Below are 121,896 nucleotides of genomic sequence, written 5' to 3'. Positions count from 1 at the left end.
CCTTAATTAAGGCCACGGCCGCTTCCTTCCCACTCCTAAGCCTTTCCTATCCCATCGTCCCCATAGACTTATCTGTGTTTGTGCGACGTAAAGCCACTAGCAAAAAAAAAAAAGAAAAAAAAAGAAAGAACAACAAGGTCCAGCAGTGATTGAATGAGAAGGAACAGACACATATTAATATTATATTTTCAGTTCTATATTTTGAAATAAATGAAAGTTATCTGACAGATCTTTTTGAACATGTTTGGGCGGAGGTTCATGAAATTCTGTCTGATGTCCTTTAAGACAGACGTCATGTAGAAGTGAGTGATTGAAGAAACGAACACGACTATGCTTCAATATTCTTTCATATCTTCGTACACGAAATATTAACATATTCCCTTTTCAAAACCATAATATACCACTTCATCATAAAGAACGTGCATAATACTTTTGACACAAACTGTACCGAGAACTTTGGGGTATGGCGCCTCATGTAAACCGGCGCCTTAGAGTCAGCCAATAGGAACAGCTCTTAAAATTGCCATGCGCTCAGCTGTATCCTTCTCGCTCCGATGCAAATTCTGCATACTTTCTTCTCTTTCTTGCAATCAGCTGAGCGGACGCATATCTGTTTCGTAATAGAACAAACCCAATGAAAAACAGGCAACTGTGTAAATTAAGTGTTCAGAATCAGTACAAAGGGGAAGGGGGATTGGTGTTGAGAGTATTTCGGTGATCCACCCCTCACGACTATGAATGGTTTGACGTGACAGATAATCTGTGTGGATAAGGGCGCTTTTCGCTTGCCCGGGACGCACCACCTGACGCGCCGTACTGCTGGCTATAAGAACTAAAGGCAAGGCTGGCCACTAGTTCTCGCGGTGGATGCGACAGGGCGCTATCAGTGCAAGGTACCTGTTCGACCCTCTCCAAACACGCTACAATGGGACTCCGCAGATTCAGCCACGTGTGCTTGTAAGTTTCATGTTAACTTATATATAGTGAAGTGTCTTTCCTGTATCGCTCCTCGACAACGTAACATTAAGCGAGCTTCCAGAACAAACAGTGGACAATAATTTATGTAGTAAGTGGCTAAAGAGGTTCTTCTTTACGAGTAGGTTATGAAATTTAATGCACCCGCCGTAGGCGAGTGCTCTAAATAATAGCACCCGTTCAATCAGATGTTATAGGGTTCGGATTTCTTTGTCTTTAATCTGCTCTCTTTTTACAAACGTAAGTTAAGAACATTTCTAGTTTTCGTTAACGGGATGACACGTGTTTTATTCGCCACAATTTTCGTAATATTTTAATAAGTTTGGCCGTTCTCCCACATATTATTCGTATGTTTTGTGCCAACTGATGTTGTTTGCTTGATTTTGGTTATTTTGGATTTCCTTGTCTTAAAAATATTTGTGGTTAAATGAAGTTCGAAGATAACTGCTTTGCTGCTGATCTTTTAAGAAAATTTTGGACAATATTTAATTTCTTTCTTCTTGCATCATATGTTCAATTCTTTGTCATATTTTGGTATTTTTAGGGCATAACTGAAGCGCATTTCCAGAGTTTTTAGGTTATTAAAATCTAGCCCTACTTATATCCGTTATTTGTAATACCTATTCGATTCCAGCAAGATATAGCAGATATCTTAGATACAGAAGGTCAAGTGGACTGTATCGCGATTGATCTATCAAACGCATTTGACAGGGTCGATCATGGGAGAATACTGCAATAAAAACGAGTACAATTTATTAGACGAGATTTGAGAGCCTCCATGGCTCAGACGGCAGCGCGTCGGCCTCTCTCCGTTGGATACCGTGGTTCAGATCCCGGTCACTCCATGTGAGATTTGTGCTGGATAAAGCGGAGGCGGGACAGGTTTTTCTCCGGGTACTCCGGTTTTCCCTGTCATCATTCATTCCAGCAGCACTCTCCATTCTCATTTCATAGCATTTATCAGTCATTAATAAATCACTTTGGGAGTGGAGACCCCGTCGTAATAATAGCCTATATATGGTTCATTCATTACATCTCTAACCCGATCAAAAACTGGAAAACAGCCTGTAAGTTTTCAAGAGTAGTTGAATAGGTGGCTACATTTCTAGCGAATATAACTCAGAGAATTAGAGTGTGAAGCTTTAACTGATCCTGTAATTTTAAGACGGGAATTCCTCAAGGCAGTATTATTGGCAGTTTTCTCACATATATGATATGAATAAAGAGCTGGAATCAGGGATAAGGCTTTTTGCTGATGATGTTATTCTGTTCAGAGTAATATATAAATTAAAACATTGTGAGCAACTGCAAAAAGACGTAGACAATATTGTGGGGTGGACACCACGCAAATAGCATTATAAATGGGGTTAAAAGTCAGGCTGTGGGGTTCACTAATAGGGAAAGTCCTCTCAGTTTTAATTACTGCGTTGATGGGGTGAATGTTTCTTATGGGGATCATTGTAAGTACCTAGGTGTTAATATAAGGTAAGATCTTCATTGGGACAAACACATAAAAGGGATTGTAAATAAAGGGTGCAGATCTCTGCACATGGTTATGAGGGTGTTATGGTTCCACTGTATGGGACCCTCACCAGGATTACTTGATTCGAGAAGTGGAAAAAATCCAAAGAAAAGAAGCTCGGTTTGTTCTGGGCGATTTACGACAAAAAAGTAGCGTTATGAAAATGTTGCGAAGTTTGGGCTGAGAAGACTTGGGAGAAGGGAGAGGAGCTACGCGACTAAGTGGTATGTTCTGAGCTGTCAGTGGAGAGATGGCGTGGAATGACATTAGTAGACGAATTAGTTTGAGTGATGTGTTTAAAAATAGGGAAGTTCACAATTTGAAGATAGTTAGAATTCAAGAGGATAAATTGGGGCAAATATTCGTTTGTAGGAAGAGGGGTTAGGGATTGGAATAACTTGCCAAAGGAGATGTTCAATACATTTCCAAATTCTTTGCAATTATTTAAGAAAAGGCTAGGAAAACAACAGATAGGAAATGTGACACCTGGGTGACTGCCCTAAATGCAGATCAGTAGTGATTGATTGATTGATTGAATATTTGCCGAATAACATAATATTTTTATTGTGTAAATTATAGTTAGTTATGAAACATTCAATTGGATAACCTGGTTGTACGTTGAAAAATTAGTGGGTGATTGTAAATTTTAGTTGTTTCCACTGCAACCTGCAACACAAGTCCAGTCTCGTATTCAAGAAATTCATATCTATATAACAGTACCATTACTGTTAACACTCATTAATAGTTAATATCATTTCATTGAAATAATGTAAGAAAGAGCCTCCGTGGCTCAGACGACAGTGCACCGGTCTCCCACCGGTGGGTTGCGTGGTTTAAATCCTGGTCAGTCGAAGTGACATTTATGCTGGACAAAGTGGAGGCGTGACAGATTTTTCTCCGGGTACTCAGGTTTTCCCTGTAATCTTTCATTCCAGCAACACTGTCCAATATCATTTCATCTGTCAGTCATTAACCATTGCCCCATAGGAGTGCGACAGGCTTCGGCAGCTGGCACATTTCCTATCCTCACCGCTGACCCAGTTGAATGACTCGAAACAGGCTGTGGATTTTCATTTTCAAAGTTTCACTGGTTTATAAGGTGAGGATTTGTTGTTGATTGTTTCTCTTCATACTCTGAATCTTTTTATTTACAGTTCTGTGTAAAGGCTTACGAATTGTGAGCTAGATGCTAGGTTCAATTCAGTTTCTTTTTCCTGTTAGAGAGTTTTGAAATGTCATTTCTTGTTTTTGAGGAACGCACGAAATAGTTACGTGAGTTAATCCTTGGGATCGCTGCTTCCCTGACACTTGTAAAGTAGGCCAGCCGAATATAGAAATGAAATTACAATTTTGTAAACTTCAAATTTTCGGCTCATACTTTTTTAAAACTCTGATTAGGTACTGAAAGTGGTTTCAGTTTAATATTTACCTGTCGCTCGAGAACTTCACCGGGTTCGGCACTAGGCTAAACATGGTGTATCAACACAGAATGTTCGACTCGTTGGCTGAACGGTCAGCGTCCTGACCTTCGGTTCAGAGGGTCCCGAGTTCGATCCCCGACTGGGTCGGGGATTTTAACCTTAATTGGTTAATTCCAATGGCACGGGGGCTGGGTGTATGTGTTGTCTTCATCATCATTTCATCCTCATCACGACGCGCAGGTCGCCTACGGGAGTCAAATAGAAAGACCTGCACCTGGCGAGCCGAACCCGTCCTGGGATATCCCGGCACTAAAAGCCATACGACATTTCAACAGAGAATATGTCAAGTTTCTCTTGTAGTAATTGCAAACTGTAACATTACAAGTTGTGCAATATATATTTCCCGATCTTGTGTGTTTCAGGGGATTTTTATGTGCGAGGAATAATAACTGATATATTTTCTTTTTTACAATCTGCTCTACGTCGCACCGACACACATTGGTCTTATGGCGACGATGGGACAAGGGCTAAGAATGGGAAGGAAGCGGCCGTAGACTTTATTAACGTACAGACCCACCAATTAGCTAGTGTGGAAATGGGAAACCACGGAAAACAATCTTCATGACTGCCGAGAGTGGGGTTCGAAAGTACTATCTCCCGAATGCAAGCTCACAGCTGCGCGCCCCTAGTAATAACTGAGATATCCGCGATTATTCTATTCTTAACAAATCCGGAAATATTAGTTCTATCTTAAGCGTGCGATGCTTTTACCGCACGAACTCTACCAAGTCTGTTAAGGGCGAGCATCGCTGACGTAGAAACATTGTTGTAATTGCTTTAAAAATGTGAAACCGCGAGGACATCAGCCCACATTGATCAGGGAGATAACCGCCGAAGTGTCCAGTGGCTAAATGGTTAGCGTGCTGGCCTTTGGTCATAGGGGTCCTGGGTTCGATTCCCGGTAGGGTCGGGAATTTTAACCATAATTGGTTAATTCCGCTGACACTGGGGCTGGGTGTATTCATTCTCATCACGACACGCAGGTCGCCTACGGGAGTCAAATCAAAAGACCTACTCCTGGCGAGCTGAACTTGTCCTCGGACACTCTCGGCACTAAAAGCCATACGCCATTTTATTCCATTAGCGCCGAAATGAGGTCGATAACGTGAAGAATAAAATAAGAGAAGACCTCGACTGCCCTGATAACACCCACTTAAAAGAAACGTTACTGATGTTAGTAAAAGGACGCTCTGCCTCTTCTGCTGCCACTCTTGTCCACTAGATGGCACTACTCTTGCAATAACAGAATTTAACGACGGTTGGTTTTCAATAATATTTTAGAACTATTTATGTAATGATTTTTATAATCACTTTAATTTTACAAAAAACCTAATATTAACAGAACCAGTGTATTTACACAAATGTTTTAAGTATATTTTGGAATCCCCCTTTGGGTGGGGGTGGTAGAATAACACCCACACTATCCCCTGCTTGTATTAAGAGGCGACTAAAAGGTGATCCACGGGCTCTCAACTTGGGAGCGTGGGTTGGCGACTACGGCGCCCATAGCTGATTCCCGGCATTGCTTCCATTTACTTGTGACAGGATCCTCACTTTCATCTATCCTATCCGACCTCTCTTGGTCAACACTTGTTTTATTCGACCTACCTATACCACCTCAAGGGCTGTGTTCTTGAGCGTGAGACTTTGGGTCGGGGGATACAACTTGAGAGTAGGACCATTACCTCGCCCAGGCGGCCTCGCATGCTATGCTGAATAGGGGTCTTGTAGGGGGGATGGGAAGATCAGAAGGGACAGACAAGGAAGAGGGAAAGAAGCGGCCGTAGTCCTAAGTTAGGTGCCATTCCGGAATTTGTCTGGAGGAGAAGTGGGAAACCACGGAAAACCACATCGAGGATGTCTGAGGACGGAATCGAACCTCTTTTCTACTCGGTTAACCTCCCGAGGTTGAGTGGACCCGTTCCAGCCCTCGTACCACTTTTCAAACTTCGTGGCAGAGCCGGGAATCGAACCTGGGCCTCCGGTGATGGCAGCTAATCACACTAACCACTACACCACAGGGGCGGACTATTATTAAATTATTATTATTTAGTAAAATAAGATGGTAGAAGTAAGAGCAAAAAATTAGGATTAGCGTAGGCAAGCAGGTTTTTTTTTTTGTTTTAACATCGATCAGAATGGAAAATACAAGGAACAGGTCAGCGGAGGTATCGCTTAAAGAAAGGCAGGAACCACGAGAGATAACTTGTCTTCATATACAATTGTTTCATGCGCTGCCCGTTTTCCTTTAGGAATGTTTACCTTTAGGATTTGCATTAGGCTATATGTGTTAATTATGTGTGAAGTATTCTTTGTAATTTCTTTATTGTGACGTCGACTGATAATTTACAAACTTCCTTAATTTTTTTGTTTCGGTATCATTTTCGTGTAGATCCTGAGCCTTAGAAATGCGAATTTTACTGAATTTAAGCTAGGTCTTATGGCGACGGTGGGGTGGGAAAGGGCTAGAAGTGGGAAAGAAACTCAGTCCGGTGGCATTTGAAGGTGCTCAGATACGTCAGCCTCATATCGGTAGATTTACTGCCACGTAAAAGAACTCCTGCGGGACTAAATTACGGCACCTCGGCATCTCGGAAAATCGTCAAAGTAGTTAGTGGGACGTAAAAACAATAACATTATTAGGTGGTTTGCCGATAGAACTGCTGTTTCTACAGCCGCGTTAATTCCGTCGGGCAACACGAGAGCGCGCCATCAGGGAACTTCAACGCCGCTTTCGCATGAGGCAACAAGTGGTGGTAATCGATTTCTCCAACTCGCGACGGAGTATTGTTTTAAATGGGAGCTTTTGTACGTGGAAACTGGGTAGTACTGAACTGGTCCGACAGTTAAAACAATCCAGAAATTTTTCTTCCATAGCGAAAGTTCGCGGTTCAACTTGTGCAACGGATAGTTAACAGGTAGAAGCAGGAGCCTCACAACGGGGCACTTGTGTGCACGCTACAGTTGTATTGGCAGTAGTGTTGTGGGTTCGGACCCCACTCCTGTTCTGTACTTAACATTTAACGACCTAATAGATCAAACTTTATTTCGGATAAATGCAGTCAAATAACGTTCACATTCCATTTTCCCAAGAAGTACCGGACTTTAGAAATTATCGCACCTCTGAAATTATAATGCCCATGGTGCAGTTGTTAGTGTCGTTATGACATCACATATGGTGAGCACCGTGGTATAATTACTGAAACTGAGAATAGATCTTCGATATTATAACGAGGCATTTGTCTCATCTTGTATATTATTATTAGCCCTATTATTAATTAATTAATATATTTATTTTAAACACTTTTGCGGTAATGATGTTCAAGCAGTTGAGCAGATTTTAGGAAATCAAATCACAATAAACCATAATTTAAACTAAATCTTTACGCGGAATTTGAACCCATACATTTTCGGACAGTTCCAGTCGTGGCAATGACCACCGTCTCCTGCATGGTCTTGTAGATGTTGGTGGTGGTGATTATTGTTTTAAGAGCAATTACATCTAGGCAACCATCCCCTATATAACACTAATCTGAGGGGGTAAATGGAAGGGATCCAACACTTTGAAAAATGAAGATATCGGCCAAAGGAAGACAAGGGCCACGAAGGGCGTGAAAATGAAAGACTCGCTAGGCCTCGGGAACCTAATACCGTCGGGGTCGGAAAAGAACAAGAGTTGACTAAGGGAGGTCGGATAGGATAGATGAAAGTGAGGAGGCTGGCACAAGTAAGTGGAAGCAATGCCAGGACTCAGTTAAGGGTCCCGTGGTCTCTAACCCACGCTCGAAAGTTCAGAGCCCCTGGGGCTCCTTTTAGTCGTCTCTTACGACAGTCAGGGGATACCGCGGGTGTTATTCTACCGCCCCCACCCACAGGGGGTTGTAGATGTTGGTGTTGACATCCAACTTCTTCAGTCCTTCCACCAGAGTTGTACATATAGTAGCTGTACATTGTACTGTAAGACATGGCCAGAGTGCGCTGCGGTGACTTTCATTTCTTTCATTTTCCTATACACGCAAGCAAAGGAAAATGAACACAACGAATATTGTTTTGATATCATATGTGGCTTAGAGGCGTGGCCAGTCTCAAGGAAAATATGGAATAGAAAGAGCATTGGGAGATACGATCTTTTGCCCGAACAGCGACGAATTATCACCTCTTCACAGTGACAGTCTTTTAATATGCTCTGCCAGTGGTGTAATTAATTAATTTAAATCGGTACAGCCAACTGTGGGCTGCTGTTACACGGACCAGGTTTACAGCTTTTGTTTACATTATAACCAAAGGTTTTCCAACCTCACGCTCCTTCTGAGCCGTTCTTCCACAGAGATGTTCCGCGGTGTTTTGAAAGTTCTTTCTCTGGATCATCCCTCAAGCCCGCCACTTTCTTCCTAAGGATGGTCTTTTGTACTATTAGTATAATTCCTTTAGGGCTATTGTAAACCACGCCAAGTAACATACATTTTTGAAGAATTTTGTGTTTTTTGCACCCCAGAATCGCTATATTCTTTCTTTGGAAACCTATCATCTTTCGTCCTTTTCCTCTGTTCTGCTTCTGTCCTTCACGGAATCAATCACTACTGATCTGCATTTAGGGCAGTCGCCCAGGTGGCAGATTTCCTATCTGTTGCTTTCCTAGCCTTTTCCTAAATGATTTCAATGACAATGCAAATTTATTGAACATCTCCCTTGGTAAGTTATTCCAATCCCTAACTCCTCTTCCTATAAATGAATATTTGCCCCAGTTTGTCCTCTTGAATTCCAACTTTATCTTCATATTGTGATCTTTCCTACTTTTATAAACGCCACTCAAACTTATTCGTCTACTAATGCCATTCCACGCCATCTCTCCGCTGACAGCTAGGAACATACCACTTAGTCGAGCAGCTCTTCCTCTTTCTCTCAATTCTTCTCAGCCCAAACTTTCCAACATTTTTGTAACGCTACTCTTTTGTCGGAAATCACCCAGAACAAATCGAGCTGCTTTTCTTTGATGTGTTATTTCGATCTGAAATGTCCTCTCACCGTGACCTGCTGAAAACAACGTTTAGGGGCTGTTATTGCCCAATATTTTGAAGACCTCTTATCAGTCACTTTTAATCTCGTTTCAACAAATGCCCATAGTATTTCAGTTGACATGACCGTAAGTTTTACTTCGTTATGCTCAGTTGACGCGTTTTTCTCCCTTTCCCCGATTATCTTCCTCTTACCGTACACATTTTTTTTGCGTTCTTCTATCCAAAGTTTGTTGTTTATACTTTGGGTATGACTTCAAAATAATAATAATGATAATAATAATGATAATAATAATAATAATAATAATAATAATAATAATAATAATAATAATAATAATAATAATAATAATAATAATAATAATAGAACAGATACATCTCTTCAAATAACCACTTGGAAAGGCTGGACTTAGGATCTGCTTTCAAAAAAAAAATGTTCTTGACTAATATCCTCACAGCTCCCCAAAAACTAAAGATAAGGTATGGTAAAATTGAAAGAGTTAACAGCTTCAAATACTCGGTCAGATTGTGCAGATGGGAGAAGCTAACAACAGGAGGCGAGATAGGATGGCAGAACACACGACCTGTACAAGAAAAAGGCAATTTCAACGCAAGCTAAACTCAGACATTACAGCACGGTGATTAAAACCGAATGTGTCTATGGAAGCGAATGCCTCCGAGTTACTGGAAAGGCTGGTCTGAGAGAAACTGAGAACTTTGGCAGGAAGATCCTTCGAAAGATAATGGGCCCGAAGTTCGAGGCTGGACAATACAGGTTGCGAGGACGAGAAGAACTTTATCAGAAAACCGAACTACTGATGGAATCCATCAAGAAGCGACGACTCTAGTTCTATGGCAACCTATTTAGAATGGATGACAAGCGGTTGACTAAGAAATTTTTTACTATACTCGGTAGCATACCTAACACATGTGATAAGTGGTTCAGGTCAGGAAGTTTCTGAAAATAATGGACTAAATCGTGAAGATATTGTTAAAAGATTCAAGTACCAACACCAGATCAATAACTTCAAGCTCTTTCGTGAAGAACAACACAAACAGCAGAAAGGAGACAGGCTGCAAAGAAAGTTACAAAAAATTTGTAAATGTTACTTATTGTGGCCTCTAACGTATAAAATAATAATAATAATAATAATAATAATAATAATAATAATAATCTAAATAAATTATTCTGGCAGGAAAGAGCAGAAACAGATGAGATGTCGCCGAGCGCTCTCTCCCTCTTTCCAGACAAACGAATGTGCCGCTCACTGCAAGAATCCCGCCGAGAGCTCCATGTTTACTCGAAAGCAAAGAAATCAATTTGTATCCACTCTGAGCCGAGCGGATAAATATATTACTTGAGCCTACAAGGTATTTGGGTATGCACAAAGGAAGCTTGTAAGTGTATTTTGTGATGTGAATGTTTTCAGTGCTGGATGTTCGTCTGAATAGCGATTACGGAGGTCTGGCCTAAGTTTTATGTGATAGTAAGACGTTAAAACAGAGGAACGTCTGTCTGAAGATCTGTTGTTGAGTAGATGGTAATACCGGAGAAGAGTAAGAAGACCCTCTCGTCCTCTGAAAATACCTGACATCGTCAACGATGTCAAAAGACAAAACACTTCCATCCTGAATTGCTGGGTGTTTTGCTGGGTTTTTCTCGGGCATATTAAAATCAGCTATAATGCCACGGAAGATGAAACAATAAAAATCGTTGCAATACTCAAAGCAGGAAAACCTCATGTTCTCCCAAAGAACTAATGTCCAATGGCGCCGCTGAACACAGTTCATTAGTTCGTTGAAAGGCTTCTGCACAATAGAATAGTGTAGAATGTACTTCCCGATCGACTAAAACTGGGTACAGGATATTCATTTATTACAGTCGATTTATGATACACGCATCAGATTTCTCTTATTGTCACTATTTGTTTAATACTACATTAAATACTTTACCTAAACCCTAACAGTGTTTATGTCCATTCTACGCATTCACGCTTTTTTTTACCCGAGATGGTGTACAATGTCACATACCGTATGGCAAACATCTAAACTACTCTTCATTATTTCGTTAATGCTTATTTTATTTTCTCTTATTTTTTGCCCGCATATTTTTTTGAAATACGGAAACATATAATTGTTCTTCCGGGTAAAATCACTCTTTGTTTTAATCATTTTGCAAGTGTAGAGACTTCTTTCTCTCTTTCTATTTTTGTTTTATATTCACTACCCAGATGCTTAACCCTACAGACTCTCAATAGATGTACCTCTTGTGCATAAGTCAGCCGAGCAGTTTTCAAGGATCTCCCACCTGGCTTTCACTCTGCAAGGAGATGTGTTAACCTTCATAAAAACAGGGTACGAGATAAAGCATAATACATCAATCACCTACAAAGATCTAAGTGCAGCCTACACGGACTACTCTATACATTATTCCACGCTATTGGGTGCAGAAAAAGTGACTTAACTGCTGGAACAAACTTCCTCTGCAATCGTAGGAAAGAATGTTGCTTCCCCAAAAATACTGTGCAATGTTCTACCTCAAGGGTCGATCCTCGCTACCTTTCCTTTCAATCTCTACATAACTGATATACCGAGAAGTCTGAATATGTGCATAACTGGGTCATAGCCACTCAGCGCAGAACATTTGAAACGACTGAGGTCATCCTAACTTCTGACGTAGAGGTTCTAAGCACAAATGGAGACTTCAGCACAATCCAACCAAAACAGAAGTAGCGTGTTTCCAACTCTCCAACAGAGCCATTAGAGTTCACTTCGAGGGAAAGAGACTCCATCACAATAAAACTCCAAACTCGTATCTAGGGGTTACGTTGCACAGGACTCTTTCCTACAAAGGAACATCTAATAACGATAGCTGCCAAGTTGAGAAGCAGGAACAGTCTCCTGCATAAATTGTGCGGCACTAGTTGCGGCTACGAGTCAGTCTAGCCTAAGCAGGCAACGGAAACGGACGTGCTGAGTTGAGTGTGCCGGTAGAGTTGAGTAAGAGGGGGGGAGTGGACGGGTCAAGTGGAGTGTGACGAGGAATATGATTGGTATAGAACAATATCGGGTCGTTATCGGAAGAAGACAGGGAAGAATGAAGAAGGAAACTGCCAAAGAAAAGGAAGGTAAAGTGGAGATGGGATTGAAGGGTGAGATTCTGTTGGTGGCAGTGGTGATCACTGTGCTGCTGGTTATTGGGGGCGTGGAAGTAAATCCAGGCCCGCTTTACAGTGGTGACATGAGCTGGGAGGACGTAGAAGTCATAAGGAAGGTGGCAAAGGAGGTAGTGGAAGAAGTCTACCCGTTTGAACAGATAAAAATGATACAGGAACAAGTTAAGGAGTACGAAAATATGAGGCAATGGTTTCAGGAAAACACGAAAGAAACTAACACTAAAGTGGAAAACAGTGAGAGAAAAATTGGGTTAGTTACTTGTTAAAGAGAAAATAAAAAATATGGAAGAGGAGGTGTCGAATCTGAAGAAAGAAAGAAAGAGAAGTCAGCAGTCTACAACGTAGGAGAAAATGAATATTTATATATGGTGTGCAGGAAGAAAAGGGAGAAGCTTAAGTGGACATATTTTACAAAGTGGTGGATGTAATCCAGAACAAAATGAAAATTAATTTCAGTGAAGTCGATATAGATGATGCTGAAAGAGTAGGTAAGGTGGGAGGGCACAGTACTATAAAAGTGAAGCTGTTATCCACATTGATGGCGGACATAGTGACAAGATTTGCCGAAAATGGATCAAGAGGGATATGGGAAGAGATGTGAGTAAGAATTTAAAAATTTTAAAGAAACATCTAGTGAGAGCCAGACTTCAAGGAGCGAGGGCGCACAATAGATGTCAGCAATTGGTGGTAACCAATGGTAGATGGACACAAGTCTGGACAGTGACAAAACTCCAGGCGTTGGAATAGAGTCTTAATCAGGAAGAATTGTTGGCGAAGAGATCAGAGGAAAGGCAGGTAAGAGAAACCAGTACCGGAGTTGACGTGTATAGTGAAAATGAAAGGGCAGTGGATAACAGTGAGGTAATAGAAGTGTGGGTGGAAGCAACCAGGGAAGCAGCCAGGGAAATAAAAAAGAGTTTGGTGTGCAGTGTGGGAATAATAAAGAAGAAGCAAGAGGTGGGGGTAGAGCGGTAAACCGCAAGAAATGGCAAGTAGACACATGCATAGTAAAAATGAAGATCTGAGGGAGTAAGCTAAAAGAAGAATGTTAGTAAGTAAGTTAAGGCATGATGTGAAAATATAATTAGACCAGAAGATATAGTATAAAAGTGATCGTGATTATAATTGTTTGTAAGATGGAGGTACTGGAGTATGGCTAACAAAAGTATAATTAATTAAGCAGGTTTAGAATGATTATTGTTGCTTGTAGGTGATTATAGTAGTTTGTGTGTGGATAATAAAATGTGATCAAGAGTTAAGAGAGATGAAGTGAAAGAGAAGGGTGATATAATGGAAATTGTGATTGTAAATAAGGAAAGGTGGTTTGGTTTGTTAAGAGTGATGAAGTTATGGAGACAGTGGGATTATAGTCACGTATATTTGGGTTGTAAGTTAATATGAGATTGAAAGGGAGGTAGTGGAGTATGTCTGGTAAGTATTGGAACGGCTGGACGTGGTGGTATAATTTAATGTGGAGTTTGGCTTGGAAGTATTTGAATGGTGCTAAGAGTGATTAGGATTAAGAGATTGATTTGGAGGTATGTAAAGAATGAAGGTAATGAAAGGCGATAAGGTTTGTACAATTTAAATGGGGAGTATGGTTGAATTGTAAGTTAATATGGCTTGAAAATGGTGAATGGTAAGATGGCGGAAGTTAGATAATGACGAGCAGTGACAAGAAAATAGAACGAGTATAAAGTTGGAACGTAATAAGTATGCGGTACACTATTCAGTAGGTGATGCAATGTTATGACTGGATCAGGAAACTTTAGTAAGTCTAAAGAGTGCATGGTATGAAGTGTGGAATGTGTAAAGGCTTGCGAGTCCAGCCAGGTGAGGAAGGAGGGTCATTACCCTTCCTGTGCTGTATTATCATATTATTTTAATATATTTTATCCTATTTTGTTAGTTTATTTTCTCATGCCAATTATTTTAATGCCAACTTGATTAGTGCCCTAGATCCATCTGGAATAGAGGGAAGGTACTAATACTATTATTTAGTTATTTGTCCATTCCGATTATTTTAATTTAATGCCAACTTGATTAGTGCCTGGATCCATCTGGATTAGGTGGAAGGTACTAGTGGTATTATTGCCATGGCTATCGGATCTCCGAAAAGGAGTTTACCGTAGGCCATTTGACCGTGTTTACCGATTATTTTATGCTAATTTATTTTGTTTTGATTCGTTTATTTGTTCAGTAAGTGGTATTTGATTGTGTATTTAGGTAGAATATGAGCTGAAAGAGCTTGTTTAGGTTTGGCTATTATATTTCTTCTCTGTTAACAGATCAATTAGGTCATGAACTGTATGATCAGGAGGAAATAAAGAAAATTAAAGGCTACGAGTGTCAGCACTCGGTTTGGTTTATTAGCAGCAGAGTGCTGTGTGACACTTTGCATTAATAGCCCCCACACACGAAATATAGACCATGTGCATCGTTACTGGAGCAATACGATATACTCCCACATACTAGCTGCCTGTTTTGAGCCCTATACCACCCGCTGGTGGGAAACTGAAGCGCGGTGTTCTCCAAGAATACAGGAAGACTGAGCAAAATCATGAGCTTCCTGTACTAAATGACATATAGCTTACGGAGTGAGTTGGCCGTATGGTTAGCGATGTGCAGCTGTGAGATTGCATTCGGAAGATAGCGGGTTCGAACCCCAGTGTTGGCAGCCCTACATGGTTTTCCGTGGTTTCACCGTTTTCATACTAGGCAAATTCTGGGGCTGTTCCTTAGTTAAGGCTACGGCCACTTTCTTCCTACTCCTAGCCCTTTCTTATCCCATCGTCACCATAAGACCTATCTGTTTCGGTACGACGTAAAGCAACTTGTAGCCAAAGATATACAGAGTTAATTATTTAAGTTGTCTACCGAAATATCTTCTACCGTCGCCATAAGACCTATCTGTTTCGGTGCGACGTAAAGCCCCTAGCAAAAAAAAAAGAAATATCTTCTGATCTGTTAAGGTATAGAGATTCTGTTTTCAGATTCATAAACTATATTGTAGGCCTCATAAAATGCTGTCCAAAAGTACTCGTCAGATTTGCAACATAACTACATCACTCAATTTGTCACTTGATTGTTAGTTGTACTATTAGGTGAAAATAGTCTAGTTCCATTTAAAAACGAAAACTGCTACCGGTTTTTCAGTAATTACGTACGTGATGGAGACGAACTGGACAATGCTTGATGAGCTCCTTATAATTAAATGATTCGAAAACAGAATGTTTATATTTTCAATGGATCAGGAGATATTTAAGGTGGACAACGTAGCTGAATAACCCTTTATAGCTTGTGGAACGAAGGGGATTCAGATCTAGACATCAGACGATTTCCACAGCAAAAGCTCTGTTAGAAGATGAATTGAACATCCTCAGCTTATGCAAGGAAGATTAGCAAAATGTTGCAATTCACAATGAAAGCTTGGTTTGATTAACTCCGAGCGATACGAAGGATCCTCAAGCGAATGCGGGCTTGTCATATAAAGTGCGCAGAAACACTGCACAAGCGGGGAAGAATATACCCCAATGAAAATGTGACTGAAAGTAGACCGTGGAGACTTGGTGGTTTTTTCCTAACAGTGACACGTACTGCAAACAATCCGTATATTTAGTGCAGGTTCTTGTATTTATGAGTTGTACCGGAGATTCGAATTACTTGCCCAACAGCCCGCTGAAGTCCACGAAGAAGAAAAGAGGATATAATTATCAATACCTCAATAAGTACAACCTTGTGGATAGTGAGGTCCTAGGGCTCAAGGGGGCACATTCCTAAGCTACTGGTCACCTGCTTACGACGCTTTGGTGTGGCTAATGAGACCATTGTGAGCTGAGGTATACAAGTGTTGAAAGTGTAGATATCAATCTTGATGCATCACATCTACACTCCACCCATTTAATTAAATTATTTGCTTATTCTTTGTCGCTAGATTACTAAATTTATATTTTGATCTTCTTTGCGGTTTGGCAACTCGATCATTTGTCACGAAATAAGAAACACGTCTATAGTGTAATAGTATACAATAATTGTCATGCTAAAAGAAGGAAATGCAGCGATGTGTTGGACAAATTCATCTTCCTGGGAGTACCCGCTGAATCGAATGGTACCTGGGGCAATAATGGTCTCATTTTTATCAAAGAGGTTGGCCAACGGATTACTCGGATTCTCGGCGATACCCGGTTATCTACTTTCCTTTTACGGTGCATCAGCATAACTCTAATGCACGGTAATGTCATATTCATTCTCGGGACACTACCACCTGGTAAAGAGCTGGACGTAGTTTTTTCCTTTATGATATGACTTTGTATTTTATGGAAATTGAATTTTAATAAGAGAAGTTTTAAATTGTCATACACTTATTAATAATCAAATTTTCAACTGACCTGGTCACGAACTGATGGAACATTGGTAACTGATACCACTTCCTTCGTAATATACAGGCCGTACTGTAGGAAGAGCGCCAAGCCAATCAGCTGATCAATTGCGGCGAACTAAGCGAATGTTACAAATTGTACTTGTGAATGTAATTCATAAGGATTGGGGGCATTCTTAGGATAATTGTGGCCGCTGAGAGACACAAATTTATATTTAAAGTATATTGCTTGTTTTTTCTTTAAATTTATCACATCAGGATTTACGTAAACAGCTGTTATTAAGATAATGAGACCTCATAGTTTAGGTTAGGCATGGTACCTTCACGTGGTGAGTAAAATTCTTTCAAGAATAAAATTACTGTGTCCACCTATTCAATACAATTACATTCTGTAGTGATTAAATCCTACATGAATTATAAACACTACGACGCACAGATCACCTACGGGCGTCAAATCAAAAGAGCTGCTCCTGCAACTTGTCTTTGGGCACTCCCGGCACTAAAAGCCATACGCCATTTCATTTTTACCGCAGTTTAAAATGGCACCATTATTTCTTTGGTTCTGTTTATAATTCATGTAGGATTTAATCACTACAGAATATAATTGTATTGAATAGGTGGACACAGTAATTTTATTCTTGAAGGAATTTTATTTATTGTATCTTCAATACGGGACAAAATGAGATTAGTTACTTGTAACGTGGTGAGTAATGTAAATTCAAGGGACGGAATACTTCTCGTGTAATTTACTCATTTAACTGTTATCGTATAACACGTTGTAGTGGAAATATAATGTGCTACAAATTGAAATACAGTGTGTGAAAGTTCGCATTTGCCACAACTTATGCGTACCACGGCGAAAATACAACTATACAAGTAAGTAGACATTAATATTTTCATTTTCTTCGTATGGTGGCAGGTTATCTTTATGAAAAACGAAGATCCCAACCGAAAAAATACGTGTTACGAAGAATAAAGGAGTATGTTTCACTCATTTTCCAGAGGTGATGATGAGTTCTGCTTTTGACTTTCTTGTTTAACAGATTTACAGCAGAGCGTTTTATTGTTGATACAGAACAAGCATAAAAGTGGATAGTAACCAATGGAACCTACATATGGTTATTTCTTGGGTTCGTAATGTTGACTACGCGCTGCCTTTTCTCCCCAAAATTAATGCGAGTAAAAACCATTCCTCGGCAGTTTCCGTGAATGTGGGAAGTAACTAATAGATCTAGCTGATTAGTGCATTAATATTTGGGAAAACATGGGCTATTACTAAACAAAAAATGGCACAGGTGTTTGTATAGAAGAAAGGGTTTCAAGAAAGTCTTCGAAGGATAGTGCCAGAAGTGTCAACAGCAACAAAAAGAACCAAGAAAGCTACCGTATTTATGGCCATCTAAGGGTATGGAAGTAAAGTTTATTATTGCACGTTTGTTGTCTCCATATTTGTATTAATGCATAATAATTATTTGTTGGGTACTGACGAGTAAAACACTGAAGCTTTGACCGCGTAGATCGCACTTCACACCTACTTCTCCCAAAATTACATAGACCTGAATTACGAGTTATGATGCGATTACAGGTTTTAGTGATCTTACGTGTTTTATTGATACAACAATTGTAAATATTTCACAAATACAAAAGGTACAGAAGCATCATGTCCTTGCATTACACCGGTCGGACGGTGGAAACAGCTCGCCTCTTTGCGTGACGTCATCGGAGGTACAGTACGGCCTGTACATCACGAAGGCAGTGCTGATACGATGGAGTTCTACGAGGCAAACGTAACGATAAACACATTAGCGCCAGGGAGTGGCGAACTAGAGCGTTGCCTACGAGATATCACGGCCGACTTGTTTGTCGCTCTAGCTAGCTCCTTGGAGCGCAGCGAGGGATCAAGTCGGCCGTGGAGATATCCAAGGCCGGGAAGTGTGCGCTAGTTCTGAGCACTCAGTTCACTGCCTCCGACTTCCGCAATAAAAGACACTTACGAATTACCGGTACGTTGGCTTTTCGAATGGAGAAATAGGAATAACATCCCACTACGAAGCAATGGAGGAAACGTTAGACTGCACTATACTCGTAATCTTGACCAGTTTTGGAATTACTTGATGAGACGCTCGAAGGTAAGCTAAATAATTAGTTCGCGATTATTGTACACTGACTGACAGAGCAAATGCAACACCAAGAAGGAGTGGTTCGAAAGGGATGAAAGTTGGGGAAAAAACCGAGACGGCACGGACGAATAATTGATGTTTATTTCAAACCGATATGCAGGTTACACAATGCGCATGGCATCGACTCAGTAGGATGTAGGACCACCGCGAGCGGCGATGCACGCAGAAACACGTCGAGGTACAGAGTCAATAAGAGTGCGGATGGTGTCCTGAGGGATGGTTCTCCATTCTCTGTCAATCATTTGCCACAGTTGGTCGTCCGTACGAGGCTGGGGCAGAGTGTGCAAACGGCGTCCAATGAGATCCCACACGTGTTCGATTGGTGAGAGATCCGGAGAGTACGCTGGCCACGGAAGCACCTGTACACCTCGTAGAGCCTGTTGGGAGATGCGAGCAGTGTGTGGGCGGGCATTATCCTGCTGAAACAGAGCATTGGGCAGCCCCTGAAGGTACGGGAGTGCCACCGGCCGCAGCACATGCTACACGTAGCGGTGGGCATTTAACGTGCCTTGAATACGCACTAGAGGTGACGTGGAATCATACGCAATAGCGCCCCAAACCATGATGCCGCGTTGTCTAGCGGTAGGGCGCTCCACAGTTACTGCCGGATTTGACCTTTCTCCACGCCGACGCCACACTCGTCTGCGGTGACTATCACTGACAGAACAGAAGCGTGACTCATCGGAGAACACGACGTTCCGCCATTCCCTCATCCAAGTCGCTCTAGCCCGGCACCATGCCAGGCGTGCACGTCTATGCTGTGGAGTCAATGGTAGTCTTTTGAGCGGACGCCGGGAGTGCAGGCCTCCTTCAACCAATCAACGGGAAATTGTTCTGGTCGATATTGGAACAGCCAGGGTGTCTTGCACATGCTGAAGAATGGCGGTTGACGTGGCGTGCGGGGCTGCCACCGCTTGGCGGCGGATGCGCCGATCCTCGCGTGCTGACGTCACTCGGGCTGCGCCTGGACCCCTCGCACGTGCCACATGTCCCTGCGCCAACCATCTTCGCCACAGGCGCTGCACCGTGGACACATCCCTATGGGTATCGGCTGCGATTTGACGAAGCGACCAACCTGCCCTTCTCAGCCCGATCACCATACCCCTCGTAAAGTCGTCTGTCTGCTGGAAATGCCTCCGTTGACGGCGGCCTGGCATTCTTAGCTATACACGTGTCCTGTGGCACACGACAACACGTTCTACAATGAGTGTCGGCTGAGAAATCACGGTACGAAGTGGGCCATTCGCCAACGCCGTGTCCCATTTATCGTTCGCTACGTGCGCAGCACAGCGGCGCATTTCACATCATGAGCATACCCCAGTGACGTCAGTCTACCCTGCAATTGGCATAAAGTTCTGACCACTCCTTCTTGGTGTTGCATTTGTTCTGTCAGTCAGTGTATTTTCTTTCAGATGTACTATTTTAACAGGCCTAAAATATCTGCGAGTTTTGTATTATCTTAGACGTTATTGATATTAAGAATGGCACCATGCCTTTTCAGAGAAACCGGTCACTCTCTAGTTGTCTTCCTTGGCCATGATAGGTGGTTATCTTGTTCGAGTTGCAGAAGAAAATTCAATTGTGAATCATGCTTGGGACATATCCTCGGCCACTACTGACAGTCTACTGATGTGCCTCAATAGGATGAAAGATCGTGGAGCATTACGCTACCCCTCAAGAAAATTTGTTTACTTTCTGCAAAATACGTTGAATTTTACGCGTCACCCCGTACGTTATCTGGGAAATACTAATTTAGTTTAAAAAACTAAAAACGTCTTTGTTGTTTCAAAGGTCATTGAGGCATTGAAATGTGACGAGTGTGATCAGAGAGCACGGACCGTAACTCTCATTACAAAACTTTTAAAACCGATACTCGACTATGAAGCTCATAAAATTAAAGATGCCTTTGCCTGGGAAAAGAACTTCAGGACAAAGCCTTTAAGTTGGAAGATCTTAAAAATGTGAGTGATACGAGCAGTGATCATGGTAAGTAATTTTAATGTATCATTTTTATTATTTATTATTTATTGTACTTTACTTCGCCTAAAATAATGCCAAATATCACTTAAATGTGCTTTACTTTACATCCAATCGCTGTAAATCACATTTAGGTGGTCCTAATGTCATTATTTGTAGTTTTTTTACATCTTTAAAAACCAGCATGTACTATTAATTGAGTGTATGTCGCGCGTGCAGCATAGCACAACGTCGAGACCTCTAGCGGACGTTCGCAAAACTACTTGCGACCCGCATTTCTATCGTCCCACTTCCCGGCCTTGTATAGGCCTACCTCGTAGGCAACGGCTATAGTCATTTTACTGCCCTCCAACAATGACAGTATCAATAGAAATTGGCGGACATACCATGACGTCCTCGGTTATTGCAACTACAGATATTTCAAAGAATATTTCCAACCTTCACCTTACAAACCGTAGTTTCTAATGCCGGGCTGAGTGGCTCAGACGGTTGAGGCTCTGGCCTTCTGACCCCAACTTGGCAGGTTCGAACCTGGCTCAGTCATGTGGTACAGTATTTGAAGGTGCTGAAATACGTCAACCTTGTATCGGCAGATTTACTGACACGTAGAAAAACTCCTGAAATTGAAAATCCACAGGCTGTTTCCAGTCGTTCGACCGGGTCAGGAATGGAATGGATGAAGCCCCATCTTGCTGCGAGGATAGAAATTGTGCCGGCTGCCGAGGCCTGTCGCATTCCTCTGGGGCAATGATTAATGACTGACAGATGAAATGTTAATGGAGAGTGTTGCTGGAATGAATGATGACAGGGAAAACCGGAGTACCCGGAGAAAAACCTGTCCTGCCTCCGCTTTGTCCAGCAAAAATCTCACATGGAATGACTGGGATGTGAACCACGGAACGCAGTGGTGAGAGGCCGGTGCGCTGCCACCTGAGCCACGGAGACTCCTGCGGGACTAAATTCAGGCAACTCGGCCTTTCCAAGGACCGTAAAAGTAGTTAGTGGGACGTAAAAACAAATTATTATTATTATTATTATTATTATTATTATTATTATTATTATTATTATTATTATTATTATTTAGTTCCTAAGTTATGTAGTCGAATACACTCCCATGCGACTTGTGAAATTCTAAGCGAGGCCGAACACATGAGCGAAAGGAAGGACGTGCTGTATGTCAAGCAAGTATGAGATATCTTATAGTAAATAGGCCTAAGTAATCTTACAAATGGTAAAAAATAATCACAGGTATTCTTTAAAATTCTAGGGTATTTTACATAATATTCATTTTATTTACTTCGCCGGATACAGAAACATGTCGTAGAGAAGGTGTCTGTTGAGAGGGAAGAAATACGACTTCTTATGCCAGCTAGAATACTCTACAGTAGACTCATTTGAAGAGATGAACCGACAACGAGCTGTTCAATAATGCATTAGACGCCGAGAAAGTTTATTTATTTACTGGACGTGTGGACTGATTTCCCTGCGGAAAACTAGACATGATATTTTAAAATCTCCTACTGGGCGGGGTATTGCGGCGATCCTATCAGTAGCTCTGCTGGCCTTACGTTCAGTGTCCTGGTTCAACAGGTCCATTCGGCGCACCATGTACAATGCAAGCACGTTAATTACACCTGAGCCAGTAGAGTTCTCATTCCTCTGCAGCTGAGATTATAACTTAGTCCATTTACCGTCCAGGGTTGGTCTCCCCCTCGGACTCGGTGAGGGATCCCACCCCTACCACCTCAAGGGCAGTGTCCTGGGTCGGGGGATACAACTAGGAAGGAGGACCACTAACTCGCCCAGGCGGCCTCACCTGCTATGTTGAACACGGGACTTGTAGAAAGGATAGGCAAGCAAGAAGCCTTACATTAGGTACCATCGCGCCATTTGCCTGGAGAAGACGTGGGAAACGAGGGAGAACCACTTGGAGGATGGCCGAGGTGGGAATCGAACCCACCTCTACTCAGTTAACCACCCGAGGCCGAGTGGACCCCGTTCCAGTTCTCGTACCACTTTTCAAATTTCGTGGCAGAGACGGGAATCGAACCCACGACCCCAGTAACCACTTATCAATGGAGCCGGATACGGTTCAAGACTTCATTCCGTTTTTGAATTAAAACAAAATCAATCAAAATCGTCATTTAATGAGTTGTTTCATGTAATCCAGGATGTTTTGACATAATTTCGTAAATCAAGTGCTTCCCGTGAGAACTGTATTTATTTGACTTATCTTGACATTCCCTGGGATGAGTTAATTTTAATGTTAATTGTTATTGTCATGACTGAGTCACTCTTGATCGGGACTGCTGATATGTTTATGTTGACCAGACTCCACGTTCAGAAAATATAACTTACGTTATGAGGAGTCAACCCCGGAACTTAAGGAAATGTAGCAAAGTAACTAGCGGATCATTACACATTTGTACCTCCCACAATTAAACGATGTACGCGATTTTAACAAGGCCACAGAAAACGTAATTTTCACCGCTCGGTATCAGAGTTTTCCCCTGTAAATATTAAACGGAGATTAAATCCGAGAATTTGTAAGAGCAGGAAATTAACTTTGAAGTCTTAGGAAGGTAGCGACGAAGACCTTAAACTGGTATTTCTTGTGACAACACTTGTGTTAAACACTCTTGCAAATCAGTTTAAATTCCTTAATGAATAAGCTACTTGATTTGAATAGGGACCAGCGCTCGCTCAAATCCAATCACCTTCAGCAGTTCCTCTTCTGAAGTAAATGCAGGATGACTCAACTGAAGTGTTCGCCTTACATAAAGGTAGGTATCGAATATCTATTTCCATTTTCAGCAATGTTATCAAAGGGACGTTCCCGGAATGTCAATATTTCCGGAGATTTGGCTGATCAGCGTACTTCCGCCGCGATTCATTCTCAGTTGAACTGGGCATTTTAACAGTGTATGGTTAATTCGCTGGGCTCGGGGACTAGGTATTTTGTGCTCTTCATAATACACATTCATTAATTTGCACACTACACATTACGCTAACAACTCCGCAGGTTAGGGCTAGGATTAAGAAGCAAGCGGCCGTGGCCTTAATCAAGGATTCAGCCAGACCATTTGCCTGGTGTGAAAATAGAAAACCATATCAGGGCTACCGCCTGTGAAGTTCGAACCACCTTCTCTCCAATGGACGCTTACATATGGGTCATCCAAACCATGCAACCAAATCGCTAGGTTACACGCCTAGCATTCGAGTTAGAGCTATTGGCTTGACAAGTACCCCTCATCGGCTGGCTACCTTACTGGAATGAATCACTAACCAGGTGACCGAGCCACCCACTGATTGCTCACATTTCTCCCACTCAGCTCCGATATATAAGGGTTTATAACATCCCACTCGGCTCCGAGGTATGAGGGTTTATAACATACCAGTCGGCTCCGCGGTATGAGGGTTTATAACATCCCAGTCGGCTCCGCGGTATGAGGGTTTATAACATCCCAGTCGGCTCCGAGGTATGAGGGTTTATAACATCCCAGTCGGCTCAGCGGTATGAGGGTTTATAACATCCCAGTCGGCTCCGAGGTATGAGGGTTTATAACATCCCACTCGGCTCCGCAGTATGAGGGTTTATAACATCCCACTCGGCTCCGCGGTATGAGGGTTTATAACATCTCAGTCGGCTCCGCAGTATGAGGGTTTATAACATCCCACTCGGCTCCGCGGTATGAGGGTTTATAACATCCCACTCGACTCCGCAGTATGAGGGTTTATAACATCCCACTCGGCTCCGCGGTATGAGTGTTTATAACATCTCAGTCGGCTCCGAGGTATGTGGGTTTATAACATCTCAGTCGACTCCGCAGTGTGAGGGTTTATAACATCCCAGTCGGCTCCGAGGTATGAGGGTTTATAACATCCCAGTCGGCTCCGCAGTATGAGGGTTTATAACATCCCATTCGGCTCCGCAATATGAGGGGTTATAACATCCCAGTCGGCTCCGCAGTATGAGGGTTTATAACATCCCAGTCGGCTCCGCAGTATGAGGGTTTATAACATCCCAGTCGGCTCCGCAGTGTGAGGGTTTATAACATCCCAGTCGGCTCCGCAGTGAGAGGGTTTATAACATCCCAGTCGGCTCCGCAGTGCGAGGGTTTATAAAATCCCAGTCGGCTCCGCGGTATGAGGGTTTATAACATACCAGTCGGCTCCACGGTATGAGGGTTTATAAAATCCCAGTCGGCTCCGAGGTATGAGGGTTTATAACATACCAGTCGGCTCCGCAGTATGAGGGTTTATAACATCCCAGTCGGCTCCGAGGTATGAGGGTTTATAAAATCCCAGTCGGCTCCGAGGTATGAGGGTTTATAACATCCCAGTCGGCTCCGCGGTATGAGGGTTTATAACATCCCAGTCGGCTCCGAGGTATGAGGGTTTATAACATCGCAGTCGGCTCCGCAGTGTGAGGGTTTATAACATCCCAGTCGGCTCCGAGGTATGAGGGTTTATAACATCTCAGTCGGCTCCGCAGTGTGAGGGTTTATAACATCCCAGTCGGCTCCGAGGTATGAGGGTTTATAACATCTCAGTCGGCTCCGCAGTGCGAGGGTTTATAACATCCCAGTCGGCTCCGCAGTGCGAGGGTTTATAAAATCCCAGTCGGCTCCGAGGTATGAGGGTTTATAACATCCCAGTCGGCTCCGAGGTATGAGGGTTTATAACATCGCAGTCGGCTCCGAGGTATGCGGGTTTATAACATCCCAGTCGGCTCCGCAGTATGAGGGTTTATAACATCCCAGTCGGCTCCGCAGTATGAGGGTTTATAAAATCCCAGTCGGCTCCGAGGAATAAGGGTTTATAACATCCCAGTCGGCTCCGAGGTATGAGGGTTCATAACATCCCAGTCGGCTCCGAGGTATGAGGGTTTATAAAATCCCAGTCGGCTCTGCAGTGTGAGGGTTTATAAAATCCCAGTCGGCTCCGCAGTGTGAGGGTTTATAACATCCCAGTCGGCTCCGCAGTGTGAGGGTTTATAACATCCCAGTCGGCTCCGCAGTGTGAGGGTTTATAACATCCCAGTCGGCTCCGCAGTGTGAGGGTTTATAACATCCCAGTCGGCTCCGCAGTGTGAGCGTTTATAACATCCCAGTCGGCTCCGCAGTATGAGGGTTTATAAAATCCCAGTCGGCTCCGAGGTATGAGGGTTTATAATATCCCAGTCGGCTCCGAGTTATGAGGGTTTATACAATGCCAGTCGGCTCCGAGGTATGAGGGTTTATAACATCCCAGTCGGCTCCGCAGTGTGAGGGTTTATAACATCCCAGTCGGCTCCGCAGTGCGAGGGTTTATAACATCCCAGTCGGCTCCGCACTGCGAGGGTTTATAACATCCCAGTCGGCTCCGAGGTATGAGGGTTTATAAAATCCCAGTCGGCTCCGCAGTGTGAGGGTTTATAAAATCCCAGTCGGCTCCGCAGTGTGAGCGTTTATAACATCCCAGTCGGCTCCGAGGTATGAGGGTTTATAACATCCCAGTCGGCTCCGAGGTATGAGGGTTTATAAAATCCCAGTCGGCTCTGCAGTGTGAGGGTTTATAAAATCCCAGTCGGCTCCGCAGTGTGAGCGTTTATAACATCCCAGTCGGCTCCGAGGTATGAGGGTTTATAAAATCCCAGTCGGCTCCGCAGTGTGAGGGTTTATAACATCCCAGTCTGCTCCGCAGTGTGAGGGTTTATAACATCCCAGTCTGCTCCGCAGTGTGAGGGTTTATAACATCCCAGTCGGCTCCGAGGTATGAGGGTTTATAACATCCCAGTCGGCTCCGCAGTGTGAGGGTCTATAAGATCCCAGTCGGCTGCGCAGTATGAGGGTTTATAACATCCCAGTCGGCTCCGCAGTATGAGGGTTTATAATATCTCAGTCGACTCCGCAGTATGAGGGTTTATAACATCCCAGTCGGCTCCGCAGTGTGAGGGTTTATAAGATCCCAGTCGGCTGCGCAGTATGAGGGTTTATAACATCCCAGTCGGCTCCGCAGTATGAGGGTTTATAACATCCCAGTCGGCTCCGCAGTATGAGGGTTTATAAGATCCCAGTCGGCTCCGAGGTATGAGGGTTTATAATATCTCAGTCGACTCCGCAGTGTGAGGGTTTATAACATCCCAGTCGGCTCCGCAGTATGAGGGTTTATAACATCCCAGTCGGCTCCGCAGTATGAGGGTTTATAACATCCCAGTCGGCTCCGCAGTATGAGGGTTTATAAGATCCCAGTCGGCTCCGAGGTATGAGGGTTTATAACATCTCAGTCGACTCCGCAGTGTGAGGGTTTATAACATCCCAGTCGGCTCCGCAGTATGAGGGTTTATAACATCCCAGTCTGCTCCGCAGTATGAGGGTTTATAACATCCCAGTCGGCTCCGAGGTATGAGGGTTGATAACATCCCAGTCGGCTCCGAGGTATGAGGGTTGATAACATCCCAGTCGGCTCCGAGGTATGAGGGTTGATAACATCCCAGTCGGCTCCGAGGTATGTGGGTTTATAACATCCCGGTCGGCTCCGAGGTATGAGGGTTTATAATATCTCAGTCGACTCTGCAGTGTGAGGGTTTATAACATCCCAGTCGGCTCCGCAGTATGAGGGTTTATACAATCCCTGTCGGCTCCGCAGTCTGAGGGTTTATAACATCCCAGTCGGCACCGCAGTGTGAGGGTTTATAAGATCCCAGTCGGCTCCGAGGTATGAGGGTTTATAATATCTCAGTCGACTCCGCAGTATGAGGGTTTATAACATCCCAGTCGGCTCCGCAGTATGAGGGTTTATAACATCCCAGTCGGCTCCGAGGTATGAGGGTTTATAACATCCCAGTCGGCTCCGAGGTATGAGGGTTTATAACATCCCAGTCGGCTCCGCAGTATGAGGGTTTATAACATCCCAGTCGGCTCCGCAGTATGAGGGTTTATAAGATCCCAGTCGGCTCCGAGGTATGAGGGTTTATAATATCTCAGTCGACTCCGCAGTGTGAGGGTTTATAACATCCCAGTCGGCTCCGCAGTATGAGGGTTTATAACATCCCAGTCGGCTCCGCAGTATGAGGGTTTATAACATCCCAGTCGGCTCCGCAGTATGAGGGTTTATAACATCCCAGTCGGCTCCGCAGTATGAGGGTTTATAAGATCCCAGTCGGCTCCGAGGTATGAGGGTTTATAATATCTCAGTCGACTCCGCAGTGTGAGGGTTTATAACATCCCAGTCGGCTCCGCAGTATGAGGGTTTATAACATCCCAGTCTGCTCCGCAGTATGAGGGTTTATAACATCCCAGTCGGCTCCGAGGTATGAGGGTTGATAACATCCCAGTCGGCTCCGAGGTATGAGGGTTTATAACATCCCTGTCGGCTCCGAGGTATGTGGGTTTATAACATCCCAGTCGGCTCCGAGGTATGAGGGTTTATAATATCTCAGTCGACTCTGCAGTGTGAGGGTTTATAACATCCCAGTCGGCTCCGCAGTATGAGGGTTTATACAATCCCAGTCGGCTCCGCAGTCTGAGGGTTTATAACATCCCAGTCGGCACCGCAGTGTGAGGGTTTATAAGATCCCAGTCGGCTCCGAGGTATGAGGGTTTATAATATCTCAGTCGACTCCGCAGTATGAGGGTTTATAACATCCCAGTCGGCTCCGCAGTATGAGGGTTTATAACATCCCAGTCGGCTCCGAGGTATGAGGGTTTATAACATCCCAGTCGGCTCCGCAGTATGAGGGTTTATAACATCCCAGTCGGCTCCGCAGTATGAGGGTTTATAAGATCCCAGTCGGCTCCGAGGTATGAGGGTTTATAATATCTCAGTCGACTCCGCAGTGTGAGGGTTTATAACATCCCAGTCGGCTCCGCAGTATGAGGGTTTATAACATCCCAGTCGGCTCCGCAGTATGAGGGTTTATAACATCCCAGTCGGCTCCGCAGTATGAGGGTTTATAAGATCCCAGTCGGCTCCGAGGTATGAGGGTTTATAATATCTCAGTCGACTCTGCAGTGTGAGGGTTTATAACATCCCAGTCGGCTCCGCAGTATGAGGGTTTATAACATCCCAGTCTGCTCCGCAGTATGAGGGTTTATAACATCCCAGTCGGCTCCGAGGTATGAGGGTTGATAACATCCCAGTCGGCTCCGAGGTATGAGGGTTTATAACATCCCTGTCGGCTCCGAGGTATGTGGGTTTATAACTTCCCAGTCGGCTCCGAGGTATGAGGGTTTATAATATCTCAGTCGACTCTGCAGTGTGAGGGTTTATAACATCCCAGTCGGCTCCGCAGTATGAGGGTTTATACAATCCCAGTCGGCTCCGCAGTCTGAGGGTTTATAACATCCCAGTCGGCTCCGCAGTATGAGGGTTTATAACATCCCAGTCGGCTCCGAGGTATGAGGGTTTATAACATCCCAGTCGGCTCCGCAGTATGAGGGTTTATAACATCCCAGTCGGCTCCGCAGTATGAGGGTTTATAACATCCCAGTCGGCTCCGAGGTATGAGGGTTTATAACATCCCAGTCGGCTCCGCAGTATGAGGGTTTATAACATCCCTGTCGGCTCCGAGGTATGAGGGTTTATAAAATCTCAGTCGGCTCCGCAGTATGAGGGTTTATAACATCCCAGTCGGGTCCGAGTTATGAGGGTTTATAACATCCCAGTCGGCTCCTCAGTATGAAGGTTTATAACATCCCAGTCGGCTGCCATATCCCCCACTCGGCTCCGAGGTATTAGGGTTTATAACATCCCGGTAGCTCTCATATATCCTACTCGGCTCGAAGGTATAATGAATAGGAAAATAGGGCAGCGGGTAAGCTACTACGAACATCATAGTGGCAGAATGATTGTCGTCAAGATATACACCAAACCAATGCCTACTACAATAGTGCAGGTCTATATGCCTACTAGCTTAGCGAATAATGAGGAAATCGAAAGAATATATGAAGAGATAGAAGATTTAATACAATACGTAAAAGGTGACGAGAATCTAATTGTGATGGGAGACTGGAATGCAGTGGTGGGCCAGGGAAGAGATGGTAGTACGGTAGGAAAATTCGGATTGGTACAAAGGAACGAAAGAGGAAGTCGGCTGGTTGAATTCTGCACTGATCATAATTTCGTACTTGTCAATACTTGGTTCAAACACCACAAACGACGGCTTTATCCGTGGACAAGACCTGTAGTCACTGGAAGGTATCAAATAGACTTCATTATGGTTAAGCAGAGATTCAGAAACCAGGTGTTGAATTGCAAAACTTTTCCAGGAGCAGACGTGGACTCTGACCACAACTTGGTCATGAAATACCATCTGAAGCTCAAGACATTTAAGAAAGGAAAGAATGCAAAAAGATGGGATCTAGACAAGTTGAAAGAAAATACTGTGAGGGACTGTTTCAAGGAACATGTTGCAAAAGGACTAAATGAAAAGGCTGAAGGAAACACAATAGAGGAAGAGTGGATAGTCATGAGAAATGAAGTCAGGAGGGCTGTTGAAGAAATGTTAGGAAAGAAGAAAAGATCAATTAAGAATCAGTGGATAACTCAGGTGATACTAGATTTTTCTGATGAACGACGAAAATACAAGAATGCTAGAAATGAAGAGGGCAGAAAAGAATACAGCCGATTAAAGAATGAAGTGGGTAGAAAGTGCAAGGTAGCTAAAGAAGACTGGCTGAAGGAGAAGTGCAAGGATGTCGAATGTTGTATGGTCCTAGGAAAGGTAGATGCTGCATACAGGAAAATCAAGGATATCTTTGGAGAAAGGAAATCTAGGTGTATGAATATTAAGAGCTCGGATGGAAAGCCACTTCTAAGGAAAGAAGACAAAGTAGAAAGATGGCAGGAACATATCTAACAGTTGTATCAAGGTAAAGATGTAGATAATTTGGTTCTGGAACAAGAAGAGTCTGTTGATGCTGATGAAGTGGGAGACCTAATTTTGAGGTCAAAGTTTGGTAGAGCTGTGAGCGACCTAAATAGGAACAAGGCACCTGGAATTGATGACATTCCCTCTGGATTATTGACTACCTTAGGAGAAACCAGCATAGCAAGTTTATTACATTTAGTGTGTAAGATGTATGAGACAGGAGAAGTTCCATCCGATTTTCGGCAGAATGTTGTTATACCTATTCCCAAGGAAGTCTGTGCTGACAGGTGTGAAAGCTACCGCACCATTAGTTTAGTATCTTATGCTTACAAAATTTTAACACGTATTATTTACAGAAGAATGGAAAAGCAATTTGAAGCTGAGTTGGTAGAAGATCAATTGGCTTCAGAAGAAATGTAGGAACACGTGAAGTAATCCTGACTTTACGTCTGATCTTAGAGGTTCGAATCAAGAAGGGCAAAAAGTATTGACACAACCTATGTTCCCCAAAATATATGTATACAGGAAACGTGAAAGAAAATAACATGTGTAGTCCTCAATATAATGTACAACCAAACTGTAATGCACTGTCATCACAACAATAACACAAAAGAAGTATGTATTTACACAAGGACATCCACTTTAAGACTGCAAAACAAGTATTGGCACAGTATACTGTAGGTGTTCGTGCGCACGTTTCAGTATCGTTTATGCAAGCCATTAGCACGAATCACAGTCTCTACACGTTTCGGCATTGAATGCACCAACTTCATCGTTTCAGGTGCAATTGCCGACCATCTATCTTGTAGAACCCTCTTCAGTTCTTCTTTATCAGACGGGCAGCGCTTGGCCTTTTCTCTTCCAAGATGATCTTACAAATGCTCGGAGCTGTGTGGTGGAAGAAGAACTCGTCTGGGGGCATTTTACAGTAACCACTCACGAATTGTGTTTGGGGTCGTCACCCTGTTGGAAATGGAAGACCCCATCCAGGCCGAGCATGTCTACACTGTTGGATAAATTATCCCGCAACACACCAATGTACTTTTACTGATCCACATGTCCTTCAATAAAGGTCAGCTTTCCAACTCCCGAGGATGCGATGGACCCTCAAGCCATAACATGTCCACTACCATGCTTTACTGTTGGTGCTGTGTGTTGTTGGTGTAATTCGGTGTTAGCTTTTCGTTACACTTTCTTTCGTCCGTCAGAACCAAACAGGTTGAACTTCGACTCGTCTAAGGATATGACAGTGGCCCAGAATTCCAGCCATTTTCCACAACATTCCATGGCAAACGCAATGCGTTTCTTCCTATTTACCTCAAAGATGTATGGTTTCTCTCGTGGGGATCTGCCCTGCATATCAGCGCTATGCAAGACATTCCGTACTGTCTGTGCACTCGCCGTATTGTTAGATGTTGTGGCGACGCCCGCAGCTAATGAGGCAGCATTTATTGTCGAATCTTCTTGGACTAAACATTCGACACACCGTCTCTTTCGTTGTGTGAATATTAGTGGGCGGCCTGATCTGACGTTGTTTGCTGTAGATCCATGCTCCTTATATTTGCGTATAATAGTTCGCGCAGTGGAGAAGCTGATAGTAAGCATTCTACCGATCTCTCCGCAACCTCTGCCATGTGAGTGCAATAACACAATGTTCTCTCGAACGGCGGACGTATGTTCTCCTTTCTTTGGTCCCATGTTGACAATACTGAGCACTACCACATCTACCGCCAGACTGACTGGTAAACAAGCCATTAGTGCCGATACAGACACATGACCTTGTGTTCCATGCTGTTTAGACCAACGAAGCGTACGAGGGCTCCACTGTGCCTGGCGGTTCTAATACTGTATTTTCCTTTCGAAATCGCTAGTTGCTCGTGTCCCTGCGTAATATCGTACATATTATTGTGTATCTACCGTATCTCTGTCTACGTGCATATCTTGCATGTTACTTTGTCGTTCATTGCTCCCAATAGCACAACAACATGGGATTCGTAGATCTAGAAAAGGCATTCGATAATGTTGATTGGACCAAGCTATTTAAGATTCTGAAGGTGATTGGTATCAGATACCGAGAACGAAGACTTATGTACAATCTGTATAAAAATCAGTCTGCAGTGATAAGGATCTAGGGCTTTGAAAAAGAAGCGGCAATCCAGAAAGGAGTGAGGCAAGGCTGCGGTTTCCCCCCTCCTTTTCATTGTTTACATAGAACAGCCAGTAAAAGAAATTAAAGAGGAATTTGGAAAGGGAATCACAATCCAAGGAGAGGAAATCAAAACCTTGAGATTTGCCGATGATATTGTTATTACATCTGAGACTGCAGAAGATCTTGAGAAGCTGCTGAATGGTATGGACGAAGTCTTGGGTAAGGAGTACAAGATAAAAATAAATAAGTCCAAAACAAAAGTAATGGAGTGCAGTCGAACGAAGGCAGGTGATGTAGGAAATATTAGATTAGGAAATTAAGTCTTAAAGGAAGTAGATGAATATTGTTACTTGGGTAATAAAATAACTAACGATGGCAGAAGTAAGGAGGACATAAAATGCAGACTAGCACAAGCAAGGAAGAGCTTTCTTAAGAAAAGAAATTTGCTCACTTCAAACATTGATATAGGAATTAGGAAGATGTTTTTTGAAGACTTTCGTGTGGAGCGTGGCATTGTATGGAAGTGAAACATGGACGATAACTAGCTCAGAAAGAAAGAGAATAGAAGCTTTTGAAATGTGGTGTTACAGAAGAATGCTGAAGGTGAGATGGATAGATCGAATCACAAATGAAGAGATACTGAATCGAATTGGCGAGATGAGATCGATTTGGCTAAACTTGACGAGAAGAAGAGATAGAATGATAGGACACATCTTAAGACACCCAGGATTTGTTCAGCTGGTTTTTGAAGGAAGTGTAGGTGGTAAGAGCGGTAGGGGTAGACCAAGGTATGAATATGGCAAGCAGATTAGAGCAGACGTAGGATGCAATAGTTACGTAGAAATGAAAAGGTTAGCACAGGATAGGGTGGGAAGGAGAGCTGCATCAAGCCAATATATGGGCTGATGACTCAACATGTCAAAATATTGTTAAGACGTATTTTAAACCAGTTAAAATACTTCATTGCTTTACGTCATACAGAAAGGCAGGGAATACATGTGCGAGATGGTAAACTTGCCGACCCTCAATGCCTCACCTTCCCAGAAACAATAAAACAATATTTCTTTTGCCATTTCACTCCACTCTTCTCCGCGGTTTATGGCACGATACTTTTACTGTCTTTCTTGTTTCTTTGTACAACACGTTCGTCAAAATTAAAACTGTTGTTCATTTGTGATCATCAGGTCCGTGGCGTGAGTGATGTCTGTGCTTTAATTAATATACGTTGAATTTGTTACACTGTTTTGAAAGCTACCTCTTGCACTTCTATGACTGGAGGCTGCACAACCTTCTGTCACGAGAGTGTGACCGTTCCTAGCTAGTCTCGGCGGGGTAGTTTGCACCTGCTCCACTGCCACTTCCCATCGCTTTAGGTAGGTATCCAGTTAATCCGGTCAGAAAGTCTCTAAGTTCAATTGTCTACAGAATCTACTTCTACAGGGATGTAAAGTAACGAATATTTTTCACGTTTTGTTGTTGTATTTACACAAAGACTACAATGTAATCTGCGTTAGGGTTTACAACCTCGCCTGTGCTACTTTTATAATATGGGAGATGTTGCCCAAGTGATGTGCAAATTGCGGCTTCGTTGGCTAACATTGAATTTTCTAGTCGGCTGTCCGACTCGTTGGCTGAATGGTCAGCGTACTGGCCTTTGGTTCAGAGGATCCCGGGTTCGATTCCCGGCCGGGTCGGGGATTTTAACCTTAATTGGTCAATTCCAGTGGCTCGGGGGCTGGGTGTGTGTGGCGTTTTCCGCATTTGGAAATCATGCTAGGCAGGGCCCTCATCTTCACAGACATGCAGGTCGCCTAATAGGCCGTTTACGAGAAAAAGACCCGCACCAGGCCTCTCTGGAGGCCATACGCCATTTAATAATAATATTGTTCTAGTGGGTTAAGTGACCAACCTGTCACAAGTAAATGCCGTCCCGCTGTTCTTGTCAAAACATGAAAGTGCGTCGTCTACAAAAATGACGGGGAAAATGGCCAAGTGTGAAGCAAAGGTAAACTTGTTAAAAGACCCAATACTGATATAGCAGACAATGCCCCAGACATTCAACCGACCGATGTAGAAGAGTGGCCAACTGAAGAAGTCTCCTGAGCTTACGAATAATCAAACCACTACTGCCGTTCGCCAGGCTAATGAAGAAAGGAACTCTGTGTCAGGCAAGCATCCAGTGGCCGACTTCTTGTAGGTAAAGAAATTGGAGAGAGGAATCCGCATTATAAAGAATGTACCGAGCAAGTTGGCTGCGCGATTCAAGAAGTACAGCTGCCAGCTTGCATTCGGGAGATAACTGGTTTTCCGTAGTTTCCCCGCTTCAACACCAAGCAAATGCCGGATTTCTAAATATATATAGGCTATATAGTCATCAGGGCCACAGAGTTATGTCGACTACTGTTTTACATTCCTTTCTGTTCAGCCCGTCTGATGTCAGTAAAATACACCAAAATATTGATATTTTTAAATTCTCATATTTCGTTGCCTAGTCTTTATAGTCTATATTTCCAAAGTTTGGAATGTGAATTAAATCTCTAAATCTATTCAATAACTTAAAGCCGTTGTTTAGGCCACGTCCACTTTTCACAACTTGCAGTCTTACCAGTTCAAGTCTTCTTGTATTTGTTGCTATTTATCCTTACATATTAGCAGAATTCTGTACTAGAAGGCGTAATATAACTACAACATGACCGAAAAAGTTCATAACGACGGTATTTTTATGATTTAGAAGGCTGTGAAACTGGAGCGAGTATTGCTTTAGTTGACGTGGTTTGCCATGCGACTTGCTATGCATTGTTGAAATTGTTGATTGTTTTTCTGAGTGGTGTTCTCGGTGCCAGCTAATATGCGCAAAAGTAACAGAATTACTTTTAGGGAACACAAAAAATCTCTGATCAATAATGTTCAGAGGACGAAATGTGAACCTGACAAGTGACGTAAATAACGCTGTGGCTAATATCTTCGTACCTCCAAGTGGGTCTCAATCTAACCTGAAGAAACTTGGAAAGTGACAAATTATTACAGTGATGGACTAGAGGACGACAGTGGATTTAGTTTAATTGATATCCAGTCACACAGTATATTAACAATAAAGCCGGTCTACCGACCTTCTCCGCCGATGGAAAACACAACATCCCAATGAATCCCTGAACTCGGTGATATGGATATGTTATAAAATCACCGTTTGCTCCTTCACCACTGTCAAAATGACCACAAATGATGCTGTTCTTGATTACAATGATGGAAATGAAGGAAGAATTAATACTATTCTAAATATGGGCTTCAAAACTGGAGTCTGCACATGCCGCATCCTCAGAACTATCGGTCAAAAACGTGTTGCTGCAGCCGAAACTGAAGTTCTGCCTGGAATGAAACAAAGAAGGTAACAGGAGAGGGTTAAAAATAGAATATCAGAAGATGAGGAAGACAAAAGTACAGTTCTGGATCATTTTAGCTCAATAAATAGTTTTATAAGTGACAAACTTTCATTGATGATTTCTGGTATAGGCCCTATCCATTTTTTGTAACAAATGTTCCTTTTCTTCCGACATCATGAAAGGTCGCTGAGTGAAATTTTCTACACTTAATAAACTAATAAGAACACATTTCACCACAACAGAAATGGTATATTTGAAAAAATAACATTTTAAAAGACATATGTTGAACATTTTTCACTATTTTTTAAATGCAAACTTTAAAAATGTTTTAAAAAGATTGATATTATACCATGAAAAATATCCTTGCGTCTATCTATTTAAACGCTATTGGTGAGATTAGATTTAAATTTTCAGAAAATTTGATTCGAATGTTCCTTGAAAAAGAAAAGGTACATACATTAGTATTAAAAATTAACACCTGGAATTTCAATATAAACTCGAAATTTTGAGGTAGAAATCTGAAAATTGCAGAAATTGTAGCTAATTTTACTAGTAATGGGCCTACCAATTTTCATGTGTATGTGAATTGTGGTATTGGAAATATGTGGTATTTTCCTTGCATATGCACATTGGTTGACTTAAAGACTCTGACACCGTAGTTAGACGACTCGAGTCCCGTTGATAGAAAGATTTTTATAACCAGATTGTTGACGATAGTGCAAAAGAGGGTGTGGTATCACTACACTGAGTGCCAAGTGCCTGGATTCAATTCCAAACCTCTCTGCAGTGAAGCGAGAACAAGTCACGCTGTTGATGATTCGTCCGTCGGATGGAGACGTTAACCCTTGAACAGACCCCTTGGTGTTGTTTGACACGAGTTGGCTAGGTGCTGGCACCAGGTATCATCCTCAAATCACACACACACACACACACACACACACACACACATGCGCGGAGGTCGCCCATGGGCGTGAAATAGAAAACCTGCAGTAGGCAAGTCAAACATGTCCTCGGACACTCCTGGCACAAGTCATACGATAAATAAATAAATAAATAAATAAATAAATAAATAAATAAATAAATAAATAAATAAATAAATAAATAAATTTCTGGGCAATAGTATAAGAGGTTTCTGTTTGTTTCTGGGATTAGCCGACCATTTTTAGGGTACTGACCGTGCAAGGTCCTGCAAGTGTCCTGTTGTACCTTAGGTGTACAAGGCTCTGTAAATTAAATAAGTGCCTATACAATCCCTCTGCTCTGGCTGTGCCTTGATCATTAAAACCTGAGCCTCTCTACATCTTGTTTGTACTGCTGCATGGCCTGGACGAATGACTCTATGCCTTTCTGTTTTCTTTGATTCCTCTAATGAAGTAAGTTATTATTTGACGACGTATCTTGTGAACTCTTCCTAATGGTTTTCATGCACTAATGAACGGACATTTCAGAAAATATTCAGTCCGACCCCTTGGCTGAATGGACAACTTAGTGATCTTCGGATGAGGGAGCCCCGGGTTCGATTCCCGGAACTTTCGAGGACTTAAATTGCACATCGCTAAATATCCTGGTTCGGGGACTGGGTGTTTGTATGTTCGTATTAATACACTTCCCTTTACACACAACACACCAGAGAAACACGCAACAAGGCTGGCGTCATATTTACATCAGTACCGACTTTGGAATCTGCTTTACATTGCACCGACACGGATAGGTGTGATAGGAATGTACCCCCAGCATTTGCCTGGTGTGAAAATGGGAAACCACGGAAAACCATCTTCAGGACTGCAGACAGTTGGGTTCGAACCCACTTTATTCCGACTGCGCGCTCTAACCGCACAGGCAATATATTGAGACAATTTCTAGATAAATAAGATTTTGGGAAATATTCTTTATCTCGGTAAGTATTTGAAGGATTTTCTTGACATTTGACCGCACTAGCCTACTCCTCGTCGTGCCTTGTACACGCCGCTGCATAGCCCTTTGAGGATTCAACAAGATTCGCGCTGATGACCTAACACACAAGCCATCCTCCAGATTAGCTACACCTAACGAATTGTGAATTTGTTTAAGCGAATCATCCAATTAAGTTATGCAATATTAGGTCAGAATAGCCTACTATAGCTTGTTCTTTCTATGCGTATTTATTCATTCATTATGTTTTATTATTATTTGACTACCAGGCTATGGCCATTCAGCCAAAACTATATGCTACATAATTTAAAATACAAGAACATCAAAGACTTACAATATTATAAGAGTAATTGATTCATTCCTTTTAAATCATTCAAACATACTGAAAGGATTCAAACTGATAATTGTAGGTCTTGTAGAAATACATATAAAAGTTCATACGTTTGATCCAGCCTCTAGAGATGTGCGGTAAGCTTCGTTGGTAATAAGTGAAATGAAATGGTGTATGTTTTTTAGTGCCAGGAGTGTCCGAGGACAAGTTCGGCTCGCCAGATGCAGGTATTTCGATCTGACTCCCGTAGGCGACCTGCGCGTCATGATGAGGGTGAAATCATGATGAAGACGACACATACACCAGTCCCCGTGCCAGAGAAATTAACCAATGATGGTTAAAATTCCCGACCCTGGCAGGAATCGAACCCTGGATCCCTGTGACCAAAGGCTAGCACGCTAACAATTTAGCCATGGAGCCGGACTGGTAATGAGTAATCCAGTGAGACGAGTTTGAGTAGAGTAGTAGACTGGTGAAAATTGTGGATGCAGTTGAAAAGAATAGGATTCGTGTCTCCTTGAACGGTGTGACATTAGAAACAAAGAGGCTACTGTAGAACTCGTATGTGGGAATCGTCCATGACTGAACTCGAGACGAGCTATAGTGACTATAAACTTTCTTGAATAGGAATGTTTCTTGTGCCAGTGAGCAGAAGGAACCAAATGGTGCACTTGGTAATGATCGTTCCCTCGTGATCTCGATGAGACCTGCCACTCATCAGATAACCATCTTCTCTTGAGGAGAGCAAAGGGATCTGTATTGTATTCTAGTCTGCCGCTAACTGAGGCCGATTTAGCCAACTTATTTGCACGCTCGTTACCAGGAATACCTATGTGAGCCTTTATTTAAGCCAGTGTCACTGATTTACCTGCAAGTTGTAGGCGACGATTTGTCTATGATTTCATAAATCAGTAAATTATTATTGGCAGTTTTGGTTGATAGTTTCAACTTCTCGATTGCTGAGAGAATTATAATGGTACGATTGCTGGACTGTTATCGCATGTTGTAATGCAGCTAGTATAGCAGTTTACCGAGCTCGATAGCTGCAATCGCTTAAGTGCGGCCAGTATCCAGTATTCGGGAGATAGTAGGTTCGAACCCCACTGTCGGCAGCCCTGAAAATGGTTTTCCGTCGTTTCCCATTTTCACACCAGGTAAATGCTGGGGCTGTACCTTAATTAAGGCCACGGCCGCTTCCTTCCTACTCCTAGCCCTTTTCTGCCCCATCGTCGCCATAAGATCTATCTGTGTCGGTGCGACGTAAAACAACTAGCAAAAAAAAAAAAAAAGTATAGCAGTTAGCTCCGTGGTGTGTATAGAGGCTACACCAGGCAATTTAAACTTTGCACTTCTATTATTTGTGTTGTTTTTGTTGACCAAGAGAGTTGTTCATGTACTACGTGCACTCTTACATAGAGAGCAAATGTCAGGACTCTTCTTGTTGCAGCATGTCGTCCTCGCTGTACCTGGCTCTCGTCACCCTCGTCTGGCTGTCAACAGATGGTGTCCACTCACAAGCTCACAATCCGTCTACAACGCTGGAATGCCACATGCGCAAATACAACTACAAAGTGACCAAAACTGACAGCGAGGGTCGCTTGTGTTGGGACTACATCAGCGTCGTGTCGTGCTGGGGGCGCTGCGATTCTAACGAGGTTTGTGTGTTCATTGTGCGTTTTGTAGTTTTGTGTGTTCATTGTGCGTTATGTAGGATTTTTTTCCTAGTTGCTTTACGTCGCGCCGACACAGATAGGTCTTATGGTGACCATGGGACAGAAAAGGCCTAGGAATGGGAAGGAAGCGGCCGTGGCCTTAATTAAGGTACAGCCCCAGCATTTGTCTGGTGTGTAAATGGGAAACCACTGAAAACCATCTTCAGGGCTGCCGACAGTGGGGTTCGAACACACTATCTTCCGGATGGGACCTCACAGCTCGTTTTTTAGTTAAAAAGTTGCCCAGCATGGAAGGAGGTTCCCAGGCGGGGATTAGCAGTCGTCCCAAACTTTCGTTCATGATTCATATTTGAATGTTACGTCAGTCGAGTGGTGATGATTAGGAAGGGATAGGTGCGGGGGAGAGGGGGGAGGGGGATTGGCAGTTGCCTCCCCACTTTGTGGAGAAAAACTAAACTTTTATTCCATTTTATTAACCTGACATTTTTGTTTGTTGCGGCAGAAGAACCGAAGTTATTTTAAAAACTCGCCTGGCACTAGCAATGATAAAAAGTAATTTGTACAATCGCTATTGATCTTCATTCTTTCCTTTACTTTCTTTAATTATTAAGAAAAATACTTAGTGGAAATTCGTACAAATTGTTGTACGTTGCGGCTAACCCATTCGTACAGCACCGCAACAAACAGTGACAACTAGTGCCGCCAGTATCCAGTATTCGGGAGATAGTCGGTTCGAACCCCACTGTCTGCAGCACTGAAGATGTTTTTCCGTGGTTTCCCCATTTTCACACCAAGGAAATGCTCGGTCTGTACCTAATTAAGGCCACGAACGCTTCCTTCCCACCCCTAGCCCATTCCTGTCCCATGATCGCCATACGACCCATCTGGGTCGGTGCGACGTTAAGAAACTTGAGAAAAAAAATCGAAAAGCCGCGCATAAGCGTGTAACATGGGTATATTTTTATCAAGGTCATGGCCCACTTGCCGCGCGGCTGTCTCACCCAGTCAATGTGTAGTCAGATACTAAATGACCTTTTTACTCTATAATCACGCCGTACTGTACTTCTATTTAATTGTAATACGTGTATAATTATTTTCCTTAGGTGAAAATTTCATTGTACAGTACTATAATTACTTCACTTAAGGGAGCATCAAAACGCACCACTTTGTAGCTATTTTCTTTCATCAATTTTGATGCACCCCCCTCCCCCCCACTCCCAGCTATAGCCCTCAGACCCCGGTACTTTTTGTTGTTTATAACTTTCTGTGCCCCCACAACATCATCGCTACTACTGCGTTAGTCCCTCACCGCACGTGTTTCTATGTTTTTACAATTTATTGTGTTTCGTACTTTCACATTTCTTGTGTTTTCTTCGAATAACAATACGATTGAAGATAAAGTTTGGCATGGAAGTGAAACTTGGAAACGAAAATATAAATTTGTCTCAAACTGAGCCTAAAATGAAAATCCCTGTTTTAAAGTTGGATGTATTGATGAATGTGCGACATGTACAATTTTTGTCGGACATAAAGGTGTTGGTGATCTTGAAAGACATGTGAATATCGAAAATGATAAAACGTGTTTTTAACCCCTAAGTATTCTTGTAATGAATATAACATTCAGGAAATTTAAGCATTTCATACAGTGTTACATTTTCAGTCCTATAATTCTAGTCACCGAGCTCGATAGCTGCAGTCGCTTAAGTGCGGCCAGTATCCAGTATACGGGAGATAGTAAGTTCGAACCCTACTGTTGGCAACCCTGAAGATGGTTTTCCGTGGTTTCCCATCTTCACACCAGGCAAATTCTGGGGATGTACCTTAATTAAGGCCACGGCCGCTTCCTTCCCACTCCTAGCCCTTCCCTGTCCCATTGTCGCCATAAGACCTATGTCTGTCGGTGCGACGTAAGGCGACTAGCAAAAGAAAAAAGAAAAAATAATTCTAGTGATTGCACATCTAAATTAATAACGTTCAATGTTATGCTGAATGATTTATCTTATTTGAAAAATTACAAAGTTCATTATTTTCTAAAATGTCTTGCGTTTGAAAGTTCAGGTTCCTGTGCTCTATGTTTATTAGCGATAGATGTATGTCATGTGATGGCAGGGGGAACAAGGAGTTCGTACATTTAGACTTAACAAAGTCTTGTCATTCAAGAAATTAACGAAAACGAAATTGTAGTATTCGACACATAAGTCGAAGATGAAATAGTAATAAAATCCAACTGAACAGTTAAGTTCACGATATAGTCCCTAATAAAAGAAGATATTGCAAGAATGTCGTGTGACGATTGTCTGTAACCCAGATCAGAGGTTTTGAGCAGTGGCGAAGCGTGAACTAAGTAAGGGGGTAGACAGAGATTTATTTTATTTAAACTGTTTCAAGCATATTATTATTATAAGGAATTTTGTTTTCGACGCATACATCTGTATTCAGTAGTATATTAATGACTGAAAATAAGACAAACCCTATAACAACCTATAACGCTACGTGCACTTGATTTATTTTAAAATATAGACGAAATATGCCGCGGGAGTTGTCAAATAACAACATACTCTTAAAATAAAAAAATAGCAATATATTTCGTTGTTATGTAGATTTAATAAGAGAAATAAGAAATAAATAGTTGTTCGTACAAGTCACCTTAAACAATATTCTTTTAAATGAGTTTAATCCGCCTGTCCTTCATTTCGGCAAATATATCTATTACTTTCGTCTTGAAGTCGGGCGTCTTGCTAAGATTCCACAGAAATTCCTTCTCTATAGCTAGAGTTCCCAAGTTAGAGAGTCTCTGGTTGGTCGTCCAATTCATTATATACGTTTTAATTCGTTGGAAGGCACTCATAGCGCGTTCAATAGAAACTGACTTTAACGGAATATACAGCATCAAGTTAAGCAATTTTTTCCGTATGTGTACTATAGAATACCTTATTAAGACTGGATGTCAATAGTTGTTGGGGTTTTGATACCGTACCGCAACTAACATTGGCGGGCAAGAAAATGCACGTACTTGAAGGGTTTTGATGCTGTCATTCATTTATTAGGTGTACGTTTATTATACTTTGTATTTGGATATTATTAATTTATTTTTAGACGTGTCTTATAATAAAGTAAATTCAAATTAATTACATTAAAAGCATGTCTGTGATGGTAGCCAATAAGAGCACCTTTACAGGAGAGATCCAAACACTAGCCAATGAGAGCAAGAAGAGACGCTGGTAAGTCTACCGGGCGGAGACATCTCGCTATAGGAAAGTCATAGTTCCACAGTCAGTGCCTACAGATAGCGTTAGTGTTGCTCTATCTGAAAGCTTTGAAAATCAAAGGGAAATACACAAAATGGAGAGCGTCTACTTTCGCCTACGTGCTTCGTGTAACTGATGCGAGCCTTAGCATTGCCGAAGTGAGAAGAAAATAAGTAAAGCGGAGAATACAATAACGTCACGAATGTGGAAATAATTAATGTTTTAAAACCTAATTGCATTAACTAGACAATATTTCTTTCACAAACTGTTAAGGGTACACGCTGTCTACCCTGCCTCCCCTGACGCTTCGCCCCTGGTTTTGAGAGATATATTCATTTGCGTTTCACATGGAAGTCAACGAAACTTTTATTAGTTTCCAACGGATATCAGTAGACTACACGAGAAGAATGACACCTACTGCTTCTGTGTGAATTATAAGAAGAAGAAGAAGAATTTCAAAGGGCAGATTTCAACCACAGCGTTCCATATTTGTGCCCCAGACGTCGCAATAAGTGATATTAGGACCTAATTACAAGGCTCTGCTCCTCTAAATGGGGTTGGAACACTTCCATGGAGTGCCATTTGCACGTAGCCTTTCACTCAACCTAACAGTACTTGGTGAGTACTTCCTTTAAACAGAGCATTCAAAAACACACTGGTCTACATTGTTCCGGTCAAATGTCACAACCCGATCTGTGACTCGGTCAAGCTCGTTTCGAACAAGAGTCCCCAACCCGAGTTGTCCACCTTCGTGATAGACCTCCATCCCGTGCGTAGAGGCGCGCGGCTGTGAGCTTGCATCCGGGAGATAGTAGGTTCGAATCCCACTATCGGTAGCCCTGAAGATGGTTTTCCGTGGTTTCTCATTTTCACACCAGGTAAATGCTGGGGATGTACCTTAATTAAGGCCACGGCCGCTTCCTTTCAACTCCTAGGCCTTTCCTATCCCATCGTCGCCATAAGACTTATCTGTATCGGTGCGACGTAAAGCCCCTAGCAAAAAAGAAAAAAAAAGACCTCCATCCACCCTGAATTGATAACAGCTGGCCGTAAAAGCCCGGCCTAAGGGCGGAAACTTTACCTGTTCCTTTTCCAGGGTACAAGAATAACCAACCCATTGCTGAGGTGCTTCATTCCAGAGAGTGTATCTGCATAATTCAACAAAAACTTTATATCGAACAGCCTTCGAGAATCTCAATGTGAAATTCACAATAACACGACAGGATGGTGACTGTGATACTATTTCGCTTTAGGGGCTCTATTTCATCATAATATTGTGATCGCTTTATTCACACACTGTTAATGAGAAGATGTCCGGCTCCATGGCTAAATGGTTAGCGTGCTGGCCTTTGGTCACAGGGGTCCCGGGTTCGATTCCCGGCAGGGTCGGGAATTTTAACCTTAATTGGTTAATTTCGCTGGCACGGGGGCTGGGTGTATGTGTCGTCTTCATCATCATTTCATCCTCATCACGACGCGCAGGTCACCTACGGGTGTCAAATCAAAAGACCTGCATCTGGCGAGCCGAACATGTCCTCGGACACTCCCGGCACTAAAAGCCATACGCCATTTCATTTCAATGAGAAGATTAATAGGGAAAATGAGCAAATATCATTTCTATACCTAACATGTCGTGATTATCGCTATCGCCCCATCCTTATCACCCTGAAGATGCGGCGTTCTTTCAGGTGAAAGTCCTAGAAAGCGGCACCTGCTGTTATGGCGGCTACAAGATCAATAAGTATCCACCACACCACCATGAGAGTTTGATTCAATTTACGACGTGACTCTTATCATAACTAGGCGTCGTAACCTACAGAGCGTCTTGTGTGTGTACAACCCTTTGCAAGGCGCGAATCAAGCTGCTTACGCACATTTAGGAAATGTCTCCTCTATCAATACACCTCGGGCACTGGAACTTCAAAAATAAACATTTTGCCATTTATATGAGTTAGGAGCAACTCCGTAACTTTATCAAGCAATTTTTTTTACATACACATTTCTGAAATTGTAAATTTTATCCTAAATAGAAAAATTATAATCAAAAAAGTGTATTTAGAGAGGTCATATGCTTCATTGCATAAGTTTCGTGTCTTTTAGATGTATTTGTAGCAGAACGTTGCACCTCTTTTATCCAGTCAATTACAAACAGTTTTGCTGGAAAATCTTCACGATTGATGAAGTCACTGCTCTATTATCAACTTTAAAAAAATTTGCCAACACTCGTGTGAATAAAACAGCTTTCACCACCCACTTGATACATGCAACAGACGGCGGAAAGTCGGCAAGCAGTATGGCCCATGAACTGCTGTTTATCAGAAATAGCGACATTCTCCCGTGGTCGTTACCAGCACATATAATCATAGTTATCCTGACAAACAAACAAACAAACAAACAAACAAACAGCCCTGATGGGCCTTGGCCTACCAAGCGACTGTTGGTCAGCCCGAGTGCCTACAGATTACGAGGTGAGCATGGTCAGCGCGGCCGTTAATCTTGGTTTTATAGCCCGGGGTCGCTATCTCAGTGTCAGATAACTCCTCGATTATAATCAAGTAGGCTGAGTGGATCTTGAACCAACCCTTAGATGCAGGTAAAAATCCCTGACCTATCCGAAGCCGCTGGGTGAGAAGCAGAAGGATAGCGGACGGCTATCTTTGTATAACCCATTGTAAATATCTGTAGGATGCGGAAAAAGAGCAGGGAAATCATTTTCCCTCATAGGAAAAACACTGCTATAATCTGAAAGGAAAACATTTTAATGTTCAAAACATTTCTTGGTAGACAAAGTAGGGGGCCCATACTACGAAAAACGAAAAACGAAATTTGAAGGGCTAAAGGGCCCGGAATGGTTTCAAATCGTGAATCTTGGCGAGCTCTATCATACTAAAAAAAAAGAACAAATTTCCAGAATAATTTCCAGCCTAAATGCAGTTCCGGAAAACAGCTTGTTCTTTACTCGTTTTCATTTCGATTCAGATCCTGGCCAAACTAACTTGTTTACATAATTCCTTCTGTAATGTGTTTCTTGGTGCAATGCCCTCAGGCAATTTTTGATTTTCTTAAAAATAGTCACTCCGAATGTAGTTCTAAGGGCTTAAGTGAAACTCTGCGTTGACTCGCATTAGCGCTCGTAGTGGTAGAAAAAGACAAACAGGTAATCTAATCGTCCGGATAATGATGATTAAGAATAAATGATGTTTTTTGGAATAAATAAAGGGTATAATATTCTCATACTAGATTATATTTTATTTAACCTAAAATTCCTACCTACCTCGTATCCCTAAGGATGTTTTCAACACTGAGTTGCTTGGCTGAAGGGCAAGAAGTGTGGATTGATCTCAGCTGATTAATTCCGCCCTTTAATTCAGTCTTTTCCTTCTAAACGTTTGCTCTGCGCTGACTGATCAGTGGCGATCAGTTCCAATGTAAACCCGCATGACGTATTCCCAATGTTTACTCTGCGCCCACGTGTTCTTTTCCAGCTTTATCCCCCAAAAAGCTCAATTTTCTGTTCCTCAAATACACCCGTTTTCAACTGTCACTCCTGCATTAAATTGGCGTATTTGAAGGCTGTGGGCGTTGTGACTACAACCATGCCACCACATCTACGAAAGCAAGTTGCCCTCGTTCGAAACTAAACTCACCAATTCATGGTGATGTTTCTGAGAAGCAGATACTCGCCAATTGCAGCAATTTTGCTTCGTGCAGCCCAGAACAAAGTGCAGTTCTCGTTCCCTTTATCGCTGTAATGAGCACGGACATTCCGAATCATAGGGTCAGTCATGCAGACGTAGTGAGGAAAGCAATTGCAAACTGTTCATCTAGCCTCATTTCAGCACTCTCATCGGTTTACCCTAACCACAGAAATTCTGATGGTGCTATTTGAGGATCCAGCAGCCTTTTGGTTGGTGACCTGATGAAAAAACATGCGCACAGTCTACTATAGAGCCATATTTACGAATGTTCGGTGGAAAAATGTGTGGACCTCCAAAGGCACCCCTCAACATGGATCACTTCTAGAAAAGAATATATATATTCTTGGATTTGAAAATAATGTTATTGGTTTTACGTCCCACTAACTATTTTTACGGTTTCCGGAGACGCCGAGGTGCCGGAATTTAGTCCCGCAGGAGTTCTTTTACGTGCCAGTAAATCTACCAACACCAGGCTGTCGTATTTGAGCACCTTCAAATACCACCGGACTGAGCCAGGGTCGAACCTGCCAAGTTGGGGTCAGACCGTCTGAACCACTCAGCCCGGCGAATTTGAAAATGGACCGCACTTACAGCGTCTCCACTGATCAGGGTGTTCTGTGCTGAATCCTTGTTCAAGTGGGATGTCATGTAACTGGTGCTCCCTTCAAATCACGTTTGATGTGGAGCTCCAATTACGGAGAAGCCGCAGATGGTCTGGATGAGAAACTGGATCTAAGAATTTTAGCATTTACCGAGTAAGTTGTGTGTAGTGGTTAGTGTGATTAGCAGCCGCCGCCCGGGATAAATTCCCGGCTTTGCCACGAAATTTGAAAAGTGGTACGAGGGCTGGAACGGGGTCCACTCAGCCTCCTGAGGTCAACTGAGTAGAGGGGTATTCGATTTCCATCTCAGCCATCCTCGAAGTGGTTCTCCGTGGTTTCCCACTTCTCCTCCAGGCAAATGCCGGAATGGTACCTAACTTATGGCCACGGCCGCTTCCTTCCTCCTTCCTTGTCTATCCCTTCCAATCTTGCCGTCCCCTACAAGGCTCCTGTTCAGCATAGCAGGTGAGGCCACCTGGGCAAGGTACTGGTCCTCCTTCTCAGTTTTGGCCCATGACCCAATGTCTCATGCTCCAGGACACTACCCTTGAGGCGGTAGAGGCGAGATCCCTCGCTGGGTGCAAGGGAAAACCCAACTCTGGGGTGTAAAGAGATTAAGAAAAAAGAAGTCAGAGTGAGTTGCTCGTCCGGTTAGGAGCGCGCAGCTGTGAACTTGCATTCGGGAGATTGTGGGTTTGAAACCTACTGTCAGCAATCCAGAAGATGGTTTTCCATAGCTTCTCACTCTTAGCCCTTTCCTATCCCATAGACCTACCCGTGTAGGTGTGACCTGGATAACTTGCCATTAAATATTTTAGTGTTGAAGGGAGATTTGTGTATTTTGTGATTGTGTTTACAGTTTAATGAAAATGTAGGTTTGAAATGCCAGCATTCTAGGAGCTTACTTTAAACCACTTTGTGGTCATTGTCTCTTTGTTTATTGATTTTTTGTTTCTTATAACGGTAGTTTTAATTATAACAGGTTTTTCTTTTATTAAATATGATTTAGTAGCTTTTATTGAGTGAGAAGTGTTTAATTTAAACAGAAATCCTATTGTTATTATTATAACTCTTTATTTGATTGATGTCTTTATTGTTTATGGGGTTTGTGCTGTTTATTTCATCTTTGGTTATTTTTATAGCAAGGAATACTTGCTGGTGATTTAGCAATTAATCGGATTATTATTTTAGTTTTAATATTTGTTTTGTCTATAATGGTTTTTATTATTAGACCAAATTTTATTAGAATTTTATTGGGATGAGATGGAATGGGGCAGGCCACATATATCGAATCCGATAAGCGATTTCTCCCCCTAAGTAACTTAATTACCCGTAAGCCGTTCAGTAACATAAAGTAATTAGTTTTCCTTCAGTTCGCACAATTTACCTGTTTACAAAGAGCTACATATTTACTTACTCATTGGTAAAACTGAAGAAGATTACGACCAATTCCCCCTCAGAATCTTAACGAACCTTCCTCTTTCACGTAAATCGCGTATAATTTGCTGAGGCGCCACGAGTTCCACTTAATTGACTTACCTCCACAACTTGCAGTCTCCATTCACAGTCTCGTTCGGATGTGACTCGCATATTGACGAGTGGGTTGACCCAACCACGCCTTCATCATTTGTGGCTCAAGTTAAGGAGATGCCACACAAGAAATTAACTCTCATGGATTAACGACGGAATATAATTATAACTTCAATCAAATTGTCCTTCTAGGTGTATTGGTGACTTGTTCTATTTTTCTGAGGAGTTTAGTCAAAGGAGCTTAATGCCATGCCCCAAGTCTCATACAGAAACCAAAGATTAGTTTCTGTTGAGGATTGTAGCCCTTCGACCGATTAGGTCTTGTGTGCTATCTCCTTCACAAAGTGATGTTGGACTGAAAGATGATATGTGGAAGGGGAGTCCTGTTTCACAAGTCTTAGCTGGTCAGAATATGACCTGCCCCCCGTGAATTCAGGGGGCTATTAAATACTTAACTTGATGTAGGGTGTTCGGCAATGTTTGCTTTATCAGTGTTGTTGTCTCATGAAATTCAAATTGTTCCAGTACAATTATCCTATTATTATTAAAGTTCAACTGTTCGGGCGTCAATAGGAATAACATCAAATAGGTTACAAAGATAACAGCAGAAACTCTTTCGGAAATGCATAGTCTTCCAATGAGACAGCACCACTAACGCTATCCAGCGGCTCGCGGTTATAACTACCACTATGACATATGCTGCTATGACATACCTTAATCAGAGATCTCTAAATTTCACTTGCGTACGAAGACGTATTTCTTTTAAAAGATCATGGAACAGGTTTTCAAGTACAAAATGTTTGATCTGGCTTTATAACATTTTGTTAGTCACGAGATAAGGCATGAACTGTGACATCCATTTTAGGCCTACAGTTAGACCCAAACAACTTACACTTAGATGTGATACTATCTGTAATTTTCAGATAAGGCATGCAAAGTGGCAACTATATACATTCAAAAATAACTTAGCCTATTTTACATGCGCTATTTATACAAATTAAAGTTTAGATATGAAAAATTACTGTAACGATTTACATACAACTATAGGCCATGCAACCATATTTCCATTAAATTGACATAGGCATACATCTAATGTACTTTTTTGTAATTAGAGATTAGGCATGCTCAGTGACAACTATGCACATACCATAAATACTATATTATGTAGATCCACATGCACATTATCATGAAATCACATCTGTGTTAATTTCTGTAGTTTGACATTTTTCTGTTGAGATGCATAGGAATCATTTGTTTTATTTACAAAGGCTTTGTTGAGGACTGCAGAGTATTTACGCTTCAACAAGAAATGACATGCCATCTACACTAACATATTCATTCATTAAGAACTTCACTAAGTTGCGTTTGACAGCACTTACATTTTTTATTTTTCGAAAATGTGTATAAAGACTTTGACACACTTTGCCGTCTCTAATTATTACAACCATGTACAGTGAAAATACTGCCTCTTTTAGCCATTTTCGTTAAAATAATTAAATATTATTCACAGCTGACATTGTGTTACTTCACAGCTGTTTTAGTTCGCACTTTGAGCCACCAGAGTGTCACAGTTGACACACTTTGCCGTCTCTAATTATTACAACCATGTACAGTGAAAATACTGCCTCTTTTAGCCATTTTCGTTAAAATAATTAAACATTATTCACAGCTGACATTGTGTTACTTCACAGCTGTTTTAGTTCGCACTTTGAGCCACCAGAGTGTCACAGTCACAAGTTTTCACGCCTGCTTTCTGCTATTATTGTTTTTGTAACCCATACGGAGTGTGGGTAGGAGGTACTGGTTTATAAACTCCCTCTGTAGATGAGTAGTAGAGTGGTGGCCTGTGGATCCCAAGATAGCGGGTTCAAACCCGGCAGAGGAAGTCGGATTATTTGAAGAGCGAAAGAAAGTCCATGCGACATTCCATGCCGTACGATGTCGACTTGTAAATGATCTTTGGTGACACATTTAGGGTTTACCCGGCAAAATTCATTAAAATTCAGCTCTAGTCGGCCAAGAATGCTCTGCCATCTAGTGGGCCTAGAGCAAAACGGAACACAGAAATTGAAGATGCTTGCACACGTCAGCTGAGGTCATGCGGTTACTATTTATTTCTGCCGGGTTATACCAGAAGGTCGTTACGAGAGCATGAGTAATTTTGTTTCTATCCCACCGCCATGGCAGGAGATGACTACAGCGCTACGTTCAGTCCAGATACTGACGAAGTTGTGACAGGGTCAAATTTAAATTCGTGCTCTTACAGCTTCACTGCTTGGAAGCTGACTTGTTTTAATAGCTTCTTCTTGAATGCGAGGTGTTGGCAAACTTAAAACAACACGAGGACAGGTAAGTACTGAAGTTGCTCAATAGCTCGTATCTCGTACTTCGAGTTGGAGAATCCAAGTCTAGAACGGTCGGTTTGCATTTAGATGTGCTTAAATTCGTAGATAGTGTGTGGATTAGTTTACAGGCACCTTAAAGGATGTCTTTCAGGACGAGATTCGAGCATTACCATCTCTCTCAACTCTCTATACGGGCCATAATATATAATTTGAATGTAAGAATTAAAACATGGAAATCTGCATGTTGGCGTCTGTTTCAAACTCAGATCCATTTTTAATAAGACCCATTATCTTTCAAACTTCATATATCAGCTTGACATTATCGTAAATTTCATCGAAGACGATTGTAACTAACATATTCTTATTATTCAAACCTAAGATCTTAGAAGATCTAGTACCATATACTACATAATTTATCAAAGATGGTGTAGAGTCATGACGTTAGTTCTTTGCATTGACTGACAGGCTCATTGATATGAGTAAGAAGTTATAGCAGCCCATATTAGAAGATCTGGCGAATACCACACGTAAGTTGAAACTTACAATTGCAATATTATTCCAAAGTAAATGTAATATTTTTCTAAGTTTTACTACACCCATATCACTATCAAGAAGCAACGCATCTCAAAATATTCACTAGGATATAAATCCAATAATAATCGCATGGCCTTAGCTACTGTCTGAGATATTATCGATCGTGCAGGAGGAGAAGTTCTGATCGGAGATGGAAAAATGTTCATTGTTGTCATTCTAAAGTGGGCTCTCTGAATTGTACAGCTTACCTCACCTGTTACACTTAAGATCCTTGTTTTCTTTCCACTTACACGTCTCGGTACGCAGATGCGTATTTGATTTTAACGGGCGTTTTCTGTAATATTAACTGTGTTGCACAAGACTGCTTCAGAAGGCTCAGCACATCTCATTGAGTAGCGACGCTATTTTACAATATGGCACTTTCTTTCACTGGGAGAACAAATGGAAGCAAATTAATCTGAAGAAGAAGCAGTTTCGTGACAGGATTCTTTGTAGAGACACGTCCGAGATGGGGGCTTACGTGTGGGATTTTCTTTGTGCTGCTCTGGATTAGAGGACATCACCCGGCGCTGAGTAAGGAGATACATACATCTCGCGTGGAGGATGCTATTTGCTTTTACAGGATGTATCAGAAGTGAGACCACGTAAACGAACGTAACGTTCGCGGGGTATTCTCCCCACCACGTAAGCTAGTCACTAAGGGTACAACCTCACTTTTTCCCCCTGTTAATAGTGAAGATAATGATTTATAATTATTTTGTAACTGTTGGATTCGACTCATTGTCGCTAAGCACAATTTAGAGATCTTAGACATCTTAGAGTTATTGTTCATGTCGCACGTTGACACTATTTAGTCATAATTTTGTCGTGACTGTAGATTACACATACTGCCACTGCCGCGTTCTGTGAAGTCCAGGCTGCTACATTTGCGAAAATAAGTAATACATATCGTCACTGCCGGGACAAAACCTTCTATGTGAAATAATTTAGCTTAGAAATTTGGCCGAGAAGTTTCTGTCATCTAAGGTAAAATGTTGTGTGAATACTGTCAAGGCATTCTCGCTCTTCATAATGTATGTGCTGCGGGTCAGTCTATCACATAGGAGGTTTTGTCCCGGCAGCGACGATATTTTATTTGTATGTAGGACTGATAATACCAGCATTTAATGAAGTAGTCGGTGTCAAATGACGAACGTAGCATTCTAAAAATACGGTCTTATTTCGTCTAATTCTTACGTACCGCATAGAATTCAGCTAAGATGTGTAAGTAGGAAGAAAAATATGGAAGAACTGCTCCGAAACAGGAAAATAGAATTTGGTTAATTGGATAAAATTTTGACATAACGAGAAAGTTGCCTTGTCACGACTTAAGTGCGCTACCCTTATTGACTTACGGCCTAAGTGTAGGTAATATATTTGCTTGTGTGTACTATCATAGCTTCCGACATGTAATACAAAGTTTAAGAAGAATACGGTCATAGCAATGCGTATAACAAAATAACGGCAGAGATAGATAACATTAAATTGAATGAGAGAGTGTTTATTTCCTTAATTCCTCAGTGAATTGAAAAACAGTCTTAATTATGGGAAGCTTGATTGATCAGTTACTTAGGGAACCTCCATTATTGTTATGTCTGGTGATTTCAATATGTGGTATAGTGGTTAGCGCGGTTAGCTGCCACCCCCCGGAGGCCCGAGTTTGATTCCCGAGTCTGCAAGAAAATTTGAAAAGGGCTGGAACAGGGTCCAGTTAGCCTCCGGAAAGTCACTGAGTGGAGGAGGGTTTCGATTCCTTGAAGTGGTTTTCCGTGGTGTCCCACTTCTCCTCCAGGGAAATGCCGGGATGGTATCTAACTTCAGGTGACGGCCGCTCCCTTCCCTCTTCCTTGTCTATCCCTTTCAATCTTCCCATCCCTCAAAAGGCCCCTGTTCAGCATAGCAGGTAAGGCCACTTGCGCGATGTACTGGTCTTTCTCCCTAGTTGTATCCCCCGACCCAAAGTCTTAAACTCTAGAACGCTGCCCTAGAGGTGGGATCTCTCGCTGAGTCCGAGAGAAAATCAACCCTGGAGGGTAAACGGATTAAGAAAGAACTAATAAAGTTGGCAGCAGTGATGAGAGTAGGGTGGTGCACGGAGCACGTGCTGCGTCCTAACACAATGTCTGTGAGGTTAGGGCCGCGCAGCTGTCAGCTTGCATCCGGGAAATACTGGGTTCGAACCCTACTGTCGGCAGCCCTGAAGATGGTCTTCCATGGTTTCCCATTTTCAAACCAGGCAAATACTGGGGCTGTACCTTAAGGCTACGGCCGCTTCCTTTTCACTCCTAGGCCTTCCTATCCCATCGTCGCCATAAGAACCACCTGTGTCGGTGTGACGTAAAGCAAATTGTAAGAAAAAAACAAAACAGCACAATGTCTGGTCTACAACGACGATGTTGCTCCTTGCACCTGTAAACACACTTGCCCCACTCTTGGAGGCTCCTCCCACGCCGTCAAATCAAACAAAGTTTCATTGCTTGACGTGTACTGGTTAAGATACTTCATTAGCATTTAATGGAAATATTACGAGGAAAGAACTTAGAATGGCGTGGTAAGGCTTTACAAAGTTAAAAAAAACCTGCTATTATACTTCGTTTTACTTCTGCACCAAGTTATGAGTTACGTACTTTTATTTAGTTAACATTAACGTGGTTAGGTGTATCCCGAGCTGATAGTCAGAAGTTTCTGACGAACACATTGTTGATGATATTTATACGCAAAGTTATCTTTGTCAAAACCGATATAAAGTGATTGCAAAACCTTGGTTGGATGTGTACTGGTATTCTACATTTCTGTTTGGAACGCTGAAAAATATCATACATACTTTTAGAAATCTCGTACAACTTTCATAGTTGGATGCCACAACAAGGAAATGATCTTCCCTTGCAGTATGCTGGTGATTCTTTAGTGATTTTGCCGCATCGAAACGTAGCAAAGTCTGGAGTTTGATTCAAACAAAACTGCTTCTAAATGAATTCTATAATTGAAAATTAGTCTGCCAACATTCAAAATAAGAGAAAACTGAAAAATCTCATTTTATTAGTTGGGAAAGTTTTAAAACAATGTTATCGCACAAGCTAGGAATCGAAGATATGCTGGGGAATACTTAATTCGGCAACGTGAAGTTGTGGTGCTGTGAAGCAAACGGTTAGGCACACCGCCGTCCGGAGGGACCCTGCTCTCAGCTTTGTGCGTTGACTATGTAAATAACTTGAACCTGTAAATACTTCAAACTGTAAATATTACGTATTGCTACTGTGTTTATATGTAATGTGATGTGTTAGCCATACGCTAAATAAATCGCACAAGCTTTACAAAATAGCAGATTCAGGAGGTCAAATGGACTGTATCACGGTTGACATATCTCAAGGAATTGGATAGGGTGGAGCATGGGAGATTACTGGCAAGATGAGTGCAATTGGACTAGGCAAAAGAGTGAGTGAATGGATGGCCATATTTCTAGAAAGTAGAACTCAGAGAATAAGAGTAGATGGATCTATAGTTCATCTTGTAATCATTACTAGGGGAATTCCTCAAGACGTATTATTAGACATTTTATTGACCAGATACGTAGGAACATATTAAAGAGATTTGATTTGAATCAGAAACAATACTTCAGTAGAAAACAAACAAATGAAAACTGAAATATGATCTTTGTACCACGTTCTTGTAAGTAACGTCCGTTCAGTGCCTCAGCTTATTTTGTCAAACACATTACATTTGTAATTTTGGCACAACTGCATTGCACTGAGGTTTTTCGAGAAAATTATTTATATTCTTACGAATAACGGATCATTTTATCAAGTGACATCCCTTTTCATTCACGAAGCGGTTTATGCGTTTACATTGTTCCAACTCCATAGTTGACAGAAACTTCATTAAATGCATTTTTCCAGATTTGGCACTATATTTACAAAAGATGGGGAAATATTTTGCAGTATTCGCAAAGATATCCGCAATGTTTTAAACAATTTCCACCATATTTGGAACAGCATAAGAATGCTTTGGTTTGGAAGATCCCTTCTTTATTCTTTTATGTGTTTAAGTATTATCAGCAGATGGGGGCTTCATTCATTCCATTCCTGACCCGGTCGAATGACTGGAAACAGGCTGTGGATTTTCATTTCATATTTACTAAGTTATCTGATCGCAGCAAAGGCAACTCTATCTGGTGGAGAGGAGAGGAACTTGGACTCATCTTTAATTACCCGTACCACTGCAGATACAACCAACTCCATCATCCTTAGGTTTTCTCGAAAACTACTTGCTCCAACTTACTGCTTACAAACTGGGTCTTCAGCTGGAAAGCTCACACTTCATAACTTTGCCACTTACACTCATTTCAATTTATGCTATTCAAATACTAAATTCTGCTCAGTAACTTACAGAATTTTATTTATTTTCTACTTATTTATTTATTTATTTATTTATTTGTAGTAGTGGCGAAGTTAGGATTCATGGTCCTCTCTTACATCACATCACTGTACAGAAAAATTGTAGAGAATATTAAATATTGTAAAAGAAACTAATTTGTAACATAAATTCAAAATAAATGCAATATAATGTACAAATCATTTGTCAAATTACTGAATGAAATTTAATGAAAAATAAGTTTAAAATAATTTAAAGAAAATTCACTAAATCACACACACACACACACACACACACACACACACACACACACACACACACACACACACACACACACACACACACACACACACATATATATATATATATATATATATTCACTCATCAAGATTCACACCGTTGGTTTATGTATCTAAGCGGTACTTCCTGTAAGAAGACTTGAAAGACACTAGTGAGTTACTGCTGCGGATGTTGTTTGGAACATAGTTCCATTATCTAGTTCCCGTCGCAATAAATGAGGGATTATAGGCAGCTGACCTGCTAAAGGGAATGGCGAGTGTAGTAACAGATCATGTATGCTGGAGAAAAGAGGAAATGTATGTAAAGTTTGATGACAGGTACGGGGAAGTTCTCTCAGTTAGCAATTTGTAACACCAACATGCTACATGAAGATTTCTGAGTTCTTCAAACTTCAGGACGGAAAGTTGCTTGTAATAAGGTGTGACATGTGAGTCACAACATAACGAAAATATAAATCTGATGCAGGAATTCATGGTCCTTTATATCTTTGTAATTTGTTCTTTCGTTGCATCTGGAAATACAGCATCACAATAATATAACAAAGGGAGAAATGAAGTTTTTATAAGCCTAACTTTCAAATTTAACGGTAAACGGTATGGTGGTACTGCAGAGGATGGAGAGAGGCACATACTCTGTTACAGATACGTGCGACGTGTTCATTCAAATTTAGGTTTCATTTATAACACCTAGATTATTTACCGAACTTTCATACGGAATTTTGGTACCAGATGGAGTGAGTGAAGGGATGTCTAAAGTCTTTGTGATATTTATTAATTTGGATTGTCCAACTATAATACCTTTTGTCTTGGAGGGATTTATTAATATGGAGTTTCCATAAGCATATGATGATATATTTTGTAAGTCAGCATTCATTCTCTCAGTTGCTATACGAATATCTGCCACTTTTATGTGTTAATATATTTGGAGGTCATCCGCATAAATATGATAATTGCAATATTTTAATCGAGATGCTATGCCGTTAATGTACAAGATAAAAAGCAATGGTCCAAGCACAGAACCTTGGGGTACTCATGTGTGTTTCATTGCTCTTTGAGAAGTCCTATTCTTTATAACGACTGTGTACTGTGTGTTTTCATGTACTCTTTAATGCCAAGGCAATCTAGAAATGCTACGGCAAGTCTTTCATTTAAAAACAAAAATAAGCGATTTGGAATCATTTGGTGGTTTAATTATAGAATGTGAGCATTCAGAGATCGCTTTTGTATCCTGCAAGAATATTATCATCTTGACTGCCACGTACACGAACACACAAAGCCCCGTACTTTACGTCTACAAAGGTAAACAAGCAGGCACTATGGAAGCATTCATTATCCGCCAGGCTGGATTATAGCTCATATGGTCTGGAATTGATCACGTAGAGCTGCCTGCAAATCCTGGAAACCCACACGGATGGCTGTACTCAAAGGCACAATCACCAGGAACATGGCAAATATGAGACCACGCAAGGAATGGATCTGTCATTGGCTTGGTCCGCATTCAAGTGACAGTTAATTTGAGCAATAGTATAACTTACTCTCCTCAGCCCTCCGTTTCCGTACCCTAACATTTAGCTGCCGCGCTCGGAGGCCTGGGTTAGATTCCCGGTACTGACACAGATTTAAGAACGGCAGGAGGGGTGGTATGTGGTTAAAGTGATACATGAAACTGCCCTGTGGGTGGAGGACGCAGATGAAGAATACACCCACGATATCCCCCGTCTGTCGTAAGAGGCGACCGAAAGGGGCGTCAAAGACATGGTGGATCCTGAACCATCTGTTTACCTGCGATTAGTATCACTATATGAGGAACACCACTGGTCTGGACGTTGCCTGTAATTAGAACCACTCTATGATGGACACCGTGGGTCTGGGTTGTCTATGATTAGTACCGATATGTGAGGAACACTACGGTTCTGGGCAGGTACTGTGATTAGTGCCATTATGTGAGGAACAGCATAGTCTGCGTTACCTGTGAGTAGTACATTACCTGTGATGTTCACTATGTGAGCAACACCACCGACCCCGCGGTGTAGGTGTAGCATGCCTGCCTCTTAATCGGAGACCCCGGGTTCGATTCACGGCCATGTCAGGGATTTTTACTTGTATCTGTGGGCTGGTTCGAGTTCTACTCAACCTTCGGGCTGAGCAGCGGTTGCTTGGTAGGCCAAGACCATTCAGTGCTGTTGCGCCATGGGGTTTGGTTTATGTGAGCAACACTGTGAGTACACGGGGCCTGTGATGAGTACCATTACGTAAAGAACACCATGGGTCTGTGTTACCTGTGATTAGTACCACTATAGGAGGAACACCATGTTTCTGTTTTACCAGTGGTTAGTATTATGAGGGGGCGGTGACCTGGATTTTGGATCCCTTTCGACAACAAGCAATATCTCAGAAAATGGGGCATTGTGAATTTGATCCATTGATTGTTTTGGATTAAAGGTCATGTTTTCTTAATTATTTTTTTATTATTAAAAAAACGCGCACATGCCGTGCAGAATACCATTACATTACATTTACATTACATACACATTACTTTTCTTTACTATAAGCTACGATGGATTTCTGTCTATTCCTGCATTTTACAATATGGTATCTATCACAGGATTCCAAGCACAACTCACACACACATTCGTCATTTGGTTCGTGAAATAATTGGTTACAGCACACCTTGTGGTGGAAACCATGGATCGCCAATCTCGTCGTCACGTGTCGCATATCATCATTAGCTTCCATCCAGGTCCTGTCTTGCATAGCAGATGTTGCATACAAGTCCTCTGGTATGTTGTTTTTCTTCTCATACAGATCTTGTATAAGCTGTTTGAAGCTGGTACTAGCTTGAAGTATGAGCTCGCATCTCAGATCCTCTATTAAGAAGGTCTCCCTGGTAAACTCATACACTAGCCTCGATCTTGCATTCTGCGGGACTCCTAAAATTCTCTTCAGGTATCTAGCCTTTACTCGCTCCAATTCTTCCAGCTGTTTGTACGTGAGGTATTCTGCCACTAATTCTAGGCCATACGCCAGAACAGATAGTATCTTTAACCTAAACAAGTCCATAGCTGTGCTGATCGATAGTTGTGTGATGTTTCTGATTTCATTCATAGCCCTAGTGGCCGCCACTGCTCTAGATCTTATATGTAAACTGAAACTCTTTCCCGTTGTTTGAATTGTGATACCTAGATATTTAAAATTGTTACCCCTCTTGAGTAGTTTGCCATTGCATTTGATGTTCTCTCCTTCAGTGAGTCTTCCTCCTTTCCTAAATACTACCAATTCCGTCTTCTCTTCGTTTATCTGGATGTCGTTTCTCTCTGCCCATTCACAGAGTGTGTTTAGCGATACTTGCAGTTTATCTATATCTGTCGCTGCGATGGCCATGTCATCAGCGTATACGTATGTGCTTGTTCCTGCCATTCCTTTGGTTTTCTTAATTATTCGTTTTAGATTCTAGTCAGTGGATATCGCAGTTGTAATTGTAGTTTCATTTCGTTGCACATCGTACCCTTAGCGCACGATGTCGCAGCTGTTAGGCCCCTTTAAACAACAAGCATCATCATCATTATCATCATCAGTACATGTAGCTCACCTCCATTGAGGACATGCCTGAAAAGAGTCGCACGATCTCGGGACAAGAATTAACGTATCAGTTCTCGTAGTTAGGTAACATCACAGATTAGGCAGTGAATTCCCTTTTAGAGGTCTCTCATGTATATTTTCTTTCTCTTGCTCAATGTTTTTTTCATTTCTCTCCCCGTCTTCCACCTTAACAAAGTTTCGTTCACAGAATGAACGAAGTGTAACACCAATAACCATTTCCACTCCAAACTATACAGCTGCACCACGCTTGACGCATGAGGCAAAGCGTTTGAATTAATTATCATGTTAATGTTTTTACGCCCCACTAACTAATTTTTGGTGGTTTTTCGAAGACGCCTAGATGCTAGAATTTTATTCTACAGGAGTTCTTTTACGTGACAGTAAATCTACATACTCGAGGCTGACGTATTTGAGCTCCTGAGCCAGGATCGAACCTGCCCAGTTGGGGTCTGAGCCACTCAGCTGGCTTTTTGAGTTACAAAGAGATTACATTTGAACAGTCAGATAGGAAAAGTAACTCTTAATCCGTCATGTATGCTCTATTTCTGAAGTGACTAAAAGCTTACCTGCTAATGCTCCTGGACAACTACAAGAGTTAAAGGGACGCTTGGGTAGGAAATGTAATTTTAAATGCTGCAAGCATTCCTTTCTGATACAACTACAATTTTACCATTATTTTGATTCACATCGGCTAATATGTGCTAGGCTCAGGCGGAAGCGCGCCGGCCTCTCACCGCTCGGGTCCGTGGTTGAAATCCTGGTTATTCCAAGTGAGATTTGTGCTGGATGAAATGCAGGCTGGAGAGGCTTTTCTCTGGGTGCTGCGGTTTTCCCTGTCATCTTTCATTCCAGCAACACTCTCCATTATCATTTCATTTCCAACTGTCAGTCATTAATCATTGCCCCAGAGGAGTGCGACAGGCTTCGGCAACCGGCACAATTCCTATCCTCGTCGCTAGATGGGGGTTTAATTTATGATCCGCTCGAATGACTAGAAACAAGTTGTGAATTTTTAATATATGTGTCAAAGCACAGAAAGGTATTTAGGAACAAAATTCATATGAACTAATTTTCGGTAGGCAATTGAATGTTACTTAAATTTTTAAGAGAATAACAGTTCAGACAATGTATTAAATTATAAGGCTTCAAGGCGTACACATTTTTCGGACTTGATATACGGTCATTTTAATCTGCCGGCTTTCCTGATATTCTAACAGTCATACTGCGCATAACTGATAACCTGGAAGAAATAAACTTCCTAATAGGCTGTGTCGTTCCCTCCGTATATCTTTTCTTGCCGTGCGTCCTTTCCCTCATACAGAAGTGGCTTGTGTACATAGAAATGACAACTATTCTCGTTACAGACAACAGAAATGTCCATCCTTTGCCTTGATGTTCGTCTTCAAAGGCTCCAGCCACTGATCTCTCCCCGCTTGAACAGCATCTAAGTGGCATCCAGGCTGCTGTCTACCTTTCAGGACTCAATGCTGCCTTGAGATTTAGAGCAGACTTTCTCGCACAGTTGGTTAAGGTCGGGGCTTCCTGACGGCCAATTGACACCGGGCACGTTGCTCTCCAGGTCGGCAGGTGCTGAGTCCTGCCGGGAGCAAGGTGGTGTTCAGGACCAGAATGCAATGACGTGACACTTTCCACTAAACGATGACGGTGGATGGGTGATGGGGGCCTTTTTTCACTTTTGGGAATTTTGCAGCACATTCTGATAGCAATGAGTGTACATTCTATCATTCTGGCGGTTCAGATTTCCATCCACGGTGAAACTTCTTACAGCCGTGAAGAGCATTTGGTGGTTTGCTACTCAAGTAGTCTTCCTTGTGGCCTTTATTTGCCTTAAAACTCCTGCCAGTCGCTGGTACGCTACAAGCCTAAGGTCTTCGTTCGCAGAGGGATTTCATTTCCCCATGCCATTATTCTTTGTTTGCGGACGGGAATCCTCCCCGCGATGACTTTGACGGCTGCTTGGTGTCCTGGTCTCCCGTGGGCGACCACTTCTACCTCAGTCACAGATACAGGTAGTCCGCATGTATCGTTTAATTATTCAATACACAAATTTCCTTGTTATCTGTAGCGGTCAAAAACTCTCCTAGGGCCTTGTTATACTTGTGTAATGAAATCACTGCGACGTAGTTCTGTTTGAGGGCGGTTAAGAGCTGGGCGCACCAAAATGCAGGAGAGTCAACCCAACATGTTCTGGTAACTTCTGAAAATTAGGGACTTAACTTAACGGGAGGACCAGGTACAATCAAATTCAGAGAATTTCCCTATTGGATCTACATTTCTCAGTCAAAAAGTATCCGTCGTTGACGGGTTTTTATTTATGGATTTAGGCTTCGGAAGACCAGCATTTACATGGAAAACGAGAGTGCATGCATCCCTTGTAAGGCCGATAATGTGACGGAGAAGGAACAGACACAACGCAACTGTTTTATCGCTTCAGTTTCGGAAATAACCGTTGCTGAATGAAACCGCTGCAAGAAAGTAACAGTTCCAAGTTACAGTTCCGCTCTGCTGTTTTGTTCTTATCTAGCACCGTTTCACAGCCTGACAAAACCGTCGTTCTGCATTTCTTGTAACTGGGGTTTTGCAATGCATCTAGAATACAGTATAACTCAGGTCAGGTAGCTCTTTCCGGAGAGCTGCGCTGCGTCCGACGTGACCTGGAGCAGGAATTCAGTACTACGCCAGATTGAATGGCTTGAGTGTTGCAAGGTACGGTTAGTCAATCGTGTTAGGTACTCTAATTACACTCGACTCACTCTTGAAATATAGAAATAATGGATCTTTAAAAATACCGCAACATTCATTATTTAAAACTAATACGACTTCAAATCCATCTCTGTAGTGACAGACACTCTCACAACGGCTCCGACGGTAGAGCGCTCTCCTTCTGAGCATAACCTGGCTCAGTCCCGTCAAGGTGCTCAAATACGTCAGCCTAGCGCCGGCTCATTAAAGAACCCCTGCGGGACAAAACTCTAGCACATCTGCGTCGCCGAACACACGTTACCTGATCGAATCCAAATTTTAACACAATATACAATGGCATGTTTTATGCGTTGTTCATAAATTTCAGAATGTCATATTTCCAAGAAAAAGTAAAGGTGTTATCAATTTTGTAGGTTTTTGTGTACTCAGGATGGTTGTAAAATTGCGTTCTTGATCGCGTTGCAGTCTTTATACGGGGTGTCCAGGGAGGAAGGGGCCATACGTTCAGAGGTGATAGTATTGGTCATTTTAAACTGAAAACATTATATGAACATATGCTTTATTTTCAACAGTTTCCGAGATGCAGACCGTATTATGTAATTATCAATTGTCAAATTCCCTTCGTAACTTACATGTAATTATTGTGTAATTTTCCATTTCCATTTACAACTTATTCTCAAAAATACCCCTACCAAGTTCAATGCATTTTGCAGCCTTTCCAGACAGATGCTGTGTTACTAATCGGAGTTCATGTCTCTCTTTTTTAATGTGCGCACAAGCATTTAAAATGCGAGCAAGCAAGTCCTCCTGGTCGCAGGATTGAAACGCGTCAGCTGGTATTTATTTATTATTACACGACCTAATATCCCCAAATAATTATCATAATGTCATTTAATGGTCGTGAAAGTCTACGTATGAAGAAGTCCTCCCTTGTTTGCACTTCGTTCTTTAACCAACTCCAGAAACAATAATCCAGCGGCGAGACCTTGGTGGCCATGCAACATCACATCGGACACAACGTCCATGATCGAGTGCAACAAACGAAATGTACAAACTGTGAAATACGATACTTTCTGCTAAGCCAACTATGTTAAACATACAACAAACGTCACCATGGCCACCTAATACGGTTTGTATTTGTGTTTCTTTCCAGTCATGTTCAGAGATTTTTATGTGCAGGCACGAAAAAGGCAGTCGCTAGCGAAGTTCTTTGCTATTGAATTTGCATGGGGGGGGGGGGGGGGGGGGGTCAAAGCGAGGCAAATAGTCTTCGGATATGGAAGTTAATTTTAAAACAAACCCCAAGTTCTTATCTCGCTTAGTTCTCAGTTTGTGACAGGAAGAACGTCTCCTTGGGTTTTGGTTTCGCGCGTGACTCGGCTGGCTGGCTGTCTCGCTGCCTCGACTACCGGTACGCATCTCCCACGCTCTCCAGACAGTCGCATGCAGTGTCGTGTTTTGTTATAGTTGGAGACCTTTGTCTACCCTGATTGTTTTTAAATCTTAACTTCTCAACAAACAAGTTCATCGATTTCTTTGGTTGATTAATTTATTTTGTGTGTGCTTCCATACACATTATACTCATTTCAAGACTCATGCCGCCTATAAGACGCGGGCGGAGCAACTTCGGTCGAAGAACTCGAAATGCTACAAGCCAAGCTAATTTTCAGTCTAATCGAACTGCACAACAACGTGAAGAGCGAAATGAAATTGAAAGGATTCGAATATCACAAACCCGTGCAGCGCATCGTTCAGCTAATAATCTTGCAAGTTTGAATCGAGCTGCTTTCAGTTACGATGTTTCAATTGACTACAGTGCCTTCCAATGCGTTGCTATTGGATCTATGAACTCAATTTGGCAATATTGTAAGGCATTGAAATACAAAAATGAAGCCGCTGGATTGTGTTGCGCAAATGGCAAAGTGAAATTAGTGCCATTGATTCCACTGTTTGGTTTCAGGAACAGGAAAAGATTCCATACATTTCCTTACAAATATCCAAAACTATAACAAGTGCTTTCAAATGACTTCATTTGGGGTAACAAATGTACTTCGGGACAACTTTGAAGGTAACATCTAACATCTCCCATATTGCTTTGTTTACTTCATTTTATAGTTTTTGTGACAAAAATAATAAACCTGTCTTTCTTAATTTACAGATACAAGGCCAAATATATTACAGAACAGGTTCACAGTTGTCGGTGTTAGATGGCGACTACAAATTTCTGCAAATTTATTTCATGGACAATTCAATACAATAAATTGATCTGCGTTGTGCTCATAAAAGTTCAGTGAAGAGGTCTATTGTAGAACAATTACAAACTTTTTTCATTAACACAATCAGTTGCTTACATTGTTCAGAACTGCCCTGGATCTCATGCCATTGATAGGCCTAATCACAAAATTGTAATCAGAACTAACCATCCGAATTTTTTAAACTCGCTGGATTTGCCCGGATTGCCGCCTCACATTCTTCAGTTAAAGGTCTGATCAGTGGTCATAATGTTGCGAAAACATCAACCAACCGTGTCTTTGTAATGGCACACGGATAGCGGTGAAAACATTACTGAACAACGTGATTGAAGCAACCATTCTAACGGGGAAGTATAAAGGAGAAGACGTTTTGATACCACGCATCCCTATGATTCCGACTGACATACCATTTCAAATTAAACGACTGCAGTTTCCAGTGCGGCTCGCTTTGGCTATGACCATAAATAAATCACAGGAACAGTCATTGAGTGTTTGCGGCATTAATCTTGAAAACCCTTGTTTCTCGCATGGCCAATTGTACAATATGTTGCCTGTTCCCATGTTGGAATACCATCAACTTTGTTTGTTTACGCGCCAAGTAATCCAACAAAAAATAACGCGTACCTTAAAGGTTTACAATGAAAAATATCTTCATAGTGTTGATTGGAATCAGTGTTTTCTATGATAGACATTTCCTACGAAGAAAGAGGAGTAACTTTTGCCACATTATCTTCACGCCATCAACTTATCAAATTACTTGATTTGCAAAGGGGGATAATTATGGCTCTGTGAGGGTTTTGAAGACCTGCTGAACAGTACCCATCTACGTTACAGTCTATCCGGGTTATTTCTGGATAGTGATATGCTATGACCTATTTGAGCATTTCCTTATTCACAATCAAGATATTAATATTGCAGGTAATGAAAACACGTTTCTCCAGTAGTTTGTTACTAACTTTTGGTAGCAGTAGAAAATTAACTCATTTGATGTTGATAATGTAGTCATTTGCAATATTCTGATTTTTGTGTGCAGTACAGACTGAATTTCAGTTCGTTCCATTGCCATTTATTTCTGTCAGAACGACGTCTGTCGGGTCAGCTAGTATGATAATACCGGACAGCTTGCGGTTTTCAGTCGATAGTGCTGCTATCTACATGGCTAAGTGTGACTAAGTCTTCAATAACATACTGTATCGCCATCTTGTATGATTCTTGGCGCACTGGCGCGTTGTTTATGAAATATCAGTGTTTGTCACTAAATAATCTCACATTGCAGTTATATTCGAAAAAAAAAAAAAAAGCGTTATGCACTGAACAAATTAACGAACAAGGTAATGGACATGGGAACTGATAAGGACCGCAAGTATTAGAAAAAGTAATGACCTCGCATCTATGTTGAGGTTACATTCTATGCCCCTTATATTAAGAAATCAATCAAATACTCTATTGAAATATTGGTGGGACGTAAAACCAATAACATTTAAAATATGAAACTCAAGTACACTCAAACTTGAGGGTCCACATTGTTAAATAGTACCATAAATTTCACAATCGAGGACTTGTGGGCCTGTACCCTTGGAACTGAAACCTGAAGGCCATAATAATAATAATTTTCTTTACGCCCCACTAACTACTTTTACGGTTTTGGGATACGCCGACGTACCGGAATTCCATCCAGCAGGAATCCTTTTACGTGGCAGTAAATCGACCGACACGAGGTTGACGTATTTGAGCACTGAGCCAGGATCGAACCTGCCACATTCGGATCAGAAGGCCAGCGCCTCAGCCGTCTGAGCCACTTAGTCCAGCGTAAGAGTTTTTTTTTTTTGCTAGGGGCTTTACGTCGCACCGACACCGATAGGTTTTATGGCGACGATGGGATAGGAAAGGCCTAGGAGTTGGAAGGAAGCGGCCGTGGCCTTAATTAAGGTACAGCCCCAGCATTTGCCTGGTGTGAAAATGGGAAACCACGGAAAACCATTTTCAGGGCTGCCGATAGTGGGATTCGAACCTACTATCTCCCGGATGCAAGCTCACAGCCGCGCGCCTCTACGCGCACGGCCAACTCGCCCGGTAAGAAAATTATTTCAGTGTATTATTTGCATAGGTTTGAGCACCAGTCCAACTAATTTAATACGCTTGTAGGGTAATTCTTCATGCATAAATATGTGAAAGAGACTTTAGGTATTTCCTAACACTTCTTCCATGTCAGGCACATCGTAGTTCACTCACGTAACCCCAATATGTAGATTAGTATTTCTGTCTTCAGAGGTAAAACAGAACATTCAAAGTACAGCAAAAGCGAGATAGCAGCGTGTGGTGAGTTCTTCTGTAGAGTCAGGGAAGATCGGCCGGATACCAAAGAAGAAGAAGAAGAAGAAGAAGAAGAAGAAGAAGAAGAAAAAAAGGAAGAAGACGAAATAATGGACTAAAACTCCTGTTCCTTAATTACACCTTTTCTTTCCCGAAATCTTAATAAAATGTGGATATTGTTGAGGTATCTGCCTCCTCTGGCACTTTGGCTGAATAGTTAGCGCTTCGCGGCCCTTCTCTTCCTTTTGATGATACCTTCATTCTTGGGAGTTTTGGTCCTCTTCCATTTCCCTTCTGAGAGGATGGTTGACCAGTTATAGTTCCTCTTAAAACAGTAATCACCATCACGGAATGGTCAGCGCACTAGCCTTCGGTTCAGAGGGCCCTGATACGATTCCCGGCCGAGTCGGAGATTTTAATTTCGTCTGATAATTCGTGTAGATTGGGGGCTACGGGGTTGTGTTCGTATTCATACGCATCTTCAAAAATACAACATATCACACGAGAAACAACCACAGAAACACGCAAAAGTAAATACATATATCCCTCCATCCGGCCGGAAAACTAGGCTAAGTCTACACAAAGTGCTGTCCGAGGTAACTGGGAAAAGTCTAGAATGAAGAGAAGAGAGTAGTAGGTGAATATTCCTCCCAGAGGCTAGGTGGATCCTCAAACAAATTCTGCTTTTAATTTTTAAGACGTAGCAAAGGCACGGCTAACAAAATGCACTCCGCTCAATGCTGTTGAGATAGAACTAGAGATGGACACTATCGACTGATAACTATCGAACTAGTCGATAGTTTAAAGTATCGTAACAGTCGACTACTTTAAAAAACAAGTCGACTGAATTCAGTCGCAGTCCCCGTCACGGATCTCTCCACGTTTCACTGTCCAGTCAGCACAAAAAAAGTCGACTGAATTCAGTCGCATTCCCGTCACAGCGACGCGGAAGCGAATGGAACTATCGGTTTATGGTCACTTCGGATGTGTAATATATATGTTAACTTTGTATGTTCCTACTTAATATGGCGATTTTCTCTTGTCGTTTATGAGCTCCTTATTTCGTTGCATATTTGTTTATATTAATTACGTTATTTATAAATAAGGAATAATAATAATAATAATAATAATAATAATAATAATAATAATAATAATAATCTAGAAAATATACCGGTAGTAGTAGCAGCGTAGTAGTGTGTGTGGCTATTCTCATATACCGGTATATCTTGATTGTGTACTACAGCAACAAGTTTTACATTTTATTATTGTTAGCATTGTTCGGAAACAGAGAGACGACAATGAGGCTCTACGTTTCACTGTCCATTTAGCACCAAGAAAGCCCATTCGTATGATGTTGGTTCGCATTAAGGGCATCTCTCTATTTATTAGCCCCGTGAGCGAACGAGTGCATACTGTATATCGGATTTTAACCTGCGCAACTGTGAATTCCTCGATAGTGTGATTATAGAAGTCCGGGATTGGGGTATGCACCCAAGGTACAGTACCATTGTGACAATTACCAGGAATGAATGTAGAAAACCCCATGGAAAACTACATTAAGGATAGATATCCGCTGTCTGTGAATGGAATACGAACCTGGGACATCCAGGTGGTGCAGCTTCTTATTCCTAATGAGGAGCGGAGTGGACTCCTCGGCTGCGAACGTGGGTCCCTCTGAATAAATTTGTAAGTCACTCAATATAACATTAATTTTGTTCTAATGGGTATCTATACAGGTGATTTCTAATTATTGGTAAATTGCGTTAAAATGAGTCGAATTCGTAAAAGTACGACTCTCCACTTCTGATATGGAGAGTTTCGACTGGAAACATTCGAATGTTTTTCATGGACTGACTACTTGCGTTATATGAATACTTTCATTCGACTGTTCAGTCTTCTCGACAGGGAGTAATGAATACTTTTGTTCGACTGAAAACATTCGACTATTCAGTCGATAGCACGGGTGGCCCAGATTGGTTGCGCAGTAGATGTTAGTTTTCCCTCGTCCTGCTCGTGACGTCATCACAGGAGCACAGTGACTGTGTAGCATACAACTGCACGTGTATCTTATATCGTCGTCTGTCTTATAAAGAAAGGATTTCCACGTAATATCTATACTCAATTTCTTTCCGTATATTGCTGTTGGTTTATATAGTGGCCTACTGTATTTTGCGTCGTGTGTGTGTGTCGTAGTTCGTTTCTTGAGAACTCTGTTAAGTTGCTGTGTTTCGTGCTGTGAGGTGCACTATTTTCTTTTCGTTTTTTTTTTTGTTTTTTTTTGTTTTGTTTTTTTCGTGAACAGTGTAACAGTAGCTGGAGTGAAATTTCTGTGTTCATAGTATCATTGCGATAGAAAACCGTGCCACAATCTACACAGCGACACCTGATTGTTCACCAGAGGGATTTTGGTACCTCGCCGGCTACATCGCCTTGCGTGGGAGAAAATATGACAGGTCACTGGTGAAATGCTTTCCATTTCTGCTGGTACAGCCCCTGTGGGATGAATAGAGATTATCTCGGGGAGGTCTACTCGTTCCATCAGAAGAATGGTAAAGCAAATAAAGGAGTTAATTTTCACGAACACTCACGGAGGTATTGAACTGTGACGCATACCTAATATTATACGCAAAGTGTGTCAAATAATTAGCAGTAAATTCCCCGCTGTACCACCAGAAATAGTAAAAATGTATGTTAGAACGAGAACATTTATACGCATACGACAAATTAAAATTCGGGCAAGAACTGAAAAATCCATAGCAGCTCATCGGCGAAAGGCACGACAGTGGATTTCATCTTCAAAAGCAACCACTTCATGACATCTGATCGCACAGGTAGGACTGTGTTCTAATTAAGTGTTTCTCCTGTTCTTTCTTATTCTTTAATTTTAAAAAGTAGGAATATCTATTCATGGTTTCGAATATGAACTTACTTCTGCTGCTGTTATAATACGCGTTAAGCTTTAAACTCGATACCTGCGGAAGTGAGTCAGTATATCGTATGTTAACATACGGTAGTTCCATTACGGAAGTTCTGCTGTCAGGATTTAATATTACAAACATTTCATATCTCCAAATAATTATGTTTTAACAGATTTGAGAGCGCGTAACCTTCCTCAAACTAAATAGAGGAACTTGGAAATGTTAATAAATTTCAAGCGTTGGTCAGTGCGCCGTCACGTTACATTTACGCCTTATTCGTAATAGAAATAATGAAAACTTACCATGCTGTACTCTCTTTCAATCTTATAACAGCAGTAATCTTTATGTCTGGTCTGCAATTAGTTCTGAGAGACTGTAATGTTAGCTGGTATTATGAGATTCCTACTGATTTGCGCGCTCTGGGCTCGGCTGCTTTGCTCCTACTGTGACGTCATTTCGTTAACCAATAGCAGCTCGTCTCGCGTTGGGCCCAACCTTTAGTAGTGTTTAAGAACCTTGAGTCGATAGTGTGAAGGGACTATCGCCCGACTAGTCGATAGTAGTTTTCAGTCGATAGTGCCCATCTCTAGATAGAGCTGTCCGGTATTGGTGTATTAAAGTATTTGCTACTACCTACAAAACATTAGGCCCTACACATAACTTATAGATAACCGTCGAGACTGTTTTTCATGTAGAAATAAAAGATTTCAATAAATATTATGTTATGTTAGTACATAACTGTGGAGGATGGCATCTGAGGTTGGCATTGGTGCATTTAACTTCACTGGCGGTAATTTCAGGTGATCATACTGTTTTGAACGGTTTTCTTACTTGCCATTAGCGTGTGGTTCAGGGTGGAAATGAGGGATATCCAACTTTTTGACATAGACGGGCAAATTTTTATACAATTGCAGTAGTAGCGCCATCTGGCGGCAGAAGTGAGAGAACACACCTCAGTGTGTGATTAGTTCCAGCGCCTCCCTCTGAGGATTAGTCTCGACAATCACAGGCTCAAAACCGACAGCGGTACCATTTCCTAAGTCATTTGCAGTTGTATGAAATAAAACATCTGTCATAATATAAAACCTTCCAAATTCAAATTCAAATATTTCTGTATCGTTTAAAAAAATTACCGAGCTAGTTGGCCGTGCGGTTAGAAGGGCGCAGCTGTGAGCTTGCATTTGGGGATGGAAAAAATGTATTATTACGAGTATCATCATCATCATCATCATCATCATCTTGATCTTGCACTGGGGAGATGGTGGATTTGAACCTCACCGTCTCAGCCCTGAAAAATATTTTCCATGATTTCCCATTTTCACGCCAGGAAAATGCTAGGGCTGTGACTTAAGAAAGCCCACGTTCACCTCGTTCCCTCTCCTAGCCCTTTCCTATTCCATCATCACCATAATCCTATCTGTGGTGGTGCGACGGAAAGCAAATTGTAAATAAATAAATAAATAAATAAATAAATAAATAAATAAATAAATAAATAAATAAATAAATAAATAAATAAATAAATAAATAAATAAAGGTGAATGTTAGCAAGAATCCATTTCTAACCCTATCTTAGCCGCCAACCCTGATCTCTGGGGTCACTGCATCCATACCACACACAGCCTCCCTGTTTTCGTTCACGAATATTACAGTACTAGCTGTCACCCGCGGCTTCGCTCACGTGGAATTCGTAATTTGATAAAAGTAATCGTTCCTCGGCGTTGCATCCCCCTGTGGGTGGGGGCGATAGAATAACACCCACGGTATCCCCTGCCTGTCGTAAGAGGCGACTAAAAGGGGCCCCAGGGGCTCTGAACTTCGGAGCGTGGGGTGGCGCCCACGGGGCCCTTAGGTGAGTCCTGGCATTGCTTCCACTTACTTCTGCTAGGCTCCTCACTTTCATCTATCCTATCCGACCTCCCTTGGTCAACTCTTGTTCTTTTCCGACCCCGACGCTATTAGGTTTGCGAGGGCTAGGGAGTCTTTCATTTTAACGCCCTTCGTGGCCCTTGTCTTCCTTTGGCCGACATCTTCATTTTTCGAAGTGTCGGATCCCTTCCATTTTTCCCTCTGATTAGTGTTATATAGAGGATGGTTGCCTAGTTGTATTTCCTCTTAAAACAATAATCACCACCACCAACATCGGCGCTGCACTAAGACGGCATACGAAAATTCCTGAAGTATAGGAACTCGCCGATAAACTGAGTTTCAGAATCTCTTTGTGGTAGGATGACTACTGCAGTAACTCTGGAACATGAGACATGTGAGAAACAGTCCTCTCTCAAGTCGACCGAGCTTGATAGCTGCAGTCGCTTATGTGCGGCCAGTATCTAGTAATCGGGAGATAGTGGGTTCGAGCCCCACTGTCGGCAGCCCTGAAGATGGTTTTCCGTGGTTTCCCATTTTCATACCAGGCAAATGCCGGAGCTGTACCTTAATTAAGGCCACGGCCGCTTCCTTCCACTTCCTAGACCTTTCCTGTCCCATCGTCGCCATAAGACATATCTGTGTCGGTGCGACGTAAAGCAAAATAGCAACAAACAACAACTCTCAAGTCGACAACAAAAATAAAAATCTTGGAAAAGTGTAGCACTCCAACTGATGAGCCTACTGCTACACTGGGGCAAAACGCTGGTAATTTCACGAGTGAAAAAGCCTGAAGACTTCATGAGCTTAAAATAATACGTGTTTAATTATTTTTAAAGGAGATTCCAAATACCAATTTTCACGTCTGTAACGTCTTCAGTTTCAGAGACATAAGCATCCTCATAAAAAGCATTAGACTCTTTCACTACTTTTCATCCACCCCATTAAGTGAATTTTCCGAAAACAAAAAATACCTGTTTGGTACTTGGAATCTCCCTTAAAAATAAACAATTTTCACGCCTGAAACATGTCAAGTTTGAGATATAATCATTCTAAAACTTCACCCACCTTTTCCGTTCTTTTCACCCCCTTAATGGCTCTGAGACTGTGTTTTAGGCGTATTTCTTTTTTCTTTTTTTACTGAATAGTTCAATTTTTCGATTTCGACATATTACTGTGCCCCTATACCTTTGCTGGCCGGATGTAGTGTTTACAGTGCACTGTGTCTTCTGGTATGTGTTACTTTCATTGATCTGTCTCAGTCTCATCCTTGGTACTCGTTGGCTGAACTGTCAGCGTACTGGCCTTCGGTTCAGAGGGTCCCGGGTTCGATTACCGGCCGGGTCGGGGATTTTAACTTTAATTGGTTAATTCCAATGGCACGGGGGCTGGGTGTATGTGTTGTCTTCATCATCATTTCATCCTCATCACGATGCGCAGGTCGCCTACGAGTGTCAAATAGAAAGACCTGCACCTGGCGAGCCGAACCCGTCCTGGAATATCCCGGTACTAAAAGCCATACGACATTTCATCTCATCCTTGGCTTTGACAATATGAAAGTGATCGAGGTATGAGCGATGCTAGCAATACCATTCCTTATGCAGCCAGACCCTGTCATGAATAGTGTGAAAATATCGCTCATAGGGTCGGTTGGTGCATGCAGTTCAGTGGGCTTGGCAGGATATGTAATAGCAACTTCCGGTTCAGTGAGAAAAGCAAAGGGAAACTACAGCTCGATGTGTTCTGGGTGATTTCCGACAAAAGAGTAGCGTTAAAAAATGTTCCCAAGTTTAGGCTGGGAAGACTTGAGAGAAAGGAGAAGAGCCGCTCGACTAAGTGGTAGGTTCCGAGCTGTCAATGGACAGACGGGTGGAATGGCATTAGTAGACGAATGAGTTTGATTGGTGTCTTTGAAAGTACCAAATATAATAATTTGAAGAATAAAGCTGGAATTCAAGAGGACAAATTAGGGTATATTCGTTTATAGGAAGGGGGTTAGAGAATGGAATAATTTATCAAAAATGTTGTTCGATAAATTCCAAGCTCTTTGAAAATATTTAAAGAAAGGCTAGATAAAGAACTTACAGGTAATCTGCCATCTGGGTGACAGCACTAAATGCTGATTGAAAGTGTATGAGTATGAAGTGGGAGTTTTTTCCACAAGAAACTATCGTTTTGCTGTTGTGTTGCAGATCTCGGACTGGAGGTTCCCCTACAAGCGCTCCTTCCACCCGGTGTGCATGCACGACGCTCGGGAGCTCCGACGCACGAAGCTGAGGAACTGCGAGGTGGACGCCGAGCCCGGGACTGAAGACTACCAGTACTACGAGGCACTGTCTTGTCGCTGCAGCGTCTGCAAGTCCTCTGAGGCGAGCTGCGAAGGCTTGCGGTACCGAGGGCAGCGCAGCGGTCCCTTCACTTCACTCCAAAACAAAGGGCGATAGGCCCATCCCTCCACCCGCACGACGAACAGCTCTCGACCACTTAGCTGAACATTCCTGGGGGACTTGTCCTTCTGCTAATTTCCTAACTGTGTCACAGCCAGGGCGGCGAGTGGTGTTGTTGCACAACTTCCAATAATTTATACTCCTTTTGTCGTATTTTCTATTTTGTTAGCTTAACAAACTTAACGTATACTCTAAAATATGTTAAAATGAAGTATCTTTGGTCGTTCGATGTACTAATGCTTCGTAATGGACCAATGAACGCTGCCGGCTTCGAATCAAACTCAGGGGGTTTGCTTTCCTACGGCAACTCCCAAGCGGACGGCGTGGAGCAATGTGGTTTCAACAGGGACCTGTATACTGTAGCATCAGGTAGCGAGCTCCCCAGTATCGTCCTTGGGTGTTGCACGAGACCAGCAAGCCCCCCTCTCGAGAAACAGTTCTTTATGTCTCCGTTAGACTGCACCACTCTGTGGAGATGACTTCATTCCCGCTTCTCTCTTCTCCTTTTCCACGCCACTACGGTACGTCGTATCACACCACCCTCAAAATTACAAACATTGATGTTTCATCGGCATTCATAATCATACTTTGATATGAGTAAAAACATTCCTAAGGAGCTCTACGACCCACGAAAGGTTGTCGGCCCTGGCGATACTTTTTGTTGAAAGAGAACTGCTGATTGAGATCGCAGACTTCAATCTACGGGTGACTGACAACTTTGCATGAATGAAAAACAGGAGGAAAAATTTTCCATTCAAATGCGGTAAGAATAACTGTAGTAATACTGCGTAATTTGCCTCTTATTCCCTGTGTGTGAATTGCTGGCTATATTTCAGTTTTAATAGGAATGCAGTTCATCACTTAGGGATAATAACAGTTTCTTCCTATTTCTACCAGCTTCTCATGTAAAAATGCAACACTGAAAATGTTGGTGCAACACCTAACTTCAGATACCACCAGCCGCCACTGATAAGCAATCTGCACAGCGTAATGGGAGGGACAGAACGGTAGAAACCAAAGAAGTAAAATCTCAGAACATGCAATGTACACGTTAGTTTTCTGTTTGTGTTTTTATTTAATAATTTTTACGAGATCTATTCTGTAATTATATATTTAACAACATTTTACTACCTGAATCTGAGTTCAAATTCCTGAAATTAGGGCGTATTCCTCTTCGTACCGTGACCCTTCAACCCGAACTACTTATTTGTGTGTGTATTTTTAGTTATTTGTTATAAAGTGAATAGTGCTTAATGCTTACGTACTTGGTCCGACTGACAGATAATCTAACATACTGCGTGTGAAACCCATTGATAATTTTAAGGGTGATGGTTCTAAATAAACTTGTAATTTTCTTGTAACGACTTGCTTATGATTATGGTAAAAATTCTCTGGAAACTAAATGGTCTACATTCTTAATTTTACAGTTGAAATAAACGACTTATTTTATAGTCCATTCAATAGTTTTACTTCATGTGGAAAGGAATGACGAACTGCATATCTTTGGTCGATAATTCCTTCTTAGTATTTCTCCACTACTGGTGGGGAAAGGGGGGTGGGTGGATCATCTCTGCTGGTCATTCGTGGAAAGAGGTGAGGATGATGGCTCTTGCTACAGTGTCTCCGTGGTCAGGGCAGCTATAATGAGGGACACACATGCGGCCACACACTCCTATAAGAAGCATTTTTAGATGTAGCTAACCTTTTATTTGTTCTATTTTTATTTTCTCCGAATAGGTACTTTGGGTTTTTTACTGTACATATCCGGAAAATATAAAGTTATTCATCCATTCATCCATTCATCCAGTTATTCATCCATTTATTTTAATCCGAACTGTTTTTGATATAATATGCATGATTTTGCTTATTGTAATTATTTGGTCTATTGCTACATTAAACATTCATACTTTCTATTGTTTGTACTGCATTTTTATTTTAACAGGGGACTGTAGCCGAATTTCAAATTTAAATTTAGTTATAATCTGGACACTTATTATTTAAAAAAGAAAACCGTTTTCCGCTTGAAAGATGCAGTAAACGCCAAGTTACTTGTCCCGATGCCACGCTCCCATTTCCTCCTCTGAGCTGTTCTCCATGTAACATCCTGTAAAAAGAAAAATCACTCAATGGATTTATTATAATTGATACTCAGTTGTTCGCAATTTTATAAGTTGTAAATTCTGAGCCTGATGCGATAGCATGATTTTTTATGAGCTCAGTGAAACCTGATGTTCAACTTTAAATTCATCTCAAAACTCCTTTTCTTTTTTCCCACAAATAAGGTGCATTCTTCAAGAAAGTACACAACATAGAGATTGTTTACCCTAAATAATAACACAATAAGTCTTATTTTCAGGATGTCGTATCCATTACCAAATTCTTCACGGTGCGTTTCATTACGAACATATTAAACATTCCCTGCCACCCCCCCCCCCAAAAAAAAATCGGAAAAGAATGATAACTATGCTTTCAATATTACATTTATTACCGTTCGGTTCCTCACGATATAGTTCACTTACACAGTAACTGATATTGACAATATCGTCTTTCTCCTAAAACATACAAGGTATAATCGTGATTATATTTGTAGTTGATCATGTACTCAAGGTTTCACTTTGTAAAATTGTAAACGTAATCTCTAATGAAACTGATCTCAAAGTTGGTATATAATATTTTAACTACAAGGACTTCAGTCTCCAGAATAATAAAGCCAATATTACTCAAGATAACGAGTGCTGCTCTTTTCATTTATAATAATAAAATATTTACCTGAGTGAATTAAAGAAACGTAAACAATTGGTTTTTGAAAATGAAAGGTAGTAGTCAGTTAGACAGTAACACTTGTATTTTGTTGGATTGCACAGGCCTGTATGAAGAGTAAGAGCTAACTTTTACAGATTCAGCAAACACAACTTAAAAACTCAAACTGTTACTTTCAATTGTAATGAACACAGCTACGCCAAGTATTATTAACGAAGCAAAATGTTAATTATACCCATTTAAACTGTTTTATTTTGGATTGCTGTGGCCTTTCACCACTGACAACAGAAGTACCGTACTAAGAAGAGCTCTAAGTGAAAGCGAAAAATGCATTGTCAGGACTTAAAATGGTAATTGTATGTTAGGAATGATTTTATGCCAAAGGCAGATAGTTGCCAGCAGGCGATTTCTTTCATTGGGCTTCTGAACCTGCAGCAAAGCCTGGCTGTGGTTGTGTATTCTTAGGAACAGCCTTCACAGCAATCAGCATATCAGAACTCTCATTGTGACGGAGATAATGTTATGTAGACCCCCCCAATTGAAGAAATAAAGAACGTTCCTCTTAACTTCGGCTCCGTCTTTTCTGCTTCTGTACAGTGGTTGTCGACTTTGGAGCAACATCCCTTTATGCTGACAGTGTTGTAGGCATGAGAAATTTTATTTGTTTCACCCGTTGGGAACACAGACTTCTTTACACGTTGGGGATTAGTATATAACTGTACCTATGATTTTTTGGGAAGACTGTACATCCCGTATTTCAGGTTTTGTTTCCTGAGCCTGCCCCGGGGCCAAGGAATAATTCTGGACTTGCATTGGAATATATGTCCTTGTACCGGACACTTTCTTAACGGAATACATGTCAAGGGCTTGGTGACTGCACTTTCAGGAATGCGAGATTTTGTGTGAATGTTTCATTTACGAATTCAGGTGGAATATCTCCAGTTTTAAGTATTAGTAACTTATTTAAAATGAAAAAATTACTCGTTTCTAAGGACGATCCCGTCCCTTGTATTCTCGTAATTTCTTCTCCCCTTCCTTTCCAGCTTCCTCAAATAATCCTTTTTAGATTACTGGATGTGTGTAGTCTTTACAAATCGATGTTTTTAAGGTGTTTGCTTAACTGTCTGTAAAAGTTCAGCTTGTTACATTGGTGGTCTAGGAAGCTTTTTTTCTCGATTAACAAAACTTTTATTAGGTTGGTTTATTTTGTCTATATATTTCATTGTGCTATCTGAGATAGAAGACTTTGTTAAAAGACTAAGAAAATAGGAAATGTGTGCTTAGTCTTATTGTTTTTTGGTTACTTGAAAATAACATAAGTGCTCTTTAAAAAATTGTGCTCCTTTTCTGAATAACTTCTATGAATTTCCCTGAACTCTCTTGTACCATCCACGGAATTTTCTGGAAGCCCAAAACACCTGCAATCCCTAATAGAGTTGCTTCACGATCATCGTCTTTTACTGTAATGTCTGTTGAAAAGGTGAAAGTTGTGGGAAAAGTGCAACTCATGATTGCGTTTGGCACAACTTTTAAGGAATTACACTTTTCCTGGTCTGGATTGCTCATAGCAATCGATAATATTCAACTACTGTGATGTCCGTGGACGAAATACTCATTTATTGTTTGGAAATACCACCTAATTTGGCAACCAGAAGTTCCCCACTGTTCCTAAGTGTTGTGAACAACAAGAGTCGCTCAGCAATAAACATTCCACCCACACAGAGCTAATAGAACTGTTGATGTTTTTAATTTAATGTCCATCAATAAGCTGACAATTTCTAGATTCCAGTGACTATTTTTGTAGTACTTTGCGAACACATAGAAGACTTTCTAAACTTTCCATGTGCCACGTTGCTGTGAGCCAAGTGTAATTACAGGTTTTGTTCGCACTCATATGTATCGCTGCTGAACTTCATCATCCGTCCATTTCGTTTCAATTTTTCACATTTACAACATTTTAGTCATCCTTTTCTGCTACATTTTATGTTCATTCCACGTAAACTCACAACTGCAATATTGTCTACAGAGAGAAAAGCAATGGAAAACAAGATTTATTTGTAACATTTTATTAAGTGGGAATCATGAGCCTCTCAATATAAACATTCGGGATGAGGAGAGTGGAACAAATTCCAGTTCTGATTCTATAGGAGGCTACGACAAGGTTGTTACTTCCCTTACGGTTACAAGAACTATTTTTTCGTTACTTTAAATCACTTCTCCATCATATCAAAATACTTCCAAAACGTTCATCAAATTAAGTAGTGAAAAGAGATGAAAGCAAGTTAGAGCTTTCAAATTCTTTTAGAATTTTGCAATCATCACGAAAACATTTAAATATTTTCAAATATATTACAGTACGATGGGACAAAACTATTTATATTTTTGGGAAGTGAATCAGTCACAGTCTAAGAGGGAGACCTCTTTCAGTAAGAGTGAAGTATCGATGAAATAGCGAATAAGTGAAGATTTTATCACAATCACAGCGTTACAAAGATTGCGGTGTTCACTTTAAACATCTCCGATACAGGTGAGTGATACTAAGAAAATGAACTGGAAATGAATGGTTCATCCTTTGTCATTGGTTTCAATGCACATCATAATATTAACAGGGATGTACTTTCTAGTATAATAGTTTTTTGCTAAAATCTGACTGCCTTTTACCAGTAGATAAAAAAAGTAACTGGACTTTGGTTTGCTCAGTCTGTCTCAGAAAGCAACTTCTCTGCCTAGGCGTAAGAGAAAAGGTATGCTGGAAGAGTTGTTTGACATTCAGAGACTGGTACACTTCGAACACATTCCAGAAGGTCGAGAACTGTCACTGACATTCTTCTGCGCCGTCATTATGTAGTTCGACGACGGAGGTCTCATTTGTGGCAAGGACAAAATTGGTGTTTCCATTACGAAAACTCGCTGGTAAATATGGTCGTTCCGTGCCATACCTGTCTTTCCTCAACCTCTATATTCTCCACCGGATTACTACCTGTTACGTGATTAGGGGCAGAGGTTCTCGTCGGCTGATGAGGTGAAAACGAGCGTGACACGCGCTCTGCGGGGATGGACGCAGGGCTGTTCAGAGAAATGGTACGGACGCTGTGAGACTGTCCAAACTTTGAAGGCGGCTTTGTGTAAAAGTTTCCGTGTCTTCTGTAATGGAACTTGTTCGGTTACCTTTCGACTCTGCTGGTAATACTACACTTTTCGGAGACTGTTGATGGAGAGAGGGAAAATGGTGCTCAACTAGTGTTTCAATTAAATGCATATTTTGCCGATGGAAACTATAGAAGTATAAAATATTTGCTAGTAACTGCAGTCAAACTATAATCATCTTAACGATGAGCTCCAGACATCGATTTTTGTGAATATCAAAGAAGGCTATTTTAACTTTTAATATTTATGTTCTAAAACACATCTCTGTACCCCTTAGGTGACTATATCCCTCACCGTATAAAAACACTAATATTAAAGAGTTCTCAAGGTAATCAGTAGAGAACAGAATTAAGGGGGGAAAGTAATAATTTTGAAATTTAGTCTAAATTTCGCAACACTTTCATGTCCGAAATTGTATTTCATGTATAAGATAATAACGTTAATAGCAACGATAACGCCCAAAATATACTATAGACGTTAATAAAACACAAAACCGTGTTCTGTCTGATTTATTGACTAATGTGACAATTATTTCCAGACTAATTTGTTTAATTTTAGGGGCGTGCTTGTAGGTCTTCTAAAACAAGTTCACAATTAACGTTTGTACAGAAATAGTGTTTTCTGTATTAATCTGAATGCATATTAGCCTACAAGTTAGAGAGAACTTCGTCTTATTCCATGAGATGCCGAAATTGAAACAATTAACGTAATTCATGGGGACAGTGGATCCTTAGCCAAGGTGGTTCACAGGGAGAACGGCACTTCGATTTCCCGCCTGAAAGCCGAAACATTTAGAAACTAGATTTCCTATTCTGTAACAGCACATGACCCTGGGTTTCACTCAGCCTACAGTACCAGGTTGATTCCTGGGTACAAAGGCGGACCTCTCAGTGTCAAAGTTATGGATAGGGGAAGTCCAAGGCACCTGACTAGCAATATCCACATGAAATCATCATATCGCGAGGATGCGATTTTGAGTATTAATCTCCATTGTAAAATTTTGTGAACACATTCGTATATAAAATAAAGCCTCTTAGCAATAAGTTTCAAAAATGACCATTTAAAATTGCCACGGCCATTGCTCGTAGAATTACTTCCCATTGTTTACAGGTGGAAGTCCCCAATCTACTAACTATTAAGTTTTCAGTTGCTTGCACCCTCCTTTCCTACGTCCCTCGCCAGCAAACAAAACACTATTTGTGATTATTCTTTTCCGTCTACAAAAAGTATCACTTATTTTGAGTTCCCACGATTTAAACTAATATTTGTTCCAGTTTGCGGACAATCTCGGTGCAGTATTTGAGTTCACGTGCAATGATACCTTCCTCTCAAAACTTTGATATCTACAGTACATATATTCTTATCCCGAAGTAGATTTAAAAGAATCATTCTTTTAGATCGTTTTAAGTTTCTTGTGATGAAAATAAAACCCCTTAACTCCGTTCTGCTTCAGTCTCTGTAAATAAGGAGTGTTTATTATTGGTTGTATGAATGGTTCCTAACTGCAAAAGCTTCGAGAGCAGTTCGTTCGTTGATCCCTTGACCCCAAACTCCCGTTATGTCAATCAAAAGTGAACTTTTTGGATAAAATATTATCGTAACTGTATAGTAATTATCAAGCATCTTATTGTCAATTTGCTTTTATTTAAAATTATAAGAAATAACACAAGTTTGTTTGCCATTTAAACTGTATATAGAGATTTCCATTTCCTGTTCTTAATTTTTTGTTTCAAGAAAGTGAATTATTACTCTGTATTTGTCATTTGTGTTTGAAAATAAAAAGTACAAGACATTCTTAATGCAGTGATCGAAATATTTTTGAAAAACCTTCCAATATATGATTTCCCGTCACAGGTATATACATTGTCATCGGTAAAGAATACAAATACATTTAAAGAATGCTGCTTCAAGAATGACGAAACATATTGAGGCCATTACGGTCTTAAACTGAAGAGGAAAGATGGGAGTTTTTTTGAAACTACTGCAAGTCGTACTAGTTGCCTGATTGTAGGTCTCGCTATGAACGGCGCATCTGCACATGTCCTGTACGATGTGGACCGCCCAGGAGAAAGCTCAGTTCGTGCTTTGGTTCACGGAATTCAAATAAAGTGTGATTGTTCAACGTAACTTGAGAGCAACTCATCAATGTTGTGGTGCGGCCGACAATGCAGTGAATGTTCAGTTTCCGAATGGTTTCGTTGGTAGACGTGGCTCTATTTCCTGGCCACCTACATACCCTGATTTCACAGTGATGGACTTCTCATTCTGGTGATAAATTTGAGGCCGGGCTGAGTGGCTCAGACGGTTGACGCGCTGGCCTTCTGACCCCAACTTGGCAGGTTCGATCCTGGCTCAGTCAGGTGGTATTTGAAGGTGCTCAAATACGTCAGCCTCGTGTCGGTAGATTTACGGGCACGTAAAAGAACTCCTGCGGGACTAAATTCCGGCACCTCGTCGTCTCCGAAAACTATAAGAGTAGTTAGTGCGACGTAAAGCAAATACCATTATTATTATTATTATTATTATTATTATTATTATTATTATTATTATTATTATTTTATAAATTAAGGACATTTTTGTTGTGAGAATGTACGTGACCTGGTGACATTCTCCGGCAAGAAGCTCATTATCGAATGGACGTTTGCCGTGTCAGTAATGGGGTTCATACAGAAATGTATTAAGGTATGTAAAAATAAAAAAATCTATCTTTCCTTCTCAGAGAAATATCATTTAATAACATGATCTATGAATTATGTCTTTCACGACAAACATTGTTTCAAATACATTCTCTTTAGTGTTATCGGGGTAATGCTCTATAATACTAAGCATTTTAGGTTTTGATGCCCAGTGCTTTGGACAGACAATTCAGATTATGATAATTTGTAGAGAACAAGGCGTTTCTTAAATTTTAACATGGAAATGTTTTTGAAGAGGGACTAAAGCTGGAATTAGCGCAAGCAATATAGCGTCGACAGTTTTGCTTGGAAAAAACTGATAACGTAACCAGGCAACCAGTGTAAGTCATATGGATGGAGGAATGACGCCATTTTGGTGGATGTAAGGACACGTTGATGATGGACGTATTGGACCTATAACTTAATATTCTGAACACTGCAGAAGGAAGGGAAAATTAAAATTATTCATTGAACATTAAATCACCCTGGGTCAATAGCAGATCCTTTTTTTATTTTCTCGTAATGACGTGGTTACTTCTTCTTTGGAGGAGTACCGTGACTTCGTGATTCCGTACACCAAAATTGCGTCGAACTATAGTTCATTGTCTAGCACTGATTGTGATTTCTTTTTTCTAATAAAACATATCTTGCGAAGATTTTTGGCCATAACATTGGGCGTTAAATCAGGGATGATATTATTATTATTATTATTTTTTATTATTAAGAACGCAGCGAGTGGTCGTAATGTTATCATTTTCGTTCATTCAGATCCGTGCACTATTTATATTTGTGGAATTTAGGTAATAATCTTACTCGTTAATAGTCTATTTCAAGGTAGAGTGAAAGTTTCTCACTTAGTATCTTGGACCAAGAATGTTGAAGACTTGCTATGAAATTCAGTTCCATTCACTAAGTAAGCAGAGTCTCTTCATGCGCAGTGCAGTCGGTGAGTCCCAAAAGAGAGAGCCAAAAAGAAAGGGTTATACAAAGGAAACAAGACATTTTCTGTGAAACTATACTCAAGATGCCCGCTTCGAGTTAGGATTAAGTTGAAATAAGGACACGGGGAAAACTGAAAATACAAACCTTGATTAACTTCAACATTTATTATCAAGTGTAAAATCTAGATAGAGAAAAACAAATAAGTGTGCTAATAGAGACCGTGCTATACAAAGGAGAGTTCCCGAATGATCAAATTACAGTGCTAAATAGACGTCGATTAGGAACACTGTTCAGGTAATCTCATACGCACTACATATACCATGTAATAAGCTTTTAAATACTAGAAAAAGAGGGAAATAATGAAAAGGTATAGGAATAACGAAGTTAGAAATCTCCTCTACTGAAATTAACCAATGTATCAATAGAACACCAGTTCCCCAATACAAACAGGCATTCTTATTTTTTAAAAGAAATGTCTAAGAGAAAAATGGAAACACGTTAAACGGTTGACTAACTAGGACGAGGATAGCCTCTCCAAGAAAAGCCTCATTTAAGAGACCTAAAATAAGAATTAGCTAACAAGGAAGCTGATCACTGCCAAATAGCGACGGGTTTTATTTCAGTTAACTTTGCTCTGGTTACAAAACAAACACTTGGGGCACTGAAAACATTATTGCACATAACATTCCTGTTTCACTCATTTGCACATTTTTCTACCCCCCCCCCCCGCCCCGCCCCCAATGAAGACGCTGCGCAGCCAACAATTATTCGTACACCATGAATCTTGCGAAGAGTCCAGGGGAAGATCGTTAAACGTTGTTCACATTAAAATAGAGAGATGGGTAACCCGCCCAGTCAATACTATGCATTAAAATTTATTTACATTTTACACTTTAGAATGTATAGTGCATGTTTTTGAAAAATATGTTAATTCTATTCTTCAGCTATATAGGTTAAAATTAATGTATTTACATTAAGACCTAATGAAACAAGGGCCCCCCTCTAAGAAAACTAAAACTGTAACAGATACAATAAAACATGTTAAAAATTAATAAATAGTGGTATGGAAGTAAAGTCCATCTTGTCGTCTCCATATAAACTCGGCACTGGAGGTAGGTTTGTGTAGATAAAATGTTGAGTACTGTTGAGGTATGACGTCAAATGTGTCCTCGTTAATTCATTACTCCCTTATCGAAATCGAATTGGATGACCTTAAAAATAATATAAACTGGTGTTCAAACAAGTTGTCAAGCCGTTCCTTCAGAAACTAGATGATTATGCTGACATGAACCTTACACAGTCTCTAAGAACAAGGGAAAATGGCGAATGTAGCTGCGTGAACATAATGTAAACAAATGCCGTTATTTATAAAATTTTATTATGTTATGTTGTATCTGTTTTAGTTTTCTCAGAAGGGGAGCGGGAGCTCGATAGCTGCAGTCGGTTAAGTGCGGTTATGGATATAGTGGGTTCGAACCTCACTGTCGGCAGTCCTGAAGGTCGATTTCCGTGGATTCCCATTTTCACACCAGCCACATTCTAGGACTGTACCTTAATTAAGGCCAGGACCGCTTCCTTTTCTCTCCCATCGTTGCCATAAGAACTATCTGTGTCGGTGCGACATAACGCCAACTGTAAAACATGTACTATATATTCTAAAGTGTGAAATGTAAATACATTTTAATACAAAGCACAAAATACAATACAATAATAAACACTAAAAAACGAGTAAGTTTGTATTCCAAAGTGAACTTCTCTTCGTCTGTGAGTCTGTAGGTGAGTGAACAGCTCAATATGGGAGGCCGCGATGGACTACTGATCTCCAAGATGAACGGTTGAGGGCTGGGGTCTCCCAGTTGTTAACATGAATGTGGCACATGTTCAAGTTAGCCTTAATTATACCTTTAAATCGCTTCCGCTGACCTCGCAAACAACGAGTACCCACTGTTAACTCAGAGTAAAACAACTTGCGTGCGTATTACATGCCCTGTCCGTCGTAGCTGACGTCTTAAAACACTGGTGGTCTGTGCCTCTTCACGTACGCTGACATTTGTGTGCCTATCTTTCCAGGTTATATGCAAACCTCTCCTTAAACATCGCTGGTGATATTGTTCCAACTCTTTAATATGCCGTCTGTAGCATGTCCAGGATTCAGATCCATACAGCGAGCTGGGATCTACAACTGGATTGTATACGACGATCTTTGTTGAAACATTGTCATCATTATTGTCAAATACTCGGGATCGTAATTTGGCAAAGGATGCTGCATTCATTATTAATTGTCCGCAAGAAAGATCTTCACGACGTTCTTATCGCCAAAGCAATGAAATGAAATGTCGTATGGCTTTTTGTGCCGGGATATCCCAGGACGGGTTCGGCTCGCCAGGTGCAGGTCTTTCTATTCGACGCCTGTAGGCGACCTGCGGGTCGTGATGAGGATGAAATGATGAAGAAGACAACACATACACCCAGCCCCCGTGCCATTGGAATTAACCAATGAAGGTTAAAATCCCCGACCCGGCAGGGAATCGAACCCGGGACCCTCTGAACCAAAGGCCAGCACGCTTACCGTTCAGCCAACGAGTCGGACGCCAAAGCAATGACAGGAGCTGATGAATGTTGGACAGATCACAGACTTATCAGATCAGTTATGAATTTGTCACTATTTGTTCAGAGGAGAAAAAAAAAAAAACAGAAGAGCTGTAAACACGCTTTTGATACGATGAAATTTGGAATTCCAGAATATACCTCACAATATAGAGAACTGCTTCATCAGACGCCGATAATGACTAGGCAGATTGCCCATCTCTCTGTTTACTCTGATTAAGTCAATACTGTCCATTATAGTCAAGATTACTAATAAGGTTGGTCACATAGCAGAGCAATGTAGAATCTATCGACCGACAGTGTTAGATGGGTTGTGTATCATCCCAAAATATAAGGGAATAGCACAGGAATTTGTGGAGCTGATAATTATGTAATTTTGCCTCTTAAAATAGCAATCACCACCAGCACATCGACTGCAGACCTTTTTTATTTCGTTAAGAAACCATAACTTTGGAAGTATTCTAGAAACTTACTACGTATGCCCCTTCATGGAGCTGCAGCTCTGACAGGCCTTGACTTACCAAGCAAACGCTGTTTAGCAGCTTATGATGTGATGCGTGCGCTTTCTAGACCGGGGCCGCTATCTCGGCTCAAATATCTGAATGCACCTTAAAACTAGCGCTCGAATTCAGGTAGTAATCCCTGATATGGCGTGGAATCGAACACAGAACCGGAAAAGATACTACAAATAGTTCAACAAGTTCTCACATTACAGTTTCTCGTTCAGGACACTTCTCCTTTCCATCCAACCAAGTGTCAGCAATTGTCTTCAGATCAACGTTTCAAGAACTTCGAGCCATTTCCTCTTGTGTTTACTGAGTTTTCAGGATTGAAAATCATATAGCTACTTGCACCAGGCAAGGGATTTCGCGGAGTTCTTCCTTCCTCGAAAGTCCATGTGCTTACTTGCTAGCAAATTTCATTTGTTGGTGAGCACTATTCTCCACCTGAGCTCTATGTGTGTAGTAATTGTGTCTACACTAATTATTTATTAGGACATGGAGTCCGTATGCATGAGGTGTGGTTTGTTTCTAATAACTGTACAGTACTAAGTCAGTTTAGCAGACAGTCGTGTCATATTAAACCCAACGGAGAACGGGATATTAATTAACCTGCATATTAATAATAAGAACGACATTCAGACGTGCGAGTATTTACTCACCCTCAATACAGCATCTCCTCATATCCTAGAGCATGACGTAACGTTTTGGGATTATGCCGTGTAATAAACTATATAAACACAGTCAACGCGCGTGTTTTGTTGCTAGTGGCTTTACGTTGCACCGACACAGATGGCGACGATGGGATAGGAAAGGCCTGGGATTGGGAAGGAAGCAGCGGTGGCCTTAATTAAGGTACGGCCCCAGCATTTGCCTGGTGTGAAAATGGGAAACCACGGAAAACCATCTTCAGGGCTGCCGACAGTGGGATTCGAACTCACTATCTCCCGGATGAAAACTCCCAGCCGCGCGCCCCTAACCGCACGGCCAATTCGTCCGGTCACGAGCGTTTTGAAAGGTACCTTGTCTTTCTTCATCAGGAGAAGACAGAAGACGACAACACGACGTATCAGTAGTTAATATTGCCTTAAGGGACGCCATTTTAGCCCTATGCTAGGGACAACGAATAACAAAGTAAAGTATCATTTTCTAATAGTTCTGAGAATAGATAACCGTGATTCACTAAGGTTGTAGCCTGTAGCATGGTTGCAATTATCTGGGTGTTTACGTATTTCAACCGCCTTCCTGATTATTCTGGCGCGATACTGTTTTTTTACGAGCAAGGACATCCACTCCTTGTAACATGACATCATGACCAGGTGTTAAGGCATGATCAGCAACAGCTGATTTATCAGGTTGGTTGAGTCTGATAAACCTATTGTGATCCTTAATGCGAGTACATACCGTTCTCGAAGTCTGCCCAAAATAAACATTGCCACAAGTGAAGGGAACTCTGTAGATAGCAGGTGGTTGCAGTTTAGGCAAACTGTCCTTAGCTGACCTCAGGGGTTGACCAATCTTAATTGAAGTTCCAAATACAGTTCGTATATTGTATGTATGTAGGTAGGTAAGCAGTTCCTCTTACATGTTTCTTCCCAACAGACGTCTGATCATGCGTCAGTTTCAGAACCGTACAGATCAAAGCTCTGCGATAATCGTTGGTCTGAGAGATGGTTCTCAAGGTGTTAATTTCATCTTGTAGAGCAGACATATTCACCATCACCCTGCCCAGAAACACGGTATCCTTACAACTCTAACTACCAGGGCCAGAAGGGTTTGTGAAGTGTCTGCTCTTAAACTTACAAAGCAGAATCCCTCCCGATTAGTTGACTTGCGGGCCGTGCAGTTAGGGACGCGCGGCTGTGAGCTCGCATCCGTAAGATAATTGGTTCGAATCCCACTTTCAGCAGCCACGAAGGTGGTTTTCCGTGGTTTCCCATTTTCACACCTTAATTATGGCCACGGACGCTTCCTTCCAACTCCTAGGCCTTTCCTATCCCATCGTCGCCATATGACCTATCTGTGTCGGGGCGACGTAAAACCAGTAGCGAAAAAGTTGCCTTATGGAGTGAGATTTTCTGTAGAGAACTGCGTAATGCGAAAATATAATTTTAAAAACATTATTTTTATGTATTAACCCTTTATAAGGCGGTGGGAATTATTTTCCCACCTCGGATTTTTGCCATTTCTGGGCGCTGGGAGTTTATTTTCCATGTATTGATGTGTCCTGCACTCTTGGGAATATCTGTGGAACTATTCTGATCTACTTGGAATCTTTAGCTTGTTTGGAAAACACCTGAAAAGCGATATTGTCCCAGCACAACGCCTGATGTAATAAAATGGCGTATGGCTTTTAGTGCCGGGAATGTCCGAGGACATGTTCAGCTCGTCAGGTGCAGGTCTTTTGATTTGACTCCCGTAGGCGACCTGCGCGGCATTATGAGGATGAAATGATGATGAAGACAACACATACACCAAGCCACCGTGCCAGCGAACTTAAGCAATTATGGTTAAAATAACCGGGAATCGAACCCGGGACGCCTGTGACCAAAGGACAGCGTAGTAACCATTTAGCCATTGAGGCGCATATTGATATTTAAAGAATATCAGACTGAAATTTAAGTAATAAACTACATGAGGAACTCTGCGGATAAGAAGGAGTAGATCTTTTGCCTGTTGATTATTGGTTAAAATCCGAAGTTCTATAGAGCAATCTCTGAGACAATCGAAGGTATGAAAGGGACTGTTCCTAGTTCACGTTCAGTAGGATGTGACTCGTTCTTGTTCCAGGACAGTTTAACCTTCTTCTTTTAGGGTTGAAACATTCTTTGGGGCATTGTGTTGATGTGGGGAATTTTATTGAGCGTTTGCCGGGATATTGGCACTTAATGGAACATATGGATGTAATTTCAGTTTTATGTCTATCTTGCTGGTGAAACAGAAAGTTGATATTAAAAATTGTTTGGAGGCCAACAATGCGTGCGCCAGTATCTGGCGCTGTTCACTCACGAAAGGAGAGCGGGTGGCTGGAAGGAAGTCAGTCAGTCGTGTACCTCACAATGAATAGCTGTGAATTATTACTATGGATAAATTGTACACTTCATGAAGAAAGAAGAAAGAACAAACAAAGACTGAGTAAAGCCCAGGGCCAAAATTTGTATACATTACCCAGTGTTCCGATCTTTTGTGATAATTTAGGAAAGATCGTAATTTATTACGTCCCGTGGGTAATTTTATGTTTATAAACTCTTATTTTGTCATTAAAATGACAAACTTTGTGTACATATTGCACACTCCAGTTGGAGGGAGTGGAATTTAGTAATAAATTCTTTATTTTTTAATATTATAATATATATTTTTGCTACTTGCTTTACGTCGCACCGACACAGATACGTCTTATGGCGACGATGGGATAGGAAAGGCCTAGGAATTGGAATGAAGTGGCCGTGGCCTCAATTATGGTACAGGCCCGGCATTTACCTGGTGTGAAAATGGCAAACCACGGAAAACCATCTTCAGGGCTGCCGACAGTGGGGCTCGAACCCACTAACTCCCAACTACTGGATACTGGCCGCACTTAAGCGACTGCAGGTATCGAGCTCGGTATTATTGTTATTATTATTATTATTATTATTGTTATTATTATTATTATTATTATTATTATTATTATTTTTATTATTATTATAGCAGGGTAGGAAAATCCAATACCGGTACTTATGCTTTTAGAGAAGACAAAAGGTACGAAAACAATATATTTTACAAAATAACCAAATATTGAAAAAAGGTAATTGAGGTACTATTTGATGTAATTGAGAATGGAACTCTTAAATGTAATCCTTTACAAAGCTTGTTCAAAAGTGAGGCCTTCTGACATAAGTCAGCTCTGAAACAGCGTGCTCTTGCTTGTCGTACTCCAGCTGTTGAGCGTGAGCAGCTACAAGCACCGGCGTGAGAAGCTCTTTCTCATACACCGCGCTCTTAAAGTGGGGTGAGATCGGGGGAATGAGCAGGCCATACCGAGGGAGGCTGCATTATTGAACCAGTTAATTGAAATATTGTAATTTCAGTCTCAAGCACGTCAAAATGTATTAGTTATCAGTTTTGGATCATTTAATGAAACCCAATTGCTTTCGTCTCGTCTATTATCTCTGGAAGGATGAGTATTGCATTTTGTAACACCTGGTATTTTTATCTTCAATGTACATTTTGTCAATTATCTTTTAACGTGGATATGTTTTATGGGCCTTCGGTCTATCTGGAATTAGCGTGGACAGAAGGCTGACAGTGGGGTAACAAGGCAACCACTTATTACCGTCTGCCTTCTATATACAGTACGTAAAAATGGCACCGTGTTTATTAAGAGTTTCGACTGTCTTTGACTCGCATTTCGTGTACGTCACAGCAAAGCCCCTTACACATGGTAACGCTAGTGAAGGCAGCAGACTTTTTCTCAAAATACGTCTCTCGCGAGTAGTTATAGCCATAAAATTGTGTGACATGACATGGCAATGGAATGTTGTGTGTTGGATCAACTGCCATATTGTTGGACGTAGATCTTGACAGGGTGTTATCTTGTGACATACATGGCATGGGAATGTTGTGTGTTGGATCAGCTGCCATATTGTAGGACGTAGATCTTGACAGGTGGGGCTATCTTGTGACATGACATGGGAATGTTGTCTTCTGGATCAGCTGCCATATTGTTGGTCGTAGGTCATTTGGCTACACATTTATTTCGATTTATCGTATTTATTTATCTCCCCTGTGGGCGGAGTGAAATATCTCGTTATCTGTGCCCCCGCAGCTCGTAAGAGGCTACTGAGAGGGGAACAACACACTATCTCGTCTTATAAGCCCGATAGTATACCCAGGATTCTATTCTTTTCAATATATCATGTTTTAGCCTATTCCAGATATTTCTGGGGTCACTGGAGATCCGAAGGCTCATTGGAGTTTTGCCTAGGGGTTGAAGACTGGATGTCCTTCTTTACACACGTATGTTTAAATAAAACCTTCAACCGGGAATCGATCTCGATTCGAAACCTAGCCGTCCTGCACCTAAGCTACTAGGCTAATCACACCTCCACCTCCCCCTTGCGGTGCATTCTTCGGCAATAAACTTATTTAAAAGATTGGTAAAGTGTAGATAAACATCAGCACAATCTCCACAAGGTTGCCTTTGACATTTTCAGGTCGTGGTGGTCGTGATAATCGTACAAAGATATATTTATTCACTCTTAACAATAATCAGAGGGAAAAATGAAAGAGCTCGTACGCCTCAAGGAGTGAAGGTATCTGGAGAAGAAAGGCAAGAACGTCAAAGGTCGTGAAAGTGAAAGATTCCCTCACTAAGCAAGTGCCGTCGCGTTTGGAAGAGAAGAAAGGTTGGAGATGGGAGTCAAGAAAATTGAGGGCAATGCCAAACTCAGCTAGGGAACTCATGATCGCCAACAAACGCTCTCTAGATTTGTGCCCTTGTCTTCTTCAGAGGGTGCCCAGGTTGTGAACTGTAGGGACTTCTAACCTTCAAATGGCCCTTTCGGAGACAGGGCTTGGATATACTACCCGCTCCGATGTACTGTATGGTGGGTTGCATACATGATTTACATCCGGCGAACTTCACCAAAGCTGAAGGTTACATAATCAGGTTAACGTAACGGTAATACATGATTTGTTGACATTGTACGTTACATACCGTGTTTACTAGTTGGGTCCAATGTCATATAACATAATAATGCGCACGAAATCACTTTGTCACCTCTTACAACAGACAGGGGATACCGTGGATATTATTGTACCGCCCCTACCCACAGGGGGAGATACAGTAAAATACGAGGAATCGAGTAAGGTCAAGAAGTCAGTCTGCAGCAGAACGTACCACAGACTAGCGCTTGCGGACTGGGAGTCGGCTGCAGACCAACTCTGACCACCAAGTGGAGGAGGGGCGTGAGGCCGCCAAGTTTAACAAGGTGCAACTCAAGTCGATACTGTTGTTACATCTAATCCGATCTACTACATAGTTCGACCGTTCTCGTTAGTCGCAATGACACTTCGAAGATTTTCCGGCACGGAATGCTGGACAAAGGTTCCGATTGAGAAATTAATAGCTTTAATTAAGGTACAGCCACAGCATTTGCCTGGTGTGAAAATGAGGAAACACGAAATCCCACCTTCAGGGCTGCCGACAGTGGGGTTTTCGGACACGTAATGATGAAAATAGGCAAGGATAGAGAAAGAGATAGGCTCAATTAAATGCAGCCACAGAATTTGCCTGGTGTGAAAATGAGGAACCACAGAAAACCACCTTCAGAGCTACAGGCGTTCGAATTCACTATCTCCCGGCAAATTGCTCGGTTTAAACTGTTGTTTCTGGGGTCCCAGGGGAACTTAACGAGTATTGTTTCTCGCATTGCGGGGCGTAGAGTAAGCTTTTCTAAGACAACGTCGATATTTTGCCTACTTTTAGTTCTGTATCATGGAGCTAAAATTTGACAACACAAGTAGCTCCGCGACCCGTGGGAGCGCCTTGCACGTTTTGGTAGTGATCAGTGCGGGTGGGTTGATTTGCATAACGAGCAAACAAAATTACTTTTGAGCGATTCAGAAGTCAATATTGAGCAAATGAAGGAATTCTCAGATTTCAAACCCCGCATAATTTTGCTCGACAGTCGTAGGGTAATGTTGTTCTACCATCTTCTTGGACTCGGAGAGAGATTTCTATGAATGGCCGGTTTTGATACTTAAAATGGTCAAATCGAAGATTCTCAAAACAAATTCCAACTTGAAATTTTCATCCTGCTCCCTAGCTGTGTTATTCTTTTCGGGATTCGGACAATTTCGTTACGATAATATAAAGCATCAAGTGCTCTCTCTAGCTTCATAATAACTTTAGTATCTCATTTTCTCTCGGACTTCTTGATTTAAACCCAATCATATACGTCAAAATAGTAACTTTTTAAAACCTATTTCCGCGTCACGCATTTCTGCGACACCAACCGACGCTTATATTGAGTCTCATGTTTTCTCTTATATCCCAAAATTCTCAATAGCAGTACTTGAAGCGTTCTGTTAACTTCTGGAGCTGTAACTCCGAATGTGAATAGATTACACTAAGGTTGATATTAATGTATGTAGCCTGGCACGTCAAAATGAGCGGGGAACACGGGGCTTTAAAATCCCGCAGCGTTACACAAAACACAGAAATGTGTGATAACCAAAACATAAAGAGTGAGGCTAATTCTTTCCAAATACAAGTGACGATCTCGTATCGGCTGAGCTGTGCACTTCTAAACTCGTCCGCTTGGCTCATTATCACGGCCATCTGTTTACATATGCAGCAGCACGGCCACCTGTGAGCGCGCTGCGCTGTTTTAGAACACAACCACTCTAACGAGGACGCCGTGCTTATCTTAACAGCTGACTTTGATGCGCCTGTGTGTCAAGACAGTAATGATGATCCAAGACGTTTTAATAACGACCATATCCGATTTTAACTAATTCTTAAGAAGAGAAGAACTAAGTGTCGCAGCGAGATCAGTGCGAAATAATCAGCGAAGTATACCACAAAGAATGGGAGTCTAATGAGGGATAGGTTTCCTTTCCGGAAGTCTGTAACTCCCTGTTCTGAAGAGCATGAGTGTCATGCAACCTCTAATAGAAATGTGTATCAGGTTATTTCCTAGACGGAAAATAGTCAGATTTGTAATAATAATAATAATAATAATAATAATAATAATAATAATAATAATAATAATAATAATAATAATAATAATAATAATAATAATAATAATAATAACACTCTTCAATCTTCTGGAAGAATTTGGAACTGATGGTAAGAAACAAGGGCAATTATAACTCAAATACCGACGAAAAACCATCTCCAAAATTAAATATCATCAGGAAATATCAGAGCCCTTTGAGATTAAGACAGCAGTCAGGCAAGGTGACGGATTATCTCCGATTTTATTTAACGTTGTCTTGGAAGAATTAATGAGAATTTGGGAGGGAAATCATAAAAGAAGAAGGGAGAAAAGAAATCTGTTAAGGTACAAAGAAGCAGAATGTGAAGGTGAATTGCTTAGCATTCGCTGAAGACATTGCATTGAAAGCAGAAGGTAAATAAGAAGCCCAAATAATCCCTGAATATCTTGGTGAATGGATCCAACCAAATGGGCTTGATAAAGAAGCAATTAAGGAAGATTTAGGATATAGATTAGTACGGAATAGATGCAAGAAAATACTTATAAATGACAGAGTAAAGGTCAGGCACTCTACCACGGTTATCAAGCCAGAGGGACTTGACAGTTCAGAGTGTCTGATACTGAATAAGAAGGCGGAAAAGGATGAGCTAGAGAAGAAAGAAAGAAAAATCTTGATAAAGATCTTAGGACCAAAAAAATGAAAATATGGTACATGGAGGAATGAAGAGCGAGAAGATCACCGACACCGTACGTAAGAAGGTTTATTGGCACCTCACAAAAATGACCGAGTGTCAACTAACAAAGAAAATCTTTAACTACATCATCAAATTAAAAGCAACTACCAAGTGGATAAAAGAAACAAGAAAAGACATGGAGGAAATTGACATGAATCAAAAAGAAATCTTTAATAGAGATATGTTTCGACCTAAAATTGATAAATTCGACAGGTTATAGGAAAAACAAAATGTAAAATCCAAGAACAGAGGAAGAGGAACCACAGAGAAATGGTGAAGAACTAACCAGCAAGCCAGTTGTTTACCGTGGGCCAAAGTCGAAGAAATAATAATAATAATCTCTCTCCCATCTTTCCCTCAATTCTAAGGATCGTGATCTCCTAAGAGGCTATTGGCCAGTTGTCCTCGGCCAGATGTCTTCAACCCAGTTATATTCTTGATAATGTTCGACCATCGAGTGGGAATTCGTCCTTGCCGGGAACATTTCCAAAAATGATCAGTTTTCTATGCTGTCACTCCCACGTCGCATAGTGTGTCTAAAGAATTGTAAAACTTTGTTTATATGTTGTCGATGACCTGATTCTGGGGTTGTGTTGATTTATAATGCAATAATTGGCGCTAAATACTGTCCAAAGTTCGCCAACACCACATTTCAGATGAATCGATTTTCTTCAGGACTGTAGCACGAAGAGTCCACGTCTCGGATCCAGACTGGACTTTACTCTCACTTCCAGTGGTAACAAGATACAGCGGTCCTTCCGTTTCTTACAAGTACAGACACCTGAAATGGAAATAACTGAACCAAGGTAAAGCATTTCTGAGATGTTCTCCAATTCCTTGAAGATTTCTGTGCTGGCTCATTTAATAATCATTACTTTGGTCTCATTTGACCACTGACATTTTTGACACGAAAATGAGCTCTGCCATTTTCTTTCTCATCAGCATTAAAGAATGCAGTATCGTCTGCTAATGTAGGTTGGACGTTTTCTTAATTTTACTACTACTGATAACAATAATAATTGTAATGGTGGTCCACAGGGAAAGAAGTGGCAGGATCACAGGTCTGGACAAATAAAAGGCCAATAAAGTGAATCCACTCGCTTTCGTTATTTCTTCTTCTTCTTCTTGTTATTTAATCCGTTTACACTCCAGGGTTGGTTTTCCCCTCGAACAAGCGGGATCTCCGCCTGAAGGAGAGTGTCACTTGGTGTGGGATACAGTTGGAGAGAAGTGCCAGTTCCTCACTCACCTCACCAGCGGCCTGGTGGAGGGTGATAGACGAAGAAAAGGGAAAGTTGCTACCGTGGCCTTAATTTAGGAATTACCCCCTGAATTTGCCAGAAGGAGAAGTGGCAAACCACAGGAAACAACTGCGAGGATGGCTGAGGTGGGAATCGAACCCCCCTCTACTCAGTTGACCTCCGGAGGCTGATTGGACTCCTTTCCAGTCCTCGCACATCTTATCAAATTTTGTGACAGAGTCGGGAATCGAACCCGCGCCTCCTGGCGTGACAGCTAATCACACTAACCACTACACCACAGAGGCGAACGCTTTCATTTTTCTTTTTTCTTTGTGTTGCTTTTATTTTAAACAAGAAACCATAACATTAGTCAGCGCTGACACTTGACAACTTCATAACAAGGCGACAGCCATCAGATCTTTATTAATAACAATGGAGACTAGAGCTCTCAGAGCCTTCACATACCAGAGTAAACTCTACTGAGCACTCATTACCCTTTTATTTGTAAGGAAAGAGGACGAAAATGTACACAAGAACGCGAAGAATCCTTAACTCATTAACAGCTAAGCTTATGCAACAAATATAGGCCAAATTCCAAAATATTAGGGAGATTTGGAAAATAAGTGAACTCAGAACAAATGGACAATATAGAAAAGTACCAGGAGATCCCAAGGCATACCATAAGAATAGAACCTAATGAGGCACGAGACCCAGTGAAACGTAGGAAAACCCCATACTACCTTGGGATTAGAAGGAAGGAAAATTTAACATCAAGGATTGAAAGATGCAATTCAGTTTAGAATATCCTAGTTACAAGAAACAACATTGAGAAAAGGTAGACGAGGGCCCACAATCGTGCTTTCAATACATTTATGCCCCTTTGGGCAGTTAAATTCGCTGCTTAGAACAACCTACATGATAGAAAATCAAATTACGTTAATAAAATCCCTACATTAAAACTGAAATTGGGACGACACGACCCTAGACTTCACATGCTAAGGGAATGTTGTTATCTTTCCTGAAGCCAGTAGAATCTTCTAGAGTTAAATAATTTAGGATGAAAAGCCTATCTAACTTGTTGCCCCAGTACGGCCACTACCTTAAGCGAGGCGAGAACCTCAACACACTCAAGATTCTCTTTAACAGACAACGGGCCTTAGCTTTTATAGGGATAGACTGGGCTATTTTTGCGTGAATAAAATTCATTAGGAGCAACTTTAAGAAGTGACCAAGGGAGAAGGACTGCCAAATCCTAACTATCATATTTCCTGCTAAATGAACGCAAATGGTAGTTTCAACATAGGTTTCTAGATGGCAACGTTAAATAGGGAAGTGCTTTCTAAGGGTAGGCCGCAGAACGTCATTTTAACATAGAGTTTAGCGTATCTCCACAACATGTCACAATACGTAGATGTTTAAATTGCTGCCTAATTGTAGGGAAAGGTTCGGGTCATATAATATTATTATTATTATTATTATTATTATTATTATTATTATTATTATTATTATTATTATTATTACCTCAGATAGCATATAAAGGCATTTTCATCTGGCGCCTTTTAGGCTGGTTGCATGGAAACTTGGAAGTTTCGATTTGCTGTACCAGGTGCCAGAAAGAAGGGTACACTATTGGACGAACTGTTGCTGAGTTTTAATTAATGTTATTGGAGTTTGTCTTTTAGAGAAGATAGTCTCTATAGGATTGCACGATGTCTTTCCATGTCACCTTAGTTAAAATGAAAAGGCGTATGGCTTTTAGTGCCGGGAGTGTCCGAGGACATGTTCGGCTCGCCAGGTGCAGGTCTTTCGATTTGACTCCCGTAGGCGACCTGCGCGTCGTGATGAGGATGAAATGATGATGAAGACAACACATACACCCAGCCCCCGTGCCAGCGAAATTAACCAATGATGGTTAAAATTCCCGACCCTACCGGGAATCGCACCCGGGACCCCTGTGACCAAAGGCCAGCACGCTAACCATTTAGCCATGGAGCCGGACGTCACCTTAGTTGACTCTAGATGTTGGAGTCTTACTTTACGCAGTCGCGATGAATGTGAAGTGTGGTTAAATGCTGTGAAAGTAAAAGTGTGTTTGACGTTTAACAGATACTTAAGCGTGTTAATGCGACATTGAGTACAAAGTTCGCAATGTTTGTGTTTCCACGAAACATGAGCGAAATGATGTTTTTATGACACATTCTCGTGTGTAAGAAGAAAATGGTCGTGAAGAGTGTGTGTCTGTCCTACCAAGTCATACTATCACCAGCTGTCCTACTACTAGGTTGAAAGCAGGACGACTTTTGCCAGCAAGTACAATTTACACTAATTGTTACAAACAAACGAAACAGCTAAAAGAAAGCAATGTTGAAATAGTTGTTTGTCAAGTGTTCAGAGAACGGATCTTGTGACTTTAGTTCAGACACTGTATTGAATAGTGATGATTTTTTATAACTGTTACGTTCTTCAGTCTTATGGAACTAATTTTGAATAAATAAATGTATACATTACCTGAAAAGGAAAACATATGATAACAGTATTGCACCTCAAAGGGAAACGAGTTTACGTAATTCTGTGACCATATATTTTCTTCTTCAAGTATAAGATATTTTGTTCTAAATTAGTTTCGGCAGATTTAGGAAACTGACAGTTATAAATTAACAGCGTAGAAACTAAAAGGAGACGGATTCAGATATTTAAAAATAATAAAAATGAGTGATAATTTCACTAAAGGGGCAAATGAAAGTAAAACTGAAATCATTTTTGTTAAAAATTTAATGAATGTGTTCACATGACAAAATAAAAGTATTAATGACCTTAAATACATATTTTTAAGAGTACTGTATGGTAACATATTATGAGAGTCATCAGGTCCATATCAGTTAAGATGTTTGGTAATGTTCAGAATTTCACTTAATTGTACGTGCTTCATTAGTACTACACTCGAACATCGATATCTCGAACCTCCATTAATCACATTTTCAGTATCTCGAAGTAACTTAAATTTCCCGGCCATTTGTCCTCTTCTTTACGTGTACTTATTTCTGTATTACTCTTACATGAATTTCTCGATTTATCCAGATTCGGTTACACGAATTTCTCGTTTTCTCCAGATTCGGTTACATGAATCTCGATTTCTCCAGATTCGGTTACACGAATTTCTCGATTTCTTCAGATTCGGTTACACGAAGAATCTCGATTTCTCCAGATTCGGTTACATGAATTTCTCGATTTCTCCAGATTCGGTTACACGAATTTCTCGATTTCTCCAGATTCGGTTACACGAATTTCTCGATTTCCCCAGATTCGGTTACACGAATTTCTCGATTTCTCCAGATTCGGTTACACGAATTTCTCGATTTCTCCAGATTCGGTTACATGAATTTCTCGATTTCTCCAGATTCGGTTACACGAATTTCTCGATTTCTCCAGATTCGGTTACACGAATTTCTCGAAGCAAACACTTCCTTCCTTGAAGAAAAAAATACTCTGTAATTCGCATTTTGTGCACCATTAACTGTGCAGTTCGGTGTTTGTAAGGAACAGTTAACGAGTAAATAAAGGGTTAAAATGATTCTGGGAGCTAATATGACGGGAATCGGAGAAGTAAAACTTCTCGTGATCGGAAAATCGGCGAAGCCTCGCTGTTTCTCGGGTGTCAATTAATTACCAGTCACCGTACGAAAGCAACCCCCGAAGTCGCGGATGACAAGCTCCAGTTACGAATCTTGGCTGCGTGTATTGACGAGAAGTTTCAACGTGAAGGAAGGAAAGGTCAAAGGTGTTAACGGAGCTATGTTTCTTGTTTTACTACTGTATCCCGTCTTCTAAAAAGTTAATATAATAATTAAAGCGATACCGTAAAATCCTCCTCTGCGAACCATGTGACCTTGCCGCGGTGGGGATGCTTGCGTGTCCCAATGATGCAGATAGCCGAGCCGCAGGTGCAACCATATCGGATGGGTATCTGTTGAGAGACCAGACTAACGAATGGTTCATCGAAAGGGGGGTAGCAGCCTTTCGGTAGTTGCAAGGGTGGCAGTCTAGGTGATTGACTGATACGGCCTCGTAATAATACTCAACATGGCTTAGCTGTGTTGATACTGCTACACGGCTGAAAGCAACGGGAAACTACAGCCGTAACCACCTCCCGAGGACATGCAGCTCTCTATGTATGAATGATGTACTGATGATGGCTTCCTCCCGGGTAAAATATTCCGGAGGTAAACTAGTCCCCCATTCGGATCTCCGGGTGAGGACTACACGAGAGGAGACGACCATCAGAAAGACGGATACCGCCATTCTGCGAGTCGGAGCGTGGAATGTTAGAAGTTTGAATCGTTGTGGTAGGTTAGAGAATCTGAAAAGGGAGATGGATAGGCTAAAGTTAGATGTAGTTGGTTAAGTGAAGTACGTTGGCAGGAAGAACAGGATTTTTGGTCAGGCGACTACCGAATTATCAACACGAAATCAAACAGGGGTAATGCAGGAGTTGGTTTAATAATGAATAAGAAAATAGGGCTGCGGATAAGCTACTACGACCAGCATAGTGAAAGAATTATTGTCGCCAAGATAGACACCAAACCAATGCCCACCACAATAGTGCAGGTCTATATGCCTACTAGTTCAGCGGATGATGAAGAAATTGAAGGAATATATGAGGAGATAGAAGATTTAATACAATATGTCAAAGGTAACGAGAATCTAATTGTGATGGGAGACTGGAACGCAGTGGTAGGCCAAGGAAGAGAAGGTAGCACAGTAGGAGAATTTGGATTGGGACAAAGGAACGAAAGAGGAAGTCGGCTGGTTGAATTCTGCACTGACCATAATTTAGTCCTCGCCAATACTTGGTTCAAACACCACAAACGACGGCTGTATACGTGGACGAGACCTGGAGACACTGGAAGGTATCAAATAGACTTCATTATGATTAGGCAGAGATTCAGAAACCAGGTGTTGGATTGCAAAACTTTCCCAGGAGCAGACGTGGACTCTGACCACAACTTGTTGGTCACGAAATGCCATCTGAAGTTGAAGAAATTGAAGAAAGGAAAGAATGCAAAAAGATGGGATCTAGACAAGTTGAAAGAAAAGAGTGTGATGGATTGTTTCAAGGAACATGTTGCACAAGGACTAAATGAAAAGGCCGAAGGAAACACAGTAGAGGAAGAGTGGAGAGTCATGAAAAATGAAATCAGTAGGGCTGCTGAAGAAATGTTAGGAAGGAAGAAAAGATCAACTAAGAATCAGTGGATAACTCAGGAGATACTAGACCTGATTGATGAACGACGAAAATACAAGAATGCTAGAAATGAAGAGGGCAGAAAAGAATACAGGCGATTAAAGAATGAAGTGGATAGAAAGTGCAAGGTAGCTAAGGAAGAATGGCTGAAGGAGAAGTGCAAGGATGGCGAAGGCTGTATGGTCCTGGGAAAGGTAGATGCTGCATACAGGAAAATCAAGGAAACCTTTGGAGAAAGGAAATCTAGGTGCATGAATATTAAGAGCTCAGATGGAAAGCCACTTCTAGGGAAAGAAGACAAAGCAGAAAGATGGCAGGAGCATATCCAACAGTTGTATCAAGGTAACGATGTAGATAATTTCGTTCTGGAACATGAAGAGGCTGTTGATGCTGATGAAATGGGAGACCCAATTTTGAGGTCAGAGTTTGACAGAGCTGTGAGTGACCTAAATAGGAACAAGGCACCTGGAATTGATGATATTCCCTCTGAATTACTGACTGCCTTAGGAGAAACCAGCATGGTAAGGTTATTTCATTTAGTGTGCAAGATGTATGAGACAGGAGAAGTCCCATCCGATTTTCGGCAGAATGTTGTTATACCTATTCCCAAGAAAGACGGTGCTGACAGGTGTGAAAACTACCGTACTATTAGTTTAGTATCTCATGCCTGCAAAATTTTAACACGTATTATTTACAGAAGAATGGAAAAACAAGTTGAAGCTGAGTTGGGGGAAGATCAATTTGGCTTCAGAAGAAATGTAGGAACACGTGAAGCAATCCTGACTTTACGTCTAATCTTAGAGGATCGAATCAAGAAGGACAAGCCCACGTACATGGCATTCGTAGATCTAGAAAAGGCATTCGATAATGTTGATTGGACCAGGCTATTTATGATTCTGAAGATGATAGGGATCAGATACCGAGAACGAAGAATTATCTACAACCTGTATAAAAATCAGTCTGCAGTGATAAGAATCGAGGGCTTTGAAAAAGAAGCAGCAATCCAGAAAGCAGTGAGGCAAGGCTGCAGTTTGTCCCCTCTCCTTTTCAATGTTTACATAGAGCAGGCAGTAAAGGAAATCAAAGAGAAATTTGGAAAGGGAATCACAGTCCAAGGAGAGGAAATCAAAACCTTGAGATTTGCCGATGATATTGTTATTTTATCTGAGACTGCATAAGATCTCGAGAAGTTGCTGAATGGTATGGATGAAGTCTTAGGTAAGGAGTACAAGATGAAAATAAATAAGTCCAAAACAAAAGTAATGGAGTGCAGTCGAACGAAGGCAGGTGATGTAGGAAATATTAGATTAGGAAACGAAGTCTTAAAGGAAGTAGATGAATATTGTTACTTGGGTAGTAAAATAACCAACGATGGCAGAAGTAAGGAGGATATAAAATGCAGACTAGCACAAGCAAGGAAGAGCTTTCTTAAGAAAAGAAATTTGCTCACTTCAAACATTGATATCGGAATTAGAAAGATGTTTTTGAAGACTTTTGTGTGGAGCGTGGCATTGAATGGAAGTGAAACATGGACGATAACTAGCTCAGAAAGAAAGAGAATAGAAGCTTTTGAAATGTGGTGTTATAGAAGAATGCTGAAGGTGAGATGGATAGATCGAATCACGAATGAAGAGATACTGAATCGAATTGGTGAGAGGAGATCGATTTGGCTAAATTTGACGAGAAGAAGAGATAGAATGATAGGACACATCTTAAGACACCCAGGACTTGTTCAGTTGGTTTTTTGAAGGAAGTGTAGGTGGCAAGAACGGTATGGGTAGACCAAGGTATGAATATGACAAACAGATTAGAGCAGATGTAGGATGCAATAGTTACGTAGAAATGAAAAGGTTAGCACAGGATAGGGTGGCATGGAGAGCTGCATCAAACCAGTCTATGGACTGATGACTCAACAACAACACCGTAAAATAGAGTTTGTTTGTACATTAATAAATACTGTTAAAATATTGTATTCAGTACAAGCCCGTAGATACATATTATTGAATTATGTGCTATACATGCTCATAAAACTATATTCTCTATTGCATGAAATTTCCATCACTGGAAATAAAATTTAGTTCCCGAGGTGACTCGAGATATCGAGGCTCCAGTGCACTACATTTTAAACTGCAAAATCTCGAAAAGCCACCAAGTGATAAAACATTCATTTCTCCAAGCTGTTCTCTCTGTGAGTAAGGTACCAAGCACTGAAATGCAATTGAACGCGTTCTCGCGTTTCTGGTGACTGCGTTCCGAGTCTGTAACAAGTTATGCATGAATAAGAGGGATTTCAGGGATGCCCCTGTCATTCTGGCAAGTCTTCCTTCAGAATTGTGCAACTGGTTATGGAGGAGATAAACGTTGCCAGCGTGTCCCGACCGATTTGACCCATTTGAAATATAAGTGGAGGACATATGTCTTTTGATTGCAAGGTGTAAGTCCCAAGAATTTGTATAAAATGAAATTTCACAATTTCGAGAGTTCTTGTCGATATCACGGCACAACGAACGCAGTAACATTGCTGTTCTTCCCCAACTCTACTATGAATGATAACAACCATCTCCTCGAAGACGAGTGAAAAAGATTTTGTGAAAAATAACACACACAAAGAAACCTTCGCACTAATACCGTGTCTGAAGCTTCCGTGGCTCAGGCGGCAGAGCACCGGCCTCTCACCGTTGGGTTCCGTGGTTCAAATCCCAGTCACTCCATGTGAAATTTGTTCTGGACCAAGCTGAGGTACGACAGGTTTTTCTGCCGGTTCCCCGCTTTTCTCTGTCATGTTTCATTGCAGCAAAACGCTCCAATATCATTTCATCTCGTCTGTCAGTCATGTATCATTGTTCCAGAGAAGTGCGACAGACACAATTCCTATCCTCACCGCTAGATTGGGCTTCATTCATTCCATCACTGTCCCGGTAGAATGACTGGAAACAGGATGAGGATTTTTCCACTACATCAAAAAGCATAGAATTATGGATATGTTTTTTGGACTTAGAACACGAGAAAGTGAGTACTGTTCCCCTCTTAGTAGCCTAATACGACCTGCAGGGGTAAACTGACTTCACCAACAGGGAAGATAAAGAGTTCTGATAAATTAAAAGAAACAAGTTAGTGTTTACACTTGAACAGCGCTCTTCAAATGTTGAGGTTGGCGTACCCCCAAAATCCTTCGTAACCCTAAAGTACCCGTATATTGCGATTATCACAATGAAAAAAAAAGAGAGATGTTCCACCTATTCAATACAATGCATTGTGATTCTCAGTTCAATACGGATCAATTATGAAGTTTTTAACTTTAAATATTGCGATTATACCAGAAATAATAAATGATTGTTGCTGGGCGCCAAATAATATTAAATATCATCATCATCATCATCATAATTATCATATGCAGATTTCTAATGATCGCTACACGCGTAAGCTATGTATGGTGTCGTGGCCGGGGATTTAATGTCTCATCCCTTCCTGCCATCACGGGATTCTCAATTGAAAATCCCACCGCAGTAACACTAGGAATCAAAGAACGGTCGCCGGAATAACAGACAAGTAACTAAGACGCTACACCACCCTGTTCGCCAATAATAACAACAATGTTTATACAATAAATACTCCTAATGCAACAATTACTATATACATTGCTACGGAAGAAAAATTGGCATGAACGAGGGGATTTCGAAAGGAAAAAGATCAATGCAACATATGTAAGCTTTCTTACATACCTAATGATTGGGACGTACAAACTGACACATATTTTAGAGTGAACAATTAGGAAAGGGGACTCTGTGTAGACAAGAACAAGATTTTATTTAAAATGAGCAGGCTCAACTCATTTCTGAAGTGTTCACTGACAACAGTTAAAGCTACGATGAGTTTGCGTACCCCACTTTGAACATCTCTGCGTTAGAGAATGGTGCGGCTCAGAAACTGTGAGAAAATGAAAAGCATTCCAGCTTGCGATGCTTACTACAGAGGAGCAAATGCCTTTAATGAAGTGGGACTTCTGGAAACGTGACAAATACAAGGGAGATTTCCTGACTCAGTTCCCCCGCATCGTGATACTGAGCGAGATTTAATAAATAAATTCCACAGCTGCGATACCGTATTGCACGCGCTGAAGAGTGGTCGACCGCCTATTTGAATATTTGGATACTTCTGACAGGCTTGTTACAAATCAATCGGAATTCCAACAGCGCATAATGCAGCAAGAAATAAGCTGAATCTTTATCAGTATAAACCTGCCGTGAATCTGTTAAAATAAAATGCCGTATGTCTTTTAGTCCGAAGAAAAGTTCGGCTTGCCAGCTCTTTTGATTTGACTCCCGTAGGCGACTTGCGCGTCGTAATAAGGATGAAATGACGCCGAAGACGACACATAGACCCAGCCCTCGTTCCGGCAGGATTAACCAATTATGCTTAAAATTTCCGACCCTGGCCGGAGTCGAAACCGGGACGCCTGTGAATAAAGGTTAGCACGCTTACTATTTAGCCGTGGAGCCGGACTGTGAACCTAGTTGGGCTTACAATCCACTCCTTTACAAGTATTTATACGACGTTATTTCACTGTGTTGCGCTCTACCTCGAGCTGTCCGCTCCCTCCTGACTCTGGGCCGCAGCTGCGGAGAGTAATTTCTAACGCACTATACCCTTAATGTGCTTCTTATGAGATAACGTACAGGACGAATGCTAAAGCAAACCCACGAAAACACTACGGAGGTGAGATTCGATCCGTACATCACGAGCTTGTGAGCTCGTTCGTTGCAGGAATGAGTCCCGTTGTGATCTTGTGAAGCACTTTCCAAATATTCAAGTTCCATTTCCTCGAAATTGTGTGGGAGTTGAGAGGAAGAGATTGTGGCCATGACCTACTCACGTTGGTAAGAGCTCAAATCCGGGGTGAGTTGTTCACGTTATGGAGCACTGCCTGTCTGGGCCCCACTGCCTCACTCTGCTGGTATTCATGCACTCGGATTCGTTCGTAGACTTATCAGAAAGTAAAATAATTTCTGTGAGTCAAAATTCCAGCATTACGGCCTCTCCGAAAGTCACAAAAGAAGTTCCTGGGACGTAGAATAGGGAAAATAGGTGTCTCATAGTTTCGACTCAGCAGAGGTGTTTGATATTGAAGGGCAGAAATAAGGCATTTTTAACATTTCTGTTCGTAGGAAATACTTGCTTTCTCCTGATTGAGCGCAAGGTTTGTAATACAAATGGAAACATGAAGATGTTTGACACTTTAAAACCTGATCAAAAATCCCAAACAGAACATATTTTAGGATTATATGAATTAATTATCCTTCCAAAATTAATTGGTCATGCGTTGCCCCACTAAAACAGTCAAATCATATATTAAGTCAGATTTCGTGACGCTGAAAGTCAAAGCAGTAGCAATACTTGAAGGTCCTCAAGTTGAACACTGTAACACCTTAGGAGGTGGCTTGTCCTCTTCTACAGACATGTGACAAGCGCAGACATCACGATGTCGCCTCGGTGATGGAGAAATCCTTTTGTCAGGATAAGGACAGCGTCTGATGCTTGATACAAGTAGAGCAACGTGTAGCTTACGTTGATATCTTAGAGGTTTAAATGGTTTTCGTAAAATAAATAGCAATTCTTCTTTTACGTATTCCCTGCGCTCGGCACTGGATGTGGCTTAAGGGGCGACCAAAACATTTTTCCTATCAAAAATACGATTTTAATTTATTTTTTCGTTTAAAATTGAACATTTCTCTTTATAACAGTGAAAAATTGTGTTAATATCTCCAATAGTTTCGGAGTTATGCCCTAAAACGTGAAGCTCTGTCGGTAAGTTTATTGTTGGTTTCCCGTAACTTTTGTTCTTCAGAACAATTTCCCTGATAACTGTGACAGTTATAAGACATCAAGATGAAATTTCGCATGCTTGCATATTTCACAGAAAAGAATAAGATAGACTATATTGAGATAACTTTATTGGTTAAAGTATTTTCATATGAAAATGAATGAAAAAATTGAATACTTGAAAATAGGCTAACTTCAGCTAAACATATTTATACTTGACAGACTTCACACATTTTAGTACGAATCATAGAAATATGTTCATGTTTTTGGATATTATCAGCGAAATGGAAAACTAGTGACCATGATACACCGCCATTTTGAATAATTAATAATATGATTTCTAAACATGTAGGCAGTATTGTGTTTGTCATACTCTTTCTTTTTAGTATTCATTTCCATCGCTACAAGAAATTAAGTTTAGCACACCCCATTTTTCTATGTTCAAAGGTGTAGATGCCTCCTTAAGTCCACTTTTACTGCCGGATACCCTTCCAGCCACATGTGGGGTGAATATCCCCTAGACATGTTTCCATGGTGGCAGGCGGTGGTGTGGCTTATCGTATGAAGATAATCAAAAGCACCGACCCCTCACTTGCCCATTTTCATTAAATTCTGATCAACGTTTTTCTTGTGATGCGCCTGTATACTTACAGAAGAAAATTTTTAAAAAATATACGTTTTCTTATTATTCTGGACATCACCGACTAAAGTGCTATTCAGAATACTGTCCAAAGTAGACAAACGCGTATTTTATTTATATAAATTATTATTGCCATGTAGGCTATATTTTAATTTTTATACTTACTTTTGTTCATACTTACACCTAAATTTACGTTTATTACTATACTAACAAATGTACCTGTGCATCGCTACGGTATTCTACATTGCATACGGATTTCTACGTAAATTACTGTAAACACAGTGAGTAAGATTATGTTAAATTGCATGTTTCTTAGCCCTATCCTGGAAAGGGAGGCCGCTATACATTGTTTCCGATGTATGGTAGACATTCGGCAAATTTTGACAATAATGGCAGGCCACATTCCCTACTGCCATAACAATTGAGTATGGAAGTTTCTACTATAACGGCAGGCTCACTTCACAACCGCCATTCACAGTAGAGATGGAGTTTTCATTATAAAGACAGGCCTTTTTTACTAATGCCAGTCACAATCGAGTTGGAGTTATTTGATTATAATCGAGAAATGCAGAGCTATACAACGTATCAACAATCGAAACACGACAATAAATTATAGGACCATAGCTGTAGATCTCTGCAAATTGAACTGCAATAGTGCTATCAGTTTTGTAATACGACATACCGTTTAGAAAACAACTACCCCGAAACGAAGGTCTGCACCACCATTAAAATGCATCCATATTTTGATATTTTCCTGGGACAAAACTTATACACTTGAACAGCTTGGAGTTTTTCCTCAAAGAACAAAGTGTCCAGATTTTGGGATTAGCAATTGCATGCACAGGGATAAATTAAGGAAGAAAGTAATACAGTTAAGAAAGTTGAAATTAATAGGAAATGGGATTATAACTGAGGACAGTCGGACAGAACAAATACGTAAATACCAAGTGGATGTATTGGAAAATAGCAAATACCAGAAAACATCTTACAGTGTGAAACAATGGGCTACATTCCGCAGTACTGTTCAAACATTAACAACGCCCCTTAGTGCTATCCGAGGACAATTTTAACCTCCAAGGGTATTGCGCCAATATCCCGCAAAATGGACGATTAACGTCTCTCTTGCTTTCTACTCAAGGGACAACCACAAGTTTACAGGAGTAATTACGAAAATGGCAATATGTCACTTCTCTGCTGGCAGTCAGAGACGTTGCCATGGTAACCTGCAGGTTCGTTGTCGGTCACTCAATGCAGAGCGTGAGACTCGCAGAAAATAGTATGTGTCTCCGTCATTTGAAGAGTAAGCGAAATTATGTACTCCAAATATGAAGTTCGGTTGAGATCCATCCAGCCGTTTAGCCGTGATGGTGGAACAGACAAACACGAAAAAAAAACCCACTGATACGGTCTTGAGTTGACCTAAAACAGATAAATATTTAAAAAATTGGCAAAACAAACGAAATTACAGACAGCGGACCCCTTACAACTTTATACATATAGATATTTTCTCCTTAATTATCCATAATTTTCCGCAACAGATTCTTGAGCTTTCTTGTTAGAAAGTAAGGTCGACACTTAAGGAAAAGTTTTAATCGCACAGAAAATGAGAGGCCAGCTCTTGAAAATAAGTTTTCGAGTGGGCGAAAATATATTTGTGCATATGTGCTTATGTGGTTTTATCTTGAGCTCCAGTTTCAAAACCTCCCCTCCCAGCTCGGCCATCTAGAGAGTTCAGAATTTTACAACTGTTTAGTTACCTTGGGGAGGGGGATTCAGGTTACTGCCTAGAAGTGCCTCATTAATTGAAGTATATTTTCAGTTTTATATAAAAATTTGAAGATCACTATACATACTCTTCTATTTATTGGCATAATTAGATGCATAGGAAAGAACATACCTATTCATTATAGACTGTTATGCCCTTCAGCGTTCAGCCTGGAAGCCTCTGTGAATTTACTAAACGTCCCTACAATCCTCTATTTGTAAGTAGATCCGTGGCCTCGTTTAGTTCTTTACCTCTCATCTTTAAATCATTAGAAATTGAGACTAATATTCGTTGCCTTAGTCTGAGATATTGAAATTAATTTTTCCAGGTTTGAAGATGATTGCCTCGCATTCAGAACTCATCAGTGCAGTAATGTGTGGGCGCACAGACACTGTGAACTTCACTCATCATCCAGTGGTGACGACAGAGAGGGTTTCCTTGGTGCAAGGTGATCTGGGGATGTGGTGGAGCGTACTCAAAGTATCGCTATACAAAGCATGAATACGCTATTGTGTGATCACCCACGCACGTGTGAGAGCGCGCTTTTGATACAGCGAGATGAAATGTGCCACTGCAGGTCTTGGTGGAAGGTGAGGCTCTTAGGTAAATGTATTACCCTCCTCAATTATCAGCAGCGCGGTAAATATGAAACTATTAACAATGTGTAAAGCTGTGAATGGAAGAGGGTTTTATTACAATTTGCTTATGGCGACGATAGGATAAAAAGGGCTAGAAGTGGGAAGGAAGTGGCCGTGGAAGGTTTAACCCTAGCATTTGCCTGGTGTGAAAATGGGAAACCACGGAAAACCATCTTCAGGGTTGTTGATAGTAGGGTTCGAACCCACTATCTCCCGAATGCAAGCTCACAGCCGCGCGCCCTTAGAAACTCGACCAACTCTCCCGGTAAGTATTTTCTTTGTTAGTCGGTTATTATTATTATTATTATTATTATTATTATTATTATTATTATACCGGGACGTACACCTCAACGCCACGCATTCAAAATAAGCGCCTTAATGAACTCCTCTATCGAACAAAAGTGGAAACTACTACAACAGGAACTTAGAACTTTAATCAGAAGAGGTCACCACTGAAAAAAATAGTTGTTTAGGTGTAAAGTTTCCTAAACTGAGTGAATTTCTCCTTGTTTTGTTTGCCATTCATCAAGAAGTTTGGGCATTCTTCCATAGATGACACTACCAAAAAACTATGATCATGCACCCTGGTGCGAGGTGTAAGAAGTTATAATTTAAAGAAGTTTAGTATTTCTAGGTTTTCATAACTGATTTATGTACATTTATTTTGAATTGGCAAGTCTTCCTTTTCTTTCCGCCAGAATTGAGTCTAGCCAATCACTAATTTCTGTAATTAATTTTCAACCTATCACAGGCCTCTTGTTCGATTCTGAGTGTAACTTTGAGATTAACCAATTAAATTGAGAGGGTGTGGCTTGTTTAGTCTTGAATGATCTCGAACCTTCCCTGAGGGTTTATAAACTGCGGCTTTTCACGTTTCTTGGCCAATTGATCGTCGTCTGTCTGAGTGTGTGTGTTAAGCAGGAGGCGAGCGGCCTCTTTCGTCGGCAGCAGAACATCTATAAGATGATCGCCACATAAATTACATCTTTCTTGTTGTAGCTATCTCCGCAGCTTAACCCGAGGGGAAAGGTCCAAACCTTTAACGATGTAACCGACTTTCCTAAAATGTAAATTTTCTTCTGCCTAATGTAAAGCTTCATAAAGCTTTAACTGTAAATCGGGGATAGAGAGTGAGCTACCCTCTTGAGCTCCCCTTCATCTTGGTTTGAGGTGACTTCGTTTCCGTAACTGTTCTCTTCCTGCAATGTGCGAAAGTAATTTCCATGCGAGCCACCTCAGTAGTTTGGGAACAGCCCTTGCTTCATCGGGCGAGAGTCCTATAGGTTTTAATATTTCATTATCTGGAGCGCAGTGTTCGCGTCCTTTCAGTATGTGTTTCGCGCCGTTTACTTAACCTGTTATTCTTATTTCACAAAGGCCCTATAGGTTGGGTATTAGATACTCCTGTTTCAATTTATAAGTTGGGCCATGGAAGGCCAGAGAGTGTTAGAATTGTGTGTAATGTTGCCTTAAGCGGGCAGTTAATATTGGATGAACGTTGGAGAGCCTGTTAGCTCCTTTTCCAAGTTTTGATTATTGTAAACAGTTCCTCTGGAAGGCCAGGTTTTGTATTTTGGGAGCAAGTGCTTTCGATTTAGGAGATTTCTGCCCCTGACTTAATGGTTCCTAATTTTTAACTTAAATGGTGGAAACTGGATCCGGTATATCTGACATTGTAAAATAGGGGCTTGAAGCCCAAAATGGTTAAAGTTCTGAATCTTGGATTTTCCTAGTCTTGTACCTGATATTCTGTTATTTGTCGACTTGTTGTTTTTTGAAGAAATATAACCTCCAGTTCAAATTTTAAATCAAGTTTGATATTGTAGTTAGACCCATCCAAGCCCGCACCTTCTTTAACCTCTTTCTGCTCCACGGGTATCCCCGTAACAATTATTATTATTATTACTATTAATAATAATAATAATAATAATAATAATAATAATAATAATAATAATAATAATAATAATAATAATAATATCATCGTCACCCAGCCCGGCCAGTTCAAGGATTTTAATTCTGGTCTGAGGAATAGAACGGGGCTCAAGCTCTTAGTTCCAAGAAGAAAGCGCACAGTGAGGAGATGATGCTGCTGACCTGGTTGCCATGGTTACAATCGTGTCGGGAAATTGACGACCGTAATTGCAGATAGACCTGCCCCCTCCAAAACGAATAAATCATTGTCAAAAGTCTCACTTGTGTTGAACTCAGAAGTTTGTAGTTCATCCTGGTCTTCTATTTGTAGTAAGAGGAATGGTCGTAGTAGTTATCAATTTCTGTCAAACCTTTTAACTTGACGAACAGGACTTCAAAGGAGTCTGTGAAATCATCTTAATACATTTCATCATAATCACCAATCACCATATGTGGTACTTAAACACAACTCTAGAGATCTAACACAGACTTGTTTGTAGTTGTGAACTGGAACAAATGTAAATGTAATTTTAGTTTTCTCTTTATTGTTAGATTTTAACTGATTAATTATCTGCGAATATTTGCATCTTCTGAATTGAACAGCTTCAGTTTACTTCTGAGTAAAGTTGTTTTTCTGATATTAAATTGCATTAAAAAAATCGTTTCCACCCTTAGGATCTCGAGTGCCTTTTTGAGCACCTCTTCATTCTTTCACACCTATTTCTTTACGCCTCTGTCATTTGGACCTTGATCTTCATATCTGTCCATTTGTGACTTTCCACGAGATTTTTGTTAACAAATCTATCCTGCATAGTCTTTAGTGGATATTTATCTATTATGCCAATAGCCTTTCCATCCTTCCTAACTTATTTTATCCAGTTATTTCCCTTTATGCATGTCGCATTCCATATCTTCTTTGTTAACCTGTTATCCATCCTCATCAAATGTCGCACGAAACTCGACGTCCTTTTCCGTAATACACTGGAAATTGGTTCTACTTTCTCGTATATCTCCTGCCTTGATATTTCACCCTGCTTTTTGGTACCCTCAACGATCTTTCTTTCCTCCTTTCCCAGTCGAATACAAGCTCTTTTGCCCAATGTCGTGATCTCAGTAGCGTACGGTGTTTCTCGACAGGCGAAGTCGTTTCCGCCGTGAAGCGTAGTTTCTGCAGGAGTTGTGCCTTGCGTTCCACACTCTTATTATTCAGTAGATTACCTGTTATATAAATTTATGTACATAAACCATAATAAAATTGCACATTAATTTTAATTTGATGTAGGCTAAAGCATAACATAAGCAAATATTGATGCAAAACCAGAATAAAAAGAAAATATTCAATTTATTATTTATTTATAATTCCACTTTAGCGGTTGTGATGTTAGTGATACTGGCGCGTACCAGGTGTATGCGTAAGTTTTTGCCAGTTTTTGTGGTAAAACACGTAATTTTCAAGGAAAATTCATTTTTTTATTTATTCAAAATATTGGCGATCGGCTTCTACACGCTTCGCCCATCTTTCAGGTAAGTTATGAATACCATGACAGAAAAACTGCTCGTTTTTTGCGGAAAACCATTGTCGAGCCATTTTCCAACTTCCTCGAAATTGCTGAAGTGCTGCTCTTGGAGCAGTGTTTCTCGATAGGCGATAGTCACATGGCGCCAGATCGGGGCAGTACGGCGGGTGCGGAAGGATGTCCCAAGCGATTTCAAGGTGTCTTTCACTGGTTTTGCTGTGTGGAACGGCGCATTGTCGTGTAACAAAATCACTTTTCCATATCTTCTGGCCCATTCCGGTCGTCTTTCAATCAACGCATGATTTAAATTGATCACATGTTGGCGATAGCGCTGTAGATTAATGGTCTCGCCGGGCTTCAAGACAATACCGCTCTGGTTCCACCAGACACAAATCAGCACGTTTAAACTGCTGTCGAAACCATGTTACACATGTTCTAATCGATGGTGTGTGTTCACTATATATGTTTCTACCAGCAAACGGTGACTTTCACTTTTGATTAAATAAGAAAAGCAATGCGTGCTGGAAATGTTCTTTTCCAGACACAAACTTCGACATGATCACTAAACGATACAACACAGACGCTAGTGTTTGGTGAACTCAACTTGTGTGTGTTGGTAGGTTAATGTCAGACGAACAAACTGACGTATGTGTCAAATTCATACGCTGCGGACTGTTTCTTGGCGCCATCTCTTAGTGAAAGTGGAAAAGACTTATGCATACACCTGGTAAAAGATCTAAGCACCTAGGTGGCTCCAAAATCGTAAAAAAAGTCACTGGGAAGTAACACCAAAATAATTATGAATACAGCCCGGGAGTTTAGGCATTTAGATGTTAGGGTAAGTGTACACTAGCCCGGCCAACAGCTCTGATACGGGATTTGCATAAACAATATGGGCAAGGACTATTATAACTTATGTTACTACATTATGGACGAGAGACCTAGACCAGTATCCATATCAGTTTGCTTTGTAACCCATTTCTGTTTAAATATCACGACTATGTTAATGAACATTGCTGAAGGAAATCATAGAACACAGCTGAACATTTTGTTCCGTCATTCTTGTTCTTCTGTTAGAATTAAATTATTTTTACGGAAATATCTTTCAACATGCGCAGTTTCCATAAACCACAGAGCGCTTGCACTGAGCTTAATATGAAATGAAGCTGGACTATATTCTCGGTTTCAGTATCAGTTTCCCATATATATAGCGTTTCAGATTACATTTCCCACTTTATCTGTTTTCAGGTCACATTTAAAAAGTGGCTTAACGGCCGTGAAAAAAAAAACTAAAGTACTAGGCTTTGTAAACGCTTATACTATTATTACTATTGCGAAAAACAGAATGGTCTGTTGTGATGCACGCTGTCCAGGTGAGAGCCATTGTAGTCGTTAACAAAGAAATAAGCACACTTAGCTGATGAAGGAGGACCAGGATGTGCTCATCCCGGTGAAAGCTCCTTCTCCATGTTCGCTCGCACTCAAACAAAAGGCGGACAAGCTGAATGTTAGAGTTCACAGCATTCAGGGCTGCTGGTCATCCCAGTGGGCTTGTTGTGCCATTAGCAGCGACTGAGAAAGGGATCGCGTGGTAATATGTCTCAATGACAACCATCGTCCCTACGTAGTGGTGTATATAAGCAGATATACCCCCTTCCTAACCCACTAACTGGTACGACTCCCACAGTGGTGGTATGTTGTCCGGAACTTGTTGAAGCCTGTGCACGATGTGGTTGTTGAACTATTGGAAACACGTAAGTTGTGAAGTGTTACTTACTGTATATAACTTTTAAAAGCAAAGCAAACTTACAGGCCATGAAGGCCCCTGGAGGGGTGGAAGGTAAAGGCTCGCGCTATCCGTAACGTTGGCACGTGATGGGGTAGAGTGGTTAGCTCTACGCTCGGACGCCTTTGCCCCCAGGAATTAACCTGGTATTCATTTTTGGTGTAGGCTGACTGAACCTCAGGGCCATGTGCACGTCTGGAAGTTGAAATCCCGTTTCTTAATTACGGTGTTCATGGCAGTGACAGTAACTCTATATCTAGGTGTTAATATAAGGAAAGATCTTCATGATGGTAATCACATAAATCGGATGTTATATAAAGGCTACAGAACTATTCATTTTTATGGGGGTCTTTAGGGACTGTTGTAAGGATGTACCGAGTGAGTTGGGCGTGCGGTTAGGGGCGCGCAGCTGCGAGGTTGCAGTCGGGTGATAATGGGTTCGAAACCCACTGTCGGCAGCTTTGAATATGGTTTTCCATAGTTTCCCATTTTCACAACAGGCAAATGCTGTATCCACGGCCGCTTTCTTCCCACTCCTAGCCCTTTTCTAACCCATCGTCGCCATAAGAACTCTCTGTATCGGTGCGGTAGATTGTAAGTGTGTAAAGGAGAGGGCGTGTAGGTCTCACGTAGCGCCTCAAGTAGAGTATCGTTGTACTGTATTCGATCCACAGCAGGATTACTTGATTCGGGAAATGGAAAACTCCATGGAAAAGGAACACGATTTGTTACGGGTAAGGATTAGTGTTACGAAAAACGTAACAAACTGCAGGCTGGGAAGACTTGGGAGTAAGGAGACAAGCTGCTCTATTAAGTGGTATGCTCCGAGGTGTCAGTGGGGAGAATGACATTAGTAGATGAATTAACTGGAGTCGAGATTTTAAGGTGAAGAAGATCACAGTATGAAAATAAAGTCGGAATTCAAGAGGACAAATTGCGGAAGATAGTCGTTTATAGGAAGAGGAGTTAGGGGTTGGAATAACTTATCAAGAGGAATTTTTGGTACATTTCCAACTTCTCTGAAAACAGCTAAGGAAAGGAATTTGCCACCTGGGCGTCAGGTGTAAATCCAGATCAGTGATTGCGAGACAACACCAAGAATGTTGAACAAGACGGCAAACTGGTCATTATTTTAAATGGGACCCTATATTCAGAAATACGTGCATGATTTGTGTGCTGTGGGAACGTGAACATTTGGCAAGACTTTGGTTACGTTGGGCAAGAGCAGGTATTAAATTACAAAAGGGGGTTCAAATTGTCGATCTGTAAGTTGATTACAGAGCATACACTTGTGGCGCAGACATTGGAGCTCATACAAGAAGTATGAAGGTCTTCTGAGGTCATCATTATGATTAATTTGCGTAAAGGCAAGTGTTCGTTCGTGCGATGAAATGCAAGTGATAACATTGTGACGATAGACTGCTGCTGATTGGCTGAAGTTCCTCATATTCTTATAGCAGATTGGTGACTGAATAGTCACAAGTGATTACTGTTTATTACGGAACTCACACGTATTTTATTATTATTATTATTATTATTATTATTATTATTATTATTATTATTATTATTATCATCATCATCATCATCATCATCATAAGCCCGCTCCGTGATTCAATGGTACAGTGTTGGTCTGATGATGTAAGCAGATGTCCCCCTAGTCAGATTTTTGAATGGCCGAAAAGAAGTTCATGGAATGCCTTGTCGTACGATGTCGGCATGTAAAAGATCTTTGGTGACACATTTGGTGTTTACTCGACAAAATAAATTAAAACTCAGCCTTAAATCACCAAATGAATTTCTGCTCTCTGTGTCATCTGGTAATGTTGAGCGGAATTCCATATTGCACGCCGGTAGTCCAGATCGGCTGAAATGGCATTGCCAGACGCACAGTAGCTGAGCGCGCAGTTCCTCTTCTTAGCTCTGTCTGTCACCTGTTAACAATATTGTATTACTCAGATTCTTGTATCAGCATCATGCGGCTGTTTTCCGTCTCGTGGACTGAATGTTCACATTTGAGTTATTCACTTCACAGGTAATGGGGTTTTATTCTCCGCCGGGTTTGGGACTTCACTGTAATTCCTCTCACTCGAGGACTGCGTGTTTTGTTTGTGCCAACACATTCCTCTTTATACAGAGACAACACACGACGCTACCTGCCACCAGAGAAACCCATAGGGTTGGAGTGATGAAGGACATCCGGCCGTAAAACAAGGCCAAGTTCATAGCTTGCACCGGCGACCCCATCAGCGTGGGAGCAAGAAGTTACACCTTATTATTAAGCAGAACAAGACAGGTAAATAAATAAATAAATAAATAAATAAATAAATAAATAAATAAATAAATAAATAAATAAATAAATAAATAAATAAATAAATAAATAAATAAATAAATAAATAAATAAATCGAAATATTCATCTTTACGAAAATAATAGCAGAAAATCGCGATGTTGGACTTCTTCTTACCCCTTTTTGCTAATTTTTTTATTTTTTACGCTGCCATACTTCACAATTAATATTTCTTGTTAAGAAGAATACCGTGCTTCTTTGTTGTCAACTTCTCTCTCTCGTCGCCATAAGTCCTATCTGTGTCGGTGCGACGCAAAGCAACTAGCAGAAAAAAATCTTCTCTCAGTTCACATCCTTCGGCCTAGGCTGATTCTGAGAATCTACGCCATAGATGGACAATGAGACAGCCCCTTTCATCGAGCGCGGGTAGAGTCGAGAACAGAAACTAGATGGCGATATGAGGTGTCAAGGCTCAAGCAAACCCACAGCAATGTTTACACAATACAATGCGTTTATCGTTCATTGTTTATATCTAAACAAGCTTTTATGTTCACTCTACGAGTATAGACAATAGTCGAAGGAGTATTTACTGTAGTTATCACATGCCATGCCTGAGAGCTACTTGTAATATAATGAAGATACAGAACTCATAGTCAGAGATCAGTTTGCTTTTAGATTAGGCAAAGAGACGAGAGAAGCAATACTTGCATTAAGAATGGTCCTGGAAAGAAGATTAGAAATGAAGAGGAATATTTTTGTAGTATTCATTGACTTGAAAAAAAAACTTTTGACATGATAAACTGGAAAAAAATATTTAAATGTATGAAGAAAGTAGGAATTCACTGGAAAGATAGGAGGCTCATCTGGAAAATTTACAAGAACCAGTATACAAATGTCGTGGTGAATGGATGTACAAGAATCACAAGAATTAAGAAAGGGGTGAGGCAGGGTTGTCCACTCTCACCATACCATTTCAACTTGTTTACTGAAGGAGCAGTATGTGTTTTAAAAGGAAGGACAAAGGTAATATATATAATTGGAAAGTAATCCACAATATTAGAGAATTGCTGATGACATTTACAGCACTTAGTAGTAGACTCTGAACAGGAATTCAATAGAATGTTGACCATTCTGTGTGATACATTGAAACATAACAAACCTAAAACCAATGGTAAGAAAACCAAAATTTTAGTTGTGAGAAAGATGCTTGGGGAGTTAATACAAACATAAGAATAAGAAATTCTAAAATAGAACAAGCGCCACATTTATGTTACTTAGGAATCATTATAAGTGAAGGCAACAGATGCATCAAGGAAATTAAAAGAAGAATAGCTCTTGATAGACAGGCCTTTCGAAATTAAAGAATTGTTTTAACAAATACCCATATAAGTTTAGAAACAAGAAGGGATTTTTAAAATCCTTTGTCTCGAGCGTACTACTTTACGGTTGTGAGAACTGGACTAGCGGAGAAAAGAAAAGAGATTCATCGGGAGCAACTGAAATGTGGATGTGAAGGAAAATGACGAGGGCATGCTGGACTGAAATAAAGGCGAATCGAGAAGTTCTAAAGGAAATCAATGAACAACGGAAACTGATAAAGGATATGACAAGAAGGAAGAGAAAACTTGTAAGTCATATCCTGAGACATAGTGAACTCATAGTAAACGTACTTGAAGGAAAAATATTAGGAAAGAAAAGAAGAGGAAGACTAAGGAAGACATACTTCAGGAAGTGAGAAACTTGATGAGATGTAAAAGCTACAAGGAACTGAAGACAACAGCGGGTTGAGACGAGAATTGTTGCAGCGACAAGGATTAGCCTTGAGTATATGATGATAATGCATAACCAAATTAAATGAATATAATTGAACTTATTTTATCAGCACGTGACGTGTGTATGCGAAATTGCTTACTTTGTTCCCGCACCATAATGTAATGCTCTCAATAGAACGAAACATTAGACACAATAAAACTGTTCAACATTTCTTCGCCCCTTCACTAGTTGTAACCGAGAGCCGAGCAAGCAGCTGCTAGGCTGTACCTCCTGTCAGAGCGCACATTCTGCTCCTTTACTTACCCGTGCTTGAGCCGATTAGCGCCCGCTCTTGATCCACGCAGTAGTCAGTTTCCTGCACTGTTCAAACAGCTATGCGGCATGTTTAGAATTTCAAACATTCTCTTTCTGATGCCTGAAGATCATGCTAGCTAGTGGTATTCACCACTTGAACTCTCCAGACAAGGATTCATCATTAACAGTAAAGCAGATGCGGTCCTAGAGGCAAAAAGAGAAGTCCATTGCCTTGTTTGTAAATCAGGATGATTCAGTGTTCATAGAAGGGCGCAAGCCAATGAAGTTTTTCTGTGAGATGTGACCACTTTGGTCAGTTTAGCGGCAGAGCTCTTCAGTAAGCGTGGACTGTGAATAATCCTTTCCTTTGTACTCAGGAGTGTTGAGGCTATGGAAATGTTCTTCTTTGATAATCAGTAAGCTCAAAATTATGTCCTTTACCTTGATGACATTCTGTGAATTTGATTCAGAGTTAATATGCATTTCTTGAATAAATCATTCTTCAATAATGTTGATTCATAGTATCACTGAAAAACTGTATATACTGCATATGTAAGTCTCAAATTGCATCTACATTAATTCAAACAAGATGCGTAATGGTTTAAAAATAACACCAATGTCTATCAGAAGAAAAGCTAGAAACGTAGGTCCCCTCACTATGAGGAAAGACGAAAGGAGTACATGTACATGAGCCGAGTTAACCATCGCAAAACAAAGAGAAACTTACTTCTTTACAGTTTTCGGATCCTTTAACATGAACTCTCCATCCTTTCTCTCCCTGCCTCGATGAGGGGTAAGGAAGGAAATATTACCTTCGGGCGAGACCATGCTAGTACTATTTTGTCTAAAAGTTACAACTTTTAACGTAACTTTATATAAGAGAAAAGTTTATTTTCGTGATCTCATGTGAATTCATTAAGCAATATATAAAAATACGAGGTAATCGTCAGTATAAAATTCTTGTTCACAGGAATTTGCTTTATGCTATCTGGCAGTAGGCACTTAGTAATGAGAAATAAACCACCTGGTCCGATTCCCTTCTTGCTATTACTGGAAAGTTTGTCCTCGGTTTATGCGGAACAGGGCGCGAGTGGCTGGAATGAGGATTCTGATCAAATACGTCTGTGGCCTATAAAA

At 41.1% G+C, this 121,896-nt stretch overlaps 2 protein-coding genes across 2 annotated transcripts; both read left to right on the top strand.

Annotated features, from left to right (window-relative positions):
- The first annotated feature begins 876 nt into the window (after positions 1-876).
- Gpb5 (Glycoprotein hormone beta 5) lies at positions 877-74,871 on the top strand. Its single transcript, XM_067153654.2, has 3 exons — positions 877-957; positions 39,773-39,980; positions 74,527-74,871. Exons 1-3 carry the CDS (start codon positions 926-928, stop codon positions 74,776-74,778), a joined length of 492 nt encoding a protein of 163 aa, XP_067009755.1. The 5' UTR covers positions 877-925; the 3' UTR covers positions 74,779-74,871.
- Positions 29,586-31,605, top strand: LOC137502179 (craniofacial development protein 2-like). Its single transcript, XM_068229222.1, has 2 exons — positions 29,586-30,380; positions 31,336-31,605. Exons 1-2 carry the CDS (start codon positions 29,586-29,588, stop codon positions 31,603-31,605), a joined length of 1,065 nt encoding a protein of 354 aa, XP_068085323.1.
- Positions 74,872-121,896: the final 47,025 nt, after the last annotated feature.

Source organism: Anabrus simplex, chromosome 9 (genome assembly GCF_040414725.1).
Source record: "Anabrus simplex isolate iqAnaSimp1 chromosome 9, ASM4041472v1, whole genome shotgun sequence".
NCBI lineage: Eukaryota > Metazoa > Arthropoda > Insecta > Orthoptera > Tettigoniidae > Anabrus > Anabrus simplex.
This window is presented reverse-complemented; position numbering and strand designations above follow the sequence as displayed.

Excerpts from the sequence above, each read along its gene's own strand:
- Gpb5 (XM_067153654.2), top strand. The coding sequence starts at position 926 with ATGGGACTCCGCAGATTCAGCCACGTGTGCTT. Across the intron at positions 958-39,772 it reads AGATTCAGCCACGTGTGCTT|CATGTCGTCCTCGCTGTACC; the intron begins GTAAGTTTCATG and ends TTCTTGTTGCAG. Across the intron at positions 39,981-74,526 it reads GGCGCTGCGATTCTAACGAG|ATCTCGGACTGGAGGTTCCC; the intron begins GTTTGTGTGTTC and ends GTTGTGTTGCAG.
- LOC137502179 (XM_068229222.1), top strand. The coding sequence starts at position 29,586 with ATGCCTACTAGCTTAGCGAATAATGAGGAAATCGAAAGAATATATGAA. Across the intron at positions 30,381-31,335 it reads TGAAGGAGAAGTGCAAGGAT|GTGCAATTGCCGACCATCTA; the intron begins GTCGAATGTTGT and ends TCATCGTTTCAG.